General features: G+C 34.5%; 10 protein-coding genes and 1 long non-coding RNA gene across 13 annotated transcripts; 3 read left to right on the plus strand and 8 right to left on the minus strand.

Annotated features, from left to right (window-relative positions):
- Positions 1 to 2,522: 2,522 nt before the first annotated feature.
- Positions 2,523 to 9,373, minus strand: LOC120347479 (organic cation transporter protein-like). Its single transcript, XM_039417478.2, has 14 exons — positions 9,216 to 9,373; positions 8,829 to 8,945; positions 8,437 to 8,566; positions 8,179 to 8,282; positions 7,529 to 7,683; positions 6,979 to 7,103; positions 6,666 to 6,770; positions 6,027 to 6,113; positions 5,672 to 5,763; positions 5,366 to 5,448; positions 4,973 to 5,122; positions 4,713 to 4,821; positions 4,116 to 4,343; positions 2,523 to 3,646 (listed from the first exon to the last, which is right to left on the minus strand). Exons 1-14 carry the CDS (start codon positions 9,359 to 9,361, stop codon positions 3,562 to 3,564), a joined length of 1,716 nt encoding a protein of 571 aa, XP_039273412.2. The 5' UTR covers positions 9,362 to 9,373; the 3' UTR covers positions 2,523 to 3,561.
- A 16,328-nt stretch (positions 9,374 to 25,701) lies between these two features.
- On the minus strand, positions 25,702 to 28,691 carry LOC120348031 (uncharacterized). Its single transcript, XM_078117613.1, has 4 exons — positions 28,433 to 28,691; positions 27,765 to 27,836; positions 26,543 to 26,836; positions 25,702 to 26,183 (listed from the first exon to the last, which is right to left on the minus strand). The coding sequence occupies exons 1-4, from the start codon at positions 28,689 to 28,691 to the stop codon at positions 25,975 to 25,977; spliced, it is 834 nt and encodes a 277-aa protein (XP_077973739.1). The 3' UTR covers positions 25,702 to 25,974.
- Positions 28,692 to 30,687: 1,996 nt separating this feature from the next.
- On the minus strand, positions 30,688 to 31,966 carry LOC120348186 (organic cation transporter-like protein). Its single transcript, XM_039418311.2, has 4 exons — positions 31,892 to 31,966; positions 31,532 to 31,681; positions 31,262 to 31,370; positions 30,688 to 30,959 (listed from the first exon to the last, which is right to left on the minus strand). Exons 1-4 carry the CDS (start codon positions 31,959 to 31,961, stop codon positions 30,692 to 30,694), a joined length of 597 nt encoding a protein of 198 aa, XP_039274245.2. The 5' UTR covers positions 31,962 to 31,966; the 3' UTR covers positions 30,688 to 30,691.
- A 177-nt stretch (positions 31,967 to 32,143) lies between these two features.
- Positions 32,144 to 37,592, minus strand: LOC120347832 (organic cation transporter protein-like). The gene is made up of 9 exons (XM_078117614.1): positions 37,447 to 37,592; positions 37,047 to 37,163; positions 35,878 to 36,007; positions 35,644 to 35,747; positions 35,318 to 35,472; positions 34,896 to 35,020; positions 34,606 to 34,710; positions 33,876 to 33,962; positions 32,144 to 32,462 (listed from the first exon to the last, which is right to left on the minus strand). Exons 1-9 carry the CDS (start codon positions 37,590 to 37,592, stop codon positions 32,367 to 32,369), a joined length of 1,065 nt encoding a protein of 354 aa, XP_077973740.1. The 3' UTR covers positions 32,144 to 32,366.
- A 4,971-nt stretch (positions 37,593 to 42,563) lies between these two features.
- Positions 42,564 to 46,233, minus strand: LOC144429917 (uncharacterized). 2 transcript variants are annotated; one of them, XR_013479169.1, is made up of 3 exons: positions 46,167 to 46,233; positions 44,045 to 44,272; positions 42,564 to 43,579 (listed from the first exon to the last, which is right to left on the minus strand). It is a non-coding gene; the product is annotated as an uncharacterized LOC144429917 (long non-coding RNA). The 2 variants fall into 2 exon arrangements; XR_013479170.1 differs by lacking the exon at positions 46,167 to 46,233 and adding an exon at positions 44,574 to 44,608.
- Positions 46,234 to 48,508: 2,275 nt separating this feature from the next.
- LOC120347702 (CDP-diacylglycerol--glycerol-3-phosphate 3-phosphatidyltransferase, mitochondrial-like) lies at positions 48,509 to 52,314 on the plus strand. The gene has a single exon (XM_039417766.2). It carries the CDS (start codon positions 48,514 to 48,516, stop codon positions 50,299 to 50,301), a length of 1,788 nt encoding a protein of 595 aa, XP_039273700.2. The 5' UTR covers positions 48,509 to 48,513; the 3' UTR covers positions 50,302 to 52,314.
- A 41-nt stretch (positions 52,315 to 52,355) lies between these two features.
- On the plus strand, positions 52,356 to 56,751 carry LOC120347767 (adenosine deaminase domain-containing protein 1-like). Its single transcript, XM_039417854.2, has 9 exons — positions 52,356 to 52,509; positions 52,771 to 52,950; positions 53,909 to 53,981; positions 54,071 to 54,118; positions 54,189 to 54,345; positions 54,839 to 54,980; positions 55,197 to 55,329; positions 55,492 to 55,598; positions 56,309 to 56,751. Exons 1-9 carry the CDS (start codon positions 52,360 to 52,362, stop codon positions 56,417 to 56,419), a joined length of 1,101 nt encoding a protein of 366 aa, XP_039273788.2. The 5' UTR covers positions 52,356 to 52,359; the 3' UTR covers positions 56,420 to 56,751.
- Positions 56,752 to 68,690: 11,939 nt separating this feature from the next.
- Positions 68,691 to 88,367, plus strand: LOC120348077 (uncharacterized). Of its 2 annotated transcripts, XM_039418191.2 has the most exons (11): positions 68,691 to 68,916; positions 75,247 to 75,412; positions 76,350 to 76,547; positions 78,387 to 78,466; positions 78,568 to 78,969; positions 82,234 to 82,397; positions 83,816 to 83,933; positions 84,190 to 84,831; positions 86,046 to 86,315; positions 86,671 to 86,745; positions 87,179 to 88,367. In XM_039418191.2, the coding sequence occupies exons 1-11, from the start codon at positions 68,808 to 68,810 to the stop codon at positions 87,289 to 87,291; spliced, it is 2,337 nt and encodes a 778-aa protein (XP_039274125.2). In that variant the 5' UTR covers positions 68,691 to 68,807; the 3' UTR covers positions 87,292 to 88,367. The 2 variants fall into 2 exon arrangements, with proteins under 2 accessions (XP_039274125.2, XP_039274126.2); XM_039418192.2 differs by lacking the exon at positions 84,190 to 84,831.
- A 3,147-nt stretch (positions 88,368 to 91,514) lies between these two features.
- LOC120347836 (uncharacterized) lies at positions 91,515 to 93,177 on the minus strand. Its single transcript, XM_039417940.2, has 4 exons — positions 92,938 to 93,177; positions 92,459 to 92,701; positions 92,011 to 92,147; positions 91,515 to 91,792 (listed from the first exon to the last, which is right to left on the minus strand). The coding sequence occupies exons 1-4, from the start codon at positions 93,033 to 93,035 to the stop codon at positions 91,548 to 91,550; spliced, it is 723 nt and encodes a 240-aa protein (XP_039273874.2). The 5' UTR covers positions 93,036 to 93,177; the 3' UTR covers positions 91,515 to 91,547.
- Positions 93,178 to 93,963: 786 nt separating this feature from the next.
- LOC120347759 (solute carrier organic anion transporter family member 4A1-like) lies at positions 93,964 to 104,069 on the minus strand. The gene is made up of 13 exons (XM_039417840.2): positions 103,924 to 104,069; positions 102,789 to 102,920; positions 101,898 to 102,161; positions 100,591 to 100,706; positions 100,043 to 100,133; positions 97,702 to 97,908; positions 97,055 to 97,227; positions 96,444 to 96,605; positions 95,790 to 95,950; positions 95,214 to 95,378; positions 94,855 to 94,908; positions 94,538 to 94,708; positions 93,964 to 94,295 (listed from the first exon to the last, which is right to left on the minus strand). Exons 1-13 carry the CDS (start codon positions 104,037 to 104,039, stop codon positions 94,143 to 94,145), a joined length of 1,965 nt encoding a protein of 654 aa, XP_039273774.2. The 5' UTR covers positions 104,040 to 104,069; the 3' UTR covers positions 93,964 to 94,142.
- A 6,077-nt stretch (positions 104,070 to 110,146) lies between these two features.
- LOC120347757 (solute carrier organic anion transporter family member 4A1-like) lies at positions 110,147 to 118,260 on the minus strand. Its single transcript, XM_039417839.2, has 13 exons — positions 117,921 to 118,260; positions 117,418 to 117,549; positions 116,816 to 117,079; positions 116,284 to 116,399; positions 115,652 to 115,742; positions 114,870 to 115,082; positions 114,150 to 114,322; positions 113,645 to 113,806; positions 113,235 to 113,395; positions 112,260 to 112,445; positions 111,669 to 111,722; positions 111,267 to 111,437; positions 110,147 to 110,720 (listed from the first exon to the last, which is right to left on the minus strand). Exons 1-13 carry the CDS (start codon positions 118,037 to 118,039, stop codon positions 110,574 to 110,576), a joined length of 1,989 nt encoding a protein of 662 aa, XP_039273773.2. The 5' UTR covers positions 118,040 to 118,260; the 3' UTR covers positions 110,147 to 110,573.
- Between the last annotated feature and the right edge of the window lie 1,655 nt (positions 118,261 to 119,915).

The following is a 119,915-nucleotide window of genomic DNA, read 5'->3' on the forward strand; positions in this document are numbered from 1 at the left end:
TATGTGCTTCAATTCAACCTTCATAAGCCAAAAAGCCGATGTAACCGCAAGATATCCCGAGCGGGCTATGGCAACGGATATGAATGACTACTTTGAACTCCCACAATAAGCCACATATTGTCACGGTAGATAAGTTCTCGAATTGGATTGGAATTGATCCAATATCATCGAACGCATTGACTGGCGTGGAATTCTTCTAATGTCAGACTCAATCAACCATCAATTCAATCAATGAGCAAATCAATTCAAATCCTTCCATTTCAGATTGTTTGCAAACAAATGGAAATTCAACTTGGATTTTCTTCGCAATTCCAGCAACGGTTAGTCGGTTAACCAATTTTAGATGGTTAACGATCACGATTTTTTCCCGTTGACTGCCATGTCAGCTAATATACTGTAGGATTTTTTCAAAAATGATTAGTTTATCACAAATTTATTTTCCATGATGTTTAATTGGCGCTCCCGAAGTATGTGCACCAAGATGGCGCACACCTGAACCCTAGCCTGGTACACATACTATGTTCAGGATGTGCGCCATAATTAAAGTATCAGTGCTGCTGATTATGAAAATTTGACAAGGACAACTTCAGAATCAGTTTCCGTTCGGAATATAATTTTCACGATTTCATTGCAAGAACGTCACCTATTAAATACCATTCAACAAGTGCGCATTCTGTCGTAGTGATTTTAGCATATCAACATTTTTGGGAAATAGTGACGAACGCTTTGAATTTACAATATTTAGATCGTGCTGAATACACAGTCTGATGCTGGTAACAGGTAGGGTAGACACATATATTTTCGCACAATGGCCACTACACCTGGAATGGATATATCACCTTTTCACCGCCCCAGTGGGCCAAAACTGCGAAATTGCCTTCGAACCATTGTTACGCAACGATCTTAAATTTTACCTTAGTACGTCAAACGTCACGCCGCGGTTTACAAGTGTTTTCACTGAAATTCCCAGCCCTGCCTGAGAGACATCATCAGATTCCAATATGACAACAAGACAAAATATTCACTGCATTTGAAAGAGATGGTAAACTCCAGCTAGGTGTTTAATCGTATTCAATTCAGATTTACCAATGAAGGTTTTAGCGACTGATGGATGAATTGTCAAAAAATTTATAATCTATCTACGAAAGGGAGAATGACTATAATGTGAAGAAATTCCTCGATATTGTTAAGAAGAACAATTTCCAAATCTCAGAAGTCTAGCTCGATGTCTCGCCTCCAACAAATATCGCGCATTGCAAAGAATGAACTGACTGTTTGCGTATTAATCGAAATTGATTGTAAATTTACATACCAAATCCAACGACTCCACCACGCAAAATATCCCAATGGAGATCGGAAATCAGTGAAGCTGTGCGTATTCTTCCATGTTAGATAACTAGCGGCAACCTTTTTATTATTGATTGGCAGAACCTTGATCTTTTTAACTATTTCAACTGGGGTTGGGCTCCCAATATTTAATTCCTATAGTTATCCCGTTGTCCAGAATGATATTTGATAAAATCACTGAAGATTGTATCTATAAACCTCAACGCAGTGCCGATATGGGAATGACGTCCTGTGATCGGTACGACCACGATTCGATAAACAGTTACCGATACTTTTCAAGGCGGCACTTTGTTTTCTACAAATAATCAAGCGATAGTAAGTGAAAGATTGCGCGGAGCATAAGAAGTAGGGATGGGGGGACTTTTCATCTGAGCTTTGCACCCTAAACTCGCGTCAAGCAACTCTTGACCTGGAGAAACGTTTGCCTTCATTTTAGTGAAAATACACCTATATTTTTAAGCTTGGGTCATGTGACAGCAGTGACCACTCGCAGATATGACTTCGCGCTGCGCGATCCTGTTTTTTGTCAAAAGAATGTAACAGAGAAAACAGGGTTTAATGCCAACTGGGAAGAAACTATTTTTTGCCTACGACAATGGTGAACCACATTGTCTGGTGTGCTTTCAAGTAATATTTGTTACGAAAGAGCATTATTCAAAGCGTCATTACAACACCAATTACGAGAAAGGCTATGAAGAAGCGATCCAGCAATTTAAAAAGTTTCCTATCATCTAAGTTCAGTTATTATGTCTTGTGGCAAAATATTGCTTTATTTCGCCAACGGAAAATGATCAACAAAGAGATTCTATGGAAGAATAGGATTATTATTATTACTTGTTATGATTATAAAAAGAAGATGTACGTGGCTCCGAATGCCCGTGATAGCAAATGTCCTGGTTGCAAATGTACGTGGGTACCAAAGTATGCCGGTGCAGATTATGGGTGCAAGTATGCCACCTGCAAAGTTTATGCAACTTACCGTGTTTGAACCTTGTTAGTAAAACGACATATATACTGGCAGTTTTTATTTATACCCATGCAGGCTCGTCAAGTGGACATATTTTTCTGTTCCATCCCTTAGCAATTTATACCTGTTCCATCTCATGGAATTCCCATTGAAATACAATTTAAAAAAAATAATTGAATATATAAAAATTTAGTGTCTACTATATAGGACTACACGGAAAACGACAAAATTTATTGACATCGATAACTTAAAAAATTCAGATGTATTGTCTAACTTTGACAATTTAGTATCACACTGGAAATTTTATTTCTGAGTCCACCTGCGCATTCAGCAAATTATCAATTTCCCGCTCTTCGACTGTTCTTAATAATTCAGTTAATCCCGCGGATTCCCGAACTCATTTCCTCCCGTTTGATGTTATATGCAGATCAAATGTACACATAGTTTATATACATAACAAACGCATGTAATGTTCGTTTTCGCAACTTGCTCAAGTAATAAGAGCGCTCTACTTCTGCCGATTACACTGGTATGACCGCAATTTTCGTACCCGCATTTAGCAGTGGAAATCTGTGTCCATTTTTCTAATAATCCAATGGTTGTGAATTTAGTTGCCGTAATTTTTAAGTAAATAATAGAAACAAGTATCTAAAGAAAAAAGAATGAGTAAAAAAGTAGGAAATACAAAAGTGTGCTATTACATCCCATGGGAGGATTTTTATAAGAGTCCTATTCTCATGAATATGCCTGTTTATACCTGGTCGCCGTTAACGAACCATAATCACGCAGTAGGACCATGGCCGAGTAGAAGAGCTGATAATAGTATAGTACAATATTAGTAAATAAAATTTCATAAAGTTAAAAGCTCATGTCATCAAGTTTTCGGAGTCAACTATTTGAGTCAGAAGTCAAAAATTTATTTTATAGTAAAATCTATAATCGCTTTTTTAATATTTTGGAGTCTGATGAAACTTCTTTTCTACTCCTCTTTACGATTTAGAACCCGATATTTCATACTTTGTTCGTGGCGTAATGCTTTATTAAATTAAATGTAGGTATTTGTATTTCAGCATCGATTAATTTCATATTTTCCTCTAACCCTGCCCGCTTTTTATTAATTTTTATTCCAATATGAGGTGTATTTCAAAAAAGTTTAACAAAAAATACCATTACTAAAAGTTTGTATTTTGAAAGTCTCAACCATTTTGTTTTTACGCCGACCACTTTTTGCCCGCCACGTGGCTGAATTAAAGCTGAGTTGATGTCTTGCGTTCGTCTTCGTCGACAACAATAGCTGCTTTATTGTCGTATCCTTCAGTCATTTTCTCTCTCCTGAAGAGATAATTTTGTTATTTTTTTAGTGTTTTTTTTAATATTAGTTATAGGTATAACTAATAATAATGGGAATGCGATTGTATATATATATATATACATAACGTTTTCACACATTAGACAATAATAGTACGTTTACTGGTAATCGCGAAGTATGTGAACCAAGATGGCGGACACCGGAACGTAGTATGTGTACCAGGTTGGGGTTAGGCCATCATTTCAGGTACAAGTACTGCGAGTCACTTGGCTAGTCCCCGAACTCGTAAAAGAACTAAAATAGGGAAAATTGGTATAAAATTATGGCCTAACCCTGACCTGGTACACATACTACGTTCCGGTGTCCGCCATCTTGGTTCACATACTTCGGGAGTGCCTGTTCACTTATTGCATAAAATTGATGCCGTATTGTCGCTAGAGGTGTGATAGATATCAATATTAAATACAAATAATATTTCAAATGGCCACCCGCCTTGATATGTCCTTTCCTGCGTAGAATAATTCTGCTTCTTCGATGGTTTCCATCATCGGTTTGCCTGTAGTGTCGCGGAAAGTCAGAGACAAGAGACCGCCAATCACTGCCACCGCCCCGAATATGGTATTCGGTAACCATGACACATAATCTTGAAGACCGATGATAAAAGGTGACAAAACGCTCCCAATCCTGGCACTCATTGAACCAAATCCTATACCGTTGCTCCTAAATATGGTCAAATCAGAATTGTGCTGAAGTTGTCAAGTTGAGGAATATTTGAATTAGTGTGAAAATTTTCAAACAGTAGGAGTGGCGTGAATCTTACTAAATTTATGCGCTTTTGATATAGTTATTTCAGAGGTTTTGGTAAAATTTGCAACCGACATTCTTAACATTTGATCGATTCTTGACTGGTTCAGGCCATGGAGAAATACATATATTTGTTTGACAGAATGCAGTACATTTTTACTTATCGACCATTTTGCATTATATATTATGCTTTCAGACTAAGTTGTCTATATCAAGAATGTAAGATTTATCGAAAAATTCTTAAATCTGAATTTATTTTGTATAATAAAATATTGAAATATTCACCTGACTACTGTGGGAAACAATTCTCCCGTGAAATTATAAATGACAGCAAACGATCCTGACACAAGTGCTTTTCCGATGAAGGCAAACACAACACCAACCAATATAAGGCCTGGAAGAATAAAGAAGAAATCACATCGCATAACAAACCATAAAATTCTGGAGAGGAAACCTGTTATGCTAGTCATTAATTGTACATGCTGTTAGAAAGCAAAGTAATTAGACAAACTAAATAATTACTAAAATAATGCAAAGAAAGTTACTTTCATCTCCATCTGCAAATGCATTGACAATTGTACTGACTAATAAAGCCACTCCTGCTCCAGTTAATGTAATTGTCAGCAGAAGACGACGCCCAACAAAATCCATGGTGGCGGCACAAACTGTATAGCTTGCAATTTCTAATACTCCAGCTAAAGAATAAATTGAAAGCAAATTTTAAATTAGAAAAATTACGCGTATATGCGAATTGGGATGCTATAAAAAAGTTTTTATTAGAATATTGTATGGTTTTGCATGAACAGGGAAGCTTTTGGTAAAATTTTATGCCGACATGCATCAAAACGGTTATATTTTTGCAAAACAAAGCTTCATAATCATAGAATACAGTAATCAGATACCGTCATTTGTACTATTATATGGATAAAACAATTCACCGTATATATTATTAAGAAATATGTCTCCTGCCAGAGATCCAGCGTTCAGGGAAATTCCATAATACACCATGCTGTTCACCGCCCTGAGAAAATTGTTTGACATAAGAAAGATTGATAAACTTATTCGTGGAAAATTACAGCACAGCTTAAAAGCATCATTTCACAATATTTTCATCAAGGAAACGTCAAATCTTGATCCTATTTCTAGGGCTATATCATTATGTCTCATAAAAAAGATTGAATTGTTTGTATACTTAGTTGGTTAGAAATTAGAATAGACATTACTGAAATGCTGTCGTTCCTTACCAGTTAAATCCAACTTTCAGTGTTACTATTCTCAACTTGGAATGTTTAAACAAATCTATCGTCGAGTAACTCGTGTCATCTGTTTCGTCATTCTGTAATGGTAAACATTGCATCTACGCCGTGCTATTGCTAGTATGAACTAATATAATATCTAATTGTTTTCTATAATAATTGCATGTGTTCATATGAATATAACGTTGTAGAGGCGGCCAGTCTGCATCCCAATACCGAAATTCCCACTTCGACTTGACATTTCTTGATTCCACCCGATTTCATTTTTTATGCAATGGTATTTCAGCAAGAGGAAAATTTGGTTTGTAGCGATATAATGTGTTAATATAATATGTTAACGAACCTCTCTTTCTTGGGCGGATTTTTCTGCTTCACTCCAAATATTTTCGTCCAATTTGACTTTGTTCAATCTTGCCATTATGGAGACAACCTACAACAATTCACAAAGATGTATTTACAAAGCTGCCATTGTGGAAAAATGAAATTAGCTTCGAACTAACTTTAATGAGGATTTTTTAGAAAGTATCAAGTTAATGAATTTAAAGGTCCGAGGATAACTTCTAATTGCCATTTGTTGCAAATATTTCCCAAAATTCAATGATGAATTATATCATTCCAAACATTCTACATTCTGCATATACTCAATAACCATTAAATTACACTAAAATCGAATAACTTTATATGTACGATTTTTTTTTCTATTTTTTCCACATTTCATGAATTTAAATACCGTCTCGATCGGTTGTTGTTGTGAATTTTCTTCTAACTCAACCTCCTTTAGTGTTGATATTTGTCAACCAATTGCTAGGAGATTTTAATCATAATATTCTCTTAAGCTATATTTGCTAACCATCTTAAAACTTTTGCGATACTGTTGTACCATTTAGGATAGTATTACGGTACCTTCTCGATAATGCCTTGAGAGTATACATAATTTATTTTAGATTCTATATCCAAGTTTTTTCATTTTTTGAAGACAAACCTTTTTTCCCTTTTTCTCTTTTCCTGCTGTAAAAAGCCATCTACCAGACTCTGGTACAATCAAAACAATGATTGCAAGCGGCGCACTCATAACTACAGCTCCTAGCTAAAAAGTAAGTGTGAACAATATTTTATATATAAAAACGAGCAGCCTACAATTTGCGTAAGAAAAAGAAGAATCACGCTAATTTGAATCATTGCACGATTAGGTAATTAAGAGACTGCTGAATATTTTAAAATTAAACCGAGTCATAACATTAAAAAAGTATCTAATGCATAAAGATTTCATTGAAATCCATAACGAGAATACGAACCTCCATTTGATGCCAATCTCGGTAAAGATATGCAATCCCAGACCATAACATGTAGCCAATTGCAAATGCCATTTGATAGGATATTCCAACGAGTGTTCGCCACTTGGTTCCGACCATTTCCATAACTGTAAAGTGGTGAAGTACGCATGAAGCTTACTTAGTATTATCTTATCTCATATTTTCTTCCTACAAGCACACAAATACTGTGAGTGGTATATATATATATATATATTACAACATGTGTTGCTGTTATGCAAATCTTGTTTTGTAACTTTTTTGGGTACCATTCTAATTAACGATAAAATGACAAATTTACCCACTGAAAATGCATTCATTTTGAATTTGTGCACAAAATGTATTCTATTGTTTACAGCATTGTAATCGGCTAAAACTACTATAGAATGCTTGCAAAAATTGTAAATGAATATTTCACGAATAAATCTCTGTATCACGTTATACTATAATATATATATTGACTTTGGGTGCATATGAACTGTAGGTATGTTGTCATGAAAATGCGCCTCTGGTATAAAATATAAAAGGTTCATACTATAGCAGAATATTGCAACATTGCATCCCATTGCAAATGTTGCCACGAGAAACCGAGTAAATGAGAACAGTTCAATCATGTTACAAAAGGCAACACCAAGCATCGAGAAGAGCATGCCATAGCATGTGAGAATTATAGTGAATTTCCTGCCGAATCTAAATTTAAAAGAATGTTTTATTGTAGTTTCACAATATACCCTTTTATTTACGGCAGCATAAAATATGTCATTTTGAGCATACTTTCAATCTAGAATAGACATGGGCAAACTACGGCCCGCGGGTGAAATGCGGCCCGTTGGGTAATTCAATATGACCCGCCTGATGCTGTCACAACCAAACTAAAACCAAATTTTGCTGTTTTAGCAAAAAATAGCTCGAGAAATTTGTTGGGATTGCGATTAAATTGCGTTTTGGCACGAGGCTTATTGTTTTCTTCTCTTGCTTTTGTAACATTTAAACACATAACATTTAAATATTGTCCATAAAATGTAACTTTTACTTCATACTTACATGGCCCGCCAGACCCGATGGGCAAAATTTTCAGCCCCTTGTCCGAAAACCTTGCACACCCCTGATCTAGAACATAACTTCTATGGTCCGAAACATATTCAACTTTCTTATATGATTACATAAACTAATATCAAGACTAACCTGTCTGCAATATTTCCAAAGAGTAGTGATCCAACAAACATTCCAATCATGTATGCCGAACTTGACAGTGAATGTGATATTCTTCTATCGCAGACAAGATCGAACTGAATGAAAATATCTCAATATAAACTCATTCTTAAAAGATGAGTTGTGACCTTGAAATCATGCAAAGCTGTATAAAAAGATTAAAGTTCAAGAGAAAACAAAATTATAAACAAATCCAAAATCTTTTTTGGCATGAACAAGATGCATGCATACCTCTGTTACTGTAGTTTTCTCAAAAGGACTATCGTTATAATAGTACTCGTCACAAGACACAAGTGGCTCACTTTTGTTCACACAGGAAAAATCATTTGGTCCAGAACATTCTGTTAAATCGTATCCGTACCTGTATACGAAAACATTGTTTTTCCTAGTTTGATCAATTTATTTAGCTGGTGAGTCTCTGTCAAGAGTTATTGATTAACGGCATTGAGTACGTTACAAACAATCAGGTCGACGTCGCTCATTGACAACGAATATAATTGAATTTGTTTGTTTTATCAAAAGACTACATGTAGTATTACAAGCCTGGTATTATTGCCATGAGGAAATTGATTTATTTACATGAACAAGAATTTGCATCCTTTTCAACTACATCTTAGTGTTACCTTTGACATGCATCAATTGGATTATTTTTGTCGTCGAGTGGAGTTGTTAGATTAAACAATTCTTCATTGGTCAAATTTGGGTAAAGAGAAGAGTTGTCTAACGGGTACATAAGACATCTAAAAACAAATGTATTTCGTTCAGCGTTAACGCCCTTCTGAAGAGGTCACTAATGTCAGCATTGCTTTTAGAACAACAGTTGTCTTGATTGAAGGAACTTATGCAAAATGAAAAGAAAAATTTGGTTATCAATTTATAATAATATTTATGTATAATGAAAATGTTCGATTTTTTGTTTTATTCGTGGTTATTATATACCAATCGTTCTGTTTTTTTTTTTTAACTAAAATATTAATTTTTGAAGTTTTATTTGATATGTGGGAACTCACCTGTACTCTGGTGTATATGACAAAAACACCGATGCGAGTGCATTCAGGCCTGATGGTATACCAAAATAACACAGTGATATAAAAACAATTATCTGGTACTTGCCAAATGTACCAACTCTTTCTAATAAATAGTCGAAGTCCAGCATATTTTACTTTTCACTGAAATAAATATGAATTAACTTCGTAGTGTTTTCATAAGTAATTTTATGCAACTTCTTATTTAAAAGGACGCAGCTACTTTTATCCATATTTGATGGATTCTAGTGTATTTTTTCAGAAAGCGTCCCAGCAGCAAAACATGTGTCAAACACATTTATCAAAGTTAACGGATCATCATATTCGTCTCTGAAAGACGATGAACTCTCGTTCAAATTGCAACACTACGGGATTTACTATAATTTCATTACTAGTTTGCACTGTTGACACTACGTCATTTGACACGATACCTTACATATGTAACAACATATCGAATAAAATACTATGGTTGCAATTAATATTTAAACCAGTCAGGAATATAGGTGATATTTAGTTATCAAGAAATACCGACAATAAATAATATGCAATTTAGGTTAATTTAAGATTTGACCTATACAAGAATAAAAACATTTTTTTTCGCGTTGTTTGCCACGTAAAGTATATGTCAAAAAACGTCATGTTTTTTCTAACATCGCATCCCTGCTTAATCATCAATTGAACCCCACTGAGTTGAATTTTCTATTGTAGGTAGTTTGTATGCGTGCGAGTTCTGATACACTTTTTGTGGGCATTCGCACAAGCGAAACTGGTATTTGCGGGTGAAAACCGTCTGAGAAAAGTGATTTTATGAGAATGAATCATTGACCGCTCAAGGTTCTCTGGAACAGATTCTAAAAAGATATTATCCGCCCACGGCTACATTTTGCCAATAACGTGGTGAAAGACAAACTTTCTCCTGTTTCAAGAATTGGTGTGGATTGTGGTGTATAGAAAAGTATTATCTCAATTCATATAACGTTGCAAACGAAGCTTTCCATAGCTGTAGCGTTGCATTATTATCGACTGATATTTTCTATTTCTATTGACTGTCGTTCGCCGATTCGCCTTTTATACTTATCTAAATTTGTGTACACTCTCTGTCACGACGGCTTCGCGAAGAAAGGTCTCAAAATGTTTGTCTTTGAGTCTTACTCTTTTTGTTGAAAGTATTCACTTTCCAGCATATTATACTCATGTCATGACTTTGACCGGTTCAGCAAAGATCAATTTATTTCCATTATATCATTTTTATATGTACCTAATGCAAAATTATTAGAAATTTACCCACAAACCGTTTCTCTGAGTCGCGAATGCTAGATATGGAACTGACGAAACTTGTTTCTTTGACTCGTCTACAAAAAACTGCCTTCTCATTAAAACTTCGTTTCAGCAAAAATTCGTTTGTTTAATACTCATTTTTCACAAAAAAAAATTTGCCACAATTGGACATTCTCGTTAGCTTTACCTCACAAAAGATTCTTATAATTTTTACCACTTTTTGACAATAAAAGCGGCGGCAAAAGGCGGTGTGACTTTTGTCTAGCAATATAGGCGCGGTCCACAGTTCTCTCCGAAGTTCGTTATACTTCATCCCAACGAAGAATAACTCAAGAACGCTTCCATATTATCAAGTATACTTATAAATTGAATAGACTCGTAATACCTGAACTATATATAATCGGAATCTCATGAAGTTTATGAAAGTTTTCGAAAACATATTTTTAAATTTCCAGCGTTTTTCTTTATGATTCATACTGTTTGTTGGATTTTTCAATAAATCATACCAATTTCTTCATAACATGCTATTATGCTATCTTTTCTGAATAGTTCGCACCGTGTAAACATTTTTACCTATTCTGGGACTCATACTATTCGCAATTGCGTAACCTCGTACGGAAAATATATACTACATATAGAGTTTGTCATACATGATTCGTACATCGGCGAACTTAAACGACATATCTGTGCGAGTATATTAATTAAATTGTTTTCTTTGAATAATCTCGGCAGTTAAATAAAGGCGTGCGCAGGCATGCACAGATTTTGTTTATATTTTCTGAACTTCAACCTGAAGACATACAATTACTTCAGAATTCCTAATATATATATTATCACCCTGTCAATTTACGATTGCTGTTTTGATGGATTTCTTCAAAGTATAATGGATAGGTTAGGATGACGACAATTGCATTCAGTAATTACAAAAGAAGCGCAAATCAAACAAAAGTTTATTTGCCTGGTATAAATATGCCCTGCATCTACAGTGTTTGCAATCATTGGTTTGTTATAGTGTGAAACGACTTTGTAAATTTATACGCCCTGTCGAACAAACTTAATGTGGTTATGGAAATTTACAAATCGAGGCTTGTAAATAATTTCAGTAATTTCACTTGAACAATAGCGCATTTAATGGTATAGGAAATATAACTTAAAACTTGAAATTTGCATTTGTGACAATCTCTGACGTGATAAATTCATTTTCTCAAAAACCACTAAGAAGTGGGTGATTACGGTCCAAACTTTAACTATGCTATATATTCGATCCGCAATTTCGATATATGATGAACTATATTCATTTAAATGCACTACAATTCATTTCTACCATGTCCCATCAGTGTAAAGTTAGTTAGTTAGGTTGCATGAACTATATTCACAAATTCAAATGAAAAGTTTAAAAACTAAAACAAATTTTAAATGATCTTGAAATTCATCCCGAATCACTTTCTGGAACAACAGAGGATCATGTCTATTTGAATAAAATTATTTCGTCTGTCCTATTATTGCCTAGTGCAAACAATAGTCTTGTTGATAACTTTTCAATAATATTAACACGCGGGAATGTAGAATATCGTTTGCATTGTACATTTATTTTCATAATATTTTCAAGTGTATGGCAAAAACGCTTTGCTTCTAACGAACGAACATACCATGAATGAATATTTTGCAAAAGGAAACAAGTTTAGAGATAAATATTTAGAGAGTAATTAAATTTGCCCTTCCTCGATTAACCTTTCTATTTGTACAGCTGATATTTTGTTCAATAGAGAATTATTTCGTCATAATGAGATATTTAAACACACCAAGTGCATGCAAGGGAAATGACGAGGCAAAAATAAGTCTCGATAATACAAAATATAAATGGTTAAATTAAATGTTAATTCTGTGCAATTGCGGTTTCAATATATTTTTTCCACACCATAATCGTATAATGATAATCAATCGTGTCAAAGGTTTTTGAAACGCTGAGAAATAATATCCCGATATCAATAATGGGTCCTTCAACGATATATATCAACGAAGGTCATTTTCAAAACATTTTTTTTTAATCAAAGTGATTTTTCACCCTATTGCACATATTGTATCAAGGATTAAAAAAATAGTAGAATGAAAGTCCTTAGTTTCCAAAATTTCAAATCCTTCACCCTTAAAAAAACAGAAAAACGAATTGGAGCTCGGCTTTCTTGTATTTGTATTATTCGGGTTCACCCGACTTTCTCGTATTCTTTTTCGTTTTATTTTTATCAAAATCTATGGTTAATTAAATATTTTCAGTTGCCGTTTCGTTTATGACAGAGTTTTAGTGTAGTTGCAGCAATCAGAAAATTGACAAACATTTATCAACCAAAGAAGAATGAATGCAGGTAGCAGTCGGGTAAGGGATTGTTTAGTCGTCAAGGCAGGGCTAAATGTCATGCTATGCCCGCACAGTGATACCATAGTTGTACTTAAAATATGGTTCGCCTGCGGCTGCTTCACTAAATAGGAATTGCAATGCACCATTTTGCCATATCTTGAAACGGTGGGAAACAGCTTCGATCAGTATATTTTTCGAACCGTTTTATAAACAGAAGCAATTGGAAAGGTATCCTGAGATATTACACAGTCATTTGGTCAAGCCTGATCTAACTCTTATATTTATTTTAAAACAAAGCCGCGGTGCCATAAAATCATGCATGCATGTCGACACTGTCAAATGAAATCGTAACGATTAATTATCATAGCGGTAAACACCAACCCAAAAATTTGATGATAATTTGTTTTTAAAATCAAAATATATTGTGGGTATAAACGCATAATTAAAATAACTTTACAATAAAATAGGCAAAAACTTGGACAGATACTTTCAATATAACAAAACACGTAAGTCAAACTACAAAAAACAAAAACGAACTAAATTTGACTTAAGTTCAATTATATTCCTCTTACTGGGTCCACGAAATGTTTTGGTATAAATTAACAACAAAGTCATCATTCCAATCAATTACGGAAAACGGGCAAAAACTTTATCTTTCTGACGAAATAATTATAACATTATAAAAACGTTTACGAAATTCCCCAAAATAGTGAAATTCAGATATGATCCTTTTTTGAAGCTCAAAAATAGTTGATATGATAGAACAACTATAGCATATTTCCTATTATATAACCACAATAACCAACACAATAGACGAATATTTAAACCGAAGTCAAACAGTACACTAACGATATATCAACAAAACTTAATCAAAAACAACTCATTTTGACCCCAAAGTAAATCCTTGTCACGCAACAACATTATTTTCAGTACTAAAACAAATTTTTCCAATAATTAGCATAATAAATCATGCTCATTTTTTGAGACACATAACATCATTTGTAGTTCTAGAACAACTTTTTCCAATCAAATAACGAACTGTTGAAGATCAATCAAATTAGCATTTTGTTGACTGTGCGAACGAAACCCCACTGTCAGGCTGATCAAGGCTATTTGATTTTACCAATTTCTTAAAATAATCCATCGTACCTAAGTTTTCAAATGTTCACCAAGTTAATCTTGGAACTGATTCATGTGATACAGCTGCCTATTTATCATCGTTTACAGCTGAGAGCACAACCTGCGTAAATCGCAACTGGAGACGTACATTCGCACAAAAGCGCAATGAATAGAAAAATCAACCGATCAACAAACAAAGACTTGAACCTAACTATATTCAAGTACAAATAAATTTAAGCCTGCACTTATATTTGATGTTTGAATCAGTGATTTCTTTTATTTATTCTTGGGGTCATTTTTTTGGTGTACGTTGTATTGTGATAACAATCTAATGAACCTGTTCGAACTTTATTTTATTTTGTACCTCTTTATTCTCTGGTTGTAGCTCCTCGTCTATTTTCCCACCAGTATCTTTAACACCTACTCTCTTCGTCAGTTCGGAATTAGGTGGCTTGCCTTGATCTTTATAATGTACTAATTTTGTTATAAACTATTTGCTAGTTTCCATAATGAGTAAGAAATCAATGTATACAAATTCCCACATGTAGATTATGTTTAGAAACTGAATTCATAAACGGGTTTACAGACTTTTCGACCCACGGACTTTTTGGACCACGTGGTGGCATAAAACGGTATAGGTTATGAGTTTCATTTTTAGTCACCTTGGGTGTTGTTTAAAAAGAATAGTATATGTGGATATGGGAATTGGTGAGCAGTAGGAGCTTGCACAAAAGCAGCCACTGTGTGCACGTATCCGTGGAGATTAAACACAAATGCTCAAAAGTGAGAAAAAATAGGAAATGTTGGTATGTATTTGTCATGCGAATTTTATGTGGTCTTATTTTTATTAAATGATGTGCACTTCCGAGTAAATTGAAGATTGATTGGAATACTCAAAATTGGGGGCTCCCGAAGTATGCGAACCAAGATGGCGGACATTGGAATGTAATATGTGTACTAGGTTAGGGTTAGGCCATAATTTTAGGTATAAATACTACAATACTACAAGAGCGGGAGGATCTTGGCTAGTCTTCAAACTGATAATAGGACTAAAATGAGGAAAATTGGAAAAAAATTATCGCTTAACCCTAACCTGTTACCCATGTTACATTTCGATGTCCGCCATCTTGGTTCGCATACTTCGGGAGCACCCAAAATTGTAACCACATCCTTTTCCAGTCAAGAACTGTTCCTGCTAGTTCAAGTGAAGACTTACTTAGTAGCAAGGATATGTTTGACTCCTGTACCTCGTAGAGAAGATATGACTTTTTTTTTCAGATGTTCATTTAACCTGGCGATGTAGTTACACAATAACTTCCGTCCACATACAATTTTAGTACAATCCGTGTCAATTATTGCTATAGGGCAGCGGTTCCCAAACTGGGTCGCAAAAGGAATCTAGTGGGTCGTGAAAAGATGTAGAAAGCTTTGATTAATTATACTGGTTATTAGAATCGGTGGTGGCGACTACGTAAATCTTCAAAATTGAATTTAAATTCTAATCTGTGAAAGTTTCCATTTTACGATCTTCTCGAAGGAACAAAAAAACACAAAGAATGACCATGTGGCTTTTTTTTACGCATAGCAGTTTCGTACACTGTAAAGCACTTCTAACCGTGTTTCCCTGAAATTTAGACAGGATTTAGATTTATTTTCTTTTGAAGAACAACACTATGTTTTTTTTTTGGAAGAGGTGTTTTGGTCGATACATTAAAAATAAAAATACATTGTAGAAAAGCACGAGATTTTTTAATAAACATATGAAAACCGACATCCATTGTTTTTATTTGTATTTCCTATAAAAAAAATCAAGTGACAATAATCATAATTGTGATATCACACAATCTTGAATAGTGGGGTGAACTTCACCTTACCTCAGGTTATTGAACCTTTCCTCTCCCACACATGTTAAATTTATTTGAAGGGTAGGGTTTAATTAAAATCATTTTTAAAATTCAAATTAGGTCTTATTTTCAACCAGGTATTATTTTCGAGGAAACACGGTAGTTTTGTGATGATTAGCCATTGCTGTTGTTATGTCCTAAAAATTAAATGGGTCACCATGAGATGTGGTAATAAATAGTGGGTCCCAACTCTAAAAAGTTTGGGAACCACTGCTATAGAAGCATTTATTAGCCCAACGCATCTTTGAATCACAATCGGCACATTTTGAAATCTGCCCAAATTTATTAATTGGATTTAATGTATTTTTTCGACCTTTTGAGTAGATTTTCTTCGACAAAAACGCGTTAATTTTGATAACTACCATGTCTAGTAAAGAAAAAATTGCTTCTTCTTCAACAGAAGCAGGTACATTGTCATCCATAATACCAACATTTTAAGATTTTGTGAAAACCTTCCTCAACACCCACTTTGAAAAATGTCCGGTCAATTTTTCTGTCATTTTGGGGGTAAAAAATTGGGCGCAATGTTGCGTGCATACACTCGTAAGGAAGAGCAGCCGATTAAACGCTATATTCCGAATGCGTAAATATATCGTCAAGCACATGCTCGAAGTTGTGTGCGAGACACCTAATGGATTTTCCTAATGGATAGGATTATTGAATAGATACAGAGTAGGCGCGTGAATCATTTAGCTAAATTGTAGCTGTTCGTACTGTTGTTGGAACAAAAATCGTTTTTTCGTTTGACTGAAAAATTAATCGGTCTCAAATTTCCAGTGGTGAATAATCAGCAGTTATGTGGTTTTAAGCAATCTATTGCTCTCATATTCTCTTTGCGGTCTTTAGGGTCTATTGCATCACACTAGAAATAATCAAATACCATGCTGTGGTAGGTAAGGGCCAACCGCTCATCTATCTTTAGATATCAGTGACTAATTGTCTCTAAGACTTTGCTCTGTGAGGAAAAAGTGAGCAAACCTATAAAAAATAAATAATCTTCAGATTCTTCATTTAGAGCAGACATGGGCAAAGTACGGCCCGTTGGGTAATTCAATCTGGCCCGTCTGATGATACCACAACCAAACTGAAACCAAAATTTGATGTTTTAGTTAAAAACAGCTGAAGGAATTTGTTGAGATTGCGATTAAATTTAGTTTTGGCACGAAAACTATTGTTCTTTACTGTTGCTTTTGTAACACTGCAAACATTGTTTATAAAAAATAACTTTTTACGTCATACTTACATGGCCCGCCAGTCTAGGTGGGCGAAATTTTTGACCCCTGATCCTAAAACCGTGCCCACCCCTGATTTAGAGTGTTTTCAAAATTGAATGCGCTCAGTTGCATAAGCAGTACGTTTATAGACATCAATAAAACACATCCATTTATATGTCTTGTATCTCGTGCTTTCGGTTTAACGAACACCGCATATGTACATGGCCGTAGCCCGCCACTCGTTTATAGTGTTCTTGTACTTGACCACGGCTTCCTTGTTTTGATTAAGACTCGGAAACATTAAGTCAAATGCAAAAGTTTTAAATTGAACTACTTACACATTTTAAAGCATGTTAGGTTATTTCGATAAAAGATATAGATCTACCAAGTTTTCTCAGTCTGACATCGAGTTTGGTCTTGAGTTGCGAAAGGGTTTTGTTTGAAAAAATTGATAGTTTAGTTAATATTAAATTGGTCATATTCAAATTGAGTCTGAAGACTTTATCGTCTCACAACCTTCTTCTTGTACTGCTCGCACGACCGCTTGTACCACGTGAAACACTTGTAACTGTACGAACTATACCTCCTGCACTGCTTGTGCTACTTGCAGCACCAACAACACGAAAACCACTCGAACCGCTTGCAGGGCTGCTACTAGATGCGCTATTGCAGCACTTCGTATTATCCGCAACTTTTCGTTCCAACGAGGCCATTTCTAAAAAAAGAAAGTACAACAATTTGTAAGAGATAAATTGCTCAAATATATGGACCGCAAGTCAAATGAATACCGACATGAAACAAAAAATATTTTTATAATAAATATTGGTACTTTGACTTGTAATTGATCCGAACAAGGTTCATATAGGGTAGATTCGTGGGCTTCATATTTGACCCCCTTAATTTGGAAAATTCTGTGAAAGTTCACACACGGTAATACTAAATTTTCCTTGCGGCTGTTTTGCTAATTGCAATATCATATGTAACTTTTTTGTTCAAATGAAAGTAACACAAAATAAAATGAAAATTATATCTAAAGCCTGTTTCTATTTTTGTAACGTATTCTTACTCACCCTTTATCAATGCGTTGATCTCAGAGGAACGTTTGCTGTTTCCTCTACGTAGTCCACGTATTATTTTGTTAGTCTTACGAAGTTCATTTATTTCTGATATTTGATCGCTGTTGGTTTTATTAAGCTGACTTAATTTAGATGAAAGTGTACTGATTTGTGATTTTTGTTTGTTGTTAGTCTCACGAAGCTCGCTTATTTCCAATGACAGTTTATGGATTTTTTCGCTATTTTCAGTGATTCCCATGAACTGCGACTTTGAGTTTTTGTCGGAACCCACAAATTCTGTTGAAACATGAAATATTAGCGCAACCAGTAAATCAGTTATGACTGTTATGTTTGACAACGATATTATTCTTGGACCACTTGGCCATCTGCACTCCGCACTATACTTGCAAGTTTGAAATTCGCGTGCTAGCTGAGAAATAAAACACCGTAGACAGAATGGGGTAGATTTACGGCCCCAGTTCATGGCTCAACAGCCTAATAACCATCATCACTGCTTGCTAGCTACTTCAAATAAAAAGGAATCACCTTTCATTTTAACAGCATTTCCATCAACTTTGTTTTTGATTTCATTCAAGTCTGAATTTATACTTCGGATATCTTGAATAGAACACAAGTAATTTCATTATTTGATATCAATATATATATATTTATGTGTCTTTAGGATACATTCATAGACCTATCAACAATAATTTGTTGGTTTGTTCGGGCGGCACAATTGCGGAAAATGCGTTAGACTTAACTCACAGATTACACATCTCAGTTTTCACCTCAAAGTCTAATAAATTGTCACCCACAGAATGTAATAAATTGAGCGGGCAATGTCGAATCAGAAATATTCTTGTCGTTTCAAATAATAATAGCTCATCAATACAAGGAATGGCATCTCTATAATTTTATAATAACAATAATGACTTATTAACTACTTCGTGTTGCGTATAATAGCGACACTAGCCCATAACCTGCATGTACACTGAACATGAAACATAGTAAATCTATAAACTTATCGGATAATGTTTGCCTCATCTAAATATTGTTTGTTTTTAATATTAACCAAAGAAGACTGTCAGTGATGATGATGGTCAGATGGACAGAAACATTTTGAAGGCGCCTACGATACCAAACAGACCTAACTCCTGACGAATCTCCAACCGTTCAAATTAGAAGAAAAAATCCCAAATTCACCTTACCCTGTATGTTACCAGTGATGAGCGGCAACAGGTTTGCGTTACTTTGAGATTGTGCTGCTTTCTGAGTTCTGCAAGTTATTGGGAATTCGTTTCTTCTTAGATGGTTCTCAATGCTAATACCAGGTTGATCCCAGCGCAGAGGAGTTGGATCACATTGCACAAACCGGCAACCGGGTTTAGCGGAACACTGAAGTACTACATCTTGACAGAGAGATGAAGAGATAAAGATAATCACAATAATTATAAAAAAGCTTTTCATGTCAGTCTTTAACTAAAACAAATCAATCTAATTTTAAGTCAATCTACAAATAGCAAAAAAAGTTTGATCAAAATTTTCATTTGTATCGTAACAGAATTCTTAAAAAAAAGTCTGTTCTATATGGAAAATTTGAAAATCTAACAGAGTGTTACTACATCTTGGAAGTTTTTTTGTAAAGGTGAAAGCCAAAGTAAACAAGGGTTTAGGTCCGCCACTGGTTTGGGAGTTTCTTAAGTATTGGTCGCGATCCATGTTGGAAAATGGGTCGCGGCAAGGTTATTCAAATCTGTCAGACCGAATTACCTCAAAATAATTGGATTCTTGCATCACAAGTGGTTTTCTGAGATTCAAAGTTGCAAGGATTTGTTGTCACGTGGGAGTGGGTGAGTGTGCCAACTTTACTAAGCGTAGTCGACAAAACTATATGCATCAGCTGGTGGTCCAAAACATGTTTTTTCAGCACTGACAGTTATTAAAATCGAGTTGCAAAAACGCTTCGATCCTGGTGACAATGTGAGCATTGCGCTGAATGGAGCCGTTTATTGAAAATACTATGTTTGGGCAATTTCAGTTTCATCAATCACACTTAATCAATGATTTGTTCATAATGTGTACTATGTACAATTATTGATTGTCTTTGTCTTGTCTATTCGGAACAAATCTGAAAAATAGCTGAGTGATAATTTTTGATTGGGTCGTGAGATGTTCATAAAAGTCAAATTTTAGTCCAGCTCAACAAAGTTTAAAAACAAATCAAGTACTTACAAATGAGTTTGCAGAATTTTTAAGCAGGCAAATCGTTAATGTTATTTGTGAAGTAATGAATGGAATTGCATCGTAGAGCTCTTTAGCTCTCGCAACTTACTGAATATCTATTCACTATATTTAGTAGAATCTCATTTTTTTCAAATCGATTTTCAAATCACAATGTTCCGATTAAATTATTTCCGAATCTGATTCTATTTAGTATACCATCATATTATCGTTAACTTTCATCAAATTTAGGAGAAATATAGTATACATTTTGATAAAATAACAATAATGAGCTTAAAGAATTAGTTACTAGAAAAGCACACTGCATGGATGTATCAACTACCAAACATATTACGGCTGAGGTTTATTTTTTGTTTTATAAAGGTATACTCAGTTACATATTTACTCACATACAATTGTGTTTGCAAATAATACAGGGTGTGTAGCGATTGTTTCTTCTAAAATTGACCTTCAAAATTCATCCAAATGATAATCACTAGTTAGTACCGTATGCGCCATGACTTTAAAAGACGCAAGGATGACGAGAGAAGCATCACAGACATGTTTTTAAAAAGATATGAAGCAATGGTGTTTTACTATAAAAATATTATGTAGACAATTTGAAGAAACGTTTAAAATATTTGTGAAACTTTGTAACATTTTAAGTAGTCGAACAAAATTGAGCGAAACCTTTGGTCCATCGAAAGCTGCTACCAATATGAAATATAACGACTCTGGGAGTGTCAAGGCTTTGGAAAGCTGTAAACGTAAGAATAATAAACGCCTTTGGTCGATATAAAAGCAGCGCCGCTGTGTCGTGGAATTGCCTTGTGGTATCTATTATTTTATTTTTTTTTTTTCAAATAGAATCAAGCCCTTTTTCTTAAATTGCTTCGAATCGATTCGAATTGATCTTGATTCGAATCGCTTCGATTTGAAATTCTGAATCTTACATCCTAACTGCGACTAAACAAAATCAGCATGCTAAAATAAGGGTATATTTGTTATCTATTCACTGTATTGGGAACCGCTACTAAACCAAATTACTATGAAAAAACCTCCCATTAACCTTCCATTGAAGGATTTTCACCATACGGTTGATTTACTGATTTTTCAAGTAATGATGAGTTACATACAAGTCCACATACAACTCCTGTGGGATTGTTGTTTATTATAGACATTTTTCCGTACATCTACATACTATTAGAGGGGTTAGGTAACGTTGCTTTACCTAAAGTTACATAAACAAAGGGCTCTTTCTGATCGATTTTGTATTTTAGCTATTTTCTGTAATTTCACCTCTACTTCAGTTGTGTCAAACTTGTATTGCGAAAATTCGAATCAAATGCAATGTTCGTCAACTGCAAGTCCTATTCTTTCCAATTATTTGCAATTCTGTGAAATTCTTCACTATATTTTCTTTCTGTAAACAATGTTTACTTTGACGAACTATTATTTTTATATCCATATGTCACACTAATAAATATCATCAAACAAAATGAATATTAAACGCTCGAGGCTGTGTGTTATTCAATATTTTTCTGTGTGAAGTTGGACCTATTTTTGGAATTACGTAAAATTTGTTGTTGTTACATGACGCATACAGTGGCACTATGGCATATAGGTGTGGGTATGTCGGACCAACAATGTGGGAGTCGTTTATTTTAAAACTTCAGCTTCAAACCTAATTGTAATACGTAATAAATTGGGGAACGCGAACCAAAGATATCAAAAAGCAGTAACTTCATATATATATATATATATATATTTGCAGTGATGAGCTAGAAAAATCGTAACAACCGGAACGCAATCTATTTTGTTAAAATCAAATATATATATGCACAACACATCCGTGGACGCTCACAGAAATTGCCGGTCCTAAAAAGAGCCGAAGAGATACATTAAAATATGATGAAAAACAACTAAAATATGTCTGTGTAAGTATATTTATAGCAATTCAATACAAATATTATTATTAGATAGGTATGATTTTTTTCATGGGGGTCAAAGGTCCGGGAAACATCCGGTGAACTTGTAATAATTGGACACGTAATGGACTTATGGATAGTCCTGATATTATGTTGTTGTTCTTGTCGGACACGTTAGTGGACATAACGACCGTTTTAATATTATGTTGCTATTCTTGTTTGTCTTCTTCGCCATTATAAAATCGCTTTTCTCTTCGAATACTGGACCAATTGCTTTAAGATTTTTAGTGGATGAAGATTTTTTTCAGAAGGCTATTACTTTTATCTAATATTTCTCACAAAATTTTGCTGTATTACTTTTTAAATATGGGAACACGGTTTTTAATCTGCCAAGCGTGACGGCTTATTCTACAAATTGTTGCTACTCGAAACTCGGAAGTTTTTTGAGATTACCGGTAATGCTAAAGGTGTGGTAAACTACTGCAGTGAGTACTTCTATGCTTGTCGTCAATATATTTGTAGACTGTGCTGTTATGATACCGTAGTAAATTGAATCAGTGGGTATTTCAATTGACGTTGAAACGTAATCGTCACAGGACCTTGAAAATCCGTGTGCTGTGTTGGTTTGTCGATATGGTTGCCCAAACTATCTCGTAAAAGCGGTGGTTGCACCGTATGTTATAATTAATGTCTTTGAATGTGGGGACTTTTCTTCGAATCTTCAAACTGTGCTGTGCTGAGTAAGTCACCGCCTTGTAACTGTTTCACTGTTCAGCTTTGTTCAGGATACCCTATGGGTTTCGGCGAATTGATGATAAAATATTTCGTTTTGTCTTACGTGTAGTCTTGTCTTTGAAATTGATTTTCGAGGTGGTTTGAGATTGATTTTTTGCCAGAAGGCTATTACTTTAATTTCTTCCTAAATTTTCTATGAATCCTCTGAGATTAACTCTCAAATGCTAACGTAGTAAATTTTTTTTTTTCGGTAAATCGGATTAATTTTTCCTAATGGAATTCATTTGTGACGTTTTTAGATTGCGTTTTTTTAGTTTTTTGAGCGATGCCTGTTTGCCGATATGAAGGTACTGCTTCGCTTAGTGTCAATATATTTGTGGAATGTGGTATCTGCTGTTATAATATCGTAGTAAATTGAATCAGTTGGTATTTCAATTCGCGTTGAAACGGAATCTTCACAGGACCTTGAAAATCCGTGTACCGGTCTATTTGTCTAACAAACCAGGAGCGTCTGGCACGTCATGTGTTCATGCTTTTTGTGCTACGATAGTGAATTTTGTTTTCGATAAATCGGATTATTTTTTCCTAATGGGATTCATTGGTGACTTTTTTATATTGCGTCTTTTTTCAGTTGTTTGCGCGGTGGCTGTTTGCCGATATGAAGGCTCAAAAATGCGGGGCTTGCACTCACTGTTATAATAAATGTCTTTTAATGTGGAAGCTTGTGACGTGCAGCGTAAGTTACCGTATCGTAACCATGTAACTGTTTCACTGTTCTGCTTCGTTCAGGATACCCTTCGATTTTCGGTGAATTGATGATAAAATATTTCGTTTCCCACGTGTCCCTATATTTGAGCATAACTTTCTTGTTATTCGTATGCTACGATGTAAAAATAAATATGATGTAACAAAACGAATAGTTAAAAACTAAGTTTACCAAAGAAACTAAACTTTACATGACAATTTTATATTATATCAAGAACAGAAACGAAAAGGCAATCAAATATTTAAGCCCGCTACTGTATATAGCTCACTACTGTATATAATATGATATGTCTGCTTGTCAAAATGTAAAGTCGTATTGCATATCGTAAAACAGAAGAGATGAATATTAACTTCGCCAAAGTTGTTGTCAAAAAAGTGAGTCAAAGTTACAGGCATTTTACAGTAGTTATAACTAACACAAATTTTTCATTTTATCCGTGGCCGATTAACGTTTACTCTGTTTTACTGCCCGTATTGACTCGGATTGTATTGCATAATTTATAGCAGTGATTCCCGATTTTTTTTCAAGTAACCCAGATTTGAAAAATTGGAAGCTCGCCACCCAAGGATATGATTAAATACTGAACGACAAGTTGTGATTTTAAAGCAGCAAAATTAAATTACTTAAACAAAGCAATTATTTTTCACTTTTATCTTTTTGTTGAGAAACACAAGCGACGCAAGGGGACTTTCAGGTGACCCCATCGAGTCACGACAAATAGGTTGGGTAACAGTGTTCTACACGGCTGTTACCAGCTCGGCCGTTCAAAACCGCCATCGACCAAAAAAAATTTGGCCTCCTCACTATTAGACCTTGCCAGCTCTCCAGTGGCTGCCTGATGAGTTTTGATCAATAAATGTTTTTAATATTTTGGTGGATCTTTTAATTTGTTCTCAGCCTCAATTATTCTATTCATCCTCATTGTGAATTTCAAAGGAAAATTCCTATTAATATACCTATGATTTCATATATTTTCACTTTCACAATCACAAATACTCATGGGAAAAAGTGATGCATATTGAAAGCAGTATAATATGCAATGCTTGGCTAGGTTTGTGTGCCTATTTGGTACGTGATTTGAGATAACCCAGTGGCCAAATGTAATATTCCCAGACTGAGCTCTTCAACTATTCTCATTGATTGGACAATATCGTCATATTATATTTATTTTTCTGATGCTGTACATCATTTCACAGCATTTTCTTTTACATATTACTTTTTTCGCTGATGTTTTTATTGTAAAATTTTGCTTGATTTGAATCGAACACATCGGTTGAAAATATGACCAGCCCATTGTCATCCATGATACATACCAGCATCTGAAAATTTTGGCAAAATCTCACTTTCCAACTCGATATAACCAATCTTTTATTTTTCCGAATTTCAGAATCTTGAAATCCTAGTTTTTATGCGGTAAATATTTAATTCATCTAGACACAAGTCGTTGACTCGACTCGAGTTGCAATCGCCTTTTAATACCAGGCCACCTAAATGAAATGACTAACCACCATTGAGCCTTAACTCAGTGATTGACTCGACTTCTATGACTTGTTGCTTTTACGATATATTTCGCATTATTATTGGACAAAATTGCTTTTTTTTTGAGGACAACATCAATTGGTCTTGAATTTTATCTTTAATAATGAATGGATATTCATGAAAATCTATTACTTTTATAATTTTCTTTTAATTTTTTTGCAGTCTCTGAAGCTTATTGCTTGACCCGAAATTTATTGATTTTCGAGAAAAATCCCACCACCACAAGAAATTGTCGATTTATTTCATCGAGATCTAACGCAACGACACGCCCAATCACAGGTATTCCCATATTTTTATCTCGGTTTAAAAGAATGAAATGAATTTACATATTTACATTACCGTAGCCTGCCTCTTATTCAGACTGTTCTTGTATAAATTGGACCCCGGCTTTCTTGTTTTAATAAGGACTCGGAAACAAGTCAAATGCAAAAAATTCAGATCGGACTACATACACATTTTAATGCCTGTTGGGTTATTTCGATAAAAGGTATATAGGGTATAGAACTAAGAATTTCTCTCAATCTGACATCTTGTTTGGTCTGGAGTTGCGAAAGGGTTTTGTTCGAAAGAATTGATAGTTTATTTAAGCATAAAGGTCATATTTAGGTTGAGTATGAAGACTTTATCGTCTCACAACATTCTTCTTGTACTGCTCGCACGACCGCTTGTACCACGTGAAACACTTGTAACTGTACGAACTATACCTCCTGCACTGCTTGTGCTACTTGCAGCACCAACAACACGAAAACCACTCGAACCGCTTGCATGGCTGCTGCTAGATGCGCTATTGCAGCACTTTGAGTTGATATCCGCAACTTTTCGTTCCAACGAGGCCATTTCTAAGTAAGAAAGTAAAACAATTAGTAAGAGATAAATTGCTCAAATATATGGACCTCAAGTCAAATGAATACCGACATGAAAGAAGAAAATATTTTAATGATAAATGTTGGTAATTTGATTTGTAATCAATCCGAACAAGGTTATGGGATAAATTCGTGGGCTTCATATTTGACCCCTTAAATTGGAAAATGCTGTGAAAGTTCGCACACGGTTATACTAAATTGTTCATGCGGCTGTTTTGTTAATTGCATTATCCTATTTAACTTATTTGTCAAATGAGAGTAACACAAAATATAATGAAATTTATCTAAAGCCTTGTTTCTGTCTTTTATTTTATTTTTAACGAATTCTTACTCACCCTTTATCAATGCGTTGATCTCAGAGGAACGTTTACTGTTTTCTTCACCTAGTGCACTAATTTCTGACGATTGTTTTTTGTTAGTTTTACGGAGTTCACCTAATTCTAATTTCTGATCGCTGTTCGTTTTATGAAGATGACTTAATTTAGATGAAAGTGTACTGATTTCCGATTTTTGTTTGTTGTTAGTCTCACGAAGTTCACTTATTTCGAAAGATTGTTGTTGGATTTTTTCGCTATTTTCAGTGATTCCGTTAAACTGTGACTTCGATTTTTTGTCGGAACTTGCAATTTCTGTTAAAACATGAAATATTAAAGCGCAACTAGAAAATCTGAGACTGTTATGTTTGACAACCATATTTTATATTATTGAACAACTTGCCCACCTGCACTGCGTAGCACTACTCGCAGGTCTGAGAGCCGCAGGTTAGTTGTGAAGTAAAACACAGTAGACTGGGAGAATGGATAGATTTAAGCCCCCAGTCAAATTTAAATGGCCTGTTACTTACAAATCCTGCAAGCATTGGCGCGTTGGCTTAGTAGTAGGATCACCAGAACTAAGTAAATTGGAATCGCGTACCCTAAAACAGTGCTCTTCAACCGGGTATACGGTATACCCAAGTGTATACCAGTCCATAAGTTGGGTATACAACTGATAAAGGGTATACGAAGGGTGTACAGCCTAAGTCAGGGATTCTAAATTCTAATATAATAAATTATCAAATATTCAAGCGGAGACAACAATGCAAACGCGGCGCACATGAAATATAAAATGTCATTAACGCTAAGAACCAACGTGAGGTGATTTCGGCTGCTATGCATTTGTTCGATTTACGTTGAACATTATTTCCGTTGACGCTAAGGCCCTCAGTCAAATTTATAACTTGCGGACACTATCCTATTAGATTGCATGATGATATTGCGGTACAATATGTGCTTAAAATTTATTGTTTATTCAAGCCTCAAATAACATTGGTATTTGTAAGGTATACAAAGTTCTTGAAAAATTGTAAAAGGTATACCACGATAAAAAAGGTTGAAGAACACTGCCCTAAAAGATCTGGTCGATTTTGGTAGTTATGCCTACCAGCTCGACCATCATAAAACGAACTGGCCAATCTACCAAACTGTTTTTTAAGTACAATGTCCGCAAAATTTATGGCTCAACTGCCGAATAACCCTCACCATTGCTTGCTAGCTACTTCAAATATGAACGAATCACCTTTTATTTTAACTGCATTTCCATCAACTTTTCTTTCGATTTCATTCAAGTCTGAATTTATACTTCGGATATCTAGATAAGGAAAACAGGCAATTGCATCACTTGATATCACAATATATATATGTCTTTGAGATACATTCATATACTTCAACAATAATCTCAACAATAATCTGTTGATTTTTTCGCTAATGCGCTAGATTTATGATATATATATAACTATGTTTGCATCGCAGATTACACATCTCAGTTTTCAAATTCCATGTCTTCCCCCAGAGTGTAATAAATTGAGCGGGCAATGTCGAATCGAAAATATTTCGGTCCTTTCAAATAATAATGGATCTTCAATTCAAGGAATCACACATGTATAATTTAGTACCAACATAATGTCTCAATAACTACTTTGTGTTACTTATAAAAGCGACAATAGCCCACCACCTACATGTACACGGAACAAGGGAACTTGAAACATAGTGAATTATCCCCTTATCGGCTAATGTTTGCCTACTCTAAATATATATTGTTTATTTTCAAAACAAAGAAGAATCTCAGTGATGATGATGGTCAGATGGACAGAAATATTTTGAAGGCGCCCCCGATACCAAACAGACCTAACTCCTAACGAATTTCCGACCGTTCAAATTGAAAAAAAAATCCAAAATTCCCCTTACCTTGTATGTTACCAGTGATGAGCGGCAATAGGTTTGCGTTACTTTGAGATTGTGCTGCTTTCTGAGTTCTGCAAGTTATTGGGAATTCGTTTCTTCTTAGATGGTTTTCAATGCTAATACCAGGTTGATCCCAGCGCAGAGGAGTTGGATCACATTGCACAAACCGGCAACCGGGTTTAGAAGAACACTGAAGAACTACATCTTGACAGAGAGATGAAGAGATAAAGATAATCACAATAATTATAAAATAGCTTTTCATTTCGATCTTTAATTAAAACAAATCAGTATGTCAATCTACAAATAGCAAAAAAAAAGTTTGATCAAAATATTCATTTGTATCGTAACAAGATTCTACAAAAAAGTCTGTTTTACGAGGAAATCAGTTTAAATTTATCAAAGCGTTACTACATCTTGGAAGTTGGTTCGTTAAAAGTAAAAGCCTAAAGTAAACAAAAATAATTCACACTACTGAATTATCACGACTTTGCCTCAAAAGAACTGGATTATTGCATCACAAGTGCTTTCCGAGAGTTTTAATTGCCGGGATTCGTTATCACGTAGGAGTGGGTGAGTGGGCCAACTTTACTGAGCAAAATCGATGACGTCGATCAATCAAAATCGTGATGGTTCTAGCTTCTGAATCACTTAGCTTTTCGGAAATTTTATGGAAACAGACGCTAAAGGCCTGCACAATCGTCTGGAATCCTATATATCGGCTGGTGGTCCAGAAAACATGTTAGTTTCAGCACTGACAGTTATTAAAAAAATCGAAATCGCTTCGATCCGGATGACGATTTGAGCATTGCGCTGATTAAAATGGAGCCGTTTATTGAAAATACTATGTTTGGGCAATTTCAGATTCATCAATCACACCTAATAAATATTTTGTTTATAATAAATCGTTGATTCAAAGTACTGTGTTCAATTATTGATTGTCTTGTCTAGTTGATAAAAATCTGAAAAATAGCACAGTGACATAGCACGCCCTCTTCTGCTATAACGTTTGTTTGCAACTAGCTCTCGTAAATTACTGGATATCCATTCACCATTTATTTAGTACTGCGACTAAACCAAATCAGCTGAAACTATGGAATATTTGTTATCTATTCACGGTATTGAGTACCGCTATGAACCAAATCAAAAATTTTGCTTCCATTAATCCTATTTAAGAATTTTCCTACATCAGCCGATTTCCTGATCTTTCAGTAATTTATTTATTTTTCCACTAATACTGAAAATACGCAACTTACAAATACGATCAGTATAAGGTAAGGATAGTATTTACAGAGTGGATGGAGACGCTGTAAACCAGTACTGGTTATCAAGCAGCGACACTTGGATTGGGTCTAACACAGCATAAAAAAAAACGAAGTAAAAATACAAAGCTTTCTGTAATTTCACCTGTGCTTCAGTTGTGTTAATCTTGTATTACAAAAATTTGAATTGAAATACAATGATCTTCAACTGCAAGTCCTATTCTTTTCAATTATTTGCAACCGTGAAATTCTTTACGATATTTTCTTTGTGTAAACCATGTTTATTTCGACGAACTTATACTGTATCTAACTATTATTTTCATATCCATATGTCACACTGATGAATGTAATCAAACAAACTGAATATTATACGCTCGAGGCTGTGTGTTATTTAATGTCCTCCTGTGTGAAGTTGGACCTATTTTCTAAAATTACGTAAAATCTGTTGTGGTTTCATGACGCATCCAGTGGCACTATGACATACAGGTATGAGCAAATGGGCCCAACAATGTTGAAGTCGTTTATTCATAATTTCAGCTTCAACATTAATTGTAATACGTAATAAATTGGGTAAGCCGTATTCTGAACCGAAGAGATCAAAACGCAGTATAGTTTAACATATAATTCCAATGATAAAATCCTCAATTTAAAAGCCTTTGACATTAGTTATGCATGTCTTTCATTGGCTGAACTAAAACTGAGTCGATGCCTTGCCTTTGTCTTCATCCACAACAATAGTTCCTTCCTCGTCGTATCTTTCGTTTATTTTCTCTATCCTGAAACGAAAAAATGTATTTGTTTTATATGTTAGCTTATTGTATATATAACTTATATTAACATCTAACAAATATGGGGGCGAGCAAAATGTAAGAGTATTATGGACGATTAGTAGCGTAATTAAATAATTATATAACTTTATTAGAACTCGACATTCTGGTATAGTTACTGGCGTCGATATTTGAACATTCAATAAAATGAAAGATATGTGACCGTGCGACGTATATCAATAATACTGTCGAATGAAATTTAAAATCGCCACCCGCCTTGATAGGTCCTTTCCCGAGTGAAACAATTCTGCTTCTTCAATAGTTTCCATCATCGGTTTGCCTGTAGTGTCGCGGAAAGTCAGAGACAAGAGACCGCCAATCACTGCCACCGCCCCGAATATGGTATTCGGTAACCACGACACATAATCTTGAAGACCGATGATAAAAGGTGACAAAACGCTTCCGATCCTGGCGCACATTGCACCAAATCCTATAGCGTTGCTCCTGCATGTGGCGGAATCATATATAAGTTTTTGTTGCACTCGTTTAGTACTTATTCTTAATACCAAGTGGAGAAATATATATATATATTGAGTTCTAGTTCTATTATATGTTAGTTAGTGTGGAGACTTTGTTTCAAACCTTTTGTCGATGCTTAACTGATTCAGGCCACAATAAAATACGAAAATACAGAATACTGTTGCAATACATTTTCAGTTTGTGTCCTATACTTACTTACATATCAAGAATGTGAGCTTTCTGCAATGTCAAATTTATTTTATATAATAGAATATTAAAATAATCACCTGATTACAGTGGGAAACAACTCTCCCGTGAAATTATAAATGATAGCATACGATCCTGACACAAGGGATCTTCCGATGAAGGCAAACACAACACCCATCGTTATAAGGCCTGGGAGAATGAATAAAATCTACATAGCAAAACATATCATTTTAATTTCCCGCAGTGCCTCTAGAATGCGACGTAGTATGTAGTTATAAAAGGTACGTTTTGCTCGAGAGCAAATTACCTGAACAAACTAATCAATTACAACAATAATGCATAAAAATTACTTTCATCTCCATCTGCAAATGCATTGACAATTGTACTGATTAATAATGCCACTCCTGCTCCAGTTAATGTAATGGTCAGCAGAAGACGACGCCCAATAAAATCCATGGTACAGACACATACAACATAGCTTGCAATTTCTAACATTCCAGCTGAAACATAAATGAAGACCAAAATCAATCTGAAAAACTATTCAATGTAGGCCAATATGGTAATTGGGATACCATAAAAAGGGTTTCATTATAATAATGTATGTTTTCCATAATCTTTTGTTAAAATCTTATATCGATCATATATTTCGTTAGTTTGTTCGTTTTCGTTTGTGTTTTCAATAGATACAAGTTCTGTGCGAAATAAATCACCGTAAATATTATTGAGAAATATGTCTCCTGCCAGAGCTCCAGCGTTCAACGAAACTCCGTAATACACCATGCTATTCACTGCCCTGAAGACAAAATCATTTGTTTTGAAAAAAATGATAAATTTAGTGAAAAGAGAGAGAAAGAAATTGGTATGTCATAGTTATGATATTAAGTACGAACCATGCTTTATATAACAATGTACCAACTGTACTGTAGTTAAATTATCAAAATGCAGCACACAAAGTGAAAGTTTTCTAATGAGTTGAAGGGTTGAATTTTCAATATTTGAATCGAAGACCAATAGATGATATTTTAATAGGATTTACAGCTGATTTTGATGCCCGGCCTCCACCGGTAATGATATGGAAAGGGTTTAAAAACCAAGGTTGTCTTGTCCGATACACACCGTTTTTTGTTTCAAATATATGGTAAGCCTAACTGGAATTGAAATAACATTACTGGAATGTTAGATTTCTTACCAGTTAAATCCAATGTTTAGTGTAACTAATCTCAATTTGGAATGTTTAAACAAATCTATCGTCGAGTAACTCCTGTCATCAGTTTCGCCATTCTGTAACGGAAAACATTCCTTCTATACGTCGCGTCACGCTAATAAGCGAATTGCGTAAGTCATTTTTAGCAGTTTTGAGAAAAACGTAAAAAACTTCCTAGTGATATTGTTATGCCATTGAGAGTCAATAATTTGCCATGGTTCAATTTTTTGATCGTAGCCGGATTTTAGTTAATTTGTATGACGCAGTTAAGTGACGTCATAACGGCGCACTGTGACTTACGCAGAAATGTGTCTATGACTTGGGGACAAACGCAATTTTGCAACTATACTATATGCACCAGTCCTGAAAACTAAACATTCCAAAAACGATTGTAATTCTTAGTATCTACAATGTCTAATCCCCAAAATAGCTAATCAGTTTCAATTACATTATTTTTTATGTTTAAAAATATATATTTCATCAATATAACATGTTCAGCACACCCACCGAAATAAGACTAAGATTAAATATAAAGAATAAAACAGCAATGCATCCAATATTAAAGCCAACCATGGTGAATTGCCAGAATTGGACTCGGACAGTGAATATCACAAGTGTACGCCTTCCTATACTGAAGTACAAATTCAAATTAATACGCGCTAAGCTAGAATCTGAGATGCAAAATTCTTTAGCCGAGGTTATTTTGCCTTCGTGACGTAACAATAGTCTTGAGGTACCAATGATAATTCATTATGACGAAACAATTGCACAAATGTGCATGTCATACTAAATCTCCATTTTTATGGGTTTCGGAATTCTTAAAATAAAATCTGAGTTAACAGACAGGTGCGCAGCATTACATAAATACCTATTTCATAAAAAACTCAAAATCGCCAAAAATGACTTACGCAATTCGGCTATTAGCGTGACGCGTCGTGTCTTTTAATTGAATTATCAGAATTTTCATTGTACTCTAAATAAACTCCTTCTGGATAACTTATCTCTGCCTCAGACGGGTAAGATATTTGTTCAAATACAATTTCACACCTTAGCTACACTTCGTGTACTTTTTCGAAATTGGATTAATGTTTTAATGTTAACAAATATTGTCGGTGGTAGCAATGTGGTGTTTTATATGAATACGAAAATATAAAGGCGGCCAATATGCAACAATAAAATGTGTTTTTTCAAACATTCCACTTTGCATCAATTCGCCTCAGAGAAATAAGCAAACAATAACACTTTTACAAAATTTGCGATAAAGAGCTGTGTTTGACTTAGCTATCATTTGAATTGGCTCACGATATAACGTAGTTGTAACATTTCTGCAATAGCGCATTTGTTATGACACCTGAAAAGTACAAATTTCAAAAGGTTTCTGAAGAGAATTGTTAGATATGTTTAGTCTATTTGTTCGACTAAATTATTTTCTATTTTATGCTAACTAATACTTACGAATGCGGAAGTTACTGTAAAAATTAGGAACGTACCTCTCTCAGTTGGGCGGATTTTTCAGCTTCACTCCAAATATTTTCGTCCAATTTAACTTTGTTCAATCTTGCCATAATAGTGACAACCTGCAACAATTCACATGAAAATTGTATTTACAAATCTCAAAATGATCTATCACATTCTTGTAAAACAAGATTTAATCGTTGCCATGCGCGTGAATATAATGAAAGTAGTGTGACATAGAAAAATTCAACTGTTGAAACGAAAGAACACATTGGCGGGGCATAAAATTTGAATTAACTTTAAATATCGGAATTTTAAAAATAAATCATCGAGGTCCATAATTTCAATCAACATGTTCAAGGATAACTTACTCAATAGCCAAATGTTGCAAATATGTCCTAAAGTTCAATAATGAATCCAGTCGTTCTAAGCACTCTAAAGTCTGATTGAACTCAATAAACCATGCGAGAATCCAAAAGCTTTATACAGAAGTTTTTTTATCGTTTTATCCTGATATTTCTTGCATTTAATATTTTTTTTGATGTTGTTGTATTTCTTTTAACATAACCGTTTTTGTGGAGAAATTTTTTAACTATTTGCGATTTGAATAAGAAAGCACTCTTTACCCCAAGTCCGTAACCTTCTTCTGAAACTATTGATAGGCTGTTGATGTACTAATATATCATTTGGAATAGTATAACGGTAATGCCTCGGCTTTTTTTTTTACTAATGTATAACATCTTTTAAACCATTTCAATGACGAACCTTTTCCCCCTTTTTCTCTTTTCCTGCTGTAAAAAGCCATCTACCAGACTCTGGTACAATCAAAACGATGATTGCAAACGGTGCACTCATAACTAAAGCTCCCAGCTAAAAGTAAACGTAAATAATAATATATATATATAAACAAAGAGTTTGCACTTCGTGGAAGAAAAATCATGCGAATATGGTTTAATGAATTATAAAGTAGTTAAGAGACTGCTGAATATTTTTGCTTCATCAATGAGCCAAGACATAACATCAAAAAAATTATCTCAAGCATAAAGTTTTCAAACCTCCATTTGTTTCCAATCTCGATAAAGATATGCAATCCCAGACCATAACATGTAGCCAATTGCAAATGCCATTTGATAGGATATTCCAACGAGTGTTCGCCACTTGATTCCGACCATTTCCATAACTGTAAAGTGGTGAAGTACGCATGAAGCTTATTTAGAACTATCTTATTTTCATATTAGTTTCCTACAAGCACGAATGTGGTGTGGATGTGGTCGTGTACAAAATGTATTCTTTTGTTTCCAACTTCCAAATCGGCTAAGAATTCGATGTTATCACAATTTAAAATTGCATATTTTACGAATAAACCACTGTGTTACATTGAACTATAATATATATTATATAGTGTTGTTAAGTGTGTATAAACTATAGATACTGCCATGAAAACTGCGCTGGAGGTAAAAACATAAAATATTCATACTATAGCAGAATATTGAAACGTTGCATCCCACTACAAATGTTGCCACGAGAAATCGGGTAAATGAGAAGAGTTCGACCGTATTACAAAAGGCAACACCAAGCATCGAGAAGAGCATGCCATAACACGAGAGAATCATAGTGAATTTTCTGCCGAATCTAGATTAAAAATATTTATTTTATATTCTGAAATTTGAAGAACCTATTTTTGTCGCAACGTGTCTCATTACGAGCATATACCTTAGTTTTTTAGAACAATATCGGGATCCATTACACGTATTAAAGTTGGAAAAAGATCCGATTTCTGCATTAATTAATATTAAGATTAACCTGTCGGAAATATTTCCAAAGATTAGTGATCCAGCAATTATTCCAATCATGTATGCCGAACTTGACAGTGAATGTAAAAATCTTCTATCGCAGACAAGATCAAACTAAATAAAAATATCTTAATAGAGAGATGAATTATGACCTTGCTGTCATTTAAATACGTATAAAAAAATCTAAATCAAACTTCGAATAAAGAAATACTATACAAAAGGATTTTTACGTGAACAAGCATACCTCTGTTACTGTAGTTTCCTCAAAAAGACTATCATTATAATAGAACTCGTCACAAGACACAAGTGGCTCACTTTTGTTGACACAGGAAAAATCATTTGGTCCAGAACATTCTGTTAAATCGTATCCGTACCTGTATGAGAAAATACTGTTTTTTTTTGTTGTGTAATCAACAACTATGGGTGGGTCGCTGTGGATTACTTGATCACGATATTGCGCGCGAGTTCCATAAACTAGTAGATCAAACCATTCCAACGTTTCAGTTCTTAAAGAAGTCAAAAGTCGCCTAAAAGCTATTACAGTAGTTTTTATTTCATATTTTTTTTCGCAATATTTTATAATCTCTATGGGACCCGATATCACACCGAATTTTCGCTATTCCTGTCAAGCTGTCCGACGATCTTTTCAGCAAACTCGACGCTCAGCTAGGAACGTAAGGCTTTACCAGGTACCGGTCTACATGCGACAAGTTTTATCCCTTAACTTAACCTAAGTTGTCAAAGTTGCTGGATTTTAAACAAACAAATTCAATAAAATACATATTGAAAAATACAAATATGGGATGGAAAATAGGCATGACGTGAGACATTTCGTCTCAACATGCCGCAATATCGAATAACTTTGGATGCTTCCTGTCTCCTTTCTTGACTTAAATTCGGCATATTTTAAGTATATATTTTATAATATCTCAAGCAAGAACAAAAATGGGGAGTACTAAATAAATATTGCTTTCTCAAATTTTGGCGCCATATGGACAATTTGACGGAGATCTCATTGAAAATATAATGGTTTTATCCGAAATTCGGCACGCTAATGGTTATGTGGCAGCGAAAATGTATCAACAAAAGAAATTGACGTCACGTGAACATTAAATGGTCATTGTTGAAAATACGCCAACTTCAGTCGCCGTTGAGATCTTCGACACATTTGATCCCCGTGGTCTCATATTGAAGCATTGCCCCCTTGTTTATGTTTATGATCATGCATTACATTACTTTGGCCTGCGCTTTGTTCTTCTGCAAATACCCTCCACGTGAAAAAAAAATTTGAACTGAAATGTTGTTTTCATCGCCACGGTGGTCACATATTTCTATGGCTTAGACACAAAAAAAATCATCATGGCGTTGAGCATTTCTAATTAAATTAAATATGATAAAATAATCCGAATTTACCTTCGACATGCATCAATTGGATCATTTTTGTCGTCGAGTGGAGTTGTTAGATTAAACAATTCTTCATTGGTTAGATTTGGGTAAAGAGAAGAGTTGTCGAACGGGTACATAAGACATCTAAAAACAATAGTCTTTTCATTAGTTGTACCAATATATTTACTGCTAATATTAGAGTAGTTTTTAGTCAATTACCAAAATTCAGTCAGTTTGTGTTCATGCTTAAAAAGTTTTGAAAAAAGAAAATTATTCAGGGTAAAAAGGAAATTTAGGTATTACCGTAATTCAGAATTATATTTCTAGATAAATGCAAAGTTCGATATTGACTTTTTGTGTTTACTTTGTAATTGTTCTGTTTACAAAACCCCAAATATTAAATTTTATTCGATATGCAACCACTCACCTGTACTCTGGTGTATAAGACAAAAACACCGATGCGATCGCATTCAGGCCTGATGGTATACCAAAATAACACAGTGCTATAAATACAATTATTTGGTATTTGCCAAATGTACCAACTCTTTCTAATAAATATTCGAAATCCAGCATTTTCACTTTTTTCCTGAAATAAAAATACATTATCTTCATGGCGAGTTGTTGTTACACGACCTAATCAATTTATAATATTTATCCAATACAGTCAGCAAATTTATAGGATCACTATATTTCGTTCCTGAAATGCCATGACTTAAAATGCAACACTGCAAAAATTCACTATTTAAGCTACTGTATCTCCAATATTGGTACAATGTTGACACTATGTCCTTTAAATGACGTACCGTGCAGATGTAATAACATAACACATTAAACAACGGTGAACTCTGTTTTCAATATTTAAACTAGTTAGGAATCTGGCTGGGAAATGGTATTTAGGTATCAAGAAGTAGGCTACTTGACAATAATTAGCAAAGATTATGCAATTCACACAATTATTTGACCTGAAAGCAAACAAGAGATTCATTTTCCTATTGTTAGCCATTACTATATAAAATAAAAACATATTGTTTCATGGCATCACAGTCCAATCCAATTTAATCACCCCATCCAATTTTAGTGTGAGATAACCGACTTTAGGGAGAAAGGTATAATCTTTGATGTATATATGATTATTTCAAAATTATTGAAAAGTTGCACACAAATTATTTCTTGTGAATGTCAGATATAAAAATCACACAATGAACATAGAATCACAGTGTGTCTAATTACTCGCCAATCAAATACCGCCTCCTCATTCAAAACTTCTAAAACGCTATAGAAGAAAAAGCATCAGTAAAATATCTTTTTCTGCGAATACCCATTTAATTAGTTTGCAAACTGGTATTTCTACTCGCGCCATCCAAGCAATCCAATACTCCTTTTTGATAAAAAAAAAAGACTTTGCCGCAATTGGCATTTTTTGTAAGCTTATCACTCACTCTAAGCAAAACGACGTACTGATAGGACTTTGGCAGTATGAAAATTAAATTCTTTTCTTTCAATAACCCGGATAGTCAAATAATAACGTTTGCAGGCATGCGTGAATCTAATTTTCGAACTTCAACCTATACAACAAATAATTACTTTTTACTCACTCATATTTGACCCAGTCAAAATTACTGTTTGCTGTTTTGATATATCCTGTCAAACAATAATGGGTAGCCTAGGATGACGACAAATGCATTCAGTAATTACCAAATAGCGCAAGTCACACAAGAAGTTTATTTGCTTTGTGCAAATATTCCGTGAATATATAGTGGTTGCAATCATTGAAATTGTAGTTTGATTTGACCTATGTAAACCTATACTGCCTGTCGAACCAACTCAGTGTAGTTATATGGAAATCGAGACCTGCAAATAACTTCAGTAACTGAATAAGAACTTGAACAAGATCTCACAGATACAGGTATAAGAAATATATACAAGTATATACAAATATATACACTGAAAGAATTATTGATGAAGTGGGCGATTACGGTCCAAACCTTTTCAATAATATTAACATGCTGCAGATGCAGATATCAATTGTTTGTACATTTTTTTTAATTTTTTTTTTTTTTTCAAATTAACAATTCAACACTTTGCTATTAACGTACATGTCATAACTATATATTATTACAAAAGAAGTCAAAATGGAGAGAAATTCTCAACAAGTAATTGCTCTTGTTTTTGTTCCTGATGTTGTGATATTCATGGACAAGGATCGTGTTATCACTCTTCGTTGTATGTTGATATGTTACAAAGAATTTTCCTCGTATAGCTTTATGTGTGCAATATATTGTGATGGTTTGGGAATGAAATGCATTTTACTTGTGTTCGAACATCTACACCAGGGTGGTCCAAGGTTGTCGGCTTCGCGGGCCACGAAATTATATTTGCATTGTTCGCGGGCCACAATAGTGCCAAGAATAGGTAAACAGTGCAGTACAAAACAAATACTTTTATTGTGCAAACACATAGTTATCAGACATAGTCATCCCAGGCTAATAGAATCCGCATTCAATTTTTAGTTTTCTATGATGCCTATATTTTTAGCATATTTTGCCGACCAAGAGGATAGAAAGCCAGATAATAATTCAGACTGCCATGCACAGCATTCAATTTTGCTAGTTGCCTCAGCTAGCCATAACACTAGTCAATTCATTGACATTATTGATGTAACAATATGCAAAAAGATTTTTCTGATTAATTTTATTACGAAACAACACGAAATGCGATTTATTGATTACTCTCCGAATGTGACGCGAGCCACAGATAATAGAGCGGCGGGCCACATGTGGCCCGCGGTCCTGGGTTTGGACCACCCTGATCTACACATTTGAGTCTCTCGATTTATTGGACACGAAATGTACATATGTATCGTTTTGCTATTATGTTGGTCTTGTTGGCATTGTTCTTTTTAACGCTATTCTTGTCAAAAAATTGTAATGCCGACTGAAGTAATTAAAAGAGCCATAGCGCTAGAACGTGTTGAAAAAAACAAAGCCCGTTTAAAGGCATATATACCCAAGTTACGCAACAACGAAAATTGGCCGCCAATTTCGATCATCGCCGCTTTGATAATTATCACTGAAATTGATTAATTATCTTTATTCTAACGTATCAAGTGGATGGTTTCCTAGTTTTCTCATATTTGTCCTGGAAGAAGGGAATGCATAGAAAAAAGATAAGGACTAAACACGTTCCGTCGTCCAGTTACCAACCCGGATTTAGATCAAAATTTCGTTGACCAACTCACAATGTTTCCGATGTATCGTATTGTCAGTAGGGGAAATATAATTGAATGTACCGTTACGGGAACCACTCTGTGCCGAGGAGACAAACACTCATGGTAAATCACTTTTTCAGTCTTTGTTTGTACTTCAAAACATCGCTTTTTCTGATAACTTTTTTTTAACCTATGTTGTTAGGAATTGAGTTTTCCACAACTGCTTTGTGCTATCACTTCACCAAGAGTTGGTTGTTGGTGGCCAATTAAATTGCTCGACGGTGTGGCGCATTGTGCTAAGCGTAGGGTCTTCGCGTAACCGCTGGTCGGTTGCGGCTTCCACCACCATCAAGTCCATGTTTTCCTCCTTTCTTGAAATACGTGGTCGTGTTTTTGATAACGATAGACGCATATCGCATTCGACGTTTAGTTAGTGACGAGCCTTGGATTTGATATGAACGAGAGCAGAAAATCCACTTGCACAAAGGCAAGTAGAGGCGAATGGAACAATAACACGTAATCGTCTTCGACGTTTGGTCGGTGACGAGCCTTGGATTCGATATGAACGAGAGCAGAAAATCCAGTTTCACAAAGGTAAGTGGAGGCGAATGGAACAATAACACGTAATCGTCTTCGACGTTTGGTTGGTGACGAGCCTTGGATTTGATATGAACGAGAGCAAAAAATCCACTTTCACAAAGGTTAGGGGAGGCGAATGCAACAATAACACGTAATGCTTCCATCAATACTTATGGGTACGACGGCAAAATGGCGCACCAAAACGGAGAAAGTGATCACTGTAGCTGCGTTCTCGTATTTATCATTGTGCTGTCATAACTCGTATTTGTCACAATAGGTCTACGGGAGATAAATCAAAATAATTTTTGTAGGCTATTGTCACATTGTCATACGCAGCAAATGTTTGAGCGTATTACAAAAAAACAATATTAAACTGCAAATAATTTTCTAAAATCTTAATTTAATCGCGGACCCCCTGGAAATGCTTCGCGGACCCCCGGTTGAGAACCACTGGTTTAGTACCACAATTATTTCTGGTGGGCATAGCATACCGAATTTTGCTTATGTTATACCAGGTCGCCTTGACGTACCTAATGTTTTTTTCATTTTACTTATTAAATAGCATATTTCGTTCGACTTTATTGTATTTATCACGTTTTGTTAGACTTTCTCAAAAGTGCCGCCTCTCGATAACCAGTTTTGGTTTTCGGCGCTTCTTTCACCCTGGAATGCGATATTTTCTTTAAAATTGTGTATGTATTGTTTGTATTTTTCAGCATGGTGAAAAAATAAGTTACTGATTACTGACTGATTATTCCTAACCCCCACCTAATGTGTCATATGTCGCGCAAGACGCGCACCCGAAAAATATTGGGGAGGAACATTCTAGAATTTAAAATTATATTCTCAAAATGGAAGAATAAAATTGGGGAGGGGAATGCTAGAGTAAATCATTTTTATTTATTTATGTGGAGCGGGATTTCAAAATCTGAAGAGATTCCAAAGGTTACCGAATGAATTTAAATAATTTATACGCATATGTGATGAATTAGCAGAAATGCTTCATTTCATGGCATAGGTACGCATTGAAGATGTAACGAACATGATCTGCTTTGATTTGTCTAGTTAGGAGGGGAAAAAATAGTTGATAGGACCGTAAATATATACTACTACTAGATGTCCAACTCCGCTCGCCGTATAATAAACAAACAAAGGCGATGTTGCACCACCAAGTGGCGGGCGTCACGGTTGGTTTTGTTCAGACTAGATGCTTAACGACGACGACGCTCCTGCATCACAGCTCGAAAACTAGCTCTGTTCATTGATGACTGATCGGAATATTTGCTGAAGGACGAAGAAATTCGATAAAAATGAACAAATAATTGTGAAAATGAAGACACAGTCTGTCTTGCAAATGACCAGGATGATGTGACAACTTCCTTGTCGAAAGAAAGCAAGGCATCAAAAATGCGATGCATTGCAAAAAATGTCAGTCAGATGTAGGTAAAGTGGTGACGAAAATGAATACTTTGCACTTTATATAAAAAAAAAACGCTCAGTAGCACAGCATTTTGGTCTCACTCCATCTCAAGTATTATAGCTTTCACAGAAGTTTTTTCTCCACTTGACCTATAATCAGGGCTGCCACAACGTCCTTATTTTTAGAATTTGTCCTTATTTTGAAGGTCTTTGTGTTAGGAATTGTTTTTGTCCTTATTTCTAAGAAACGTCTTTATTTTGACGTGTGTCCTTGCTTTTAACCTTATAAATGAATATACCAGTAAATTAAACTTTGAATTTAGTTTAGATCTGGAACTTCATAAGAGATAAAATGAGTAAACGTAAAAAATTTGCTGTGATGATTATGAGAAAGAATTCAACGGCGTCGAACGAAACGCCAGCGATTTGCGCACTGCAGCTTTTGTGAATGTGACAACAATCTGGAATGCATAGGTAGAGCAGCAATTTCTGTTAATAATGCAACCCAGAAACACAAGGCTCTGCTCAAGAAATTTATCAAACCAATCTATAAATAACTTTTTTAAGAGTCAATGATTATACAAAGGCTATCTCAACACATGCAAGCAGCTGAAATTTATTTCCATCATCACATCATTGAACATTCGACACTTGATATAAAAGAAAAATATTTTCAAATCATTCATGAGCGAATACCTATTAAACAATGTAACTGAATGTCAAGATGTAACAACACTACTTGAGAAAGTATTAAAAAAATCTGAGCAAATGTATACGCAAAGTACTGCAGCCAAAATAATAACAACAAGATGAACAATAGGACTCATGGAATACAAAACCAATTAAAGAAATACAGCAGCTAGAACGGAAATTAAGATGTACGTGATTACAGTCAAGTTTCCGTACTCCTGAAGTATGTGTACCAAGGAAAGGAGAACACCAGAACGTAGTATGTGTACCACGTTAGGGTTAGGCCAAAACGTCCTTATTTTAGTTCTATTACGAGTTCAGGGACTAACCAAGTGAGTTTTGTAGTATTTGTACCTAAAAGTATGGCCTAACCTGGTACACATACTATGTTCAGTTGTCCGTCATCTTGGTACACGTATTTCTGGAGTACCCAAGTTTTTTTCTCAATAATCCAAAGGAATACAAATTATTATTTTAATTACTAATGTGAATAAACACTGAATATCGAGTTATATTAATAGTGGTATTGGTGTTTTTAAGGCTTTGGGAGTGGTTCTTAGCTGGAGTAAAAAGGCACTTTAGGTTCTATCACTTGGACATTGCTACATTTTTCTTTGCTGCTTTTCAATCAACTGGAGCACCGATGGATTCCCAGCCCCGCGACCTGCAAAATATGCATCTTTTAAACTGAAAATCTTTTGGCGATTCATTCAATATTTAGGGTGAGGCCCTACGGGCATAGCTGAAGATTTTGAAGGGGGGGGGGGGGGGGGAGGAAGCTGAAATCTTTTTTTGACAAGTTAGACCAAAACACCTAGCAGGTCTGATCGCAAATGTTAGTTTATAGTAGTCCCGGTGGTCTAACTCTAAAAAGTGTTTCACGCCACGAAAAATTTATATGTATGATATAGTAGAACAATTTGAAGACATTTATCTCACACTTAAAGGGGGGTCTGACAGATGTTTGGTCTAATATGCTAATATACACATGTTGAAGGTACTAGTATTTGAAGCCCTTCATACGCTGGAGAAGCAATTAAATGTTGTTGTTTTTTTAAATATGACTACAGAATGTGTTGCATGTAGCTGTATAGCATTTATTTTGTGAAAAAATCCCTGAGCTAATCACCTGTTTTAGACTTCCAGTGTGTAAAATAATTTATGAAATTTTAGCTGATCTACTGCAGTCTTTTGTCTCCAGATGTTTCAGAGAGTAGTAGTAGATTTCCGTTTTTGAGGGAAGCCACGTCAGTAGTGCTGTTGCATATGTCAAAAAAGGTATTTTGCAGTTTGCAAAACTTGGCGTTGCTTCAAATTCAGACATCTCCGAAATCCTAGCAACAGATGCAGGAAGAACCTACAAAGAAAAATTTTCGGTATGGGAAAAAATTATCAAGATCAGTAGAACTCCATCATAAAACACTAATTAATTGAAGTTAAAATATGTGTGTTTAATTTATTTTTTTTTTATACAGACGTCACAATTTCAATCACCCATCAGTCAATTTATATTCTTGCTTACCGCTTTGATCACACAGCCTAAATCCTCACACTGCAACTTTTTCATGATCCTAAAATACACATATCTCTTATCAAAATTTCTATTCTTTGACAAATCATTACTGTATTGGGTACCTATAAGAACATTTTCAAATTACTCTTTTTTATGCTGAACAATCGTAGCACAAAGCGGCCCTCTACTAGACTACATCTACTCATGGGAGCTTTAAAGTGAATTTAAAATCTTATTGTCAATGTGCTTCCGAGTGCTGAACCGGTCCTAGGGCCTTCCCACTTAATTGATTGTTCCTCTATTTTGTTTTGTAATCTGCATTCTATCAGTTCTATAGTCAAGTATATCGTGTAATAATCCACGTGTACAACTAACTTGAATATTTTTTATTTTTTTAATGGGATAATAAAATATAACAAAAAGTATATAACCATTTGAGCAATCATAAGATAAAAAATCCAATATTCATTTTTCATATGTCCATTCCATCAGTGTTTGAGGACGAGGTGTTGATTGCATCGGCATACAATTCATCAATTTTTAGTATATTGAATTATATTATGTACAATAAAAGTAAAAAATTAAATATATTAGACATGTTCATTTTTATACATACTAAATTTATACACACTTGATTTATAGTTCAAATACAATTCCTTAGTATTTCAAATTCTCTGACAAAATTTGGTGATTTTCTATTTTTTTCAATGTTGAGTCTGTAAGTGATTGCAGTTTTTATTTGTTTGATAACTAAGTGCTGATTAGGGGGACTACCTTCGAATATAACAGAATTTCTTTGTATCCATATTTTATATCTAGTGATTGAAATTAAATGAACAATAATATCTAAATCTCGTCTTGTAGTGTTGGAATGTAACAAATAGTTTAATCAAATAAAACACAAGATTCATAATCTTTCAAAAGTCTGGCATTATTTAATTTCCTAACAGTATTTTCCATAAAATCAAAAACATAATAAAATATTCACAACTCATAAATAGATGGCTAACAAATTCTGGTTCTTTTCCACATAACACACTACACACACATATCATTTCCTGCAATATTTCTTATTCCAGGTTTTGTTTTTACTGGTGAAATATCCCACATTAACTTGAAATTAAAGGTTTTCATATAGTTTGCCAGAATAGAAATAACAATTTTTTTTATAAATAGTTTTATGCATACCTTTTTTTATATCTGTACTACTTATGTTATGTTTTCTCAAAAATTCTAATATTAATCTACACTCACGTTGAGGACAAAATCTATGTAAACTTGTATTTTTAGCTCTAATCCCCCAAAATGTACTAAGTTGTTGTCCAATATTGTATTCAACAAAGGACATACAAATATGATTGTAGTCCTCATTATAATCACATTCTCTAGCTTTATAATAATCCAAGACACTAGTTATGTACATACACATTGTAAAAATGGGTATGTCAATAATATCATAACCCCCAAATTTTTTGGTTTTGCACAAATTCCCTATTTTCAGTATGCTTCTTCCATTGAATACAAATTTTTCCACCATGTCATTCACCCTTTTTCCTATAGCTGTATAGTATTCGGCATCGGAAATACTTTTGATAAATATAGAAACTGCGGCAATACCTTTAATTTTACTAATATACATTTGCTTTCTAAAGTCAACTTGATATCCTGTAATTCTCTTACTTATTTATCTCTTATTTAATCTACTTATTTATATCTTACTTATTTATAAGTCACTCACTTAATCTTGACGCGAGACAGCGCCGTCAGAACACAGAAAAACGCAGGAAGTCGCACGATGATTTTCGAAGCAATAATAATCTGTCAGAACCAAGTCAAGCGTGTCGGGAATTTAACATCGGAAAATATTTCCGGAGTCACAAGGGGTTGATAGGACCTAACAAGCATTATTTCAGTATTTTTTTTGCTTGCAGAGGGATGTCAAAGTAGTATATAAGAAGACAAGTGAAGAGACCATTATTTTATTTTACAATATTTTTTTTAAATTTAATATTGTAATTGTCTGGTTATATCCCACTCATATGGGGTGGTGCAAAAAAAAAAAAGACAAGTGAATGATAAATAAAAATGTAAATAATTATAATAGTATGAGTAGATGTAACAGCAAAATATAATGCAGTATCGTAATTTCATTATCACAAAATACCTATGAATGAAAAAAGCATCATTGGCGAGTTGTACATGAATAGGAGGAGAATGATTTCTAGGGAATACCCGTAGTACTGTAGTACGGTACTAGATTAGTATATCAAGTCAAAGGGTCTCGAATGTAGAGCAATTCAACCTAAACACAACTGGCATTTAACATTGCCAATTGTGTTTAGGATTTCTGGATTTATTCAATGTAAAATAATTGAAATATAATTTTTTTTTATGATTGAGTAAATAGTTAATTTATAATGGACACTATGATTTAGAGGCGCAGTTCTTACCACTTCATGGCAGCTCCTGCCACGAACGAACCGCGGCAGCTCTTGCCATGGTTTTATAGCGCTATTCTTAAACTAATGTACCAAGTTCTAATTGATCATGCGGAAATATATCTACTTAAACCCTAACCCCAAATCCATCAACACTGTATCCATAAGAAAAACGTTCCAACTTATCCAATATTTGTCACCATAAGGGACAGCCCTGTCCTTACGGCCCAGCTGCCGCGGTTACGGCAGCAAAATTTTACCTGCCATTGGTTTTCAATTTGCTGCGCGGTAACGGCAGCTCGACATTGGTTTGGGCAGCTAAAAAGTCAGTCGCCATAGGTTTGGCCGTAGCGGCCATGGTATGGAAACACCGCCATGGTTTTGCGGCAGCTGCAGACGCCATAGAATACTTAAAACTGCACTTGGAGGATTTAACAAGTCTAGAGATGCGAAAAATTTTCACATTTTAACAGGATGTACTATTGAGTTGGTAGTACTCCGCTGCTATAATGATGAATTATAAGACCAGGAGAGGAAATTGTTCAATGATGCCTAGAACCACAGAAGGCTGGAAGGCCCGAACGAGTTGTATAAGTACTCAAGACATGTATGCTCAAATAAGAGTATAATCTGCAATATACTATACATAATGTATATATTAATATGCCTAGAACCCGTTCGATCAGATATGAAAATATGATATAATAGACATACAATTTGTAATAAGAATTTCAATTTGAATGTCAGCAGTAGTCCATGCTTCCGAAAACAAACAATACCAGAATACAGTAAAACTAATCCCATACCCGACTTGGAATGGTAACCGGACGAGAGGCCGTGGTTCGCCATATGGATAAGCCGTCTTATCTGCTTTCCTCTCCCCCGGGATAAATATGTATATCCTATCCAGTACAATGTCAGGTGACATCGCTGCCGTTAGTGAGCTCTATATCGTCGGCACGGGTCTCGTGTAGTTTTGTACCTAACGTACTTTTAGTAGACGTAGCATGACAATTTTTTGATATGTCTATTCTAACCCCCATCTGACTACGCCATCCAAAAATTACGTCACTACGACATCACAATCACGTCCTGACGTCATAGAGCTTGCCAAATATACGTACGATCGCCCGAAATAGCATCGGCGCCGACGATACAGAACTGACTAACGTCACCGATCTCTCTCCTTTTGGGATCGTAGTGTTGAGAAAACGAGAGAAATAGGTGTTCGATTTCGGGCGCTCGTCTGCGCGTCTTGGATGGCAGTTCGTATGGTTTGAAGGGCTCTATTACGTCACTGTGACGTCGTAGTGACGTAATTTTTGAATGACGTAGTCAGGTGGGGGTTAGGATTGATACCTGAAAAAATTGTTATGCTACGCCCACTAGAAGTATGTTAGGTACGAAACTACATGAGACCCGTCGGCGCAGACTGGCAGATACCGGTACCGTACCATTTCGAGCAATCGTAGGTATACTTTGGCAAGGTCTATGGCGTGATTGTGACGTCAAGTGGGGGTTGGGAATATTGGGATTGACATGTGCAAAAATTGTTATGCTACCGGTATGCCCACTAGAAGTACGTTAGGTACTATATAAACGAGACCGACCACACCTTTTTGGGGCTTTAGGCCACTATGATCTTGCATGTCTTGTGCATACATGCAGTCCCCGGGTCTGGTATGGTGTAGTACCACATGCACTTCTAGTTATCCTGGCTCAACAATTTGTATGTTTTTTGTTCAAGATCAAGTGTTCCCCGGAGTTATTTACTTAACTTACTTATGTGTCTTGACATGCTGCATGAATCGTCCTAAAAATACAGAGATGGGAACAAAAGTGGGTCATGAATTTTCGTGGTTGAGTAGGTATGCACCAGAATTTTGTGTTAAAGGAGAAAATATCGAAATCTTAGAAACTCCCACAGACTTCTACCAGAAATTGAAGAGTGAAGCAAAAAATGCTCAAAAAAGAATTGTGCTTGCTGCTCTTTATTTGGGAAATGGTGGCTTAGAAGAAGATCTTGTTGGTTCTGTGATTGACGCTGCAAAAAAGACTGATAATAATGTAAAAGTTGACATATTACTTGACTATGTTCGTGGATCAAGGGGAGAAAATAATTCAAAAACAATGCTAAAACCATTAATTGACCAATACAATGGATCAGATAAATTGACAATCTCACTATATCACACTCCAAAATTAAGAGGTTTGTTGAAAAAATATTTACCAGCCCGATGGAATGAAGTAATTGGAGTTGCCCATTTGAAAGTGTTTATTTTCGATGACACATTTATAATAAGTGGAGCTAACTTGAGCAATGACTACTTTGTGAATAGACAAGATCGTTATATGGTGTTTCATGATTGCGGCCAACTTGCTGATTACTTTCACCAGTTGGTAAACACAGTGGGCATGTTTTCTTTCCAGCTAGTCTCTGACACAAATCAGAAATTAACTTATAATGGCGATCATCATCCTTTCGAGGGAGATGAAAATGCATTCAAAAAAGGGGCTCAAGAGAGTGTAATGGCGTTGATTAAAAGACATCTTGCACAAAATGCACTTACTAATGTAAAGTTGTTTCAAGAAGGAATAATATCGAAGACAAAATTGGGGTTAAGCAACTTTTTTCAATATTCCACATCATTTCTTACGTCCATCAGCAATGCTGCATTGTCGCTATTGGGATTCGATAAGTCTATTGTAGAGAATTATGAATCTTCACAGATTAGCACTCATGAGATGACCCAAAATTTTATCTCACAAACTACAAGTGACAAGCAGAATACCAATTGTAAATTTGATACATGGGTTTATCCCACAATACAGATGGGTCTTTTTGGTATTCGTCAGGATGAAGTTGTTACAGAAACTCTCATGAAAACGTTTCCTAAAGGAAGTACAGTGTCTTTCACGACTGGTTATTTCAATGTGACTGATAAATATTGTTACGAGGTAGTAAATAACGCTGCTAATTACAACATTTTGCTGTCATCTCCCGAGGCAAATGGTTTCTTTGGTAGTAAAGGATTTTCAGGATATATACCAGCTGTGTACATTCATTTGTGCAAAAAATTCTCAAAAAAGGTTGCTCTATATAATAGAAAAGAAGATATTTCTCTATGGGAATATATACGTGATGGGTGGACATTTCATGGAAAAGGTATGTTCTGTTACCTACCTGGGGAAAAACTTCCAAGTATGTCATTAATTGGTTCCCCTAATTTTGGTTTACGATCTGTTAGCAGAGACTTGGAAGCACAAGTAGTTGTTGTCACAAAAAATCCCAAGCTTCAACAAAGACTTCATGATGAACAAAATTATTTAATGAAGCATACAAGAAAAATTACATCTGAAACTTTTCAACAGCCGCGGTATAATGTACCTAGATGGGTTGCTTTTGTCACATTTTTCATTAAACGATACTTTTGATAGCTAAAATTATGAATGAACACTCAGATATAAATGGAAACAACACATTCAATTATTGAAAATGTTATTGTCATTAATCCAAAAATTTTATCTTTGTGATCTCTTTTTCCAATTGTAAAATGCTTGCTAATTCACTTTCTGCTATAAAATCTATGCAGTGTTTTTTATTCAAGTACAATTATCTTCTTTGTGAACCTAAAATGTATTTTACCTCTAGTGGACATTTATCACTTACAGACTTTCCTGGGCAATAAATAATGGTTGGGTCTAAATTAAAGTACAGTGATACCTCTGTAGAGGAACAGCTTGATACTCGAACAATTCGGTAGTCGACCAATTTGTCACAGACTCACATTAGAGTCGGCAATCTGCGCAACTATCGCGAAAGCGGAACCTCTAAGGTGCGCGATTTCCTATTAAAATATCGCAAACAAAAAACGAATCCTATAGAGGCCACAAAAATTTGCTCAGATGCACGGTAACTGATAAAAACGTTTTATACTTTTATCTTTATTACGTTTGATCTTATGTTATGTACACATTTGAATAATTATTGCTGTTCTTTGGCAAAAAATGTTACGATACTCGAACAAATCGGTGGTTAATTAAAACCAATCCTAAACGAAATATGTTAGACTATCGAGGTATCGCTGTACATAATCATATTCCAGGCTGTATTTGTTTAACTGCAATCATATTGATGATAACAAAAGAGCAGTATTTCATTCTATATAGCTTCCACTAGAATATGTCTTATTATAGTCACTATAATGGTAAAATATTCCCTTCTGTTGCTCCCTCCCTGATCTTTGTGATATATGAAGCATATACCTCTGATAAATATGGTAATTTTTCACGCCAAGACTGTTAAGATGAATGGTTCGCTTATTATATTTTCCTTTTACTGCACACTGCACCATTCAAAATGAGATTACATTGTTAGCGGATTGTATGAACACGTACTTATTCATTTTGCTCTATTCTCCTTGACACTCTTTTGCAATTTTGGAATATTATACAGTAGGCCAGGGCTACTCAACTATTTTTACCATAGGTTCGCATACAAAACTTCAAAATCATTTGGGTCCGGTCTTTTCAGTAATTATATTTCGGCATCTTTTTAGACTCCTTTTCTCGGCCGACTAATGATTATTAGCAATTCAACTTTATTTATTATGGTGTTATAGTTTTTTTCATATATATTCAAAACTATAAAAGTCAATTTATAAAAGGAAACTTTAAAAAGTGGGGACAAAATAAAGAATTAGGTGCGGTCCGAATCCAATACTCGAAAGGTTCGATTTGGACCACGGTCCGCCAGTTGAGTAGCCCTGCAGTAGGCTATATTTTTTTGCGACCCTCAGGAACTAAAAAAAAAAAAATTTAATAATACTAAAATGTTCAATTAAAAAAATATTAAAATTGACAATACCTTCAATGGGACCAATTGCTTGCATATTGGATTCTTGCAAAAAGATTGAATTTTGATTTTATTTCAGTGATGGTAAATCTCATTTGCACTTTGATAAAAATGAGCCAACTATACAAAATTTATTAATTCGTTCGTTAACAAAATTAAACAGTCATTACTGGTTTTAATTCTTTGAAATTTGATCAATGTTTTGTTTTAACATAAGATGAAAGATTTTACCGCAACACCCCATCAAGCCCTTATCGCGATCCATTGGGAGGCGGGACCCTCACTTCAAAGAGCCTTGCTATAGATTATATATACCGGTACTGATATTTAAAATGGAATACCAAACTATTGGGTCATTTGTGTGTAAAAAACAATATCTGTCACTTCAGTATTTTAGCAAGTTCATAAAGATTAATAGTATTTAATCGTACTTGTATATCACTGTCATGTGATTTTTGTTGTATTTCTCGAATCCATGTTTATATAATAGCTTCGAATTTCTAATATTGAGATACGTACTGATTTAAGCAATATTTGAAGTTGTTAAGAACGAGCCTACTGAGTATACTTTTATTTTATTTCGTAATTCAGAAGTTCAATTATGCTTTATTAGAATAACGTAAATTATTCATGCCATCATGGATTCTCCCGATGAATGCGATAATCAAATCTGGGATATGACATCACATATTCTGAAAGATTTGTTGAAAGATGTACCTGCTGTTCTTTATTCTTCATTGGGTGTCAGCATCGCATCTGTAATTCTGGAAATTAATGGCAAGAAACAGGTTAGCATAGACTCAATAATGAGGCTAATGATTATTGTTATTGCTAGAAAGTATTAAGCTTTTCGATTTAATTTCCCCCTTTCATCAACAAATATGATGGCCAGTATGCGCTGCGGATATTCCATTTTTGTTTTTATAGAATTGAACCTGCTATTTGTGGGAATTACTAGAATGAACTACCGTAAATAGAATTGCTTGCCTATGGTAAAGGGTATTCTGCACTAAATGCCATACCATTGAATACTATTATTTATTTTATAGATTGTAGCAATTGGTACAGGAAACTCTTGTCTATCACGAAATCAGCAGAGTACATTGCAACATAATTTAATTTTCGATTCTCATTCTGTGACAATTGTTAGGAGAGCATTAAAAGTGTTTCTCTTTGAGGAAGTTCATAAATTCCATAATGAACAGCTTTCAGAAAATAGCATTTTCACAGTAAGTGACATATTATATGTTTTAATTTAGTAAACCCCCTTTTTGAAATGAAAGGAAAGCAATTTTCTGTATCATACATTGTAATTTTTCATAGCTTGAAACAATTTTTTAGACCCTTTTGAAACCCACGTTTACCAGCTTCCTGCCTGACTATTAGGGTTTACTTTGGCAATTAGAAATTGCAGACCATCCTCCCTTTTGAAAGTTCCTCATGCCCCTTACCACTGGTACACATAAAAATTCAATTTTTCGTTTGGCGGTTTAACCATTGATGGATCATTAGCTGTGGGTCTGAACAACTTGCATGCTTTTATTCAAATTTCACAAGGCATACATAATACTATTACAATAATAGTTAAAAAGTAAAGAATAACAGTAATACCACACACAAATGGACCATAAATTCCTCATCTTGAAAGAATTATTCTTGGGTTGGGAAACACTGGTTTAATCGATTTTACTTCAGGGAGATTTCACATGACAAAGAGAACTTTTGGGTATCATTTGATTTTAATCAGAAGATTGTTTTTTAATTTTTTCTATCATGGCTAGCCTCGGGTGTAAAACACATTATCGTATATCATATTTCCCTAACTTTATATGAGAATATGGTTATTTGTAAGTAGCTTATATCTGAAAGACTGAAACATTATCTATAAAGAATTTCAAATTCAAGATGTTCAAAACTGATTTCATTTTTCCCTGACAAGAACCCCTCCTGTTCTTGTTCCATTGCTTGATGCATATATTTCACAGGATGTTTTCACTTTGTTGAGCATGAATCATTTGAACATAATGGGGTTTGGAATCTATCAATCAAAATAACATTATAAATACAACTGGAATGATAAACAGGGGGGCCATGAGTGCTAAAACTCTCCAGAAGGGGGCTACGAGCCCTAAAAGGTTGGGAATCACTGTTCTAGACATTAATTTCTCTAACTCATTTTTTGTATAGAAATCGAAGAAACATGATCTGCTTCATTTGAAAGAAAATGTAAAATTTCATATTTTCATGTCCAGGTCACCAGGCAGGTAACATACCGTACGGCGTACGTTATGAAATTTGAAGTTTTTTCATGACTGAATTGAATTAATTTACCATTAAACTTAAATTTAGATATTCTTCTGGTGAAGAAAACTGGACTACATGTTTATTCTGAAGGAGGTATGCTAATATAAACTGACTTGAGTATAATATGTTTTCATTTTGAACATGTCACATTGTTTTTATTCAGGTGATACATTCATGTCAACTTCCGTCGCGAAAAAATACATGATGATTTGCAAGAATAGAAACGTTGTGATGACTGATGACAGTAAATTGCTTCAGTGGTCTGTTATTGGGTGGCAAGGCGCTTTGTTGTCACATTTCATTGCACCAATTTACATGAGGTCTGTATTTTTTTTATAAATATATAAATGTTGATATTTTTCGACAAAAAAAACGCTCTTGAGCATGTATTTGTATATCAATATGTCAAATTTATTTGATATTCTATCATTATAAATATTGCAAATTCTGTAGTGTTGTCAACAAGCGAAGCTGTCGGCGAATTCAACAACATTGCAGATTATTTCTTTTGATAACAGTGTTTGAGATATCGGATTACAGAAGTCTTCAAAAATGTTGGAATCTGAATGATCTTTTTGACATAAAAAGTTTTTTGTTATATGTAAATTTTTAATTCATTGTCAATTTTCATATGGGTCAGATTTTATCAAGTAAACTTGTCAAAAGAAAAAACTGATACCCTTTAATGAATGCCTTGTTGACTGTAATTTTTCTTCGTTAATATTCAATGCAAGTTTATTCCATTTGATCTTTTTTTATAACGACTGTTTGCTTTCTCAATCTATTTTTGCACTAACTTATAAATATCCTCAGCTCTTGCACCGTGGGATATCATTCAAAACGACATGTTCCTAATATTTCTACATGTTTTGCTATGGCTGATGACAGTATAAATCAAGATTTACCTGAAGGGTTTCGTTACTTCGAACCAGAAACTCGCAAATTTCTAATGAAGGTAGGTAATATATAATAAATTGAATCATCTCAACAGGAATGACCAAACCTGAATAACCTTTTCCAATTTCATTCTGAAGTAATATTTATGAATATGATGATGTAGTGGTCTTACTGTGCGACTAATATGGCTGAAAATGCAAGTTTTCAAATTATATTGAATAGCTAACAACTAATTCCCAGTTAACTCAAATATTAACATAAGTGAAATTTTCAGGAGTATAATGATCAGATACCTTTTGAGACCAGAACGCTGAGTGTGAATTGGTATGATAAACAGAAAAATGTGGAAATTATAGAAGGATCTAGTGGTGAAATATCATTTTGCTCACCACACAAATGCATTTCTGGTGAGTGATCTATTTTTACAGCACCAAAAAGCGCATTACAAAACAACTGTAAGACAAAATTGAATGACCACTTGTTTGTGACAATTAGTATCAGTAGTAATGCAGAATTTTACTTATTTCCAAGAGATGTAAAGTATTTGTACATATGATTTTTCTTTGCAGAAAGAAGTAGGCTATGCAAAGCATCATTGTTTCAAATATTTCGTAATGTGGCTGAGAAGATGGGAAGATTTGACCTTCTTCAAGGAAGGACCTATAGGAATTCAAAGGTAAATATTTTACTTGCTACATTAATTATTTTGATAGAAGTCATTGATTTTCAAACTTTATTATTGGGTGTGATATTCATGTTTATTTGTTGTGAGAGTTTTGTCTGTTTCACTTTCACCCATACGTAAAGAGTTGTTTTTCACCTGATTCCATGCATCCGCTTGCCGGTGTGGCGCAATGTGCTAAGCGATAGGAATACGCTCGCCACCACACCTCTGATTACCCTGCTTGGGTTTGAATCCAATGCGGGGATAGTTATGTGCGAGAGGATTGCTGGACTCCTTGCCACCGTAGGATGGTTTACGTAACCCCTGGTCGTTTACGGCATCCTCCACCATCAAGTCCTTGCCATTGTAAGGTGGTTTACGTAACCCCTGGTCGTTTATGGCTTCCTCTACCATCAAGTCCTTGCCACTGTAGGGTGGTTTACGTAACCGCTGGTTGGTTACGGCTCCCTCCACCATCAAGTTCATGCTTCTGAAAATAAATAACTGGCTAACAAATCCCATACCTGACTTGTACAGGTAACCCGACGAGAGGCAGTGGTTTGTCACATGATTAAATGTCCTATCGGCTTTCCTCTCCCCTGGATTAAATATGTAAATCCTATCCGATCCATCTCCAAAAAAAGACTTTGTCTCATTTTTGAGTGATTTTCCTTATGTTTGAGAACTACACAAACATGTCAAAATATGTTTGAAAATTTTAGATTGCCAGCAGCAGTTACATGCAGAGTAAAACACTCCTTCATCATTATTTTTCTGCGAATGGAATGGGAACTTGGATTAATAGATCTGAAGATATTGATAAATTTACTTAATCAGCTTTGTGACTTGCTCTATGTTGTTGGGCAAAGTCGAACGTTGAGCTGTTGCAGTTTTTTTGTGATATGCTGGTTTGCTGAGTTTCATAATCATAACTCGATAGTGCAATGCTAAAACGCTTATAGGTAGGTACGGCTTGATTATTTTCAATCGTACTTTTTCACACAGCGAAATTACACTGTACACAGATTGTAATGCATTTCTTTTTATTCTGGGTACCGGTATTGGGACAAAATTTACATTGATATTGATATATTTCAACATTTTTTCAATTTCTTCACTGTGGTTTCTTTCAATAAATTTCTCAAATATTTACATAATTTGGTTCTTGTTTATTTCGATGAGGCAAATTGGCGCAATTTTTAAAATCTCGAGCAATGCTGACAAATTTCTAACAAATGGTAAAAACCTGATTCACACAAACTTCTTCAAATCTATCCTATAAGACAGTGCTTCACTGTGTTATTTGTTATGCGGTCATTTCTGGCAGGTATTCTTTACCCGGTACGATAATTACACTCGTTTCGCGCATTTGGAAATTCTCATTTAATGACTTTGTCGAAATTGGTATAGTTTTAATCATTTCGTAACTCCTACTCAAATTTTTAAATTAATCTCTAAGTCTAAGCTGTAGAAAATATCTAAAACTCTTCCATTTCTGACAACCAGAATATATTGAACAAATTTTAAGTACAAATCAGTTCGCCTAAGAATTCTAACATGAAATTCAGAAAGTCTAAATGATATAAAAGGTTTAAAGCTGCTAAACACCATTGCGTAAGTTACTTGAAAAAGAAGTTCCGCAAATCTGTATTCACTCAAAATCATGTTTGTGCCAGATCAGAATTCGATTTTAGAGGCAATATTGATGCATTTGGTACCAGCGGTGCTCACCTAGGAATGGTGCATGCCTTTCTTTTTGAAACAGAAAATAAAAACAAAAATTCAAAATAAGTTTCAAAATAAAAACAAAACGTAATATACATGTAAAAAAGAACATTTCTTTAGTTTTAAAACTCAAGTCATCAAATGGTGCTTTTCCATACATCTGGACGTTTTTTTACTAAACTCTTCAGAGTGGTATTACATTCCTCCTTTGATAGAAATGCAAGTTCCTTGGCGGTATTAAAAACCCTAACCCACGACGAGTCCCTTAAAATCAATTTTGCAGAAGTGATTCTTGCATAAACTATGCCTAGATTCACCATGTTATTGCAATATTGCGAGAAGCTTGATGGGCCTGCAAATCACTTAGATGCCTTTTCAAAAATAGATGTATTTATAACATACACAACAATCATCTTCTTAACCACGATTAGGGCTGGGCATTTTCGAATACCTTGTGATTTCAGAATCGAATCGAATAATTTTTTCGAATCGAATCTCGAATACTTGAAAATATAAAATTGTAAGCGACTTTATCATAGTAATTGGTCCTCTCAACAAATGAATTACTGATGACATAAAATAAATCACTCAGATAGATTACTGAGCGTTCACACAGAATAACAAACACGTTTTATCAATAACTCACTACAGAAAATAGTCATATGTTAGAATTTCGTTGAAAAAATATGACTTCAATGAAAAAAAATTGGGGAATTCACCTCGACCATTAGCGGAAAGATAAAAACAAGATGGCGGCGATTCGAAATTCCAGTCTGAACCGATTCGAATAATTTACTATTCGATTCGATTCGAATATTCGATTCGAAATGCCCAGCCCTAACCACGATCCCTCATTCAGAAAAGAGATTGTCAATTGCAGACAGATTGTCGCACTATAAACATCACTACATCCACCCCAATTGTAGATACGTCTCATTAATTTCAAATGGGTAAATATGCCTGTTTCAACAGATCAATTGTGTAAAATAAAAAATATTCAGTACATACATTCACAGGCCTCTTGAAGACGCCTCGGAACCATGTCTATGTATAAGTACATAAGCACCTGTAGACAAGTGAAAATGGCTTTAACAGCATTTACCCCAAACTCTGCATCTTCAGTAATAATGGGGTTTACAAGTACATTATACGTTGGCTGGGGAAATGTAAATTCGAATTATTGAAAATATGCATCCTTGGAGTTCTTCAAAAACTCCGTCATGAGCAGTGTTCCCTCTAAGGTGTGCGCGTGTGCGCGCGCACACAACTTTCAGGGGCTGCGCACACGCATAGATTTACTGCGCACAGACGTATTTCGATGTAATGTAACAATGTTCTCGGTTGGCAGGTTGAGAAAGTTTGTTGTTGGCCCACCCATTACCCGGTTAGAACGCCAAAATTTCTTCATTGGTTTTCGCACAAATATTATTCATTTCCAAAAAAGTGCGCACACACCAAAATTTCTGCGCACACATCAAAATTTCTGCGCACACATACTACAAAAAATTAGAGGGAACATTGGTCATGAGCGATTTAATTTTTACCAGAATGACGATGTATTATAAGTTAAACAGGCCTGCAATTATTTCAAGATCATAGAAAGAAGCATTTGGGTAATGTAGATTGGTTGTATTGCATTTTAAATCATTCTCTTTGTCCTTCTAAAACAAGCATAGTCAACTGATGTAAAATCTTTGCGCCTAATATTGAACTGATCTTGTTAGTATTTACTACCCTAGTTACGCTAGTGAGCAGTTGCACTTCGCCTGGATAGCTTAAACAATAGTCGCTAATGTTTATGATTCACAAGTATAATCATATTCCAAAGATAATTTTTAACATCCAAACCCCACGACGAAAAAGAGGACATTTTCCACGTACACATCAGAGAAAGAGTGAGTAACTGTACTCCTATAGACGGGTGCATCCGTATTTAAACAAAGCTATGTACTGTTGTAGAAAGATATTTACCTCTTATGTGCATACAACTTATTCAGTCACTATTCGCGATACTGTAATACTGATTGCATGGCTAGATCCTGAGAAGGCGTTCAGGGATAAATTATCGACACTTTTAGGCGAAGGGTGTATATTGACGATAAGATTCGATCAGGCAATTTTTACATCCATTTTTTAACCTATTTATACAAATGAGATCAATAAAACAGCCATTTCAAATAAAACGGGTAAAAAACAATTTGATTTTAAATAAATCCTTATTCTTTGATATATATATGTTTATATATATGAGATTTCTGGTTTGTCATTGTTGTGAATGTTGAGGTACTTTTCCTCGGCCAGGATGCCATTATTATGTGAAATATTCGTATATTGGAGACCCGTCTCGTCCCTGGTTATTAGAGGGGGCGAATAGTGCGATTTGAAAAAATATTCAGTCTTCTGACATACGATAGTATATATTACTTCTTCGCACATAATTTTGGTTTTAATCTATGTAAACCGAACGTTTATTAGTTGCCATTTCGTTTGCTGATAGATTGAAAGACTAGGGTGGTTTTTCTTATAATCTTTCAATAGGTTTGGTAACGTGCCAGACATATACTGCCAAGGATATGCATATATCGCCAACTCATACATATACAGCCAACCAAATTTACATATACTGCCAAGTCATATGCATATATAGCCAACTCAATATACAAATACAGCCATTAAGATGATGCACAAATAACTATACAATAGGTACCGATCTATAATGTCCTACGACAGCTTGTTGTTGATAACACTAGAAATATGCTGGCTGGAAATCTCTCTTCAGTAAACTATGCTTTTGCTATTGACAACAAACTGCCCTCAAACTAATCAAATTAACGCTTGGTGGAAATTATAAAACATAAAACGGCCGGTGCGCGTAGTTCTTGATAAATGTCGAATAGGCGCCAGTCCATAATGTCTAATACCCCACAAACGCTGATCGTTGATAATACGAGAAATGTGCTGGCTGAAAATCTTTTTTTAGACAACTATACTTTGGCTATTAGCAATAAACTGTCCACAAAATAATCAAATTAACGCTTGGTGGGAAATATAAAACATAGAACTGCCGCAGCGCGTAGATCTTGATAAATGTACGATGGACACCAGTCTATGATATTATAATACCCTACATCAGCTCATCTTCGATAACATGAAAAATGTGTTGGCTGAAAATCCCTCTTCAGTTCCACTGCGTTGGCGGGGTGCGTTTGAATACACCCTGATACACAATAGGCCTTTTATCGAATTCAACGGAATTTATATATATATATATGCCGTTAAAAAATAGCAACGAGTCAGCATCATCATCTAACGAACTGTGGGACTTCAAATTTTGAGATCTATTAATTTTAAAATTAATGTTCAACTGAAAATTTTGGATATTCTTTCAAAAATATCCTTAAATTAAACAAATCGATAACGAAAAACTACTTTGGAGATAAGCGTATCCGAAGAGTCATGGTAGAATTACTCTTGAATATTTTAGATTCTTATGATTAAATCTGGAATCAATTTATCGTTTTACTTTTGGTCTATGCCTAATTTCAATTGAAACTGAGTTCTGTAACTTTCATGCTCGATAATAACAGTTCTTTCTTAAAGAGGCCATAAACATCGAATAAAAAAACGAAAGGATATTGTTTCAATTAATGTAATGTTCACTGTGTTCAATAAAACAACAAAATCCACATTTATATATTAACAAGTAAAACGTCCAATTTCGACCAAAAGCAAATAATTTACTCTTTTGAATAGCTAGTAAAAATATATTTTTTAATATAGAATATATTTTGAATTGGGCCATGGGCCGGAAGAAAACCTAATATAACACTGAACATAACGAATTTCTAGGCCTCTAAGCGCTAAATAGATAAAACACTATCGAGTTGTGCCAAGTGGAGCATGTCCCATTGAACCCCGGTCCCATCGTTCCCCACAACCTTCAAACATTTTCAGACTGCTCCATGTCAAGATTAAAAAGGTACATTCGCCAAACGTTATTAACCCGTTATCAACATGTCCCACCGTGGTCCACCTTCCTCTATTGGCTATTGTCAATAACTTTCCACAAAGTTATCAAACTGAAGAAGAAAATTTTAACCAATTTCACTCGTTTTGATCTCTCCAACATCTAAGGGAGCATAATAACCCTCTCCTACGCATTATTTCTTTTAATTTCAGACGTGAAAACTTAAAAATTGAGAGTGAACATTGGTTATAATATTTAAAAAATGAATGCCCATTCGAGAGGCAATAATTAGAGTGAGTTCAAACCAGATACTAATTTGGCATTGGATGAGGAATAACTTGAACTGAATGAGAAATAACTTAATTGGCCCGACCAGTATATCATGAATATGGAGAAGCAATGCTAAAATATATTGACATTAATTGAGTCGTAACACAACACAAAAATGTGAGAACCATTGCTTTACGACATCTAAATTTTCATATTTTTAGTTACAAGGATTGGTGTATAATTTGTGTATAAACCTATTTCAGCATTACTGTTGTGTTATTCTCATGCTAATGGCATTTGCACATTTTTCTGTTACAACGGTCTTTGCATAGAAAATGACATTTTCAGATTTTATTTAACAAACTGATAGCTTAACATTCATTTCTTAATTTAATTTCTTTCTTAACCACGTGCACCGGCAACTTTATGTATTTTTATGCGCAAGCAACATGTGAAGGCTTACTACTGAATGATGCTCATATCATGACATTTTATTACATCTACTTTACGCTAGTTGCAAGTCGTTTTTCATATTTTTATCAAAAGACGTTTTAGCGTTTCTGTAAGCTGTAAGCGTAAGCACACTACCCGATTCGTCAACGAACATGGCCTCATCCTATAAAAATAATCAGACGATGCTTACCTGCTCAATCAATATGAAACGTGAGTAATGGTAGTTTGCACAAAACTTCAACCGTATTGGTTTGTCGACAGTTTACTGTCAATGGCCAAGGAATTGTTCACTGAAAAAATTTTCAATGAGCAACGCACACCTCATGTTATCACAATCAGCTGTTGGTGTGGCTTTATCTTATGACATCATAGATTGCAACCTATGTTATGTATGCGACCGACATTGTACGCATCGTTACGGACAAATAACATGTAGGAACTTGTCACTAAATTATGCTTCCATCAAAAGCCGTTTTGGGGAGTTTGAGAGTCCTTGGTATGCGCATGACATTGTATGCCATCGCTTAAGCCTTCATAAATACATAAGGTTGACTATACATATGGCATTGGCTGATTGTGTACATTACCTGAGTGGCTGTATAATTATATTGCGTAGTCCATATCAGAACATTGCATCGGCTGTGTATGAACATTACTCGTTTGGTCATATACAGTATGTATATTAATTTGGCTATATATGCATATGATATTGACTTTTGTATGTGCATGACTTTCACTTGGTTTTATGTGACTATTGAGTGATCTAATTGGCATATTTTGTTGGCGCTATATGTATATTTTTGGCCGTATATGTATATCACGTTACCAACCCCACTCTAAACTTTTGGCTTTAAGCGTAGACGTCCTGGTTTGGGTTTTTCTAGAATCATCGCGTTGTACAGTTTGCAATCGACAATGCCAGCTTGCCTCATATAGGCCTACTATGGCATAATTTGTTCACTTCATTGCCAATTTGTATGAAGATAGATGTATTTGACTCTTTGGGGATATACGGCATTCGTGAACCAAACTGTCTGTAAGATGCCGCATGCCTTCAGTGATGTAATCAGTTAAAGAAAGAATGCAGTGCTATCGCTATCCCTATTCCCTTATTACTCACATTAGAAGTAGTTCCGACATCTGATCGTGTCAGTTATCCGCTGTGCTAATGTTAGAGATACTATAATGGAAATTGTCTTGTGAAATTCGGAAACCGGTAAACTTGTTCCTCCAAAAAAATCATCATCATCGTCACGCTGTTTTCCTGGTTGTATTGACATGATCTGCTTCAAATCTCGCGTAAATCGGTAGTCACCAACGAAAAAATCGACACTATACTATAGTTTATTATAGTCTCAGCAGTCAGTCTCAGTTTTGTTGGTTGTTGGTAGTAGTTCACAAAGACGCTCAACTGACCATTTAACATGAAAGAGATGCTTAGGAATAGTTTTTCCCATATTTAGACGCTTTTATCACGTAAAGAAGTCTTCAATTACTGAGTCATGGCTTTGCACAACTTCACCCATTTTCTTGTCGGTTTATCAGATAAACAACGCCGATAGAAAAACCAGCTAAGAGTCACCAAACTGTGGTTTTACAAAAACTATTCTGTTAAAAACATTTGATTAAACAAAAATGTAAAATTCAACGAATGTAAGTAAAATATACCCAAGATTTACTGAGACACTTTAGTGATGTACCTCACATGACCGTGGTATTGTTTCTAAATCGAGTCATTATAACTAAGATTTGGTGGAGTTTTCCTTGCATACGATAATCTTATTTTTGTATTCCACTCCAACTATAACTGATACTACGTTCGTTTATCATCTTTCTGGGGATAATTAATAAATTGATATTAAAGACTATTGTTACAGGTATTGTCATTAATATTACCGAATTAAATATGGTAGATTGACTCATGTTGCTCACAAAAATTAAAAACTAAAATTTTACATTGCACTGTTAAATTATGAAATTTTGAATGACCTATTTTCATTTTCATATCGCTTCAAAAATTAGACATAGTGGATTGGGAAATTCACATCATCTAATTAGAAGCATAAATATATATTAAAAATAAACTTTTATTGAAAATTTTCTGAACACTATCATTCATAAGGATTAATCCGTTGCTGACTGATCTGACGCCAAACAGATTTGGGATATCCGATTTATCGTCAAAGTCAATAATAGACTGTGATGCATCGGATATGCAAATGAGCGGTTTTGCATTAAACGAGTATCGTTTGTTACTTCAGTTCTTCGTACAATCGGATGAATTGTCTTATAATGGCGCCTCTCCCGCTGTTTTAATGTACCACAAGTTAAAATTCGGTTATTGACTTGATCATCTTGTTTAATTTATTTCAAGTTTTTGTGCCCTGGATATCCGATTCGTACACGTCCCGTATTTATTTTTCAATAAGTATCTATTACTCAACAGCTTGAAATGATTTTGTCTCATTCTTAATATAAGAAAAAATATATAAAATATAGCTGTTTTGAAAATCTTTACTGTTTATCATCACACTTTTATCTGAACTTATTATTAATTATTATTAAGTCTTTTTTTGCAAAATGCTTGTAGTTGCCGTTTGTGGCCTGTCTGTATGCTGCTGCATCCGGTTGCCTATATCTCAACTTAGCCAACTTGTTTAGCCTAATTAAACATGCTTTAGGAACAATGAAGGCAACCAAAATTTTCCAGGAGCATTTCGAACTTATCCTTGTACGTATTCACATAGTTTAAATGTATCAATTGATTAACTATGGATGTGAAACACATTGAATACGCTATAAAATACCCTTTACAAAGCTATGTAGATGCTATGATTATTATTGGATGGTCCATCCGTCAGGCTGAATGAAAAATGATAGGTTCGATGGCTAAATATAGAAAAATAGCTTTTTATCATAGCTCGACATCATTTGATAAATAAGTGCAGCTTTGCATTACTTTTCCATGAAAACGTGTTATGAAAACTTTTCCTGGTTGAACACGCGAAAGTAAATCTGAGATTTGTTATCTGATTGAAATTTTTTGCCATTAAAATAACTAGCTCATTATATAAGTCACACTGATGTTAAAATTTTTATCTTAAATATACACGTTAAATACGAACAACACCAATTCCATGCAATCAAACCTTGCACAATATTGAGTCTTCCGCAAGGTGGCCATAAAGAGCCTATTTTAGTTGTCGGAAGCGACTTCAACGACGCCAGACATCTTAATCGCTTGTAGCTTTGATAATGCATTAAAAACCCCAACTTTATTTTATGTTAATTACATTTTCTTGGCTTAAAAAACTTAAACTTGATTCCGATTTGTTAATCTTCAGACTCCTTCATACCCAGGCGCCAGTCCTGCTGGTTTAATCTCTTACGTTTAATTTTAGGATCGGAAGGAAATGTATAGTTCGTATATTCGGCGATTGGTAGTCTGAGATATTCCAATACAATAATACATTGGTTTTAATATCGTTTAGGTATATGAGATTGAAATAGCTTTTATAACCTAAACACTCACACAAAACCAAATATTCTGCTTTGAACAGAAATTATTGTATTCATTTGATTAATTAAGTTCGCTCGGCCATTTTCATGGCGTTACAGTCACTAGTTTTTAAGCTATATCAGAACAGACCTTCTACATTAACGCAATCTAAAATGTTTTCCTCCAAACAACGTTATATCCTTTTTAAACGAATTGGGAATTTCATTTCGTAAACTGAGGCGATAAAAGATCTTCTTGACTTGTTATCTATATTCTTAAAATAAATGAAATAGCACACTTTACAATTTTCTACATTTGTACGTCAAAATTTAGGAATAATTTCTCAGGTATTAGGATATACTACGGCCGCGTGCCGTGACGCATCGAGTGTTTTGAGGCTTTTTGATTCGATAGCCTAACTTAAAAGCAAAATAACTTGTTTATTGAATAATTCGGATCTTCAAAATACCATTAATATGAAATCCTTAACAAATTCTAATACTTGTAAATTCTACTTTCACCTCTGTAACCAAAAGGTGCCATATACTCGATTAATAATTGTTAATATAATTATAATTCTTCGTACAGCTAAAAACAAATCATTTCTACCATTAAATTCGATATGGTCCGATTACACCAGTATATTCGAATTATTAAACAAATAAGGATATTTCGAAGGTTGGAATTTTCCTTTATTAAACAACTACTCAGTAGGTTCCATTGTCATATCTGAGCAGGCTCGTTGAGACCATTTCAATGACCATTATCATCGTTTTACCATACCCCATACCCCTAGTTGACAAGTCTAACTAGTGCTAATTTACTATCAAGATCACGACTTTTAGATTAAAAGTTGAACACCTACAGATTTCTAATGATATCCGTAGCCTTGTTGAAGTCCGACATTTTGCGACGTCCGACATTTTGCTCAGGCATATTCGTTTATACACAATAGACAGTTTTCACTATATTCCAATCTATGGAAATTATAATAATGGAAGAAGGCGATGAAGTTATAATCGTGAAATAAAATTTAAGATAATTTTTTTAGTATAATGTAGTTGCATTCTCTACAATTTTTCAAGTGTCGTCCTTATTGCATTCAAAATCTCTTTTAAGAAATAGATAGCAAGCAAAACATGCATAAATAATTTGAAGACACTTATCAGTATAAAATAACATCCGTAAATATCCTCGGACCAAGTTTGATGTCGAAAATAATTATGTAAGAATCCGGTGCTCTTGACAAGAGGGAAATAACCATAGCGCAGCGGGTGCAGATCGCTCACGACTTTTTTCGTATAAGCGATCGCTCGATGCCCCCTTTTGCCGCTATATCTCTCATTGAAACCGCCGATGTCGTCAGTTTCTTAATGTGAGCTGGTTTAGAACGACGTTTTTTCGCGAACTCATAAAATCAAATAACATATTAAGATTATCGCCGACCTAATAGTTAAATTGAATGTTTACGTGATGCTCGTTAATATATATGAAAACATTTTCACGGATGATAATCGTTTGTTTTCTCTATTAGTTTCAGTGAACAATTTTTCAATTTGGTAGGTGTCTTCAACGACCTGTGGCAATTCATTTTGTGAACGTGCGAGCCATGGAATGAACTTAGTGGTGTAAACGACAGGGAAAGCGAGCACTATGTGAATGAATAGAACTCTAATGAAAATGTTTCAGCTTCAAGTTTAGAAAATTATTGATCATTGTTGCGATATATTTGAAAATGTATATGCTATAATATATTATGTGAGATGAAGGCAAATTTAAAACCGCGTCGGTACCATTTTAACATGAATGTTTTTGTGCTTTTTCAAAAAATATTGCTAATATTGCTTCGTTATAGGAAACTTGTTACTTGAGAATCAACAATTCAGGAAAATTTCATATTTGGCATAACAAATTTATGAATAAATTTTATAATGCCTTAGAAATGAAAGAAAATTAGAATTAGGCGAGATATAAGTTTTACCCTTGACTTCAAGTTCTATTGGTCAGCATAAAAAGTCAGGTCAGATCCCACGCTCCGTGTGTGAAAGATCATGTGAATGTGAGGAAAACAAGGCCAAGGCAGATAGATGTTTCATATTCTTTATATCTTAGTATTCACGTATGATATTTAAATCATATTTTATTAAAGTTTGCTTTTAGATGTACTGTTTGGTAGATTTAGAGGTTCCTAAATTATATGGAATGTTTCGTCATTTCGTAGTATTTTTGTTGTACAACACAATAAAAATAAAACGAACATAATGGCGCAGAATAAACACACGATATTATTCAAGTTATTCAATAATCTTTTACGACTTCTCAATATTTTTGATTCAATGTTTATTTGGCAGATATTCATATCTTAGCACTCGTTTCGTCGATTTAAAGAATAGATTTTGACATTACAATATGGCAAACATGGGGCGTTTAGTTTCGAAACACATTTGGTCTATCAATTATATTCAATTGAAAACAGCAAATAGAAAGTCTTTTGCAAAGAATATTAATATTTCGCGCGTATTATCATGGTAATAACTTCATCCAAAGCCGACGCACCTCGGTCGCACCATATTTCATTCGCTGAGAACCTCACGAATCGACTTCAATAAAACTCATCGCTTGCTTTCTAGTCGAGGACCCTTCTAACTCTTCTAAGGAAATAATATTTCGGCAGACTATCGTCAAGAAGGGGTATGGGTGCGGCTGTTCACATAATCCACAATTTAGGTAGAAATCGTCAGCAGTATCATCACAGTTTATTGCTTTTGGTACAAAGCTTGTGAGATTAATTTATGCCAAGACAATGATATAGGCGTTTTAATAAAATAAAACCCTATCATGTCGATATGACGTTTGTGAATTAGTCCGACGAAACTGTAAATTTGTCAAATATTGTAAACCTCTGTTTAAGTGGGTACAAGAAGTAAATTTTATCACGAGAATGAAATGACAATAGTTAATATCATTTTTCGTAGTAAATACTGAATTATTTTATGAAGAAATAAGATGAGAAGTCTCGACCTTTGATAGAATAGAAACGATGTTATTTAGGTTTAATATAAAATGACTGGTGCGATTATTTGAGTTTATTCAACCGATCCCAAGACAGTTCAGGAAGAGAGTTATACTCGGTTTTTCCTGTAGTTGATACTTTAATACCAATATTGATGAAATATGAAACGAGGGTATTGACTTTTATGCATTTTAGTATAATAGGCCATAGATTGTATAATTTTCAACTTCAGCAAAATTCTTCAACATTTCAAACCAAAAAGAGTTTTCAAGAATCATTTTCTGAAAAGTTAAAATGAGTTGTACTTGGGGACCAGCCATGACCGCCGGACACGCTGGTATGGGACATCCTTTCATGGGAAACGTTGGATCAGCTATGTCACCGATTGCTTCCTCGAGATCTGGTAAGATCTATTTTTTTCACATTTTATAACTTTATGGAAATTTCGTAATATTAAGATCGCTATGATAATATTCAATCTCTGATAAAATTCTCACCATAGGTAGCTCGAATACACACAGGATAATGTGGATAATAACTCTTTTATCAGTGCATTGGAAATGCATACGGCTTATTGTTGATATGTTTCTGATGTAAATTTGTGGATTTGCACGGGTTGATTTTGACGAAAATTTCAGCCCGTTTTCGCCATTTTATCTTTCTGTCGCTCGTGCAGAAATTTACGCGAGAAATCGCGAAGTGTTGGGTTTAGCTTTTTTTTTCTTTGCGAGAATTTATTGTTTACCAAATTGTATGCATCGTCACGTGACGAGGAATAAAATCAAGTTTATGTAAGTTGATTCAGATTTAAATTAGCGAGATATTTAAATTAACACCGTGTCGAATTTTGCTTCGATTTTCTCTCTGGGTATTGGTGACATTATTATAATAAAAAAAATCCAAAACGCTATTTGGAATTTTACTGTGATTAAACGTAGTGAGGTCTGGTTTTGCGTTTAATTTGACAAACATTGACCACAGAAGGAGTGCTATTTTCGTATAGTGTGTACTTTTGCTGCAGTATGTCTAATTTCATGCTTGTTTCGATATTTTTAATCATGCCATGAAGTTGTCGAATTTACATTTTTTTCAACATTGTTGATGGGAAATGTCACATTGACTTTGAATAGAGTAATGAATGACTAAATATTTCTCTCTTGAGATTAAAACCGACTGAACGAACCGCTAACTTTTTATTCCGCAGTCTTCCATTGACTGCGATTGTCCCGGTACCCCGCTGTGCACAAAACGGATAACTCTTCCGATTATAGTTATCTGTTCAATTCACTGGCTGATTTTCGTTCAATCAAGGCCACATGACGAAACTTTAAAGTCTTTGAAACGGCCGGTCAACGGCCATTCTACTCTAAATTTGGTCGCATACCGATGCACGTGTATAATAAAAATAATAAACTAACCTAATTCGAAAAAAACACTATCAGTATTGTCGAAAACCGACTTTAAATATAAAAATAAAAATCGCACCAAAGATATTTTAGGTTTATTTTTTCAGACTTCCTTTGTCATATCTAGATAAGCATAACCTAAACATATTATTGAGTTTGTTAGAACAAGAATAAAAGGATTTATGTGTAATCCTAACTCCGATTTTGAAGGATTTTGAAGCTTTCAATAACATAAACAGAAACTGCATTTTCTCAATCTTAAGTTCTTTAGACAATATAAATATCTAAAATATATATTTCTCTTATCGACATTTTTTTAAAAGCAATCGGTTTTTATCAAATTTGTATTTAAGCACACGATCCAAGGTTGATACCAAACTGTGGAATGAAAAAGAAAATTTTTAATCGATTCATTCTTGTCAACTTAAGTTAAAATAACAAACATTTAAAAACCACTAATTATAACAATGCAAATCGTTCAATCGAAAATCATTTATTTTCAAAACAAAACGGGCAACGTGAGAACAAAAGACGAGACCGGCATCTCATTAACGACCAGTTTATTAATTAGCTCGATAATGTTTAGAAATACATTTCCTAGTTTTAATTACCTTTGCTTAATTTCAATCACAGGTGACATCAGGTCGTAATTGAAATTTCACGGCATTTTTCTCTCCCAATCAGTTATTAGAAATACAAAACGTGACCCTAGATGTAACATTGACGCCAGCTATGCGAGTTTTTTAAACCTTGTTTCGCTAAATTCAACGATTTGGGTTGTGGTTATCCAATTCTTCACAAATCAGGTCTGGATTCCTGAATGAACAACATGAAAGTTAAAAAAAATTATGATAAAGCAGTGGTCTATAATGATAAATATCCGTGTTTAACGCTTTCTGGAATTCTACAATCCTAGTAGAAATTGTAGCAATGACGTTATGTTCACATGTTTTATACAACGACTCGGGGGACAGTTATTGTTGATACAATATGAGAGGCTCTCGCTTACTTTGACACAAAAACGACTCAAGAAATTTATATTGAGTGTCGTTACAGTAGCAAGACGACTGTGGATAACAATAGATTATTTCATTTTAAGAAGATATTTGAAGAGCTATTGACTTGAAGCGACCAACTCCAATGTAATTACTGTGGAACTAACAATTTATTTTATCAGATACGAGAGATATTTCCTCGTCTATCTAATGAATACACGTTAAACATGAAGCCTCTTGCCCGCTATGTTATATTCTATGAAACTCGTTAGAACTAAACATAAAACACAAATAACGTGCGTGCCAATTACGGTAGACCTAGGGTTTCGAAATCATCATATATTTCCGTATCGCAATGAACAATTTGAATCGATCATTGTGGTGACCCAGGCGTACATTTAAAATGAATAAATGCATCAAATTTAACTTTATGATCCAATTTAATTACTAGACAAAAATCCATAATGGAAATATTTTTCTATTACTTACAATAGTAAACACAGTATTGTTAAAGTATTTCAAATGTTAACAATGGTGTGAAGAAAGAGGTGGAACAAATTCTGCTGAAAGTTGTCCCCACAACGCTAGCGTTTCCCCCACGCTATCAAATCACAGACGATTTAAGAGTTTTTGTTTGTGATTGAAGGGGTGATATTCACCCAGACAATTCATAAATACGTCACAAAGTATGGTGAATAATCACCATTTTATCACGTGATACCTTGAGAACCCTGGCTAATGTTTGTAAGCAGACGACTAAGTTGGTAGAATCAAGCTATTGGTATGATACGACAAACCACTTTACTAATGACGTATTTGTTTGTCGCCCATCAATGAAACAATGAGTATAAGAGTTTAATGACAACAAGCCACAATGTGAAATTTATCAGTCAATGGGATAAGAACCCAAGGCAGCTGAGCACGAATCAAAAGTACTGAAATAATTGTAGTTCAAGTCAACTCGGCGAACGGGTTTAATATATAAGACTCTTTTGGATTTGTATGAGAACGATCATAAATTAATTGCAAACATTATTAATATTGCTAACAGGCTTTTACTTATATTGCGACATAGATAATATATTCATGATAATATATAACATAATCATGAATATTTTTTACATACGTGCATTTCGGTATATATTGAAAATAAAGCGTATATCACAGCGTATCATCACTTTTGCGAGCACGTATTTTTCCCTCCGCGAAAGGTTACCTGTCTCATACAAACAAATGTTTTAAGATTTGTTTTTCTCAGAAGTTATGCACCACACCCTTTTTCATGGCATAAAACGTGCATTATGTGATCTAAAAGCCAATTATTCAGGCTCTTACAAGTTTGCTCAGATGATCTCGCGGGCACAGCTGGTCAATTATAAAATATTTCGATACCTTTTTCTATTACACTGAGAAAATTCATTTTCTTACCAAAAATAATTCAGCAACTCATCACATTTTGTATTCTTCAAAGCGCATTGCGATAGATGCGTCAAATTTCAAATCGAAATTTGTTTCATTGGAATGACGTCAAAGAATATCTACCGATGTGTTTCAAAGATAAATAGAAATAAGAATCGTAAAACAACCAATGTTTTTCAATCGAAATCATTCAAATTACTGGAAAACAAAGAACGCGTGATATTAATATGAACATAAGCTTAGTTCAATGTAAATTGCGACGAAACGATTCGCAACCAAAATCACAACTTTATCGGCATAGATCTTCTTATGGTTTATTAAAGCAATCAGCTTGTATCAACCATCTCATATTTTATCATAGAAATTTCATGTCATTGTGTAGTTAGGCAATTGGTGAAGCTTTAGGATAAATGAACACACACGATCGGCCTAGGTTAGAAAGTATAAGTAAAAGTAGTACGCTGTGCAAAAACAAAGCAAATTTTGTTTCTACTATCGGCCCAGCGATGAAAACAATCTTGAGACTTTGCTTGTTTTACGAAATGATTCAAATCGTATCGGAAATTATTTTTGTGAGCTGTAAAGCGAAAGCAAGATAGTTTTATCGTAGTAAAAAATCGCTAACGGATATACATACAATTTTAAATCAAAACATCAGTAAATGTTGGCAAATGACGAAATATTGGCAATCCAAACTTTCAAATTAATTCAATCTCAATTATTGTGTGTTTAATCTCCGGCAAGTCTTTTACAGAAGACTGATCTTTAAAGATAAAGCGAACGAGACGAAACCACTCTTGCATTAAAATATATCAATATTCGAGTACGTTTATGCATATAAAGCAGGCCATTCAGAACGAATTGAATTAATGAGATGCAAAGTTTGTCAACTAATTTAAATTTTGTTTTTCGACAAAAATATATAATTAAGCTAACTTTTATGAACTTAATTTTGGAAATTTTAATCTACCAGCCAGCCTACGGTTAATGAGCAACCCACGAACAAAAGTAATATGTTCCACTTTTATGATGAAGATGAATGTAATTCGGAGTTATTACTATATTAGAAAGTATATCTATATGAGAATTGACAAATTGCTCTCATTTCAAAAACTTTCTAGAAAAAAAAAAACAGTTGCTGACTTGAGCATAAGCCTAAGCCTCGTGCGCATTGACACCTAAAGGCACACCTGCCAACAAAATGGCGCGCACCTGTCGAAGCTGGCAACAGGCATACACCGCTTTCTCTTTTTCATTTCATGATTATTACGAAATTAAATTATTATGGCATCTAACGATGCAAAGATAATGAAGGTTTTCAAAAGAAATTAGTTTTTATCATGTATATAGTAAGTAAAATAGGTTTAAATTGATACATTATATAATTAAATATTTCGTATGAAAAGCAAATTTGTAAGTTGCTTTACATGCAAATATATGGAAGAATTATAGTGTTTTCATTTGAGAATAAACAGCTCACTAAGCACTTTATATGTATATATATATAATTTATATTGAATCCGCGATTTGGCCTCAATATTTTTGTCCAAAAAATAAATTTAAAAAATTATATTTTTTGATATGCTGTTACCAGTTTCTAGTCAATGAGAAGATTTTTCACGGTTTTGCGTTTTCGTGGGAATATTTTTTTTGAAACATCACTTTTCTGTTGTGTTTTTGCTTCATGCTTGTCAGCGAATCGCTTACTCGATCGTGAAAAATCTATCTGTGTCGGGACACAAGCCGAAACGGGGGCTTGAACGTCAATTGTCCGAGACCTAGCGGAAACTTTCAAATCGACTCATTGAGGATTAGAGCTCGCGACCCATTAATGCGCTAATGACGACTTGAAATTTATCAGAATTAGTAGGAATAGATGTCAATTTTTTGAAGTCGGACATTTTCAAAAATTGAGAAATCACTGGATACTGACGCAATTGAAATTAAGTAATGACGTTCTTTCCCCAACTATCTTTATATCGTTCATAATACCTAGTTTGTTATTGCGTTGAATGACGCTAAATGGTTATATAACACGACATAAACGTACTAAAATATTTTGTTTATTTTCGTCGTGAGCTAGTTTTCCACTGTGTTGTTCTATCCCATCCAATGAATTTCTGTGATTAAATTCTGCCCAAACTAGAAAATTCCAAACCCCGTTTATCAGAATGGAAACCCTGACGCTTCTTGGTATGCGAATAGTAAGAACGTCCAAGTGCTTCGTGAGAAATAATTTTTGTGCTTCGAAACTAAATTGAAAAAATGTGCTAATGCACGCGGAAAGATAGTCAATTCATTCACGCCACGGTTCCCTTGACACAACTCAAAACACAATCATTAGTCGGCGTTAACCATTCTTGCTTATTGGACTGAAAGCATATGTAACTGATCATAAGTTTAACCAATTGAGCACCAACCTCATAAACGACTTGGGCTTTTAAAAATTGGTTATAGCGTGTAGGGTTAAGTCTACGTCTTTCTGCTGTTTTCCTTCGTTTTCATGGTGCTTACCGGATCACTTACTCGATCGTAACGAAGGGGATGTTGTGCTCAATAGATCATGTATTGTACAAAGTGGCGGACGACTCGTGTACGAGTTCAATTACCCGTCAAATCAATGGCTAGTCGAAGCTTAGACCTAGGTAGACCGTGAAGTGTTGACAGCGATCACAAGTTTGTCAATGTAGTATCTTCATATGACTAACAATATGCAAATGATATTAGGAGTGAACAAGATATAAATTATAGTAAAGAAAACGTGTGTTGCACATATAATTTTGGTTTCAAAAGACAAAAAATTATATAAAGGCAAATTTTCGTTTGAAATAATTTAAGAAAAATTTGAATCAAATTTTCTAAGCTGATGATTATAACAATATTTCATCTGACCTTTAATATTTTCATTTTTAGGACACGGTGGCATAAATCAATTGGGAGGTGTATATGTGAACGGGCGCCCTCTCCCGGATCCAGTAAGACAAACCATTGTTGATATGGCTCATCAAGGAGTACGACCTTGCGACATTGCCCGACAACTTCGAGTATCGCATGGATGCGTCAGTAAAATTTTAGCCAGGTTGGTAGATTTTGTGTCAGTCATTGTCAAATTAATGAATTAATAAATCACCGACTGACTACTATGCATATAACAAGGACGTTCACTTTGCTTTTCATTCAAAGTTGGTTAATTTCATGTTTGGGCTTTCGTTGATAATTTTTTAAATTATTTTGTTTGAGAGTGCAACTACGACGCAAATTTAAGTTAGTTTAGAGCTATTAAACTTTGATAAATGAACACAGTATATTTCATAAACTTAACAATGAATGAAATAAAAGTCCAACACAAAGCGGATATATAAGCCAGCTAGTATCGGGACAGAGAATATCCTTTTATGACGATAGCATATTAATCTAGGTAATAAAATTTCTGGCGCCAAAAGTCTAAGGAAAATTCATTCCATTAAGATTATGAAATATCTTATGGTTAGGTAAAAACAAAACGTGTGGCAAGAAGCTGAAATCATCCCCTGTTCTTTATTAATGGAAAATGAATTCAGTCAGTAATTTACCTTTTCGATCCGGAAAATGTACAAGGGGCGATTTTTATACGATTTAAAACAATTTGACCTTACAATTAAAAATGAAGAAGCAGAATCTTACAGTCATGCGTTTATTTTGGTAATAACATATATTATTTTCTTCGAATTTTACATGAAAAATATTTTGAATTACCTGCAAAACGTTTCATTTTACTTTTATAATGCAGCAGCGTTTATGCCTAGTTTACCCCAAAACAGAGAATCCATCCGTCATCATTATGGTTTGAATTTTGATGTGCATACTCATTTGAACGTTATTCGACGCCTAGGTTCTGGGTGTCTGTGTTGCGTCGTCAGTTTATATTATACATTGTTTCACCAAATTAAAATTGTTTGTTATTCACGCAATATAAAGGATAGATAAGGATAAATATTTCTAATCATACAAATTTCTAATTGATTTTCATGTTTTAGATATTATGAAACAGGGAGCATAAAGCCGGGAGTCATAGGAGGCAGCAAACCCAAAGTTGCCACTCCAAAAGTAGTAGAAAAAATCTGCGAGTACAAGAGACAAAACCCAACGATGTTTGCCTGGGAAATTCGAGATCGTCTTTTGCTTGAATGCATATGCGACGCGGAAAATGTTCCTAGTGTCAGTTCCATTAACAGGTACCATTGCATTTTTGTCTGAAATGATTTCTAAATTACTTTTCGGCCGTGTTGTGTCAAATGGCCTGAGTTTTTGAATTTTGATGAGTGCGAAATTTCAGTATGGAATATTTTGCTATGCATGATGTGGCAGTATTTCATCTTTACTTCAATCTACTCGTAAAAACATATTTCAATTATCATATAGATATATCTCAATAGATAACTCAAACAAAGCTCAATGTGGGAACGAAAACAGTTATTTCATTCCCTTCAATATTTCAGTTCTGTTATTGTAAATAATTACGATTGGTTAAAAATCTGTTTTCAATACATGTCTATACTCAAACCATGCTTAATGTTTAAATAACGCTGTAGTCAACTTATTTTCACTCCACTGCAATTTACTTCTAAGTACAGCAGAATAAATAAGTAGAGAGCACTTTCATCATGCCCATAATTCCCGTATTATGGGGTAATCGGCAAGATTACGGCAGGGCGGATAAATTACTGTTTGTTAGAGAGCAAATTATTTCAAGATAAAAGCGGACATTTGGTAGCTGCTCATTTTCCGTGTTGAGAAAAAAAAATAATTATCGCTCTTTGTATTGAGACGCTCTTCGTTGTTACAAACAGGATGACCGTTCAAAACATGTTATAAACGTCATGCTTTTTTGCATGAGATCAGTGAAAAATCCTAAAATTTTTGACTCATCTAAACATAGGCACAAATTTTACTAATCTAATTACTACGTTTTAATAAATTTATCAGTTTTTCTCAATGAAGTTTTCATCTACACATTTAGTCAAACTATTTAATAGATGACAGCCTTTTTTTCAGCATATTCATTATATCTGATTAATTTTGGGCGCGAATCGAAATGGATAAAAATAGACTGTGATAAGGATGCTTTTATCGCAAAATTCCTAATATCACGGTCAAATTAAGTCTTCAATCCTGGCGTATTTCGTAACAAAGATCATTCCTTTTCTATGAATTTACTTCCAGCTCGTTAAATTAAAACAAAATTTCTACATTATTTGCCTCCAAATGACAGGTTATATCGTTGGGTCGCATTGACAAGTTGCCATTCAGCGATAGACAATTGCTTGAAATAGGAAATCCCTCTGTACCCAATCTGCAGCTACAGAACCCCTACTTATTTCGTTGATGATATATATTTAGTCTTTCAGTTGTGATTCTAGAATACTGTGAGACTAATGCTAAGAAATTCAGTAATATTTCACAGTATTTCAAATGAGAAAATGTTGCAATGATGCCATGCATAGATGCCAAGCTGTGAGCGACGTCGAAGTATATATCTTACTCTAACGAACCTACTCAAATTCACCTGATTTCTGCTCAAAATACAGTAACATCCATATTATTTTGCAATATTTTTGATGATGAAGCCCACCTAATACGCAGGTTTTGTGAATCCCAAATCTTTTCATAAAAAAGACTGCGCACAAAATTTGAAAAGGACTAATTTTGTTGTCTCTATAACTACAAAGTGAGGTTACCTAGTGTTTCCGGTTCAATATTCTTTAATCTATGAGAACTAATATATTTTACCAAAAAGTAAATAAAAAAATTTTCGCAATGATAATACATATTCCGATTACACAGTTTTATTGGAATCATAATGATAAAGTATAATTCTGGTCATTGTCTTTTATTACTGAATTATTACTGACAGCAGTAAGACAACTCAAAATGGTTCGGCAACTCGGCACGGCAAATAAACAAAAATTTATTGAACGTAGCAAATTTTGGTTGCACTAATTCATCTGTCGCTTGTGTTAATCGATCGACCTTGAGATGTATTAATCTACAATATTTATTTTACTCGTTTTCAGAATTGTTCGCAACAAAGCTGCTGAAAAATCAAAACACTCTGGAATGCAGTCGCCACTGAGCATGCAGCCAACCAGTTTGGGTAAGTGTTACATGGTTGTTATAATAGATTTAGTCTGTGTATATGATCATGCTGGTAATAATAGCAAAATAGTAAGAGTAAAATTCTTTATTAACTTTTAGGAATGCAACCTGGCTGTATGATAGATGGCAACGATATTCATCGTGGTGCGCCATACTCAATTAACGGCATATTGGGCCTTCATGGCCCTGCACAAAATGCAGCAGCAATGTCTTTATCAGTTCACATGACACTTCCTGGAGGTGTACCCATGCATCACGCTCCTCCGCACCATCACATGACTCACAATCATCATCAATTTTCAATGCCGATGTCGGAAGTTCAAAACTCATCAAATTATCCGTCCTCTTCGTCCAACTCGTCGTCTACCATTCACGCTCCACATTCTGGTTTTATGAAATATTCTCAGCATGTGAAGGATGGTGCTACATCTCCGTCGGGTTTAGGTTTTCTAATGCCTCGTCAACAGCGTCCACATCATTTTCCTTACACCGGCCCTCAAGGTAAGAATGTTTCTTATTGAAGTCATATATTTTCTGGTGCAACCAAGTTTATCAGACCGACAAATTTTGTAAGTTATGCAGTACACTAGCAAAAGTGTATTTGTATTTATTTTGAACCAAAATCCTGCGAAATTATTGACCTTTAAACTCTATGAAATTTAGTCTTATTAAGCGTGAAAATTACGACCAACATCGATGCGTCACAAGCTCCAAGACGCGATGAAAAAGCGGGGTTCAGAGATTTTATTATAATATATTTCTATGTGGTTCCCGTCAAATTACTATCTGTAACAATATAAAAAAGTTTGAGATCGAAACAGTTTATGATAATCGCTTTTATATTTAAACAATATTGCAAATATAAGAACATGAAGAAAAAAGTAATTTTAGCTTCGCGGTAATTTCAATCGAAAGAAATGAACATTCTTACGTCTTTAGCATCGAAAATTACCGTGATATAAAACAAAATTACCCCGTTTCTAACGCGCTAGATATTTACTCTGTCCCGGTTAGAGCAATTACTTTTGTTTAGGGAGAAATAGTACGTAATTGGTATAACCTAAATGAGGCGATCTACCGTATCAGGTATCGCCTTATGTTGTGCATATTCCAAAGCCGAAAACTAAGTTGATAACAGGCATCACGAATTTAAAATTATCAAGTAATTTTCACTGAAAATCTATGCCAAATTTTCCAACTGTTATTTTTGATCGTAATGTGGTATCATTTCCTTAATTTTTTCCTTTGAAATGCCGACCAGAGAATTTTTTCTTAATTCTAAAATACGCAGTAATCCATATAATTTGGTTTATTGTATATTCTATTTTGCTTTTATAAGACGTCGTTTTAACCATTCGTATGGGATTTGATATGTTAGAAATCTTACAATAGCTTTTTCTTTATGACTTAAAAAAAGCTTGATGCAAGTTAATGAGAAGTGGGCGACGAGGTCTTATTGCTATCACTTATTAAATAATGATTATTTGTGGGGAATTTCGGATGATTATGGATAAAATTATTAAAAATAATCCCGCCTATTTTTAGTCTGATTTCCAAATTAAAATTATCAAGATATCAGGTTCTGTTTTAAAATAGTGTTGTTCATTTGAGTTTTGCTGTAATCACGATAATTACTTGAAGAGAAATCCTCATAAACACGCTTGAATCGCGTGTACCCCGATAATAGGTCTGCCTATTCATCTCATCTTAATCTCATTCTTCTTATTTATTGAGGGGGCGGGTTGCTGAATATTATTACTGAGAACACGTTCGCATAGACGGGGTTGCGTAAGAGCAGATGACGACCCAATATGGTATTTCTGGTGATCATGTAATGTTTATGGTACCCCGGGATTAAAGAAATGCCCACGTATAGATGATAGTCGTCTCGTATGTGTTTATAGTCATACGAAATTATATGGAGAATATTTGAGTTTACTTTTTTGTAATATTCATCCATTTCACACCACCACTTTCAGTTTGGATCCTATATATATGTAACGCCTTCTTCATGTTTTGTAAAAATTAGAGCTGTTGCGAAATTGAAGTAAAAATCCAATATTAATCTTTCCCTATATACCACTATATATATTTATATATATATCAGATCAGATATTAGTGACCTACGCGAAGAAATAGGTGTAGTGTCTGTATATAACCGAAGTGATATTGTGATTAAAATATAAATCAAAATTTCTAAATGGGTGCTAATCAAAACATGTCAAAAATTTTGAATCATTTTATATTCAAAATATGTCACCTGCGCTTTTTGAAATATTCTCTGAAAACTTCCGGCTGGTGCACACTTCAAATTATTTCAATAGAATATGTCTAAATAACAAAAGAGCAAAAATAACTATACCAATAACTATTCAAAGATGGAGCTCTTGAGAACCGCCTTAAGATTGAAAATTAAATTAATTGGCCAGGCATAATGACCCTCGGCGGTGTGCTACGGGGACGACAATGGTTTGCGCGCGGTGAGTGAATTCGATTGGAACTGATCTATAGCTTAGCGCGAGCGGTCGGTCTCGCTTTGTGATTTTTGTTTGTTTAACCGATAAGAAACATTTCCTTCTGTACTGCATGTAAAGATATTGTAAGTAATAGTAATAATATGGTTCGTTTGTAATATTTTGAGACCATGAAAATTGAAAGTTGTGACAAATATGCCCATAAGTTGGAATGGAAACATTTTCTAACCAACTGCTGAAAATATATTCTAATTTGTGAGATTTTAAATGATCAATCCTCAACGCACAATTTTGAGAAATATAGCTGACATTAAACATGTCCTAATAACAATGTTGAGTTCTTAAAATTAAACATGCATTTTTGCAAATATCCATTAGCAACTTGGATTGAATTTCCCAGATTCAAAGCAACAATTCCAGGAAAAATAATTTGATAACCTATAATAAAAGGAGACATAAATCAGCACCGCTTTAGAATTTTTTTCAGATTTCAATTATAATTTTCTTAGGTTTAGAAAATCACTTTATAAGTCCCAGTCTTCTGTCACAAATGTGTTATCCGCAGCCAAGCTCTCTCGAGTGCATCCAACCGAAATTGATTAAATTTTGTGTTCTAATTTTCTCAAATTAGGTGCTCAAATACAGCCGGGATATAGTAATAAAGATCTAGTCCCCAAGGCTGTTATAATAAAGTCACCCTTGCGTCATCCGGTTTAATTTCAATTAGTTCCAATGGATGATAAATGAAATTGAATCGTTTTACGAATGCTCTGTACAGCTAATAGCGAGCTTACTGCCAAAATATTTTGTAATATTTTGGGGGGAAATCAGTTGATTTTACGCAAATTTATTCCAACAAATAACTAGATCCTTTAATACTTTGTAGCTCTTAGATCAGTGGACTATGTCCAGAGACTCCAGAAACTATTACTTCTTTACCCATTCCTTGGCGCCATCTTGCGGTCAGTTACGGACTATATGCAAGATTCTCCCACTAAAACAAGAATGATGACTTGCGCTGATTTTGGAAGCAAAGTATGGTGGTATCCATTTGCGTGTAACTTTGTTACAACCACGGTGGTCCTTGAGTATAGTATAATCTGATTTTTACTGCCAAGTCGACAGATTTTAGCAATGACAATGAGCCAAAGCAATATGTCGATGGCCTTGAGTTTGATCGAAAACAGTTGGAAGATGAACTCGACCCTGATAAAGAAAATAATTCTTCTCATTAAAAGCGCATCATGTGGTTTATAATTTACATATTTAACTATTTTTCCATAATGGACAGATGGCTCTTACGAACACGGACAGCTCGCAATGCTAAGTAGAACAGCAGAAGAAGTTCTTTCAAGTGGAGATCTTCAACCTCAGTCTCAGCAGTTGCCTATGACGACTCAGACAAATGATTCTTCAAGATTCCACTCGATGGCGCTAAATACTCATCACGCACAGGTCGGTAATTTACGTGTTATTTGTATTTGGAAACAAAGTTGTAATATGCGCAAATATTTACGACTATCGCTGCAACAAGGAACAATAAGTGAGGTATATCTATATGCATCAATAATTAAAAAAAGACAACTTTATTTGTGTATTTTTAGCAAAAAACCCTATTCCGCAAAAATGGCCATGTTTGTCTTCAAAACATACTAAGCTTTTGTTAGACTTGTTTCTCTATCTTGGTCTAAGGACATCTTTATAATATTAAATGAAATGTCCTCTCTCAAAATAGATATACAATTTTCAGATTCAAAATTTAAGAGTCACTCATAAAATCACAGCACTTTTTCTAAATTCAAAACAACGCTTTTAAATATTTCGCAGAATATTCTTGCAGATTTAATTTAGGATAACCACCTGCACCAATACAGTACATTTCCATTTTTACTCTCCTATAATATATTTAAAATTAGTCACCGAACGTGTTCACGAAAGGGTAGTTTTCAAGTCCCTTACCAACGACTGATTGGGTCAGGCTTCTATCTTATATGTTTACCAAACACAGGTTCCAAAATACCTGAATGTGGATAATAAACCTAGCTGAAAACTATATCAAAAATCCATTAACTAGTTTTACTCGCGCAGCGGACCATGTTTAGCTGAAGCGTATAGCTATCTGCCACCAACGGGTCAAATTCGTTTTATCTCTCTCGAAAGATCCTTAAACCCAATGTTTACCCCCAAAACAGTCTTCGGAGGTTACGTTTGTCAGTAAGAAATAATCGTGTGCTCGTTTAGAGAGATAGGTCCAAGACACCAATTCGTGAGGAACCCACAATTATGAAACAAAAGGCTGCTAAAAAACAAAAAATATATCGAATTTTGAAATGCTTCAAAATCAAAAATATAGGAAAATCGAGCTTTTAAATACTATGATGTATACATCACACATGACTCAGATTATCAATATTTTTTTTACTATTCAATTATTCTGGAATCACTCATAAGTCATGTAATGAAAATAATTTCGGCCGAAAATCGCAAAAACTGACCAATTCAAGAAACTGACAATTTTAGTTAATCCATGCCTCATCATGTCGTTTTTCGTTCCTGTTGCCAAAGCTATATCTCGTATTGACAAAGGTGCGGTGATTAAATCGCTACCGTATTTTCGTCCATCAGTCTTCATTATGCGATGTGTGGACTGGGTTTGATGGTATAAAATTTATGACTTCATTGCGTCTTGAAATGGAGACAGTTTCCCTAATTGTTGCCCCCCTTACCAACAGAAGACTGAAATATCAACCATCCATCACACAAGATAATCACGACATTTTATTTGACGAAAACATGGAGAAAATGTTGTGTATTAAAAATGAAGTAAGATTTTCTATACTTCTTCATTCGTTATTAATGTACATATTTTTCAGATCCTGAACGCTGAATATGATATATCACATACCAACCAAACCACAGTCAGAGTCTCGTCTGTTTCACCCATTCAGTCTCGCGATATGACTCCAACTTCCACAGTACCATACAGAATCGGTAAGTGTAGTTTCAACATCGGCATATTTTCAATAGCATGTCGTAAAAAGTGATATTGAATTGTTAAACTTCAGTTGTGGTCTAGCTTATTTGACTATTTACAGCTTTAGAAGTCGATTACGCATCCATGTATTCAATGTGAGCTGAATCCTATTCGTTATTGTTGTTACTGCATATTTCATATTTCATCTAATCATTGCATTGTTTGTTTATGTGTGCATTCTCACTTTCTTTGTACCCAATCTTTCCCCATTAGTAAACGGTATGGGAATTAAAATAGAAAATACACAAATCGCTCCATCATCTTCCTGTGTCGCCCCCGGTTCCAATCCCAGGCATACCGTTTGCACATCAGCTGAAATAAATACCCCAAATCTCAATGTACGAGACTCAAGTCAGAATAGCCTTGCTAATGAGCCTGTAAGTCAAGTAGGGCAGCGTATTTCACCTAGCAGCTCGCCTGAAACAACGTTGACCGAACTTAAACCATCTCCTGCAAAGCGACCCGCTATCCCAACTAGCTCAGCTAATTTTTTATTAGAAAGAAACATGATTCCATTACCTTCCATTACTCTATCCGGAAATTCTTCAACAATTGACACCGGAGTTGATACATCTCACACGATGAATAAATTTCCCAATTCGACATATGCAATAGTACCCCAACCCCAACCTTCTTACGTCCCTTCTGCCCACATTTCCGAACCGTTCCCTTCATTCACCACACCACATGAGCAAGTTTCATCTTCCATACATCCGGTGTATCGTCATTCATCATCTGCACCTCGAACCAGCATTATGCCAGATCAGTATTTATCATCATCTCATCATCACAATGGAATGCATTTTACAAGTCCAGTGTCAAGTTCATCTCACCTTCATACATCGTCGCTAGAAGGTATAATATTCGAAAATTTATCACTAGTCGATTATATCGGGATAGCATATCATAGTTCAAATGATAATTATATGATTCATTGAATAAGAAGTAGTCATTGCTGTCATCACAGAAAGTTGACTTAGTTTGACAAAATGTCGCATTTTGGTTGAAATTTGACCACCAAACTCAAAAATCCCAGACAATAAACAATGGCTGATGTTTCCTCTCAAAAATCACGAGGGTCTTTCGTTTGCACCCAAAATATTTAGCAAGTGCCATCGACTTAGTCAAAAGTCACAAAATTAAAGTTACTCACCAAGTTGTGGTAATATTTGTGAGTGGCAAAATATAAATTAATCCAGCAGTCGATAACAGGAAGCAAATTTGTCATTTCTAACTTTCCGAATGTTATGAGAGGAAATATTGGCTCAGTCTTTGTACCGGTTATCCTTGAAGTTACCGGCTCTCCCGCGATCTTAAAGTTACATTCCCCACAGGTCGAAAATACCGTGTCAAAGGGTGAATTAATGTGTGACAGCGTCATCCGATGGCAAGATAGGATTTCATTTTGTATCCGGTATCAACACGAGTGCAAAATTGTGAAATTGCCAAATAGGAATAAAAACTGAATGATTTAATATTCCCGTATGCGGCTAGGTAACCCCGTCTTAACAGACATAGTAAATACAATGTATTTGCTCATGGTGTATAATTTACACCATGAGGTATACCACGTCAAAATTTCACGACTTTAGACAACTTAACACTTTATTTGGTGTGATATTATGTAAATGATAGTAAATTATATTTATAACCTCCACACCTCAAGGATACGACAAATTAACAAAATTTAAAGTGGACACGTCATACCATTGAACTAAAATAGGTCTCAAAAAAAGGTAGTTAGCATTAATTAGTCTCGTTTGTACAAACCATTTAAATCGCATTTATACAGGAAATTCTGGGTTATCTGAGCAGAATAATAATGCAATTTTTCGCCTTGAGTGCGCTTGGTTGAAATATTACACTGGAATAAAAATATTTATTTCTTCGCATCTTTTTCATGAAGATTGTCATTGTGGTTGTTTTGTCAGTTTCGGTCCAGTTTCAAGCTCGACTCTTAGAATGATTCTGGTAGTAGTTTTGAAATTATTGCTTCCCACAATACCTCAGTTGGAGTTGTCACTTGTCATGAAAAATAATTAACCCTAACTTACATTTTTTAATTTTAGGCGTAAGAGTGCAGCAGCCTGATATCAGTGGCCGAGGTCATTCGAGTCCAAATGATGGCCGTGTTACAACGGTAGATTTCAACAACAGGCAACGAAGCGATATGGCACCAGGATTGGGATGTGATGTGACTGCCAGTCCCGGATCCATGTCTACGTCATCCCTCTCGTCAACAGGAAGCGGATACGGATCTGTATCTAACACTTTTCAGAATGGATTGATGGTCAACCAAAATGGCGGTCACATACAATCACAATACGGTTCACCAAATTGTAAGTTTATAATAACAACATACTTTGCATATTAATAAACTATTTTTACCAAAAACTGAAACAACGTATTTTGCATTTTTCTATATAATTGTATAAAGACAAATTGATTACCACGTATTAATTTGTATGGATATACAATATTAATTTCATATAAGCTAAATTTAAAACGAATTATCAAAGACACTCAATACTGATATAGCTAATTCATGTTGCGAACAATTCAAGCAATTTAAATGGCCTAATGATAATTACAATATTAGATTAAACCAATTTAAACTAAATATCATAATTGCCAACACAAAAATGTCTGCATTGGATATATCAAATCTTATATCAATCCATACGGTTTTAATAGGTGGTGATCAGCAGTATTTGACATACGGTAATTATGGCGAAAACTGGAGAGTAGCTCACCAAACACACGTTAATGGTAAGTAAATTTTTTCCAAGTATTGTTCATTTGAAATGTTACACTGTGGACATTTACTTGATAACATTTTATGCATATAGGATGTTAGATGGATTTTAAACAATCATATAACCAAATAAATAGACGGATTACACTCATGACTTGGCATATTTAATTTTAACTCGACAAAATGTATATTGTATTAAAGAATGAAGTTTAACAACAGTTCCAACACAATAAAAATGATCTCCACTTTTGTTTTGCGTATTTTGTTACAGAAAATTATTATAAAATATGATGCATTATACCCACTGTGCAGCCCACAGCATTCAATTTTCCAGACTGAAATTATGTTCATCCATTTATGCCACAGAGTCACGCAGCTTATACTAGTTATATTCAGCATTGGCATTCCTAGTTAAGCCATACATTATTGGTGTTTTACTATTTGCAGATGGATCTCCGCATTCCCCTGCATCAACAATTACCAAGAACGCAAGTCTCGTTGATCTGCGACTGAAGACAAAAGACCATTCTGCCCCGATCGGTCTAATTAGTGCACAATAAAACTCACGGCCTCTCAAAAGAATTGAATGTTCTACAGAATTGTAAACGGTCACATTCACAGTCTATAAGTAAGATCGAAGCTTGTGTACTCCGAATGAAATAACTCTGTGCTTCTTGCAAAAACCTACTGTAAATTGCCGTAAAGAATTGTATTTATTCTGGGATTGAAAACGGGACAATAATGACACAAGACTGACATTCTCGTAAAGACAGTTGTCGAGCGGCGAGTACATTTATGTATTCCGATACAATTTTTGTAGGTTTCTTTGATCACTATGTAATATGAAATTGTATCTTATATGTAATTAAACTATGATTAAATTTTTAACAATACAGAGTAAAAATTGCACAAATTCTTCAAAACAATCATATCCTAATATTACACTGCCACTTCTTGACCAAAATATTCATAATACCTGTAATTTTTGAACAATCTTTTCTTCAACTTTATAAATCAACTTTTCTTCAATCATATATTAGTTAGGCCATTTTTATGCGATTCTAATTAGATATCATCCAAAAAAAAAAAGTTACGATTTAACAGTACCAGTATATTATATTGGTTAAACAGTTCTTCAGTATAATTCAAACACAAAGGATTTAACTGTACATGATACGTTTGACACAAAAGGTCTCAAGGTTTTTCAAATCGAGACTAGATTGCTTTGTAAATTTTTTATTTCTTTTGCCATATTCTTCATTTTTTATGTTTCTGTTTTATGATATCGTGTAATGTCTTCATTCCTATTGTAAACTTATGCTTTTAAATAGTTAATTGATGACGAATGTTATATAGAAAATATTAAAAAAAGATTCGCATTTTTCCTATGAAAATCAACGGTGAATTGACAACTTCGCTTGAAATACAAAATATCCATATTCAAATTCTGCCAAAATTACTTGCGTGTCGCTGGCGATAAAATAAAATATAACAAAAATATTTGATTTTTACATAACGATAAAATTATTAACAAGGAAGATGTTGTTGTTTTTTGTTTTCTCTTATTGCTCTCAATTCATATATAAATTGTATATCCTATTGGATTAGCAATAAATAAACTTATTCATCAAAATTGTATTAGATTACACGAAAAACCTGATTTGGTGAGTGCAGAAATCGCATTTCGCTAGCTTTTAATCTAATGTAATCCATACCGTAGGAATGTAGGGTGGCCAAGTAGATATTGAACTCGCGTTCTCATATTATGGACCATCACCAAAAGCGTTAGTTTTCATGTGCCATCTTTTTCGGTGTGATCATAAAATTGCGTTATCGTAAAGAAGATAAGAATTTGTTTAAGACACGAATGAGATAAAGGGAAAGAGTCACAAAAATGCACAGCCTACTGAAAAATAAGATAAAGCTAAATACTCATATTTATGGTTATCTTGTAAGCGCACAAACTGGATTCTTCATAGATTTCTTGCCACTAAAAACATCAAATGAAAAATCTTAGCTCAATATACCCAGGTAACATTGGACCTCTGCTACAGATGGACGTAAGTGGATATGGTTTATGATTTGGAATGTAAAAGTTGTATATGTTAGTCACAATGACAAGTTGCCATAACTAATATGTTGTCAGCCAAGTGTGCAAAGGATTTAGTCTTTATTAAAGATGCTGAATCAACAGTACGAAATATGACGAGATTTTCGTCATTATAGAACGGCATCATGAACACCATAGTACATACACAGTACATGCAAAGCCATTCGAAATAATATAGTCAAACGAAGGTAAAGGACAACTTTTGTATAACAAAGTTAGTCAAATGCAGTCCGTGTCCAATAGTGATCTGTCTATTTTAAAAAAGGGAGAGAAGATGACATCAAATATTTACTGGGAACCGGGTTACATTACTCCAAATGAGATAATTGGGGAGCATACAAGTGAATGTGCTACATTCGATAAACAAGTTCTCTTTAAAATATGAATTGCAACTGCGGTGAATTATTATTTTTTGAGTAGCAAGACACATTAGAATTCAGTAACGAGATTATCAAAGATAACGTGGTGATAGGAATCGCTGAATTTAAGGCCATAAAAGACATGCTTGGGGGGTCCCAAGAAAAGAAAAACGGACATTTCGGAAAAACAGTTTCTTTCATGGCTCAAAAGGGACAATGTAAAATTACCAAGCTTGTAAATCAGCTGATATTATGTCTAGTAGAGGTATCAACCAATCACCGACAAGCAAACAAAAGTGGTTAAAATGTTGGCCATGGATGAATGCAGCTCATGGACTATGTAATGACATGAATACAAGATCCAATGAATGCCAAACTCGGTCTTCCATGTATGGTATAGAGTGACAGACAATTGAGGCCTGCTTCATTAAATAGTAAGTGCCATTTCGAAACTTTAATGAGTCCATCGGTACAGATTTAACAACATCAATAAGAAATAGGTAGGGGGAATGCACAGCACGGTTAATGTTAACGTTTAACATCCAAACTGATTTACTACATAACTCGCGTTTTGCAACAAAATGGGATGAATTAGACCAGTTGTCAACGGGGGTGATATCGTCCCGGTCCCGAAAATGAATTGTTCGCACCAAAACCGACGGTTTTTGAATGGTTAGACAAATCTGGGTAAGTCTTTTTCTTAAAAATAAAGCAGTGATACATATCTTGACAAAATATAATTTTTTTTGGACACGTTAGTGGACGATCGTTTTGACATTATGTTGCTGTTCTTGTTATTCTTCTCCTTCGTCATGATGAAAATCGCTTTTCTCTTCGAACACTGGACCAATTGCTTTGAAATTATCAGTGGTAAAGGATTGCTTTTTTTGCCAGAAGGCAATTACTCTCATTTCTTCCTAAATTTTCTATGAAATTTATGAGATTTAATATTTTATCTAAAATTTCGCTGTAATATATTTCAATCATGGGAACACGACTTTCAATCCGTCAAGCGTGACTGCTGAATCTGGAAATTTTTGCTCAAAAACTCGGAAGATTTTTGAGGTTACCGGTACGCGTAATGTTGTGAACTACTGCTTCGCTTCGTGTCCAGATATTTGTAGACTGCGGTATTTACTGTTAATATACCGTAGTAACTCGAATCATTTGGTATTTTAATTCACGTTGAAACAGAATCGTCACAGAACCTAGAAAATCCGTGTACCTGTAACAGTGCCGTTTTGCCGATACGGAAGCCCAAACAGTCTTTTGAAAGCGGGGCTTTTAGTCACAGTTATCATTAATGTCTTCAGCTTAATGTCTTCAGCTTCGTGCAGGATACCCTATGGTTTTCGGTGAAGTGATGATGATTTATCGCGCGTGTCCATTTATTTGAGCATAGCTCTCTTGTTCTGTCATAGCATTGCATCCCACGATGCTTATTTAAAAATGTATCGTATCCACGCTGATAACAAAGGGAGTCATCAAAACTTGAGCTTATTGTCACGAGAATGGGCAACGAAGGGGGCAGAGATGAAGTGGGGTTATTCAGTTCGCAACAGTTGCAAAACAGGAAGGAATTTCTCACTTTTTGTGGGCTCTCTTTTTTGCAGTGTGATAAGGTTAGCGCAAGCGTTATTTTCTGTATAGCTGACACTTCCAGAGTCATTTTTCTTTTCGAATGCGAGCATATGACTCCACCTATCATGAATCAAAAGAAGTTACTTCGAAGTTCAGATGTTCACAGGTGCCAATATTCACATATGCAGTTACTCGTCGACAAAAATTTCGAATGTCATTATTGTGACGAGAACGGATTTTGCTCTTTTTATTGTTTCATTTGTTTATAGTATATATATTATTCCCGTGTGCATGAAGTTTGAACTTATATATTTTCTTCTGTAGTAGTATTCACTTTTATGGGCTGACTCCGAGTACCTCTGCGCACGTTATCCTGCTTTAAGATCGCCTCATTTCTTTTTAGTCTGACCGCCGTGAAGGCTGGCCGTGTTTTGGTTGCTCCCTATTAAAGTTTTTACTTGCATCATCAGACTATCTAACCTATTGTGAGGGTTCGTAGCACACGGAATCTTCTGAAGCTGGTACTAACTTGGCGATCATACTTATACAAGGAAGCCGCTCCGCTTCAGTAGCTAGTTTGTCATTACTGACTCTTGAAATATACGGAATATTAGAAAGGGTTGATGCCAAACTATGCGTCGTGTTAGTTCAACGTTGTATGTCATAATAACCTATAACCTAAGTAATGGCTTCGTTACAAATACACATTGCAAGACAATGTCACACACACATACACATTTGTCAATATTTTGATTTGATAAATGTTTCAGTCATTATTTTCAACCATTTCTGGAGGAACTTTAGCAATCACAGATAAAGAAATCAGGAAAAACAAGAAGATAAAACCAAGAACAACTGGTCGTTCAACGTTGTATGGCCCCCTAAACCATTGGTAGTTTCCGCTTCTAACAAATTCGTCATCCACCCATTTCATCATAATTTGTGCTGGAGTTGGGTGCGGAGCCCAAAAGAATCGCGAAGGTGCAAGTTGTGGAGAAAACGGACCATTACCTAAAATGGTAGGCAAGATATTATTATTGACAACAGAGTAGTAATAAAAAAATCAAGCGTAACGAACTGCAAAATATGTCTTGCTTGCATTGTACTAAATAACATTGTCATTATTTTGTATCATCGCCAGGTATGCTGGTTGGTTGTGTATCAGAATCCAAATTCAAAACTTTATACGGGAAAGTTAAATAAATCGTTTCCCTTCATTGTTATATTACCTAAAGTTCTGAATTCCTCTAGAACACTTTTCGCTTTTTGTTCAAATCCTCGCCTTTCAGCTTCAGTGGAACAGAACTCGATATATCTTCCATCACAAGCTGTCGATGCTAATTTTCTCCAAAGAGAATAATCTCTTCTGTGTACCAAACAACGGTGAAATATGTAGTATTGGCTAGCGTTAACATTTTTAGAGATATGCCAAGAATCAGGATAAACGATTCGATAGTTTTAAGATCCAATATTACACTAAAATTTCTTCTGCAAGTCATCCTCGTTGTAGCCTAATTATAAAATAGCTGGAAAACTTTCTTTTTTCCGGTCATATAGTCCAAAAGCAATATGAAGGAACCGATAATAGGTTTGACATTAAACGTTTGACATAGAAGTCTTAAGTCTATAGTAACAATACTATTTGGCTAATGGATTAACAAAACAAAAACCAATCACCTCGTTAGTACTCGGACCGATATTTTACCGCACAGACCCATGCTTTCCAATGTTTTTAACACCCATAGTCGTTTGTTACCATCGGTCGCCCAATATTGTTCTCCGCATTTCATCACAGTGAAAATTTCCAAGTTTTTGTCAGTTAATTCTTCGATACTTATGTCTCTGTGGAGACATCTTCTTAATAGATCAACTACGTGAAGACCAGATGACAAATGTGGCGATGTCGAAAGACGAATATACCTTGATTTTATGAATGATAACTGTCATGAGTTTCTGACCAACTTCTGAGCACAGTATATCTAATGAAAATTGAATTTGTCAGTTGGGGCAAGGAACATTCAGATAGTTTTATATATTTGAATCATGATATTCAAAAGTGGTCATAAGTTTATTTATATATTATACTTATATATTTGGGGATAATGTACATATTACCTGAATATAAAATTTTCTTAGTTTAAATTAATAACATGTACCTGATTTCTGATGGAAGTAGACTCAAAATTAAGGGCGGCGTAGAGTGCGAGAAGTGTGGTCCATTACAGGGCGCGATGGAGGGACGCCGTCGCGTCATTTACCGTTTCTTTGAAATTCCTTATTTTTAACCATAGTTCTTTATTGCGTCATAATAAATCAACCGACAAGTTTGATAAAGTACAAGTGATCAACCATCGTTTTGTAACGCGCTAATACTGCAGAATTAGAAACAGAGAGAATAAAACAAGCATCTATTGCAGGGAAATACAAAAAAAACATCATATTATATATATATCGCAAAAAGGACATTAAATAGCATAGAACCTTTCGTTCAGTACAAGTCTAAAACTATAGATAACAGTTACAATATTACATTCGAAATCAATTCACGCGTTACATTTCTATTGTTGTTCTCTGGGATTCGACTGATTCAACTTTATCCATATATAATTTTGTTACGATGAATTAAACGTTAGAATTTAATTTTGCTTTGTTTGCTGAAAATTAGTACTTTGCATTTTTACAGTGTACAAATGGTCGTGATATTGACGTCTTTTCTGAATCGTTTTCCGCACCAATCAACGTTATTGTATAACGATTTTAAGGATATTATCGAGAATGTGGAAGGCACAGAGCAATATTTTATTTCCATAAACTGATTTAGAACAAGAGAGCTACGCACAAATATATGTACACGTTAGACCAGAGCGAATCAGTCCTTACCGGTACCTTTGACGCTACCGGTACCCTCAAAAAAGTTCTGAATTTCCAGTAGCAAGAATTTTGCAGAATCAAAACGTACAGCCAGTCATGACACTGACTAAAATCCGTGTTCCCATGGATAAAAATAATACAGCAAAATTTTAGACGAAATATCAAATTTCATAGAATTCACGCAAAATTTTGAAATAAATAAAAGTAATAGCCTTCTAGCGAAAAAATTAATCTTTAACCACTGAAAATTTCAAAGCAATTGGTCCAGTATTCGAAGAGAAAAGCGACTTTTCAAAAACGTGTCAAAGAACAAGAACAACAACAACAACAACATAATATTGAAACGATCGTTATGTCCACTTCGTGTCCAAAAAGATGCCAGATACATGAATTTGAAAATATCATGCGGGTTGTGTGTTTCAAGCAGTATACGCAGTATTGTCCACAGACTCTGTGACGAAGAATTTTACAACTAAGTGCTCTTGGCTCTTTAAAGTTGTAGATTTGATTCCAATTCTTTATCAACGTTATAGCAAGTATCATCTTTAATTAAATCATTTTTATGCACATCACCATCAATTTCTGAAGATGGCAAAGCTTTGTATGTCCACAGTGATGTAACGAAACATAAGACACATATACCCTGTAAAAATACAGTATTCAATCATTGAACAAATCTATAAAAAACACGAGGGGTATATTCTACTTAAAATGCTATGGACAATTATTTGTGTTCGTATTTGATTTATAGATGTTACTATGAAGCTTATAACACACAAGATTAGGTTGTAATATCATCATCATTAGTCAACAACTCAACATAACAAATATTGGAATAAATACCAGAAAAAAGTTTTTCTCAGTATTCTATTTAGTATAATTTACCTTAAGAATTGCGCATAATATAACCATATATGTAGACATTGCTTGATTGTCGTAAACATAACACGATCCACATTCGTCACATTTGTTTTCCCAAACAAGACATGTCATATCTATAATTTTACCAAATATGATTGGTAGTGGAATGACCCCAAGAACACGAACAATTATCCACTGAAAAAAAAATTGCAACAATGTAACAATTATTACAGTAAATATTAAAGTTCTCATGCTATACGTAATGTAAATTAATCAGATATTGTCAAAAACAAAAAGATCCATAGTTTCAAAAAGAAAACTGACATAATAAATTTTCTTACTTGAACACCCACAGAGAAAGATCTTTGGGTGAACGGAACGATTCTCATTGAAATCTGTAAATATAGGAAAACAATTAAATATAACTAAACAATTAAACAGTACGAATAGTATAAATATAGTTCTCCTATATTGTTCGCCTTTGCCGAACAACACACATTACACAGATTCTAGCCGAAGTCAAAGTTTGTTAGTTTCTTCCCGATACACTTATAAGTCTACATTCTTGTTAAATGATATATACAAACTGCAGTATCTACGTATTCTTGAAATGATTGTAGTTTTCATATACTGTATCATATTAAGACTATTGCCTATTGTATATAAGAATATTAAGCATTGTCAGCTTGTTCAATTTTACTTGCAAAATAGGCTGCATTGTGAAAAAGGTGCAAAAAACAGCGATGCCGAGAACAACTATAAACAAGGGAAGATGTTTGCATTGATTGTTCGCACATAATCCTCCCACAGCCCATTTGAAAGTATTATCTTTGGTGGTTGCTATCCTAGAGCAATTTTCAAAGTTCTGAAATCGAAATGGTGGTATAAATAAAACAGTAACATTATCTGATAGTGGAAATGGGAATATTGAATTAAAATGAGGTAATCAACAGGAGACTGCTTTCCTATAAACGAAGTGAAGTATATTTGTATTGAAGAATTATTTGGCTCAAATGACATAGAAATAGGCAAGGTTGGACAACGACTTCCAGCAACGCCTATACATGTTATCATTAGTTAAAGGTCAAACTTCTCATGCGGATGCCACTTTTGCAGGCAAAAGTCTTGCTGACAACGATAGCTCAAAAGTTGGAAATAACGATACGAATTTAAAACAAGTAATTTAAACATGGTGTTGAGCTGTTGATAACATGTCGATGGATGCTTTCGGTGTTATCATACTAAATATATTTGAAAAAGAAATATTTTGTTTTACCGTTTCATTAATTGCAGAGCATCCTGCATGACAAAACGACAAATATGTTAGATTATCAGATCCACAAATAGGTCTGTATAAATTAGTACTACAACCACATTTTGTTTGATCGCAATTGACTTCAGTTTCCAAAGGATATGGGACAAGGACTCCGGCAACATCTGAAAAATAGATAAATAATATTGTTCCTATCAGCATATTTGTGGATCATCTAATTTGTAAATATATTTCTACCATGAATTGTTTTTCTATGAGACATGTTTTGCAGATATGTAAGTCGATGCTGACTATTCAATATCTTGAAACTTTTGAAAATAATTATTCTATGTGATTTGATATGTGGACTGGCCCACAAATTTATATATTGGAAGATGTTATGATCAGGAATGTGCAATAAACAATTTTTTATTCATAATTATCTGCGCGCAAAGTTGTCAGATATGACATGGTAATGTTGTATGATAACGCACATTGCAATAAATTATTCCTGAGAACTTATTTTTAAATTTTAACTTTTAAACCCTAGCTTATTGTGAAAATAAGGACGTCGTATTCATTGAATATTATTTTGCAAATACCACACAATGAACGCCCGACACACCACGTGCGATAAGTATATATAATAAAGAAAATGGAATAAAATATGCATTTTACCTAGGTTTTGGCAACTTAGTAGAAATATAAAAAATGCTGCAAATGCAACAATTGAAGAAATGAGAGATAATTTCAACATAAGCTTCAATTTCATCTTGTATTTTGTGATCAACCAACCGCCAACAAAGTTTGACAAGCTTGCACCAACAATCGCCAAAGCCCCTGTAAATATCGAAATCATACATATATTAACAAAATTTTTCAAATATTAGTTTATGTTAGTTGCAATATGGTAACAGCAGTATGGTATGTATTTTTTGTCCTGGCTGTTAGGCGTGCAAACAAATAATAAAATTATTTGTCAATACAATTACAAACGCAATATTTGAATGTGGGCTTATATAGGAATGAACTTCAATTTTAGAATAAACTGAATATATTTGTAACCTTTCTTGGCGAAAAATAGATTTATAAGAAACATCCGATAAATAGGATATTTATTTGTACATTTTAATAAAAAGAAGAGGTCATGTCCAAATCTTGAGTGATCAGGTATGATAAGGAGAAATGTATCAAATATTTTATTAATGTCCATGTCATATTTAAAAGTTGAAATTATGGGTTTATTTGAAAGGGTGGTTTTTAGCAAACTCTCATCAGTCATCACCCACCAAAGTAAAGTCCGGCATCCGAAGCAGTTACGCCATAAATCGACTCGATATATTTGGGTCCAAATGTTGCCAATCCAACAATAAGCCCTGAATCAACCGTTGATGCAAATGAAATCGCCATAAGACACGGATTCTTCAATATTACTAATAACGACCGAGGAACGTCTTTTAAACTGTATGAAAATCAATTTGTATTTTATATGAGTAATTTTTGCACATAGAATTACATCCGATTTGTTTGAATAGTTTTATGTCATACATATCATAAATTTTAGAATCGTCATTCCACGTTTGCGCTATTAAAAACTACTTGTAGTTAGAAGCAATATAACACAGCACGGCCGAAATTAGGGGGAAACAAACAATGATTTAATTGCTTGACGTGGTATGATATATAAATTTACTGCAGTTTTCTCTACGTTTTTCTTCTTAATGTAATCGTTAGGTAATATAACTAAAAATATGTGTTACAATGCATTTTAAATACAGTGCTACAGTCTAAGCAACACTTAAGATGAAAGTTTTATGAAATATTCCCGCACCTTATATAATATTGGTGATCTGGCCTACATACTTAATTTTTTCGATTGCATCATTTTCTAGTGGCATGATCATATGAATGAGTTAAATACGTTAAACCAGCCTACCTTTTACCAAAGTTTTCATCGCCCTTGACGCTCTCTAAAGTTTTATGCATTTCAGTTTCTCTATCTTTCCGGTATTTCTCAGTCCCGGGTATTTGCCTTGGAAACATCATAATGGGAATAGATATAGAAATATGTAGAATCCCAACAATTAAAAAACTAATCCACCAATTCCCAACCCATGCTGGGTTATTTTCTAAAATGTTTCCTCTAAATAGAAATGCGAAAAAAATTTATTAGAAAAAGTAAACTTGACAAAAACTGGAGCCGGAAGTGCTACGAATATATTGCTGTATAAATAATGAGATAGAAAATTGAACATAAAGGTCGAAAACCTAGAATTTCTTTCTTATATTACGTTAACCGCCCACTGAAAAGCTTGATATGATAGGATTGTCAAGTGTAAATTCATAACAATTTATCTCCTACGCATATTCAATATTGCTCACTAACCATAATGATCTGTAACTTCATCTCAAAATTGCATGCTATACGTGTCAAAATTCGATGGCCATACGACTTTTGCTTTTCATCTTTAGTTATGTACCCGTCAAATCAACATAATATGATTTGAACGAGCACTATTCAGGCGATAGAATATATATGATTAAGCCCTGATTCAGGTATAAAAGTTAAAGCCGATAAGAACGTTTAGCACGGACATGAGCAAACTACGGCCCGCTGGCCAAATCCGGCCCGTTGAGTAATTCAATCTGGCCCGCCTGATGCTGCCACAGACAAAATACAACCAAATTCTGTCGTTTTAGCTAAAAAATAGATCCAGAAATTTGTTGAGATTGCGATTAAATTTTGTTTTAGCACGAGGCCTATTGTTTTCCACTTTTGCTTTTGTAACACTGTGAATATTGTTCATAAAATGTAAATTTTCACTTCACACTTACATGACCCGCCAGTCTAGGTGAGCAAAATTTTTGACCCGTGATCCACCCTTGGACTTAGCACCTATAATTGCATGTAGCCAACATAGGAAGATGACTATGAGGAAACAGATACAACTATGACGTCATTTTTGATTACAAAACTGATTCTGAAGTCGCAACTAGGATTGAAATGACGTCATAGTTGTAGGACAGACTCAATTGTGACCAATTTCACTACGTGACGTGAAAAACTGTAGACTTGAATTACTCAATTCATAACTTCAACTCAAAGTACTGGACTTTGGAAATTGATAATAAACGTGGCCGCAAATTGTTGGTATTTTGAGGTAGACTATTAAATTTTTATATTTTGAATGAGCGATTCGTTTGTTACTTATCGATTTTATTACTTATCGATTTTAATCGGTAAGTATGTTGATAGGTATTTGTCTATCTGTCTGTCTGTTTGTCTGTTAGATGCACGCGATATCTCACGAAAGCGAGATTGATTCTGTTCCAGATTTTGCATGTGCATTCATCTTATTTCGGACCAGAAGCCTATTAATTTTGGGCGAATTATGTCATATAATTAGTGAGTTATCAATCAAGAATTGATGAAGTGATCTAGATTTATGTAAAGCGAGAGAATTTTGAGACCCGCCGAGTGTGTGTGTGTGCGATGCGCAATGTGCAAGTTACAAGAGCCGATGAATCGAAACTGCAGTTTCTGTTTTGGGGGATCCCCTAACTATCGATCGATAAGTCTTCGGTTTCCAACCGATATTATCGTTTCGATTTTGATGAAACTCATGCAAGTCAACCCGCAACGGCTGCGAAGTAACGTCCGCGGCCACAACCTGGCTCGCCAAGTCATTTAGTGTGGCTCTTGTCAATACTCAGATTTTCCCCATCAAGCATAAAATTCTAATCCGTCAGTTTATTTTTAAAAGGGCGCTCACATTGTTAAAATTACATGATGTTTCTGTGCCTTTGTCGCTGTTTTAAATCTATCGCCGTTTTGCCCGTTGCCTTTATTACAGTAAGGCTAAGCGATAGATAAGGCCGCATTCTCTTGTCTTGTTAGCTGACTGATGAACATTAGTCAGTTAGGTATAAGGGTTGCTACAACTTCTGTCAAAGCTGATGTTAACAAACTTTGTAGCAACTCGAAATCTCAAGAGTCCGAATAGAATTGTGCAGAATTTGAATTGCGAGAATTTTTCAACTCTTTGTATACATAGAAAAACTATTTTTTGTTGCCGGCTAGATGTCTGAAATTGGCTATATGACGTACACACTCCTGGTCTAGAGTGACAAAGGTATTTTTTTTTATCAAAAGGCACACTTGAATTCCCCCTACAAAATGTCAAACATCAGTTTTCAATTCATGCAATGTAATGGTTTTAATGATTGAATGTTATCATTGTTATGAAATGAAAAAAGTATGTAGCTGCAATACTTACGGATCTTTCATTGTGGTATAAATAGATAACAAGAAACCACCAATTAAAAATCCTGCTGCCGGACCGAGTGATGAACATCCAAGATAAATACCTGAATTTCAGTAATGGTAAAAAGGTTAGTAAACTATGTGACTCAAGTTGTACCCAGAAAATCGTATTTATAGAAATTTTTGGTGCTCTAGAAGTATGCGCATCAAGATGTCACACAGCCTGAATCCTAACCAGTACACACACATACTATGTTCAGGTTGTGCGCCATCTTGGTGCGCATACTTCTGGAGGTCCAAATTTTTTATATGTTTCGGGGTTTCTCAAGAATCTCTTAAAGTCTATGAGATATATAAAAAGCATCGTCTAATTAATATGAATTTGCCTCAAAAATAGTCTTTGCATTTTTGTGACAAAGCTTTGAGGCAATGATTACACAATGTCCTTTGCTTGCGTAGCAGTTGAAAACATCATTTGTAATTATCCGAATATATCTTTGCACTTCATATTAGTGATAATATATATTTTGTATCGTATATTGCAGTCAAGAGTATACTTACCATTGAACGTCGAAGACAGATTTTGTTTAACGTTTTCGTCGAGGTATGTAAAGGCTATTGTATATAAAGGACATGCTCCGATTCCAACCAATATAAATCCAACAAAGAAGAAACCTCTAGGAAAAGTTAATTTTTGTTATTGTAATGAACTAAAACGCGTTTGTTAATTTTTAATAGAAAATGCGTAGTAGAAGATTCGAATGACAGCAATAAAACCAGTGAAAGTCGTGACATTAAACGATCAATTACAAAAACAAAGAGTAAAGTATGGAAACGCAAATGTGAGCAGGCCCGAACACAACCGTGTTCACAATAGTTTCGACGTGATTTTATGTTTACAATTTCGCGTGTATCATTTCGTAACATAGTCATATATGGTCAGGCATTTTTTAGTAACATTTGCAACTCTAACGGACTTCAATTCCGCTATACACTCCTATCGACTAATTTCATAATTTCGTAAAATGTACGTTTAGTTAACATTAATGCAGTTATTGAAGTCTGTTCATTCAAATCACGAGTTAGCAACTCAATTCGTTCAATGGTCTTTCAAATCGCTTGATGTCCTGCCTAGCCATTTATTAAATATTGCAGTCACGTTTTGTTCGCTCAAGTCATTTCCTAATAAATTCGGACATTAGTTTAGGTCTAGTCAACCTATGCTCAATCGGTTAACTTTTTTCCTCGATCCGTGAATACGATTTGGATGTCAACGAATATTTTGCCGATAAATCCGGTGCAAAAAACAGTATTTTCGTTATAATATTGAAAATCAAGACATTAATTTCTATTTTGTGCAGTATTTCCTAACTATATACACCATACATGATAGTGCATTTTCGAATGCAAAGTACAATGAAATGTGATTTTTAAATGCAATGAGGAGCATCAAATGATTTAAGCGTATATATTGCGATGCAATATGCACATATTAAAATTAACCAGAATTACATCACTAAATGCAAGAACACTTCATAAAATTGACTGATAGAGAATTTACGATCAAATAATCAGTTGCAAATGGATGTTTTAATAATATTTTGACAATTAAATCACAATCTGCGGAAAGTAGGCTACGCTAGATAGAAAAGCTTTACTTGAAAAATATCAATGTCCAAGCAGTCTTTTGTTTTTCAACGTGTATCGAGTTCGCATTGAACTTATTTTCAATACGACTCAAATTTAAGATAATCTCATAACAGCATCAATATTAAGAGCGATTACACAACATCAATGCTCAAAATATGAAACGTAGGGCAAGATTTATGCTCATTAACTTGTTCAATAATCAAATCTACCAGATTTACCTGTATGATCTCAATCCCGTATCTTCACAGAGCAAGGTTGAATTGCAGTTGAACGTTTCAACATTAACTGGTTCATACTCTGGAGCGATAAAATGGGGTAACGAGAACAAAATCGAACCCAGTCCCATTATAAAAACACCAGCACCTAACCAATGGGGTTTATGTCTTGCGCCCCCAATATATGACACAATAGGAGTGGCGATTGCACCGGCGATGTCCAGAACACTTGTGATGAGTCCACTTTCCCAGCTTCTTAGACCAAACCTTAGATGTGATAAAACTAATTTTAAATATCGGTTTCTCATATTTATGTGGAAATGTTTCATCGATGATCAATATTGACAATGTATTAGCACATTGCAGATCGTTCGGATCACCACAGGGCAGTCATACGCATGGCAAACTCGAAAAAACTGTAGAAATCCCAAAAACTCTGGTTTCTGACATCAGCACTATACAAACTCTAATCAAATATTTATAATCGGTTCTTACCTATTGGTTTAATTAAAGTATGTTTAATTGAACAATAACTGTCTCATGCACAAATTTCGTGCACCCAGTTGCCGACGATGTCTACCGCTTAAATATTATGGCGACCATGTTTATATGCATTGATTCGGAAAGTATGGGAGAACAGATGAAAGGGAAAATTTCTGCCATTTGTCAGTTAAGGCACGCCAGTTTTTAGTTTTCTCAACAAAATAATTTAGCAATAAATTTCCCTTATGTACCACGATGACCAAGGATAAACGTTCAGCAAAAATAAGCAGTAACAGGACAACCAAGATATAATTTTACTGGCATCAATAAATTAAAAATCTTATATTAAATAGTCGAGTATCTTCTCAAACTTTCTGAGAAATTCGCTTTACAATCATTTACCTTTCTTACCTTTTCTCGATTGTGGTTACGCTAATGTTGTAGAATCCGTTGACTACACTTCCTTCAAGAAAAGCGGCAAAACTCAGAATGACCAATGCCAATTTCACAAGATCTGGGGAGTTGAATATATTTTTTTCTTTCCTGAAAAGCATTGGACACATAATCAATTTGGGGGATTCGACTACAGTTCTTTATATATCTATATTGATTGTTCGTTAGTATTTTAGTTTGGATGGTCGCATTATTTTATATTTATTATTACGCACCATCATCGACAGTCAAAATTTTCAAAAACGAATATTACTTGATAATTTTTCTTATGTGTTTCGTGGCAGTAAATTCTTAAATTTATATAGTCGGCCATGCGTAAACAATATGATTAAATTTTGATTTTAAATGGAACAATCTTAATTCTGTATGCGTTGTTATCGGATTATGTAGTATTGTAGTTTGGTGTTTGTTACCAGACTTTTCGCGCGCTGAATTCTCACTTATGAGCGATGTTTAAAAACAAAATACCTGATAAAAGTATCGTCAATTTGTCAAGTTAATAATGATGATCGTTATATAGTTGAATATAAAATTAAATCGGTATCTGACTACAAGTACTTCCTGATTCGTAATTTCCAACGTTGGCTTTGTAGGGAAAGTCAAGTCGTAACGAACGAGGAAATACAATCATTCAACTTTCATATAAATTTTAGGTACAAGTATTCAGACTATATAAAAGTTTATAGACTTTTTACACCACAATATGATAACATTACACGGTCAACACGAAATACAGTGCTATTAGAATACTCTTCACTTTTTCACATTTCCGGTATGTCTTTTGTTGGTATGTATGCGTCAACATTGCATCTAAACTGGCAGAAAGCTGCAATATGTGTATTGCATGGAAAAACTCCAACGTTCATACCGAAATTTTTACATACAATCATTTGTTTGTAGTGAATTGAGAACCCCGCAATCACATTATTTAAAATGTTCAAGCCATCTATAAATGATATAGCATGGCTGGTTTTGTCCACTTTAAGGTATTGACACAACTGTATACCATTTTAGGAGTTCGATTGATATCGTCATATAGTTCTAATGCTTTAAAATTTATCTAGAATTGAAAATGTAATATATATTAAATTACTTATTTTGATCTTCAGTGTTCGCGGACGTTTTGCTGTCAATATCAATCTCTTCAATTTTGATTTCTTCCTTTGAACAGTCATTGCTAGATCGTTTATTTTCTTGCTTTGAATCCATTGTTAATTATAAAGCATGTTATATTATAATAGAGCTATAAAAATATAAAACCTAACATTTTACCAAAATAATTTAATTACAAATTACATTGTAAAGAATCAATCTCCGCAGATCAAAATATTTTGATTTAAAAATCACTCAATACTCGATACAATCGCTCCAGAGTGTTGTTCAGTTTTTTCAATAAAATTGTACCCGAAACCAGACAAAGATGGGACACACCCGATGCCTCGAGTCCTATTCTATTTAATTGGTCAATTTCCTAAGTAATATCCTCCGCTTTGCGCGTCACCAAGTAATGAACAAACTCACGAATTTTTTATCTTTTATCAACCAACGTCATTCATGCTCATTCACAATTATTTTTTGACTGATTTCTAATGACATTACTCATACTATGTCAAGAACAAAGTTGTGGGAAACCCACTAAAACGCGAAACGTCGAATGATGGTCCCGTTAAACCATTGCTTTATGATACGCAGGCGTGGAATGGATCTATTTATTTTGCACTGGATTGAAAGATAATATTCACGTTTAACGGAGATAGTGTTTTGCCTGCTATAATAACAAAAGGTAAGCCCTTGAACAGCCTGTCACTTACTTTTTTGAGGCCATTTGTATTGTTGTAAGATTGTCATTTATCAGCTAAAATTAAGTGTTAGTTGCAAAATTATTTTTAAAAAAATATTTGTACCTCGGTAACATTTCGAGGCATATTTTTGAAAACCACTTTTAAAAATGATTGCGATTTTGAATTGCAATTAATTTTACTTTTATTTTTTGTTTTGGAAAATTACTTTCTTTGCAATCTAAAATCTTATATATAGATATATACTATATGTATGTATTTCAATTCACCTACGTTTGAATGAGAAGATAAATTAAATATTATACGATGAAAACTCGAATAACCAATCTAAGAAATGTGTAATATGTGAGACGAATGTCTTTTCGCAAGACTTATCTCATTGATAGTACAGCAAACTTATTTTCGCGCCTAACTCCCGCTTCTTTTTGCTAAGAACTCCGGCAAGGACGAACCCATTTATATAGCTCGTTGTTCTATGACTAAAATTATTATTTAAATAATATTTCGTGACCCGGCTTCGAGCAAACTTGCATACAAATTGCAAAATTATTACAAATAATACTACAAATATAGATAATTTTTAGGATAAAATAATAGATAAAGCATACCTGTTTCAGTTGGGCAGGGGTCGGCAACCTACGGCCCACGGGCCGGATCCGGCTCGCGAAGTAATACGATCCGGCTCGCGACGATTCACTGAATTATAGCAACAAAACAGCTGTTTTGACGGGTATTTTCTTCAAGTAACAGAATTTATTGTGAGACACGTGTAGGCTGAATTATATTATAACCTAACAAGTATATACCGGTAATTCCCAATTACTCGTTTAATGAGCCTATTATTTAATTATAATTAGACAAATGGGAACAAAACGCAGAAAAGTTGATGCTAAGTGCAAAGAGTTCCGAAAATATCCAAATGGAAATCAACGCTAGCAGTTATCACGAAAATATCCAAATTTTTGAGATGCGATGCAATGAGGAAATAAATCTATATTCTATTCGAGAGATGTATCAATGTTTGATTTTTATTATAAAAAGTAGCATCCGTCGATTTTTAACTTTCTAAAAATATGTGCGGCCCGCCAATGACTTGCAACCCTTAATTTTGGCCCGTGAGCGACAAAAGGTTGCCAACCCTTGATGTTAGTGAAATAGATATCCACGTGCACGAACAAGACCAATTTGGAAATTTTTACAATTCAAATTTCACTGATAAACTGTTTGTTGGTCCATCACATAACATCGGGACACAATAAATATCTGCATATATATAAATCTGAACAATTTTTTCCTATGATGGAATCAGTACCGTCTCCCAAATAGCGATCAGCGCTCGATTATACTAATCGTATCATGCCATTTAATCATCGCACTCAACCCATAGTCTCAATTAACCGTAAATGCGGTGAAAACTATTCCCATCTGGCGACTTGTTTATAATAAACGTTCATAATTTAAGATCTATTTGACTCGGAATACACTCATCGTACCATTAAGACAATAGCTGTATTGGCAGAAGTAGATTACGGTGGCTGATATACATATCACAAATGCAAATTAGCTAAAAATTATAATTCATTGTAAAGTATTAGTCATGTATAGAATTTATATCATTCTTTTGTCGTTTGCCTTGATAATTAGGATTATAATCATAGACTAACTTCATAACGTGACTATCACATAAATTAGTTATTCATGTATGTTAACCGGAAACTAAATTGCTGCTCTTATACTGGGCCTGATATGGCGTATAGAATGGTTAGTACAGTTCTTCCAGCAATTTACTACATATTCACTACATCGCACCATCATTTACATTTATCATGCAGGTATGAGTCAACTGTATGTAAAAGCACTGTAGTCCGAGATTAAATATGCTTAAAATTTCCGTAACGCCTGTCTGTATATACTGTATATATCCTTTTCGAAGCTTGATATCTTTACGGTAATTGTTTTCTTGCTCGATAACCTTAAAATGGATCAACATTTTCTATTGCATCGAAATATAAAAGCACCGAGAATAACAATGCAAAAAACAACTCTGGAAATTTTCAAATTTCATCGTAAATCGTAGCACCAACAACTCAAATGGCCATACATCTTCCTGTATTAACTAATGTCTGCACGTTATACCTCTACTTAACTGAATATGATTACTTTTCACATATCTTATGCTTGACGCTGATTCACTATCAGTCGAATCTACTATGCTTATGCTGTGTCTAAATATTTGTATATTTTACAGTAAAACGTATTCAAAATTAATATTTTCAAACTCTTGAGTAATGCAAGGCTCAATTTTGATTTATCTGACAAAAGTTTTAGAGAATTGAAATTTGAGGACTGGATTGCAAAAAATAACACAACGTAAAGTACAAGTAAAGTTTGCGATACTACGCCTACCTACCGAGTCATAATTTAATCGTAAAATGGTCCGTGACACAATTTCTATTTTCAAATATAATGACGCGCAGTTATAAAATTTGTGATATAAATTTGAAGATTTTTTTTGAATAGGCCTGAATCACGGTGAATCTTGAGACTGAATTAGTATATCCTCCATTGCATTTCAAAATGAAATATAATTTGTAAGTTATAAGCTGACAATAGTGATGCTAGTATCCTTGTAACAACCCTACTGTGAAAAGGATATTGAAAGAATTTTCGAAACTTGATGATTTCCAAAACATAAGCTCATACATACCGTGAGCTTTTAGATTCATAAAGGTTGAAAAGGAGAAATATCCATCTATATTCTATTTGAACGTTACAATAACGAAGTTGTAAATTATGAATATCAGTTTTGCTATGGGCTGGTCAGCTACTTCCAATACAAGCGTTTAAGATATTTTTATTATTAACAGAGATGAGGTTTTGCTATAGTACATTGGTGCGACTCGGCACGCCGCCAATAAGTACGTCATTACTCGGAAAATATTAAACCGAGATACCATTTAACATAAGAGGAATATACTGTTCGAGGAAGTAATAATGAATGAATAGGACGATGACATATTACAAGCGAGTAAAATTTAGAAATATCTACCAATATATGGATAGCTGGAACTAATATGTCGCCACTGGGAATTCTTATTGTTCATTTGTACCGTGTAATGGACAACCACTGGACTAGTTGTTTTATATTGATATTAACTTCCATACTCCGTATTTATAATGATGCATTTATATGAGAAACTAAAAACAGGTTCTCGCGCTGTTGAGATATAAGAAAGCATGTGACCAGGTTGGCATTTATCTCAATATTGAAGATATTGCACAATGTCCCTATTGAGGTGGGAGGTTTAAATCACTCTGACACGACACTATTTGACTAATGTTTATAACATTTTAACCAATTGTCAAAATTGTTAGTCACACATGCAAAGACTTGCTAAATATCAATCTGCTAAAACGAATTATGTATCTAATGAAATTCACTTGTCCTCACCAACCTGGAAAAACAATCCGAGAATAGGGAAGTTATAGAATTCCATGCCTGCTATATTATATTGAGGAATGAGCATGTGGCCCCGATTGCCATTTCAACTCATTAAAAAAAAAAAATTCCGAGGAGGTTTTGGGTCGCTCACAAGACGGACTTATTTAAGTTGCATATCGTCACGCTATCAACCGAATTGCGTACGTCATTTTAGGCGATTTTTGGTTTTTTATAAAATAGGTATTTATGTAATGCTGCGCACCTGTCTGTTAACGCATATTTTATTTTAAGAATTCCGAAACCAATAAAATTGGAGATTTAGTATGACATGCACATTTGTGCAATTGTTTCGTCATAATGAATTATCATTGCCACCGCTGGACTATTGTGACGTCACAAATGCAAAATAACCTCGGCGAAGTAATTTTGAGTTTTCGCATTTCGAATTCTAGCTTAGCGCCAGGAGCGTAGCCAGAATTTTTCGAGGGGGGGGGTTCTGAATTTTTTTTTTGCCAAGTTAGATCGAAACTGCTAGCGTGTCCGATCGAGCGCTGGAATACGCGTGTTTTTAGTAGTTTCGGGGGTCTAAAAAGCGTTTCAAGCTACGGAAAATTGCTATATATGATACAAAAAATTATTTTATTTTTTTTACATTTCAAAAAGGGGGGGGGGGGTCGATCCGCAAAACCACCCCTCTGGCTACGACACTGCTTAGCGCGCATTAATTTGAATTTAAACTACAGTATAGGAAGGCGTGCACCTGTGACTTTTCCAATTCACCTTGGTTGGCTTTTATATTGGGTGCATTGCTGTTTTAATCTTTATATTTAATCCTAATCTTATTTCGGTGGGTGTGCAGTGCGCCAATATGACGTCACTTAACTGCGTCATACAAATTAACTTAAATCCGGCTACGATCAAAAAATTGAACCATGACAAATTATTGACTCTCAATGGCATAACAATATCATTAGGAAGTTTTTTACGTTTTTTTCAAAACTGCTAAAAATGACTTACGCAATTCGATTATTGACGTGACGATATTAGGTTGCATATTAAACTCGTACTTTTCTAATGACTATCTGGCTGAATTAAACAAATGTGCTTCGATGTAGCCAGGTTTGCTTTGAAACTGCTGAACCGTAGTAATATAAGTAGTGATATTCTTTTATTTACCAACGGATGTTCTTTTAATAGATGGCCACTTGACTGTCATATACGTACCAGATTTTATACCATCGCAATATTTGCTACTTCTGATATATTTTCAATATCTGCTGTTATCTGTTTGTTCTGTACTACAAACGACTTGGTAAACTGAAGTCACTCATTTGATAAAACTCTTGCCTTGGATTGACAGTATTCTATCTCGATATCGGTAGTACTTTGGTTGTGCTCTCCGTATGAGTGGGTACTTAGGCTGTATTAGGTATTCATTCTGAAAACGACCTCAAATATGGACTATCTTGTCTAGCTGTCACTTGAATCAGCTTTAGTTGGAACATGTTAATATTCATACTCCCACAGGGCCACAACCATTCGAAGATGACATCAACGAATGACAAAGAATAACAACATGAGAAACTAATTAAATTTTGTCACAGCATTTTATTACAATGAGCTAAGTCCAAAAAGTCGGCCATTTCAACTGTCTACGGTCTGCTTCCGCGAACGCAAGGTAAAATTTATTCAAATAGTATTGAATTAGTTAATTATTAAACTAACAGGATCTTGCATCTTAATTTAACGCATTTCGAAAAGCATTAGATTCCCGTCATTGTAGCAATTTCACGGAAAAACGATATGTCATTCATATCAATATACACACATGTATATAAATCAATTTGTGTATTGTTAGTTTTGAGTAATATTACGTCAAAAAGGGATTTTGATTGATATGCTGACCTGAACACACAGCCGTTTTCTAATGCATGAACTCTAAAATCAAAACATATGTCAGATTATGAGCAGCTTGGAGATGAGTTCGTGACACAGAATTACTAAAATTGAAAGCTGGTGGTTGTATGAATGACACAATTTATTATCGGCCTGATATTTTGTATTTGTTAAATGTGAATATAGATATAATGTACGCCAATGGGAGATAACATAAATTTAAAAAAGCAACGCTGACACTTGTAAGCAATTCACTGTTTTTATTTTGTCAAAGTCACTCAAATTAATATATAAAGCACAACGTTCAAACCGGATTTCATGTTTAATATTAAATATAGCAGGGCGGATCGTTGATATTTCTATCAACCATGTATCAGTGAGTAAAACAATATGTGAGCTTTGATGACGCAAAACCACATCTTTCAATATGTCCTCCCATCTTTTAATAATTATTTATAGAAATGATTTCTTACAAACATAAGCTTGACTATTTGGTTAAAAAAAGAAGGCATTCTTCTCTACTTTTAAATCGCGCTAGGTTTGACGTAAAATATCAAATTTGAAAATATTTGTGTCTGTTGAAATGAGGTTCCTATGACAAAAGAATTATATAACAGGATTCAAAATTTGGTTCATATGAATTGTTCTTTCAGGTTCATTTATTTCTTCATTGTCCATCAATAAATAAGATTGATTTTCTGTTGGAGGATTGTACGAAAAATAAACTGCTATTAAGAGGCAGATGTTGACACCCTGAACATAAAAATTAAAAGCATTTCAATTCACGACTACTAGACTTCTTATAGAGGAATCTATTTTCATGATAATTCGTTATAAACTGCTTTTATACACACGGACAGAATAAAAATAGAACAATGAGTTAAAAGATGGTTCTGTTAACTGTGAAAAATAATTTCGATTTCAAAAGAACTTGAGTATAATAAGCATGGTGGAATATACAATATAGCACGAAAGGAACTAGTTGAATCATGGCCATGCTTATACTCAACAATCATAGACTTTGTGCAGTACATTTCAGTAATTTGTTTACCGTGTAGTTTTGCCTACTGAATTTAGGAATTGGGATGAATCAAATTTGAAATACGACACGATGTTTGCGCCAACTAGCGAACTCCCTTTCAACAGTGAAATTTGAATTGGTCAGGTAAGTAGGTGCATTTCAAAAATTTTCGGACGAGCGGTTAAATTATGTTAGAAGTTCTCGACAACTAATAAACCCTTTTAGATTTAAAACTGTAAAATTCTGAGGTATTTTTAGTCTCCAATACATCCACTTACTTTTAAAGATAAATTGAGCAACGAAATATAGGTAGACATGGTATGGTTATCATATATATGACATGATCCGCACTCTCCACACACAACGCCCCACATTATGCATGATATATCAAGAACTTTTCCGTATATAATTGGCATTGGTGTACTACCAACAAGACGAATAATTAGCCACTGAAAGATAAAGAATAGGTGTTAAAACTAATCAAAGAGCATTTAAATATATGGGAAAAGAGACAAGAGAGTGATTATGACTGTTATTTTATCCTTTCATATTCCCTATCTTTGATTAGTTTGTCAGCCTGTCTTGAATAATTTCAATGGCTTGACACGATCAGAAGCGATTTCGATTCAGCGAGTTGCGAGCATAGGTTTAAATATTGAATGACCAAAACAAATACTTACCTGAACACCGAGTGTTATGGTTCGTTGTGAAAATGGTACGATTCTGATGGAACTCTGAAATTAACAACCAAGCTGTTAGTGGTTACTACTTACTAGCAATAGCCCACTGTAAATGCGGATATCATAGGTCAGTATATAATCTTGTCGTTTATATTTTAGCAAATTATTAAGGGCATTATACGTTTCCGTAACTTTGTTGAGCATATCTGCGGAATTTTATGTAAACACTATAAAATTTGCATTTCGTGTCAAATTCCTATATTAAACTATTAATTGACTTTTAAGGCTTGGTTTAGTATTTGTGTAGAAACTATTACTGAAAACACGTGGTTGTATATGAGATCACCACTTTAGGCGCTGGATACAAAAGATAAAGTCTGAATTATACTTTCGTAATACAGATAATTGAATGACATTAGCAACCAAGAACTATTAGTTTATATTGAGAAATATATGTGTGGTTCGTATTACTAAGCCATAGATGAAACCGGCGTTTGGTTCTCAAACGGCAACCCAGCCTGAAATCTAGATGAGATAGATTACTATCGGGTGATTGTTAGTTGTTAGTTGGTATTGTTTTTAAACGTTTACCTGTAGCGTAGTTTGCCCTTTCATAAAAGTGAAGAAAACTGCAAGTCCCATAAAGACCAAAGATATATTAAATTTATCACAAGTGTTATGCTGGCACGGTCCCACTTGTGCCGTAAACATATTTAAATCGGGAGATGTTTCAGTAACTTTTGAGATATTTCGCATCTTCGTGCAATTTGTGAAGTTCTGAAAAGACGAGAGGATAATATCAAACTAAATTGGCACATAAATGAATCTGCGCACTCTGAGTGCTACGCCGGGAGTGTGGCCCGCGGGCCAAATACGGACCACAAGCAAAAAATTATGCGGCCCGCGGAGAAGTGCCAATTTTGAAGGGTGTGCCCTTGAAACAAATTTTCTATATAGTTTAATCTAGTATGTGCGAATAATTCCAATGCCTTTGTGCTGCAAGTGCTTGTGCAAAGCCAACAACGCATGTCATAAGATCAAAAAACAAAATTTTTGGGCCTGCAACTACTAGCAAACCTATGATAAATAAAGGTGCGGCCCGCAGTTTCAACCAGTTATCTGGATCTGGCGCTCCTGTATTGAAGGTGGCACACCCCTGTGCTACGCTATACGAGTCGCTAGTCTGCACACAAATTGGCAGAATAATCGTGAAAGCCAAATGTCTTCAATTCTGCTGCCTAAATTGTATCGATTCACTTTCTCAGGCAGCTGAATGTGCTTGAAAGGAATATTTAACACAACAAGCACCAAAATCTTTTTCCATGACTCTATGGCTGCGGGTTCAAATGTTATTGTTAAAAACCAAAGATCGCCAGCATGCATTTTTCTGTGATATTGTGTGTATTTCAGTAAATAATATTGGAAAAATTATTTTAAACCACTTTCCCTGCTGCTTTGAAACGGTTTTATTTTAAGCTAAGTAAGACACATAATCGTTCGTACTCGAGTGTTATCCACTCGGGAGCTCAACATTTCCGTTGTGCGGTAATGGAAAATTTGACATACCTTTGTATCTACGACCGTACAACCCGCATCGCAGTGTGACAAATACGTTAAGTTATCATATCCACAGACAGGTCTGTATAACTGGGTGCTACATCCACATTCCGTCTGCTTACATTCGACGCTCAATTCCCCGGGATATGGAACTGTTACCCCGGCGACGTCTGGAAGAAAGCAAAAATATGATTGAAAGTGGAGTTCGGAGTCTCGTAACAAAAGTCTTCATCATAAATTAATTGATAGTGCGCAAACTGCAAATAACATCACAAACGGTAAGAGTTAGCTTGTGGAACCAATGCTATTCATATCTCATTTTAACATGAAACTATTGACTACTGTTTTGTACCGCGACAAGTTATATGACTTTGTGAGTTAGTCACTAGATCATTTTTATAGTATATTTTTTTACGTACCTGTGTTGTCGCAGCGATATAAAAATATGAACAGGCACGCGAAAGCTGTTATTGCACAAACAACACTCATTCTCAACATTTGTTTCACAGATAACTTCAGTTTACTGATGAGACATCCACTGATAACATGTGCTGAACTTGCAGTCGTGATTGCTAAAACGCCTGAACATTAACGAAAGACAAAATATGAGGTCAAAGTTGATGGTGTATACAAATCGACGAGAAAAGCAAGAAATTTATATCTTCCAATAATGCCCAGTACTCTTGATGTTTGGAAATTGAGTGTAAAGGAGACAAAGAATTTTGTCATCAGCAAACTACAGTAGTACCGTGTCGAAATATTTCACTATTATGAAATACACGACCCTCCACCGTAATCAGTGTTTGCATAAGCAGTCGTAACCTATGGCAATGAGGTGGAAACATGGCATAATTATATATTATTATGATCAGGAAATTATACCTTCCTGTGTAGTCTATTATAACATCAATAGTAGTGGCTTACCAAAATAAAACGCAGCTGTAGATGCTGATATATTAAACATTGACTCGATATATTTCGGACCAAACGTTGCAATACCAATTATCATTCCCGAGTCCAATGCATTCGCGAAAGAAATTAACATTAAGGTGGAATTTTTTAACAATGACAAAAGACTTTTTGGGATATCTTTGAGGCTGAAATGAACGTATACGTTTAGTGTTATTATTTGTACTATTTATCACACTAGATACAAAACTGAAGGAACATACACTAAAATGTTTTTGATCCACAAACACGCATTGATATACGTGTGCAGCGTGAGCTTTATTCAGCTGAATTAATATAAACGAAATTACGAGGTAAAAACTATAATGATATACTGTCGCACGCAGTATTTTATTATAGGCTATGCGGTAAATATACGAGGTCCAAGTATATGCGATTATTCACACAATTGCTTGACTACATCAAATATATATTTGTCAGGAAAAGATTGGCAACAAAGCATTACAGGACGTATATTTTACTATAATCGTAAGGCTTGATTTCATTCTAAACACTTGACCGATTGACCTTATTTTTTTTTACAACATATATATAATGATAATATTAATATATACATGCTATAATTTGTCTGTATTTCTGTGAGTGTTAGGATCTAGTAATAGATTACCCAATTGTTAGACTAATTACTTATTTTTACTGTATTCTAATACAATATATAATTTTTAAAATGAATACCTTTTACCAAAATTACTATCGTTCTTGATTCTCAATGCATCGTTATGTTGATGCATTTCGTTTTCCCTATCAACTCGAACTTTATCTGAACCAGGCATTCTTTCGGGAAACAGGAAGATTGGAATACAGAGGATAAAATACAAGATGCCAACAACTAAAAACCCAAGCCACCAGTTTCCGATCCACGATGAACTTTCTGGTGAGACGCCAACGCTGAAAAAAGTTTCAATCTGTTTTCAAAAGGGGCAAAAAGTAATTTCTTACAGAGGCAAGAGAGTATGTACATGGATAAGTTTTATTTATCTTGTCAAGTATTCCAAGACGAACGATAGAGACAAATATGAGCGTCGGGGTCTGCAGGTGGGAAAACATAAAAATTAATTTCACTTCACAATGAAGATGTTTAAAACATTTAGCGTCTCCTAATACCTGTAAATTATTTAAAAGTCCGTAACTACCGGGTAAATTACAACCAAAATAAACTTACTGCCGGTACACTTCGAAGTTTTTCTAGTACATATGATAATACGAGGAATGCTATCACACACCTTTACCATTACTCTGAAGAAAAAGTGCTGTTTGACACAAGATGATTTCTTAGGACACAGCCAGTTACAATATTCTCGCCACCACTCTTAGCTCGGAATTATGACAGTATTGTTTTTTTTTTTGGATAATACTATTCAGTAATATTTTAGATAAAATATAATAGCACAGAAGCTTTTGTCTCTAAGTCCAAATATATGGAACATGTATAGAAATATATACATAGAAACACTTACGGATCTTCTAATGTAGTAAAGTGTGTTAGTAAATATCCTCCTACAATATATCCGATACCTGGTCCCAAGAGAGATGATGCATAAAATATACCTAAAATAAATACATAAATAAAGCTATTAAAAACTATTTTCGATAGAATCCACTAACATTAAAGCTTAATATTGAACTTTGTCTTTGACTTTGTGACAACATAACCGAAAAACGAATACCACAGAGATCAATGGAAATAGCGCTCAGTTCTAACTTATTCGCTGCAGTTTTTTAAGCTGGGTGACCAAAATTGCACCATTCTTGTTGCGCCAGTCTACTTTAGATCTCGCGTTAACGAATATTTAAAATCTCCGTAGCGCATAATATGCAAGACGTCTGGAGCCGATATGATTATAATGTATCTAAAGGTTACATAATATATAAGTATATGACGCAGTAAGGCAATTTATCAAATCTTTCCCATAAACTGTTATCAATTTGCATAGAAAATTTGCCATTGAAATCATTTGCCTCAATAAGAAATTTTATGTGCTATGGTAGAGTGGGGTATTTATAATCACCTAACAAACCATGTGGTGAACATGGTGGTAATGTTTAGAAAGGACATATTCTAAGTTAGAAACTTTCTAGGTAAACAAACCGTGATATGTAGATGAATGAACTTGTTCAACATTTTCATCCAGATATGACAACGCGAGTGTATATAATGGGGTTGATCCGATTCCCATTAACATCTGTCCAACAATAAAATATCCCCTGTAAGTGAAAATAATGATTTTATAACTCATTCATTTTTTTACAGTCTGAATATATCGTATTGCTTGTTGTGCGTTTTTATGAATTAAATGTTAATCTGGATTCCACAGCGCACTTTTATTCAAAGCAAAGCGGAAAAACGAACTGGGATGAGCGCAATGCGCTTTGTATATCCTACATTGTTCTTCATCCGTTGCGTGTGTCATACAATAGCAGGCGAATTAAATTTGAAATGTATTATTATATGGCTACCCGTACTGAACTTAATTCAAACACAAACGACGAAAATAAACAATTTAAAATAATATTATTGTAATCGAAAGCCGGATTCAGAGGATTTTTGATTATGGATAAATTGAGAGCTAATGCTCTATTTTTCATAAATAACCTACATTTTACGAGTCACAAGTACTTACCTGTATACACGCATACTCAAATTTCCACACGTCGGTTGAGTAGCGCAGTCTATTGCAGTCACTCCTTCAATTGAGTATGTTGATGCAAGAAAATGAGGTAAGCTGAAAATCAACGAACCTAGACCCATAATAAATATTCCGCTTCCAATCCACGTGGGCTTATGACCGGATCCACCAATATAACTGAATACTGGTAAAGCCAGACATCCTGCAATTTCGTAAGCACTTGATAAAAACCCGGTTTCAGAACTTCTCAATGCGAATCTATAATGTATTAAAAAATCGAATATTGAAAAATGAACTGACCGATATATAAAAGGTGTGATATTAAAGAGAGTTGGCCGGCCATGGCTGGTTTACATCACACATGCTTTGATTCAGGTTGAACAACGATGTTCCCGGTCAAATTGAGCAATCAAATCATTATTCAAACCACGTCATGTATTCCAAACGTAACATGGATTTCCATCTTCGAAACAAATTACTTTTGTGGAATGTCAGATCTTGAGGCTATCTGCTCGATTTTAAAGTTGGGATATTTCAGCATCCACATGATTATTCCGAATAGAACGAACAAGTCGTAATATATGATTTGCACTCACCTCTTTTCTAGCGTACTGACATTGATATTATAAAGCCCACTAACAACAGCACCTTGCAGAAATGAAGCGATCGAAAAGAACAGCAACGCTCCTTTTGGGTTGTTAAGCGATTCAAAGTATTTGAAGGTGTATCTGAAGCGATAATTTTATTGCCCCGTTAGCAAAAAATATGCAAAGGACTAAATATAAACCTACTTCTAGTTCATAGAAAAAAATATTGACACGCTACATTTATTGTCTATGACTCTATGTTGACTTCTCGAAGTAGAGGTCCGACAAGCTGAAACCCGTGTATGTCTTATGTTTAGCAAAGATCAATTACACGAAGTGAGTAAGCATTGTGGCGCGCAATACAGCTGAACACTCACAACTGACTGCAAGTTGCATTCGGTTGCTGTAAATTATATAAAAATTAGAGAAGTACTCCTGAAGCAACGAGGTGATGTTTCGTGCGACAAACAAGAAATCCCACACACTATATCTGAAATAACAATACTGCTTGCCTTTTTGTCTGAATATATCCACAGCGTATTTCACATCCGCATTTTTCGTTTTCATGCTCCTGGAGTTCGTCATATTGCAAATCTTCCAGATTTTCTACACTAGAATACGGACCCTCCATTCGCAAGCATAAACTAAATAAATAATTTACTTCACTTCTGTACTAAAAAAAAATGACAAAATAGCATATCGCGCTGTTTGGGCAAACTAATCCACCGGCAAACTATACCGATTCCAGCAGGTAGAGCGTTTACATTTCACGCCTCGTTTGTTTACAATTGTTCTCTAGTGACCCTCCACAATATTATTAGATTCTGGTTTGCAAATATTTTCCTCGTGTCCGACAGCCTAGTACCAGTGACTGAAACAATGTGCGACCTAAACGCGTGTCGGTGCGGTCATGCCTGAAGCGTAACAAACCAAAGTTTCATAATCGTTTAATGCAAAGCGCATTTTGCAGTATCGGGTTTTGGACTTTCATTTCATGATCCTATTTTCAATTATATCAAAGTTTTCCTCATATCTAGCCTGCGGGTTGAAGGAAAATGGTACTAGATTAGACATACTTTTATTGCGCAGCACAGCCGCTTTATTCGATAATTACTGATCGTCATTAAATTGCTGTCAAGATTTTTTACATGAATGGCAATTGGATGATGGCAGTTATTTAAATTGAGGATCATAGAACTGGAACTGGAACGCGATCAGTTTTGTTCAAAGACTGGATTATCGATCGGCAACGATAGTAGTATAAAAAATGATCTCCGTCTCATTTAATCATTCATTATGGTCATAATCAGTGCTCTTGTAAGGGATTCAAAATCGAAAACCGTTGGCTCGTATGTAAAAATCGTAACAGTCAATACGCTATTATATCTATGAACCAATTACAAAGTCTCACAATTATTTTAGTGACTATTCGGTAAAAGGTATGTAAACATTTCTTGAGCATATATATACAACAACCTTGAATTACTCACACAAAACTCCAAAACTAGAATCTACAATCGTTATTACTGCAAATAGCAATTGGCATCGCATCATGAATTAATATATTAAATAAGTTCCGCCAAATAATTTATAGTCAATTGTCCACCGCACACAACCTGAGTAATTCAACAATATTTTCCGGTTAGCTAAATTAGCATTTTGATTCAGCAAAGTTTATTGATGAGTAACACAGGTAACGCGTTTTTGCAAAGTTATTGCACGCCGTATAGTGAACTCTTTTACGACTTCCGCCTAATATAATTTTAAACTACAGAATTGTAAATACAGATATTTTCATCGTCAAGTCCAATAAAAGCAAAAGTTGCTCACGGGACCACGAAAACGATGTGATCAGAATACAAAGTTTGAAAAAATGAGTGGGGAACACGACCTCTCATTTATGTGCTAAGAGCATCATCTCTAGTCAGCGGGCCGGATGTGGGAAGATGAAGTCCTCTGTGGGCCGGATTATAACATGAATAGTATTCAATATCTTAATCAGATATATATTCGCTAATGCAAGAAAGAAAGTTATAAATCGCGTTTAAAATAAAGTTTACACTTTACAAAAAATAAGAGACCAAAAAACACATAATGAATTTATCATAATGTACTAAAAGTGTATAAAATGTAATATCATAATGTGGATGTACAGTCAGCGATCCGATCAGAATCTCGTCGCGGGCCGGACCCGGCCGCGGGCCGTATGTTGCCCACCCCTGAGTCCATCAGATGGTCAGTACTTTGCCACTCTCAACCCGTGGTCGCCTAACGTTTACAAATAGCTCGCAGGTTCAAATTACTGTCCATAATAGATGTAAGCCGAAGGGAGAATTACAAAACAAAGGAGTATGGATACTTGATGGTCAGTACTTTGCCACTCTCAACCCGTGGTCGCCTAACGTTTACAAATATAGCCCGCAGGTTCAAATTACTGTCCATAATAGATGTGAGCCAAAGGGAGAGTTACCAAACAAAGGAGTATGGATACCTCACAACAATAATGT

This window comes from Styela clava, chromosome 11, assembly GCF_964204865.1.
Source record: "Styela clava chromosome 11, kaStyClav1.hap1.2, whole genome shotgun sequence".
NCBI classification, from domain to species: domain Eukaryota; kingdom Metazoa; phylum Chordata; class Ascidiacea; order Stolidobranchia; family Styelidae; genus Styela; species Styela clava.

Excerpts from the sequence above, each read along its gene's own strand:
- LOC120347479 (XM_039417478.2), bottom strand. The coding sequence starts at position 9,361 with ATGCTGGACTTCGACTATTTATTAGAAAGAGTTGGTACATTTGGCAAG. Across the intron at positions 6,771-6,978 it reads GAGATTGGCATCAAATGGAG|CTAGGAGCTGTAGTTATGAG; the intron begins GTTCGTATTCTC and ends CTTACTTTTTAG. Across the intron at positions 3,647-4,115 it reads GCAGGAAAGGACATATCAAG|GAGAGAGAAAATGACTGAAG; the intron begins GCGGGTGGCCAT and ends TTATCTCTTCAG.
- LOC120348031 (XM_078117613.1), bottom strand. The coding sequence starts at position 28,691 with ATGAAAAGCTATTTTATAATTATTGTGATTATCTTTATCTCTTCATCT. Across the intron at positions 27,837-28,432 it reads CATCACTGGTAACATACAAG|ATATCCGAAGTATAAATTCA; the intron begins GTAAGGGGAATT and ends TTCCTTATCTAG. Across the intron at positions 26,837-27,764 it reads AAATGCAGTTAAAATAAAAG|AAATTGCAAGTTCCGACAAA; the intron begins GTGATTCGTTCA and ends ATGTTTTAACAG.
- LOC120348186 (XM_039418311.2), bottom strand. The coding sequence starts at position 31,961 with ATGGTGTATTACGGAGTTTCGTTGAACGCTGGAGCTCTGGCAGGAGAC. Across the intron at positions 31,682-31,891 it reads ATTTCTCAATAATATTTACG|CTGGAATGTTAGAAATTGCA; the intron begins GTGATTTATTTC and ends TTTATGTTTCAG. Across the intron at positions 31,371-31,531 it reads ATTTGCAGATGGAGATGAAA|GCCTTATAACGATGGGTGTT; the intron begins GTAATTTTTATG and ends TCATTCTCCCAG.
- LOC120347832 (XM_078117614.1), bottom strand. The coding sequence starts at position 37,592 with ATGCTGGATTTCGAATATTTATTAGAAAGAGTTGGTACATTTGGCAAA. Across the intron at positions 35,473-35,643 it reads TTTGGAAATATTTCCGACAG|ATTCGGCAGAAAATTCACTA; the intron begins GTTAATCTTAAT and ends TTTTTAATCTAG. Across the intron at positions 32,463-33,875 it reads AATCCGCCCAACTGAGAGAG|AATGGCGAAACTGATGACAG; the intron begins GTACGTTCCTAA and ends TTTCCGTTACAG.
- LOC120347702 (XM_039417766.2), top strand. The coding sequence starts at position 48,514 with ATGTCTTGTGCATACATGCAGTCCCCGGGTCTGGTATGGTGTAGTACC.
- LOC120347767 (XM_039417854.2), top strand. The coding sequence starts at position 52,360 with ATGGATTCTCCCGATGAATGCGATAATCAAATCTGGGATATGACATCA. Across the intron at positions 52,510-52,770 it reads AAATTAATGGCAAGAAACAG|ATTGTAGCAATTGGTACAGG; the intron begins GTTAGCATAGAC and ends TTTATTTTATAG. Across the intron at positions 52,951-53,908 it reads CAGAAAATAGCATTTTCACA|AAATCGAAGAAACATGATCT; the intron begins GTAAGTGACATA and ends TTTTTTGTATAG.
- LOC120348077 (XM_039418191.2), top strand. The coding sequence starts at position 68,808 with ATGAGTTGTACTTGGGGACCAGCCATGACCGCCGGACACGCTGGTATG. Across the intron at positions 82,398-83,815 it reads TAAATACTCATCACGCACAG|ATCCTGAACGCTGAATATGA; the intron begins GTCGGTAATTTA and ends CATATTTTTCAG. Across the intron at positions 84,832-86,045 it reads TCATACATCGTCGCTAGAAG|GCGTAAGAGTGCAGCAGCCT; the intron begins GTATAATATTCG and ends TTTTAATTTTAG.
- LOC120347836 (XM_039417940.2), bottom strand. The coding sequence starts at position 93,035 with ATGACGCGACGGCGTCCCTCCATCGCGCCCTGTAATGGACCACACTTC. Across the intron at positions 92,702-92,937 it reads CTACTTCCATCAGAAATCAG|GTATATTCGTCTTTCGACAT; the intron begins GTACATGTTATT and ends CATAAAATCAAG. Across the intron at positions 91,793-92,010 it reads AGAGGAATTCAGAACTTTAG|GTAATGGTCCGTTTTCTCCA; the intron begins GTAATATAACAA and ends CTACCATTTTAG.
- LOC120347759 (XM_039417840.2), bottom strand. The coding sequence starts at position 104,039 with ATGGATTCAAAGCAAGAAAATAAACGATCTAGCAATGACTGTTCAAAG. Across the intron at positions 96,606-97,054 it reads GGATGCCGGACTTTACTTTG|GGGCTTTGGCGATTGTTGGT; the intron begins GTGGGTGATGAC and ends CGATATTTACAG. Across the intron at positions 94,909-95,213 it reads CAATGCAGCCTATTTTGCAA|ATTTCAATGAGAATCGTTCC; the intron begins GTAAAATTGAAC and ends CTATATTTACAG.
- LOC120347757 (XM_039417839.2), bottom strand. The coding sequence starts at position 118,039 with ATGGAGGGTCCGTATTCTAGTGTAGAAAATCTGGAAGATTTGCAATAT. Across the intron at positions 115,083-115,651 it reads TTTACTACATTAGAAGATCC|CGTTGGCGTCTCACCAGAAA; the intron begins GTAAGTGTTTCT and ends AACTTTTTTCAG. Across the intron at positions 111,723-112,259 it reads AAGGGCAAACTACGCTACAG|AGTTCCATCAGAATCGTACC; the intron begins GTAAACGTTTAA and ends TGTTAATTTCAG.